General features: G+C 38.3%; 1 protein-coding gene and 1 pseudogene across 1 annotated transcript; both read left to right on the forward strand.

The window, feature by feature from the left end:
• The first annotated feature begins 739 nt into the window (after positions 1–739).
• On the forward strand, positions 740–114,657 carry Chrna7 (cholinergic receptor nicotinic alpha 7 subunit). The gene is made up of 10 exons (XM_047540157.1): positions 740–871; positions 1,110–1,249; positions 53,176–53,220; positions 62,399–62,508; positions 101,200–101,279; positions 104,354–104,521; positions 105,903–106,097; positions 107,064–107,150; positions 108,166–108,275; positions 112,829–114,657. Exons 1-10 carry the CDS (start codon positions 817–819, stop codon positions 113,345–113,347), a joined length of 1,509 nt encoding a protein of 502 aa, XP_047396113.1. The 5' UTR covers positions 740–816; the 3' UTR covers positions 113,348–114,657.
• LOC124976998 (nucleophosmin-like) lies at positions 90,622–91,496 on the forward strand (annotated as a pseudogene).
• Positions 114,658–144,179: the final 29,522 nt, after the last annotated feature.

Genomic DNA, 144,179 nt, shown 5'->3' on the forward strand with positions numbered 1-144,179 from the left:
TGAACCTCCTCTTGCCTTTAACTTCCCCTTTGATCCAAAAAAGGCCTAGATAATACCATCAAGTTTTGGTTGTCCGTCCAGCAAGGCGTTGAAGTTAACTTTTCAATATTTCGAATCTCTCTTAAAGGCTAATGAAAATAAATCAAGTTATCTAATGAGAATCTCAACATACATTTGCAGCTCCCTTTTCTCGTAGAATGTCTTCCGCACATCCAGAACCCAGCCCAGAATCCAGCTGGTGGTGCACAGGGAATGGTCGCTGAAAGAACACCCGGGGCTTAAGGAATGTTGGAGAGACTTTCCAAAGCCTGGTTCCTGGTCGCTGCCATCCAGCCGCTGATACGGGGGAGGGAGTCCTGCATCCCCAAATTTTCCCGACTTTCTCTCAGTGGTCCGGTGCTGCTTCTTGTTGAGAGCGGGAGGGAGCAGAGTGGGCACAAAGAACACAAGGGATAGAACCCGGCATTGGAGAGCCCCTGTCCGAGGCGTGATACGGGGACCGTTCAGTGGAAACTAGGGTTGGGGTGCCCAGAGCATAACCAGCTCTGAGTGCATCTTGCACTTAACACTCGCGGACTGCAGTTCCCGGGGTAGCGGCGAAGACGCCCGGCCCTCTCCCGAGGGTTGGCCTGGAGGAGTCCGGGGGCGGGGCTCGTCACGTGGAGTGGCGCGCGGGGGCGGGCGAGGCGGGGGCGCGCTCTGCTCTTTAAAGGCGCGCGAGCCAAGCTGGAGAGGCGGCTCCGCGGCCGCAGGCGCAGGCCCCGGCTGACAGCCGAGACGGCGGCGCGCCGGATCGCAGCAGCTCTGGGACCCAACATGCGCGGAACCCGGGGAGGTGTCTGGCTGGCGCTGGCCGCGTCGCTCCTGCAAGGTAAAGCCGACGCGTCTTCCTGTCCGCCACTCTTCCGCGGGATCCCGGGCGGCTCTGTGCGCGCCGCCCGGGGACCAGGCGGGGTATCCCTGCCAGAGCGGGGCAGCAGGGCGCTGCCAGGGCTGCTGGTCTGGGTTGCATGGTTGGGCAGCGGGGGGCGCGAGCAGGGGGAGGGGGGCAAGGGGAGCCTACCCCTGGCCTTTCCTAAGCAGCCTGCCGGTGCTCTTTTCTTCTTAAGTGTCCCTGCAAGGCGAGTTCCAGAGAAAGCTCTACAAGGAGCTGGTTAAGAACTACAACCCCTTGGAGAGGCCCGTAGCCAACGACTCCCAGCCGCTCACAGTCTACTTCTCTCTGAGCCTTCTGCAGATCATGGACGTGGTGAGTCCCAGCGCCGGCTGCAGGGCTGTCCCCTCCCTCCTGCCAACTCCTAGGGGCTGTGATAGCACAGGGGCGGCCAGGCAGTGTAGCTTGGCCGGTACAAACTAGCTGGCCCCGGGTGAGGCGACCGGCAATCTGACCCGGACTCTAGTCTGCCACGGGCTGCCTTGGTCTCCCCGCCTGCCGTGGAGCGACCAGGTGAAGCTTTTTTTCATCGCCCTGGCCACCTGTGCATGAATACTTGTGTTCTGCCTTTCCTCAGCTTAGAAACTCAGGGCGAAAGTATCCCAAGCTAGGAATCAGTAGCAAGAACAGCCTGCGAATGGCCTCATTCGGTGTCAGTTTAACCAGTTCTATGCTTTTCTGCTGCTATTGGGTAGGGGCTTGACCCTGAGCTTTGCGGCTGGTGAATCTGTCCAGGCAGAGGTCATAGGGCGAGCCGGGAGTGTTTGGACTCCCCCTCCCATTTGAGTAATGGGCATTTTTTTGCCTTTCTGGTGAATCTTCCTCTGACAGTCTTCCTCCTAGAACTCAAGGCTCCACACCAGAGATCCCTTGTCTGTCCCTTCAGGCAGCTACTTCCACCTCCCACCGAACTCTTGCTTTGCAGCCTTATCAGTGCCCACTTCACTAGGCAAATCTACACTGTCCTCTTGTTTTTTCCTTTAGACTGCTTTGAATATTCAATTTTCTTTGGTGTGTCCTTCATACAGTACTAATACTTGGCAAAATGTTTAATTCATTATGAATGGGTTTGCATGTCTGGTCCATACAAAGCATTGGATTCTGTTCTGGAGTGGCTTGGATTTGGGTAGGGTGGGGCAAAGGAATAATGGTGTTCATGGGGAGGGAATGATGTCATAAGAAGGAGGTGTGGAAATTAGCTACAACTCCAGGTAGAAAGTGCTAAAAACCACCAGAAGGTTTAAAAAAAAGTGACGTAAGACGTTAGTGATATTTCATAATCCTGCAAATAGATAATGCATGTTTGTCTCTTAATCTAGTTAAAATTACAGTGATGAATGACTTTCTTCTGATATTACACATGTATCAAATATGTACTTCTTATTAGAGGCAGAATCCTGCTTTAAATATTGAATGTATGTGTGATGATGTGGAAAAGTTATCATGGGAGATGTAGGGGAAGATAGCTACTATTGCCTGGATTAAATATGTTAGTTGCTGTTTATGAAGCACAGGCTACAGGAAAGGAGAGAGGATAGGAATTTCAAGCTAGGGAAACAAACTGAAAAAGAAGTTCTAGTATTGAGCAAAGCTAGGTTACAGGGTAATGGAGGTGCAGAGGATTTGGGGTGGAAGAGGCATAGAGGCTCCAGGGCATTTGTAAGATGTACTGCTTTATAGAACAGCTCCTGAGTTACGTTAAGGAGCTCAGGATTTGTTCTTGGGATTTTGGTGCCTTTGGGCTTTGTTGGTCTCTGGATTGTTGATCTTAGGTAAATTTCTTAAGTGTCCTGAGTCTTGACTTTTCTGTAAACAGAATGGATATTGTAGCAATTCATGGGTTATTGTGAGTAATTTAAGAACGTGGAGGCAACTTTAAGAGATGCCACAGTTAGACACATTCTGTAGTCATTTTCATACAAAAATGACATGAGGAAGGGCCAGGCAGCTGAGTTAATATACTCCACAAAATGATACATGATAGGGTGAGAAAAGGAAGTCAGTGCCCTTCTTCCCACTTGCCCAGGATCTGTTCTGGCAAGGCTGCTTCACTGTATGTGCTACAGCAGCCTTTCATGGGGTTGTCCTCATGCTGTCTGGATGGAATGTGATGGTGTAGTGGCCACTCCACTGAAGAGCACATGTGAGCAAGTGAGGCAGGACTTCCAAGGCCGTGGTAGCCCCTTTGGGAGACTGCTCACTCACAGAGAAGCTATAACCTTTTTATCCTGGGCACCTCTGCCTCTTTAAGAGACTATTTGAGGAATGTGATTAATAAGAGGCATTTCACCTCTTAGAAGAAATTAAGGCATAAGTTATCTTTAGTGATGTGGAAAATTTTAAAAATTGTCATGTTTCAAAAAAATTAAAATAAAAAAATCATAAGTACTGTGAACCATGTCCAGTGTTAGAAAAACACTCGAAGATGGCCATCAGTAGCCAGAGGTCATGGAAGAGGGCAGCAGGAGAAAGTCTTAGACTCACCTTGGCCATGGATCTAGCTGTGAACAGATTGAACTTCCCAACTAGGCAATGCTGCATGTTTGTGGAGTGGCCTTGAGAAAGCTACTTTACCTTTCTAAGCCCTGTTTTCTCATGTGTAAAATGAGAATAATAATATCCACTTCACAGGGTTTTGAGAGGATTATAAAAGTGAAAGTGCTTGACACACACTGATGATTCACTGAAGATTTGCTCTATCTTAATCATGGAACTACTTAAAGGGCAGGAAGTTCATGCCTAGAAAGGTATAGTCACTTGCCCAAGGTCACACAGTGATTAGAGAAAGGGCAGTGAGGAAAACCCACATCTAACTCACAGGTCCTTTTTCCTAAATCTTCTGCCTCCTTTAGACTGGCTAACTTATTTTGCAGAACAAAGTCAGCATAATCTACTTAAACTGACTGAACTGTAACTGATTGAATATGACTATCCTAAGATCCTGGATGAGAAAGAAGTCTCTATATGAGACAAGAAAAGAAGCAAGTATTTATATTCTAGTTCTGCTCCTCTCTGCTGGGTTTTGAAACAAAGGTTTTTCCAGTTCAAATCTCAGCACCCTGGACAGAGACACTGTGGTCCCATAAGGGAGCTATGTGGCAAAATCTTGACTGGTGAGGATTCTTTTTACAAATTCAACTCCAGGGGTCATTTACCCATCGGGCTGTTCTGGACCATAGTAATTGCCCCCTCCCCTTCGATATTATTATTCCACTTTTTGGCAGCAAAGAACTGTTATTTAGAGAGCTGGGAGATGGCATATGTTGTTACATATTTTATTTTCATTAAAAATCATTTACCCTTTCATCAGTTTATTCCACACATATTTATAGGGTTCCTAATATGAACTCTGCTAGATTCTGATAATTTACAGATGAATAAGGGATAATTTCTATTTTCAGAGATCTCATTATCTGGCTTGGAATACTAAGAAGTAAATCCAAGCTTACCAAGTTGATGAACTTTAACATAAATATACCAAGTGCTGTAGATGTGCATAAGGAAAACATTTATTTTCAACTATTGTGACTTGAAATGGTTTAGAGAGAGAGGAGATGATTTGATTTCTAAAGGTGAGTAGGAGTTTGCCAGGTGGAGAAAGTAGGATTGACTTTCTAGGTAATGGGAACAGAGCAAGGAAAGTATGAAAGTACAGTGAAGAAGAAACACTTTTCAACAAGGTGGGCTCCTGATTTCTGGGTGATCTCTGTTACAAGTTTTTGTGCAAGATTTCTCAGAAAATTTAGTGTGCTTATGTTTGAGAAGTTCTAAAGGAGGAATACAGTATTGACCTGGTTACTAACAGTTTTACTGACCCTTTTGTTCTGTGTTACAGAAAACACCTAGCAAGATGGAAGTTATGATTTTTCTTTGGTAGAGGTGTTAATGTGTGAGGTGTCTTGAACATCTCTGCTAAGTTCACACTGGGCCCTAGTCTGGGTATCTTGGAGGATATGAGGAAGCAGCATGGCAGGAGTTACATGAAGCTGAAAGCCCACTTTGCTGTAGCATATTTTCCTAGAAATGTAAACAATCCAAACTGTGATATTTTAATTAAATTCAACAAGTATAAATAATAGATTAGAGTAAAAAATGTGCATATGTTTTGAGGACAAAACAAGAGTCTTCAAAGGAATTGATTTACCCACTGTGGTCTGCTGTCGTCAATAAGTGCTTGATAAAGTACTAGGTAGAGAGTAGAAAGTGAATTCCTGAGTAGGGGAGAGAAATAATCAGATCTGTGTTTAGATAGAGGATACTGAGAGCACTGAGTATGGAGTAGGTTAGAGAGAAGGGAAAACGTAAATCAGGGATGAGGATGGGTCTTTCTTAGTCTGTTTTATGTTGCTATACTGGAATACTAGATTGGGTAACATATAAGAGGTTTATTTTGCTCATGGTTTTGGAGGCTGGGAAGTCCAAGGACATGGTGTTGGCATCTGCTCAGATTCTGGTGAGAGACTTGTATTGCTTTAATTCATGGCAGAAAGCAGAAGAGCAAGTAGGCACATGCAGAAGAGACAAAACACCAAAGGTGACCTCATTTATAACAACATGTTCTTGGGGTAAATAATCAGTCCCATGAGAATGTATCCAAAGAAAGTCATTGATCCATTCATAAAGACTGTCTCCATGACTCAAACACTTCTCATTATTCCTCACCCCCTAACCCTGCTGCATTGAGGAATTGAAGTTCCAACACCTGAACTTTTGAGGACAAGCTGAAACAACAGCAAGGTGAAATCTAGAATGACAGCTGTGGGACTATGGAGAGAGGGAAACATTTGTTAAGTGAAGTACCTCAATTATTCCTAAATGCATACTCTGATTTTTGATGATTATTAATTTATTTACCTCATGGACTCGTCACTGGTCTGGGAATGAGATAGTACATAAGAAATCATTTTGAAGTGATGCAAATGGAAAGTTCTAAACTGCCAAAAATTTTCATAATATTTCTCCTTTATTCATGCCATTTATTCAGTCACCTGGACACATACATCTAAAGGCTATTGTAAGAACTGATTTGCATAAAATAAATGTGCATAGTTATGAAAACATGTCCAGAAGGCAAGATGTTTAAGATGAATAATATGAATCAATATATAATCAGACACAAATATAAAACACATAATTATGAATGAATGATTTTTGGAATTTTTATAGATTTTGGATTGCAGATTCATTTTTTGGAAGTTTTAATCACAAGACAGTAGAAAGTGATCATACATTTAGAGTTTCCTGCAGAAGGCAGGCAAAGTTATGGAGCCCAGTATCCTAGAGGCTTGTAGTTCCTCTGAACTCCCCTTGGTGGCCCTGTGCTCAGGTTCCTCAGATTTATGATTTTGCATTTACTAGCTACTGTTTAAAATGCTATAACTCTAAATATTATCACATATTACTTATAAAGATTACACTTACAGAACAAATTCTAAGAAGAAATGCCTGAGGAAAATCAGGTAATTATCCCCAAAATGTTATTTTTCCATACTTTTTTTTCAAGCAGTTTTAGGTACACAGCAAAATTAAGAGGATGGTACAAAGATTTTCCATATGCCTGCCATGCCCGCACATGCACAGCCTCCTTTTATCAACATCCCCCACCAGAGGTACATTTGTTACACTCAGTGAACCTATACTGACATATGGTTATCACCCAAAGTTCAGAGTTAACATTGGGGTTTCACTGATGGTGATGTGCCCTTATGGACTTGGACAAACATAGAATGATAAGTTTCCACCAATATAGTGTTGTACAGAGTGCTTTTGCGGCTCTAAAAATCCTCTGTGCTATGCCTTTTCATCCTTTTTCTCTACTCCAATCCCTGGCAACCACGGACTACCTTTTACTATCTGCATAATTTTGCCTTTCCCAGGATGTCACATATCTGGATTCATATTATATGTAGCCTTTTCAAATTATCTTCTTTCACTTAGTTATATGCATTTTAAATTCTCCATTTTTTTATGACTTGATAGCTCCTTTCTGTTTAGCACTGAATAATATTATATTTTGGATGTATCATAGTTTATCCTTTCACCTAGTGAAGGGAATTTTATTTGCTTCAAAAATTTGGAAATTATTATTAAATTATTAATGAAACTGTTATAAACATCTGTGTTCATGTTTTTACGTAGATTTAAGTTTTCACATCCTTTGGGTAAATATCAAGAAGGGCAATGACTAGAATGAATGGTAAGAGTATGTTTACTTTTTGTAATAAACTATCAGACTGTATTTCAAAGTAGCCGTACCATTTTGTATTCCCACCAACAATAAGAGTTCTTATTCCTCCCTATCCTCAGGAGCATTTGGTATTTGTCATGTTCCAAATTTTGTCAATTCCCATAGGAGTGTAGTGATATATCACTGTTGTTTTAATTAGCATTTCCCCAATGACATATGGTATGGAACATCTTTTATTTAGGCTTATATGCCATCTGTATCTCTTTAGTGAAGTATCTATTAAGATCTTTGACCCAGTTTTGAGTCAGGATGTTTATTTCTTATCAAATTTTATGAGAAATTATATATATTTGAATAATAGTCCTTTACCAGATGTGTCTTTTGCGAATTGTTTGGCTTGTTTTCTCATTCTTGACAATGTTTTTCACTTAGCAGAAGTTTTAAATTTTGATGAAGTCCATTTTATTGACTATTCTTTAAGGGGCCATACTTTCAGTGTTGTGTATAAAGTCATCACCATACCCAAGGTCAACTTGCTTTTTCTCCTGTGTTATATCCCAGGACATGTATAGTTTCACATTCTACATTTCAATTTCATAAAATTTAAGGTATTTTTTGAAGGTCTGTGTCATTATTATTATTATTATTATTATTTTTTGCACACAGTTATCTAGCTGTTGTATCATTTGTTGAAAAGTTGAGTATTTTTACATGGGTTTATTTCTGGGTTCTTTATTCTGTTCCATTGATCTATTTGTCTTTTCTTTCACCGACATGTACTGTCATGATCATTTTGGTTTTCTAGTAAATCCAAAATTGGGTAGTAATTGTCCTTCAAATCTGTTATCCTTCAATATTGTGTTGACTGTTTTGGGTCTTTTGCTTATTTGTGTAAACTTAAAAATCAGTTTGTCAGTATCTTTAAAATATCAGTGGAATTTTGGTTGGGATTACCTTGCAAACTATATAGCAAAAGATGGGAAGAACTAACATCTTGACAATATTGAGTCTGTGAAAATGGAATAGTTCTCCATTTATTTAGTTCTTTGATATCTTCCATCAGAGTTTTGCAGTTTTCCTGATACAGATTTTTGTATATCATTTTTTAGGTTTATACCTACATATTTACTTTTTGCAGGCTTAAATTATATTATGTTTTTAACTTAAAGGATTGCTGGTATATAGGAAAGCGATTAGCTTTTGCATATTAGTCTTGTATCCTCCAACCTTGATATAATGGCTTATTAGCTCCAGGAGATTTTTTAATTTGTTGATTATTTCAGATTGTCTACATGGACAATTATGACATCCCCAAAATGCAATTTTATTTCTTTTTTCCCAATTTGTATATATTTATTTCCTTTTTGTCTTATTGCATTAGCTGTTAATTCCAGTATGATATTGAAAAGAAGCGATGAGAGGGCACATCCTTGCCTTGTTCTCGAACTTAGTGGAAAAGCTTTGAATTTCTTACCATTAAGTGTGCATTTAGCTGTTGGCTTTTTGTAGATATTGTTAATCAAGATGAGGAAGATCCTCTCTATCCCTACTTTACTGAGTGTTTTTTTTTATTGTTGTAACTGAATGTTTATTTTGTGAAATGCATCTGTTTTTCTGCATCTATTGATATGATTATATGATTTCTCTTTTTTAGTTGGTTCATGGGATGGATTACATTACTATTTGAATATTGAGCCAGCCTTGCATATCTGGAATAAATCCCACTTGGTCATGGTGTATAAGTACATTTCTACATTGTTGGATTCAGTTTGCTCATATTTCATTGAGAATTTTTGTATCTGTGTTCATGAGTATGCAGTCCTTGTTTCTTGAAGTGCCTCTGTCTGATTTTGTCATTACAGTAATACTGGCCTCAGAATGATTTAGAAAATAGTCCCTCTGCCTCTCCCATTTGAAAGAGATTGTAGAGAATTGGTATATTTTCTTCCTTGAAATGTTTAGTATAATTTTCTAGGGAACCCATCTGGGTCTGATGCATTTTCTTTTGGAATATTATTAATTATTGATTTAATTTATTTCATAAATATAGGTCTACTCAATTGTCTATTTTTACATGTGTGAACTTTGACAAATTATACCTTTCAAAGAATTAGTCAGTTTCATGTAGGTTTTCAAGTTTGTGAGCATAGAGTTGTTCATAGTATTCCTTATATATTATTTTAATGACCATAGATCTGTAGTGGTATCCTCTTTCAGTTATAATATTGGTAATGTATGTCCTCTCTATTTTTTAGTTAGGCTGGCTTCAAAGAACCAGGTATAATTTCAATTCATTTTACCTATTGATTTTCTGTTTTCTGTTTCATTAATTTCTGTTCTAAATATTTCTTATGTTTACTTTGGATTTGTTTTCTTCCCCACTAAGGTAGAAACTTAGATTATTGATTTTAGATATTTCTTTCCTGAGATGTTCATTCTGTGCTCTAAATTTTCTTCTAAGCACTTTTTCCACTAGTTCTCACAAATTTTGATAAGTTATGTCTTCATTTTCAGTTCAAAATATTAATTCTTGAGATTTAGTCTTTGACCTATGTGTTTAGAAGTTTTAATCTCTATTATGTCTTGGAATTTTCTAGCTATTGTTCAGTTTTTGATTTCTAGATTAATTCTGTTGAGGACTTACAGCACACACTGTATGAGCACTATTCTTTTAATTTGTTAAAGTGTGCTTTATGGCCTAGAATGTGTTCTATCTGTTGAATGGACCATGTGATCTTAAAAAATACAGTTGAGCTGTTATTTGATGAAATGGTCTATAGGTATTGATTATAGCCAGTTGATTGAGATGTTGAGTTCAACTGTGTTCTTAATGATTTTCTGCCTGCTGCATCTGTCCATTTTTAGTTGTGAATTCATCTATTTTTCCCTGACATTCTGTTAGTTTTTGCCTTATATAATTTTACACCTTCTTGTTGGTACATACATGTTAAAGATTATAGCTTTTCTTAGAGATTTAGGTCCCTTTGTAATGACCCTTTAAAGGTCAGTGTGTCTGAAATCAGTATAGCATTCTTTTAATTAGTGTGGGAAAGGTGTGCTTTTCTTCATTAATTAATCTGTGTGTGTCTTTGTATTTAATGTAGGTTTTCGTAGACAATATAAAGCTGGATCTTGTTTTCTTTGGGTCCACTTTGATCATTTAGGTTTTTTAGTGCATTTAGATCATTGAAATTCCAAGTGATTATCGATGCTGTTGGCTTATCAGCTACCACATGTGTTACGATTTTTCTATTTCTTGTCCTTAGTCTTTACTCCTTCCACTCTTCTGCTTTTTTAGGCTGGATATGAGCATGTTATATAATTCTAATTTCTTTCTTTCTTGGTATATTTTACTTTTTTATTTCTTTTCTACACTTTTTTTTTTTTTTTTTTGTACCGGGATTGAACTCAGGGGCCCTCAACCCCAGAGCCACTTCCCCAGCCTTTGTTGTGTATTATTTAGAGATAGGGTCTCACTGAGTTGCTTAGCATCTCACGTTTTGCTGAGTCTGGCTTTGAACTCAAGATCTTCCTGCCTCAGCCTCCTGAGCCTCTGGGATTACAGGCGTGTGCCAGTGCACTCAGCAGTTGTTTTTTTTTTTTTTTTTTTTTCCATGTCTTTAGTGATTTCCCTAGAGTTTGCAATATGCATTTATAATTAACCCAAGTTTTACTGCCTTTTGTTTATTGTTGGCATACTATGTTTTTCTCCATTTATTTCACTGTTACCACTTTTATAATAACAAAATAATCCTACATACATAACCAAATATGTCATTGCTAACCAACTTATCTATTAGATCAATTAAAAATAAGAAAAACAAATACTTTTATCTTGTAACTTTTTGGTAGTCTTTTTTATGTAAATCTGAGTTTCTGACCTCAAATCTACTCATTTTATTTCTTTCTAAAGAACTTCTTTTAAAATTTCCTGACATGAATGATATCTGGCAACAAATTTCCTCAGCTTTTGTTTGCATGGGTCCACCTTTGTTTTTCTTTTTCTTTTATTTTGTTGTTTTTGGTTTTGAGGGATCACACCCAGAGACACTTTACCACTGAACTAGATCCCCAGTTTAAAAAAAAAAAATTTTTTTTTTTATTTTGAGGCAGAGTTTTGCTGAATTGCTCAGGCTGGCCTCCAATTTGTCATCCTCTAGCCTCAGATTCCAGAGTCACTGGGAATATAGACATGCACTACCATGCTCTCCTTCACTTTTGGAGGATAATTTCTCAGGGTACAAAAACCCAGGTTTCTGGTGGGTTTTGTTGTTGTTGCTTTTTCTTTCAACACTTTAAATATCTACTTCAATCTTCTTGCCTGCCAAGTTTCTGAGAAGTTGGATATAATTATCTTTTTGCTCAATAGGTAAGGTTTTTTTTTTTTTTTTTTTTCTTTCTGGCTTCTTCCAGAGTTTTGTCTCTATTTTTTATTTTCTCTAGTTTGAAAATAATATATAAAGATGTACTATCTTTGTATTTTTCGCACTTTATCCTACTTCATGTTCCCTGAGATTATCGTGTCTATGGCTTGGTGACTGACAATAACTTGGGGAATTGTGGGTCATTGTTGTTTCAAGTATTCTGTTCCTTTTTCGTTTCTTTCTGGTACTTCCATTATGCATATGTTACTTGTTTTTTTGTCCTGTAGTCCTTGGATATTCTGTTCTGTTCCTTTTTTTCCCCCTTACTGTATTTGCTTTCTTTTTGTCTTAGTTTTCAGAATTCCTCTTGATACATCCTGAAGCTTAGAGACTTTTTCCTCACATGCGTCTAGCACATTAGTAAGTCCGTGAAAGGTACTCTTCATTTCTGTTACTGTGTTTTGGATCTCTAGCATTACTTTTTGGTTCTTTGTTAGAATTTTCATCACCCATATGTTCTTGCATGCTTTCTTCCGTATCCACTAGACCCCTTAGTATATTCATTAGAATTGTTTTAAATTCCTGATCTGATCATTCCAAATTCCTGCCATATCTGTTTCTGGTGCTTCCTCTGTCCCCTCAAATTGTATATATCGCCTTTTAGTGTATCTTATAATATTGTATTAATAGCCAGACTTGATGTACTGTTGAAGAAACTGCAATAAATAGGCCTTTCCCAGCAGGGGTGCGGTATGGGAGAAGGGGAAGTGCCCCATGTACTGTGATCAGGTCTCAGTGGTTTGGTCAGCCTGCGACTCGGGACTGTGAACCTCACAAGTGTTTTTTAGTCATTTTCTTCATCCTCAGATATGGTGGCTAAACGGACTGGACTGCAGTTTGTATTTCCCTTTTCTCAGGCATATTAGGCTCTGACAAGAAACCAACAGGTTAGAGACTGGTTAATTTATTCCTCCTCAGATCAGTCCTTGTTGAGAGCAGAGTGGTCTGGTGTATTTCAAAATACACCTTCTGCCCTTCCCTGCTGGAGACACATGTGGACTTTTCTTTGATCTTTGCTGGAAACCTGGTCAGGGTCCTAGAGGTAAATCATACAATATTGTGGGGAGACCTCTATGACTTGGTCTCTCTGAAATTTTTAACTCTCAGAATTGACTGCATTGTACCTTTAGCAATTTGTTAATTACCCGAAGGTTTTCCTGCCCCGGCGCCCACCTCTGGTTCCCACAGTGATTTTTGCTCTGAGTCTCTGTTGTGGTGAGCATTGGTTCACTGTAATCACCTGTCTGTCTCTCTAGCAATGGGGGCAGCTGTTTGCCCTGTAAACTAAGGGGTCTAAGAAAAGCTGTTGATTTTTCAGTCTGTTCAGCTTTTACTTCTTATTAGGACACAGTGGTAGCCTCTTGGCTCATTACATGCAGAACTGGAAACCTCACCTAGTAATGTTATGAGAAGTAACATTTCTTAAAGTTTACAAAAGAAGTATATGTTTTATATCATGAAACAAATTAAATTAAAAAATAATTGAGTAGGGAGAAATCACCCAGATCACCCTTGCCCAAGGCATTCTGGTGCAGCTGTGCTATTCTTTCTTCATGTTTATGGATGCGTAGAGAAATACTTAAAATTTAAAATGTTGAGACACCATGTATGGTGCTTTAATCAATATTAATAGGCATTAATTTTAAAGTGATGCAAATAGGCCAAGTTGTAAACAACTGCAAGTTTTATAATCAAATTGTGTTTTCCCCCATTATTATATAATTCTCATCACTTTATTTTCAATACCTATTCCTTATTTTTAAATTTAGAAATCATCTAGAATTGTTTTACTGTTCATGATGTCCCTTGTAAGCAGTGTATAGATTTTTTTTTCTTTTTAAAAACATTTTTAATTTGTTCTTTTTAGATATACAGGAGAGTAGAGTGTATTTTGACATATTTATACAAACATGAAATATGACTTATTCTAATTAGGATCTCATTCTTGTGGTTGTAAATGAGTTGTGCTGGTTGTGTATTCACATATGAACCTAGGAAAGTTGTGTCCCATTCAATCACTGTCTTTCCTATTTCCATCCCCCTCCCTTCCCTTCCCTTTGGCTAATCCAATGAACTTCTGTTCTCCCCCTCTCACCTTATTGTGTGTCAACATCTACATATCAGAGAAAACATTTCAATGGATGGATTTTTTTTAAGGCTTAAGTTTGATCATCTTTGTCTTTCGTGATCTTTAATGTGATTACTGATATTGTTGGGTTTAAATTATCCTTCAGTATTTGCTTGCTTTTGCCTTGTCTCTTCTCCATTCATTTTTTTCTCCTTTCTTACATTCTTCTGGGTGAACTACTCATTTGATATGATTCCAGTTTTTCCTTCTCCTAGCTTGTTAGTCATACATCTTTTTTTTAATTAGTGGTTTAGAGATTACAGCAGGAAACCTTGACTAATGAAACTCTGGGTCGTAACCCTTTCTGTATAATGTTTAAGATCACTTTATTTCCATTTTACAGTTCAACCCCATAATTCTAACTTTAGTACAATTATTGTCATATATTTTATTTCTATAAAATTTTTAAACTTGAAGATTATCACTACTTTCTTCATTGACATTTAGATTTACCTAAGCATTTAAATTTTGGTTACTTTTGTTCCTTCTTGTGTCTGCTTTTAGATTTACCTAAACATTTAAATTTTGGTTACTTTTGTTCCTTCTTGTATCTGCTAACTACTAACTTCCATCTGAGATCTTTTTCCTTCTATTCTTTAGTTTTTTCTTTTTTGTGAGCCTGGGAATGGCAAGACCTCTCTTTATTTGCTCTTCTCAAAATATATTTATACCATTTTATTTTTTTATTGATTTTTCTAACTGCTGTCATTTTTAATGACAGTTTAGACATACAGACTCTTGGTTCCTTTCAGCACTTGGAGGTACTACCCCATTGTTTTCTGACTTCCGTTGACTCAAGGGATCAGCTGTATGCCTTGTTTTTACTCCTTCAAGGTTACTCTCTTCTTGTTTTCTTTGCCTGCTTTTAAAATTTACTTTTTATCCTTGGATTCTAACAGTTTTACTATGCTGTACATAGGGCATTTTGCTCATTTGTTTTCCTGCTTGGGATTCGTAGTACTTCTTGAATCTATTGCTTGGTTTCTTTCATAAGTTTTGGAAAATTGGCCCCAGTTATTCATTTAAATATGGCTTCTGTTCCATTCTGCTTTTCTCCTTTTGGGATTGCATTTATGTGTTTGTCACAGTTTGTCACCTAGAAGCAGTTTAGTCCCCAAAGAGATATTTTTCATGCCTTTAGACATTTTTTGGTTGACACAACTGGAGAGAAAGGTAGTACTGACATTAATTGGAAAGAGTTTAGGAAAGGAATGCTGTTAAGCATCCTACAATGCATAGGACAGCACCCCCATGGCAAAAAAATGGCCCCACATGTTAATAGTGTGAAGATTAAAAAAAAAACAGAACAAAACACTGTATTCCCTATATTTCAGATTCTTTTCTATAATTTCTGTTATTTTGTCTCTGTGCTTCATTCAGACTATTTTCTGTTGACTGATATTTAGCCATAGATTCTCTCATTGTATCTATTTGTTGTTCCACCTACTGACTTGGTTTTAAAGTTTCAGATACTGCATTTTTCACTTTGAGAATTTTAATAGATCTCATTTGTCCTAAAATTTCTCAAATACATTAATAAGAATAATTTTATATCTGATGACTCCATTCTTGAAATATGTTATGCTTCCGTTTCTATTGTTGATTTTTCCTTTAACTTTTTAGTCACATGGCATATGCTCCTTCTTAGTTGGTGGTTTTGTAGTTTATTTCAAACAGTGCTTGTGAAAAATGGCAGTGATAATTGGAGGGTCTTGAAAAATATTCTTACTCCTGTTTTATATTTGCTTCTGACCAAAAGCAAACCTAGGGGGCACTAGCAATCACACATTACCTGAACTTATTTAGTGATTGAAAAAAAATAAGAAGCCAGGCTTCAGTCCCTGTGAGGTTGGTTCTTGCATTTACATTCTAGGTTGTAAACCCAGAGAGTTTCCTGGAATTTTTTTTTCCTCTTCAATAAACCCTGAACTCCTATTTTGTCCCCCTTGCTCTTGAATCTAGGTCTCCTCATTTTTAGCCTCTTAGGCATTTTTTAAGAAATCACCATATGGCTCTGGAAGAGTAGCCCACATCCTATTGTTCTCTCAGGGTTTTCCTTTGGTCCTGGCGTTTCTCTATAATTCCTCACTGCCCTGCGAGTTTTCTGGTGCCTTCACACACATGAGTTTTGCATTTCTTCCAACTTTTCTAACTGTTCTTATTCAAGGTTTGGTTAATATTACCTTGTTATTGTTGCTAATAACATTCTGTTATTGCTGATAGCAGAATTGAAATTCTAAATTAAAGCTTGTTTACAGTGCTCCTTTATAATTGAGCCATAATTATTATAGTAGAAATTTTTTCCCTGCCAAAACTGCTTATGACTCTAAGAACATAAACCACAAAATTCTTTAACTGTTATGGACTAAGAATTATCGGCAGCTTTACTAAAGGAGTCTTTGTTGTAAATAATACCCTTCAAGTCTACCTCTAAAGGTTTTCCCCCAAAGAATTCGTTCTCGAGAGCTCCTGTTTCATCCCTGACATGCTGTTAAAGAAAGAGAAATAGTCTTGTTATGGAAGGATGCCATTGAAAATCTCTGCTCTCTTATTGATTTATTAAAAATCAGGATTAGGTGGTGTTTACAGAGAAGAAGAAAGTCATTTGGTATCTTTTGTTCATTTTATTCTTTTGGTACTAGGGACTGAACCCAGGACCTCATGAATGTTAAGCGTGTTCTACCACTGAGCTGTATTCTAGCACTTATTTGGTATCTTCTAAGAGCAATTCACATGCTCCTCATTTCAGTGATTTCCTTACATCAATATCAACTATAAATGACTGTGGCAAAAATGATTCTGAAGTGTCATAAAATAGTGTATATGTGTCCATATTATTCTTACCTATTACCCTTCACTTTCATTGTTAAATATGGTTCATTTTTTATATCATAGAATAAAGCATCATATAACACAGTTATTCATATTCTAAGATATCAAATTGGAAGTTACATAGTAGCCTCAGATCACAGCTCCTGGCAAGAGGAAATAATCAACTGAAACTAATATGAGATCCAATTGGAAATCATGTAAAAGCTGGTATAATGGTTTAAAAATCAGCAGAGGAGAGGCCTCGATGGGAGGCTGACCACCTATTCTGAGTCAGATTGCTAGTGCAGGGGCTGCTGGGTCTCATCTGCTGGTGGCAGAGGGAAGAGGGGAGGAAATTGTCATTGTCATCGTTAATGAATTCCACCTATGAGAGATCCTCTGTGGGAAATTTACAGTTGGATCACTGAAAGCAAATTGTAAAGATTCCTGTCTTGAGTCAAAAAATCTACTTTAGGGAGAGGATATGTAAAGGAAGGAAAACCAGTTTGCTTTATTGTATAGAGAGAAGGCAAGCATTGGAATGACTTTTAAGTTGATTTCAAGTTTTAGAATTTTATTATGAGTTTCTAATCTAATGTATCTGTTTTAATAAGCTCACATATAGAGTAAATTATGTTTGGAGATTTTGATTAAACAAATTAGGCTAGGACTGCTCCCTGCTTGCCAGAATATATTTCATTAAATTCAAAAATTTGCAATTGAAATCACTAGTTAGAAAACATTAGTTTATTACGTTTTCTGTGAAAACATTTTGTTGTCACTTGAAGTAAACTTTAACCTACCTGCCAGCTTGTGGAGAGTCACAAATTTCAATTTTGGAAATTATTCTTTAATTCCTTCTTAAAACTTTGAATTGCAGTATAATAGATATGCACAAATGTGGCACAATATCAAAACCAACTCAACAAGTTGTCACAGAGGAATCCCACCTAAGGTAACACCACCTACACAACTTTTCCCTCCTCTAGAGCAATGCTATTCACCAGACATTGAGCTTTTTTTTTTTTTTTTTTTTTTTTTTTTTCTTTTCTGCAGTGATTGGGATCAAACCTGGAGCCTCACAGATGTTAATTAAGTATTGGTTCTATCACTGAGCTACATCCCAGCCCCCTTTTCTGGAACTTTATATACAAGCATACAATATGTAATCTTTTGGATCTGGCTGCTTTTGTTCAGTTTATTTTTGAGTCCCCAAGTTGTTGCCTGTAGCTCTACTTTATTTATTTTTATTGTAAGACGATAACAAGATTTCTTATTATATCTATGGATATTTAGGTTGTTTCTAGATTTTCTCTATTATGCAGAACACTGCCACAAATATTCTTTCAGCTGTTGTTTTGAAATTTACATCCACATCTCTAAATGAAATGCTTATATTGCCACTTTTGGTGTACGTTATGTTCTAAGGACTTACCAGTATTGAAAGTGGGGATTTAATTCTTCATTTGCTCCCCACCTCTACTGCCACACAGTCATCAAATAGTTATCCCCCACTCTCTCCACCTTCCCCCAGTGAAACTATGTAATCAGTTTTTGTTAATTCAATCTACAGTGTTTATATGAAAACCTATGCAAATTGCTATTCACATCTGAGCCATGTAGTAGATTATGATATATTTATTTTCCTTAGAGTTATTATCTTTTCCAGTTGTTGACTTTCTCATGTAATCACTGTTTTATTCTGACTCTCCAGTAGAAACATAAATCTCTTTCCTCATGTTAAGATACATGTGGATTCCTATCTTTAACATTCTTAGAGACTCTTTTGATGCATTTTTTCTCCTTCCTGAAACTAAATTTATTGTTTCCTAAGTCTATCCTACAGCTGTCAAACTGGTACTTACTTTCACTTTTGCCTTCTGTCAACAATTCTGACACCAAGTGGGTGTCCTATAATCCAATTCAGCTCTGACACTACCCACTTAGCATCAGTTCCCACACATTAAAGGGCAAAAATCCCCAACAACACTGTCCTTAATTCAGATGTCATGTCTTTGTGTGCATGGGGTTTGCATTTCTGTCTGACCTGTGGATAGTAGTGGATTTGGTGGGTCATAGGGTCATGATTTTAACTTTTCCAGATGATGCCAAATGATTTGAAAATGGTTATATCAGTTAACATTTCTACCAACAATATTTGAAAGTTCTTGTTGTTCATGCTCCCTGAATCTTGGTATTTTCAGTCTTTTAAATTTACCATTCTGGAGCACTGGATATAGCTCAGTAGTGGAGTGCTTACCTAACATGCTCATGGGCCTGGGTTGGATCCACAGTACTACAGACAGAAAAATCATAAATCTACCCTTCTGGTGGAGTGACGTTTCCTTGTGATTTTAATTAAAAGTTCTCTGATAACTAATATGGTTGAGGACATTTTCATTTTTTAGTTTGGCATTTGAATAAAGACTTTCAAGAAGAGTTTATTCATATCTCTTGAATATTCTCTTTTTTATATTCATATGAATTTTTCTATATTCTGAACATGCACCCTTCCTTAGTTATTGTTTGTTTTGTGCAGCTTTAACAGGATACTTGAGACTAGGTACATATTCTCATCTTTCTAAAGGCTGAGAAGCCCACTATTAAGGTGCCAGTATCTAGCAAGGGTCTTCTGTCAGTGTCATAACATGGTGGGAGGCATCACATGGCAAAAGAGCAACAAGAGAGAACAAGAAGGGGTAGCCCTACACCCTACTCACTCCTGCAGTTATGGTATTAGTCCCTCCATGAGAGTGGAGCCCTCATAACCTCCACCTCTTTGAGGTCCCACCTCCTAATACCATCACAAAGGAAATGAAATTCAACACGAATTTTGGAGGGAATAAGCATTCAAACCATAGCAGTCAGTTATGTACTTTGCAAATGTCCTTTGAGATTCTTTGGCTTGTTGGTTTACTTTTTAAAATGCTGTTTTGGTTCTCTTTTGAAAACTTTTAAGGGAAGTATAATATATGTACAGATTATGATATCTTCTAATGAGCAGAAATTCTTTACCACGGTTCAGTTTAGAAATCCTTTCTTATATGTTCACTGCACATGATGCCATGTTTTAAAAGTCTTCTTCTTCCTCAAGTTCATGAAGATAGTTTCCTTTTGTATGTGTGTGTGCTAGAGATTGAACCCAGGGCCTAAGATATCTTCTCCCACTGAGTTACATTCCCAACCTGATTCTATATTTTTTTAATAAGATTTTTGTTGTTTTATGATTGTTGTTTTATCATTCTTATTTATATCTCTAATGCACCTAGAATTGATTTTTGTGAAGTTTAAAGTACATTACTTTTAAGTAGCTTTAAAGAAATCTTGACCAATTAATTCCTTTTGTTTTTCAAGGCTAAAGGGTTACTGGTGTGATGAGTGAATGATCATCAAACTATATCACATTTGTACATCATATTATCCACTATATCTGTGCCCAAGTGGGCCGTTCAGTTATTTAAGAGTGTATAATAGGGAGAAAATGTATTTGCTATGGCAGTTTTTAATATTTAGAAATGTTGAAATGACATAATTATTTACAGAGCTAACAGTAAAGAAGGGTTTATGAGAAACCTTGGACCTGTCCTAAGATTTCCTATTGCTGTAGAGCTGTAGATCTTTTTTTTTTTTTTTTTTTTTTTTTTTGCAGACTTACCCACATGGTATTTCTTTTTTTTTTCTTTTTAAATTTGTTCTAATTTGCTGTACATGACACTATAAATGCATTTATATATTTTGATAAATCATACATAAATGGAGTGTAATTGCTCATTTTTTCTGATTGTACATATTGTGATCACATTGGTCATGCAGTCATATATGAACATGAGGTAATAGTGTTTGTTTCATTGTATTATTCTTCCTACACCCATACCTGCTTCCCTCCCTTCACTCCCCTTTATCTACTATAAAGTAACTCTATTCTTCCCAAACTGCCTTATTGTGAATTAGCATCCACATATCAGAGTTAACATTCAACCTTTGGTTTTTTTGTGTTTGGCTTATTTAGCTTAGCAAGATATTCTCCAGCTCCATCCATTGCTGTACATTTTCATAAGCCATCTAGTTTTAACAGTCTATTTCTTGTTATTACTCCTATTTTAATACTCTGCTTATATTTCTATTCCTTGATTTATTAAAATATCAAAAACTCTAGAGTCCTAAAATTAAAGTGCTTTAAGTAGGGATATTCTTCAGGAATGTTCTTATTTTTAGGAGGGATTTTGTTAAAAGAAAATTTATTGAAGTTTAGGCAAAGAACTATTCATGAATCAGGCAACACTGCAAACCAGAAGGGGTTCAGAGAGTTCCACCCAGCAGCAAGCTTTTATAAGGCAAATTCAGAAGTAGAGAAATCAGTAAGGTTTTATAGGTGGAATGCAGAAGTAGAGAAATTATCTGATTGGCTGCAGGTAGGCATTTGCTTTATGTGGGCATAGTCTAATCAGTTGGTTACCCATGAATGACGGAAACCTGGCTGGCTATCATTGGGTGAAACTCACCTGTTCATTATACTTTCAAATTAGATTTCACTTTGTTACTTGGATTCATTAGATTGCTATTTGTTACATAAAAAGTAAAGGTACAGAGACAACCTCAGGTCAATGGCCTCATTTTAAAATTTGTTTATTAGGAATGACAATATGTCCCTCAAAGGAGGGTCTGATAACGAAAGTTGGTGGCTCATGAGTGAAATTGAGATGGATTTTTTGTTTTGATCTTATAATCGGACCCTGAAGGAAAATCAAACTAAATGTTTGCAAAGTGTCCTAGCAGGTTAAAAATCCTAGCTAAACTAATTTTAAAGATGGTCTTTAGGTAATGCAGTTTTGGGTATATAAATCTTGGAAAACTTATATTAACTTTATATTCATAGTTCATAAAACAAAACATATTTTCGGATTTAAAAATCAATTAGAAACTTTAAAAAGACTATTTTAAAGCAACTCTAAAATTTCTTTATAAAAGTTTTATTTTTAATACAAAAAGTGTTCTACGTTTTTCATCAAATGTAATTACTCAGCAAATTTAGAACTGGATCAATATTTTACATTTGCCTAAAATATCTATAGATTAAAGATGAATAAAATTTCTTGTTTGAAAGTTAAAGAATAATAAATGTTAATTAAAATGGACAAAGTTAATAGAATCCTGATATTTGCAAATAGTCAGGTATTTATGGTTGTTACAGTTTGTATCAGAAATTTTCCCCAAAGCCACTGTGTTAAAGATTTGGTCCCCATCACTCGGCACTGTTAGGAGATGGTGGAACCTTTAAGAAGTGGGGTGTAGTTATGGAAGTTAGGTCTTTGGGGGCATGCCCTTGAGGCCCTTCCTTTCTTTGTTTCCCAGCCACCATGAGATAGTAGACTTTGATTATATGTTCTATACTGTTGTAGGTCCAAGGTGACAGGGCTAATCACCCATGAACTGAAATCTCTGACACTGTGAGTCAAAATAAACATTTCTTCTTTTAAGGACTATCTCAGGTATTTTGTTATAGTAATGGAAAGCTAACTCACTTGGTGGTTGTTTGTTTGTTTTAGTGGCACATCCTGTAAATAGTCAAAAGCCATTAGGTAAATATCAGGCATTCTGGGATATTTCAAGCAGGAAGACCTTTCCATATCTGGCTTTGAGACTCCCCTGCTCTTCATATTAGTAGTATTGTATTTTACAACTCCAGATTAAGTATAAATTGCATCAGATACTTTTCTCTCAGCGGTGAGGTGTGGGAATAGTGTATACTGGCTGATGACCCTAGGAACAAGAGGCATTGAATTCAGCCTTCTGCACCCAAGGACTGAATGTCACACAGTTGAAGGGAATTTCTACTTGCCTCCTTTCCCTCTGAGAGAGACAGGGCAGTTTGGATTCTCCATCCTGTTCTGTGCATGCTAATGCAGTGATAGTGATCCGGACAATCCTTTGACAATAACCATCAGGCATGTATTAAAATGGAACCATACAGATGGCACCTTCATTGTTTCTGACAAGGAAAATTATGGGCAGTGGATTAAAGTACAAACTGGAAAGGACTATTCATGACAGGAAATGTTTCCTTGCAGTGGCGTTTTGTTCCAGCGAGAAGCAGCTGGTCATTGATGTATCAGCACAAAGGCAGCTTTCCCTGGCTTCCTGGGTTTTTCCAGATACCACTTGAAAAGCACACTGAATTAGAAAGAAGCACTTTTAAAGTGCTTCAAACTTAGTGTCAGGAAATGCTCTGGATAAGATATGCCACATAGTTTTGTCTGGACTTGGGAGGACACCACCTATTTCAGAAATGCTGCTCTTTTGGAGGAAAGTGAGTCTCCTTTTGAATCTACCAGGAACTTCAGAAAGGGCTGTGAGTGTGGAGCCAGGGTGCATGGGGGATACAGGCCTGTCACACCTATAAGTGGATAGCTTTGGTTGTATGACTTTGAGTGTCTGTGTCACTGTCTGTATTTGAGAAGAACTGGAAAATACATAATCTGTGTGTATATAAATTGAAAATTTTCAAACAGCTTTTAGTCTCTTATGATCACATGAGTTGGTGGTCCGTTATTATGAACAGCTTTCTAGGCAGAGGACATCTGGGGACTTCAACCTAATTCTCTTTGTATGTTTTTTGTTTTCAGGGTATTTTATGTTTATCTGCTCATTTTTTAAAAAAATTCTGCAATAGTTAAGCTGTTTACGTAGGTAACAATGAGGTTTTATTTTCCTCTTGAATTACTGATCTTTTCTTTTTCTATTTAATTTGTTTTGCTCTGTTACAGTTATTATTCTTTCTGGATGCCGATATTATCATTTGGTTGTCTCCTGTTCCTTTGTGTTGTGGTCTCCATGATCCTTGATAGATTCTCTGAATTTCAGGCACAAGATAAAATGAGAAACCCCAGGCGAAGTGTGTGTACCTTCCTCCCTCCACCCTAGTCCTGGGATCTGCCTTGTCATGGAGCCCTTCAGTGGAAAATTATATTTGGAAAACATTGACTAAAAGTAGGCATTGGAATGAATTCTGACTTGAGTCTGATTTATATCTCAAAAACAATAACTGAGCAAATGGGAAGTACCGATAGGATTTTTTTTTTTCAGTTTCTAGAGTTGAAGAAAGACATGATGCTTAAATGTAAAAGATCCATTGAGTATTTCAATTCCATTCCACCAAGAAGAAAAAATCTTATTCATCCAGCAGAATAGAGGAAAATCATTCTCTAAGGAATGAGCACATAATCTTTCTTATCAAAAAATATAGGACTTGATAATGTCAAAGCTCAGATAAGAAAGTAGTTATTATCCTAGATGCTGCGAAGCCAAGAGTAGAAAGGCAAAAAATATATATATATATATATATATATATATATAAATTCACATATATATATATATTTTATTTTCACATATGTAAGGAATCAAAATCCACCACCCAGAAATTATCTGAAAGAATTGCTGGAATAATGTATTCCAATTATGCAAAAATAAAAACAAGCCCTAAGCAAACTAAGTGGGTATAAGAAATACAAGTGATCAAATTCCAGAAAATTTGTCATTAATCCTATTTGTCAATCCCTGAAACATTGACAGCAAACTATCACCCAAATATTAGATCTTCCATTGTTAAAAAAAAACAGTTTAGGAGGGGTGGAGATTGATATTTCAGAGGTAGAAAAAATTGGGGAACAAATACATTTCTTTATATATGTATCATCTGTCATTTATATATATCTATAACCCATATATATGTTTGTGTGTGTATGTGCTGGCTTATGTAGGCATTTGTAGAGAAAATAAGTAAATTATGGGTTTTAAAAATTGTAAATTACTACTATAAGAATAGAAATAGGATGTAAAATTTCAATCTTGAAGGAAATAATAGAACAAAGAAAATTGGACAATTCAATAAAGCTAAGATAAGGTTTTAGAGAACAGCAAAAGACTGGTAAACTGGTGACATGTTGCAACAATAGAAACAAGTTCAGTCTTATCCACAATCATCATGTTGTGAATGTCATTCCACATTCAGATTGGAAAGTTGCAGCTGCATGCCTCATTCAAGAGTAAACTTAAATCATACATACTCAGGCAAAAATAAATAGGTAAATGGGGAATAACTGTACCAGGTCGATACTAACAATAGACACAACTCTATAGCTCCTTGGAATGGAAACTCACAGAGGAAAACCCTCTGCAGCTAATCTGGGAGGGAGAGGCCCCCTTGGATGCATGACTGTGCTGGTTGCCTCTTGAAGCTGGCAGCAGCAGGATGAGCATACATAGCAAGGGCTGATAGGCAGAGCCGCATAGCCCAAGGAGCACTGTGAACCATGAGAAGTTTGGACTCACATCATGAGCACAAGATGAGATACATGACAGAAGGAGCCAAAGTTAGGGCTGATTCTACAGTAAACATGTTCTCTCATTCAATCCTTCACCCACCCGGTTGAATGTGCTGTTCTTATTATCCTTACATTGTTGATTGTATACCAAATCTGGTCCAGATCCATAGTACTTTTCACAATAGAGCCAATATGCACAGAAAATGATAGGTGGTTTCCAACCAGTATGGGCAGAAGAAACCCCTGCATCCAAAGTCATGCAGTAGACAGCACGTAGTGCCAACTTTTACCTAGACCAGGACTGGAAGAAGGCCAGGTGGTGGCAACAGAAGAGAGAGAGGAAAGTAGTCCAGACACTTTCCCTGCATGCAAACAATATCCTGGGATTGCTTATGATGCTTTCCATAAAGAGACTTTTAGATCCCTTCCTGTCAGAATTAACCATTTTCACTCCCATGATACTGAAACACTTATTTACAAGGGAGATTCAGAGTGAGTCAAAAGATTTGAAATCATAAAACAGCATTTAAAAATGAAATGGCACCTCAGTAATTGTGTGATCTCTGAAATGCCACCAAACAAACCTCTTCTATCCTGTTCTTTAAAATGATAAAAATCCCCATGATGGTGTCACAGTACTCCTGTGATTGTTTTAGTCAGCTTTGCATTACTGTGACCAAAATACCCACCAAGAACAACCTAGAGGAGGAAGAATTCATTTCAGCTCATGGTTTCAGAGGTTTTGTCCCTGGTGGACTGACCCTAATCCTAACCCATGAGGAGGAGGAGCATTATGGTAGAAGGGTGTGGTGGAGGGAAGCTGCTCCTCTCATGAAGTCCAGAGAAGAGGAAGAACCACAGGGAAGACACACCCTCCTGGGGCACATCCCCAGTGATTTACCTCCTCCAGTCACACCCCACCTTGCCTACTATTCCCACCCAGTTAATCCATTCAAACTGGGATGGACTGATTAGGTTACAGCTCTCATAATCAAATTATTTACCTCTGAATGTTCCTGCATTATCAAAGAAGTTTTTGAGGAACACCTCATATCCAAACCATAATAGTGATACTTTTAGAAATTCTTATTTGTATTCTTATTTGTATTCTTTCCCATAGTTTGAAAACTGAATCCTATGAAATTTATACATTTGCCTCCATTTACATTTCTTGTAGACAACCAAGTACACTTCTCTTAGCCATTTCTTTTATATTTACATCCATATCTCTAAATAAAGTGCTTGCAATACTGCTTTTTGGTATAGATGTTTCACATCTAAAGACTTCCAAGTACTGAAAGTGGAGACTTAATTCTTTTTCACTCCCCACCTCTGCCACCACATAGTTATCATATGTCCTCTGCTCTTCCCATGGTCCTCTAGTGAAATGACATCATCAGTTTGGGTTGAATTAATCTGCAGTTTATGATAATCTATGAAATCACTATTTACATCTGAACCTTGTAGTACACTGGGATGATATTTCTTTTCCTTAAAGTCTAATTGTCTTTTTTTTTTAATTGTTGGATTTTTTTCATGTAATATCATTATTTCATCCACAAACTCTTCAGTAGAGATTTAAGTTTCCCCTCTTATGTTCAGACCCATGTGAACTTCTACCTTTCACATTCTTAGAGACATATTTTTGAAGTAGTTTGTCTTCCTGCTTGAATCCAAACTGATTGTTTCTGAGGCCTGTCCTAAAGCTGTCAAACTGATGTTTTTCCCCCACTGTTGCCTTCTGTCAACAATTCTGACATCAAGTGGTTGTCCTATAATCCATACCAGCTCTGACACTAACTACCTAGAGTTAGCATCAGATTCCCACAGAATGGTAGGTTCCCCAACTAGATGACCCTTAATTCAGATGCCAACCACAAATGGTATCATTAAGGTGCCTACATTTCTGCCCAGTTTACTGCAAATTTAATTTAGGGCTTCCCTCAATTCCTCAGTTTTGATAATTTACTAGATTCTCAGAATTCAGGAATGTGCGATTTGTACAATTATCGTTTTACCATAAAGGATGCTAATAGTTATCCAGATGAAAAATTACTTAGTACAAACTCCACAAAGTCCTGAGCACAAGAAATTCTGTCTCTGGAGTTGGGTAGTACCACCCTACTGGGACATACATGGCTGTGTTTTTTAATCAAGGGGCCACATATTTGAATTATCAACCCTTCCTTCTCCAAAGGTAAAGCTGAAGATTCCAGCCCTCCTATCTTGTGGTTGGTTTTTCTTGTAACCTGTCCCTATCCTGGAACTCTTCAAGGGACCCCTAGTATGAGTCACTTCATTTTATATATATATATATATATATATATATATATATATATAGTATTAGCAAAGTATTTTTATCACTTAGGAAAATTTCCAGGGTTTTTGAAACTGTCAGGAACTAGAGACAAAGTATAGTTTTAATTCAATATGTTTTACCTTTATAGCACTGTAAAGTTGAAAGGTCATGAATCAAGACATCTGAAAAGCCTACATTTGATGTGACTCCAACTATATGACACTCTAGAAAAGGAAAATTATGGAGATGTTAAAAATCAGTGGTTTCCAGGGTCTGGGAGTAGGCAGAGATGAACGGGCAGAGCACAAGGAATTTTCAGAACAGTGAAACATTTCTGTAAGAAACTGTAATGGTGTCTGTATGTCATTGTACATTTGCCCAAATCCAAAAAGTATACTTGAAGATGGAAGGCTAACATAAACTCTGGACTTTGGGTGATGTTTGCCAGGTTTCAGTTTTGTCACCAAGACCAAAATATCTGACAAGAACAACTTAAACAAGGGAAGATTTAATTTGGCTCCTGGTTTCAGAGGTTTCAGTACATGTTGGCTGGCTTCGTTGTTTTGAGTCTGAGTGAGGCAGAAGAGTATAGTAGAACTGCTTAGCTTATGAGAACTGGGATAGTAGAGGAAAGCTGTTCAGCTTATGAAAACTGGGAATCAGAAAGAAGTGCCCAGAACATGATGTAGTCCCCATGGGCATGCCCCCAGTGACTTACTTCCTTCAACCATGTTCTACCTGCCTAGAGGTTCTGGCTACTGTCCATAGTTCATTCAGCAATCAGTGGGTTAATCCAATGATCAAGTGTTTTGGTCAGCTTTATCATCTTTGTGACCAAAAGACCTGACAAGAACCATTAGAGGAGGAAAAGTCTATTTTGACTTATGGTCTCAGTCCATCAATGGCTAACTCCATAGCTCTGGGCCCAAGATATGGCAGGACATCATGGCAGAAAGGCATGGCAGAGGAAATTGACTCAAGGCATAATAAACAGAGAGAAAGCTGTGCTTGCTAGGGACAAAAATACATACTCCAAAGTCATGGCCTCAGTGACCTATCTTCTCCAGCCACATCCTACCTGCCTAAGGTTATTGACCAGTTAATCCATATCAGTGGCTCAATCCACTGATTATCTGCTGATTAGGTTGCACCTTTTATAATAATCTCACTTCTGAAAATTCTTGTATTGTCTCACATGTGAACTTTTGAGGATCACCTCCTACCCTAAACCATGATATCAGGTTGAACTCCCATGAGTTAGTTTAGAGCCAATTTGGGAACCAATCACTTACCAAAAGCCCCTTTTCTGAACCTAGCTACTTTGGGGACTAAATGTTTAATACATAGACCTTTGGGAAACATTCCAGATCCAAAGCATAACTGTTAATATTTTAATAACTCTGTAGGTTCACTCAGTTATTAAAAAACAAATGAAGTACTCTGATGGGGAATGTTGCTAGTGGAGGAGGCTATCTGGGAAATCTATCTACCTTTCACTCAGTTTTCTGTAAACCTAAAATGACTTTTAAAATAAAGTTCTTTGGTATCCTGCAGATATCAGAGGATAAGAGAACTATGAAGAATTCTGTGCTCATAAATTGGACAAATGGGTTGAAAAGGACTGGTTCCTCAAAAAATACAGCTATCATAAATCACTTTAGAACTATGAAGGAAACTGAAGTTGTCATTTTAAAATTCTCAGAAAACTGTCTACAAGAAACTTGTATCAAATATAACAGCACAGGATAGTAAAAGTAAAATGATAGAAAAAAGGCACAACATGCAAACCTTAATCCAAAGACATCAACTCTGCCTGTGTTAATATCAAATAAAGTAGACTTCAGGGCACAAAGGAAAAATTACCAGAGACAGAGGGGGACATTATGTAATAGTAAATGTGTCATTCCACCAAGAAAACCCAGCAGTCCTTAATGTGTGTGCACCAAACAGCAGAACTTCCGAACACACAGAGGGGAAAACTGACAAAACTGAAAGGATTAAATAGAGACATCCAAAATGATAGTTGGAGATCTCCACACTTCTATGTCAGTAAGTGAAAGAAGTTCACAGAACATCAGTAAGGATACAGACAACTTAGCAATAGCAACCAATGGGATGCAATCAACATTTATACAATGCTCTACTCAAGAAAAGCAGAATAATTCCCTTTTTAAGGGCCCATAGAATGCATAAAGGTATGCCGTAAGTTGGACCATAAAGCTCAGCACATTACAGTGACTGAAATCATACAAAGTATCTTTTCAGTGAACTCAAACTAGAAATTAGTAACAGAAGGATAATAGGAAAGTATATTAGGCAGCTTTGTATCACTATGGCAAAATACCTGACACAGGCCACTTAGAAAGTAAACAGAGGTTTATTTTGGCTTACAGTTCTAGAGATTCAAGTTCAAGACCAGGTGGCCTCATTTTTGAAGGCCTCTGGCAAGAGTGGCACAGCATGGCAGGAGCGCATTACTGGAGCAAGCCACTCACCTCATGAGCCAGAAAGCAGGGAGACTAAAAGACTGGGATCCCACAGTCTCTTTTCTCAGTAAACTAAGAACCTCCTACTAAGCCCCACCTCTTAAACGTCCTTAGTACCTCCTAATAATCCCCTGAGAATCAAGCCTTTAACACATAAACTTTGGGGGAATGTTAACCATATTCCAACCATGGCAGTATTCAAAGGCTAAAACACTGAAACACACACTTAAATATAATCTGTGGGTCAAAGAAGAGGAGTCAAAAGAAGTCTTTTAAAAATAAATCTTGTAAATGAAATGCAACATATTAAAATCATCTAACAGAAATGAAGTGCTAGGAAATGTATAGCACTAATGCACATATGTGAAAAGGGGAAAAGCCTCAAATCAGTAATCTAAACTCCCAAAAAGAAGAGGGGCAAAAATACCGAAAGCATGAAAAGTGAAAGAAAAATGAAGATAAGAGCAGAAATCAATAAAATTAAAAATGAAAGCAAATGAAAGTCAATGAAACAAAGAACTGATTCTTTAAAAAGATCAGTAAAATGGACAAATATCTTGCAAAGAAAAATGATTCAAATAACCAATGTGAGGAATGAAATAGGATATAAATACAGATCCTGCAGACATCAAAATGTAAGGCGAGTACCTGCATTCACAAATGGGGTGAAACAGATTGATCCCCTCCCAAAAAAGTCACAAATCATTCAACATGAAATAGATAATTTAAAATCCCTATAACTATAAAAGAAACAAATTGTCATTTTAAAATTCTCAAAAAGGAAATCCCCACACCTAGATGAGTTCACTGAATTTTATCACATTGTAAAGGAGATTTTAAACACCAATTCTATACTGTTGCTTTCAGAATATAGAAGAGGAATCACTTTCCATTTCATTTATGAAGTCAGCATTACACTTTTTGAAAATCAGACAAAGTACATTAAAAAGATGGGTTGGGGATATAGATCAGTGGTAGAGATTTGCTCTGGGTTTGATCCCCAGAACTGCCAAGAATACATAAATAAACATAAAAGAAGGAAGAAAGTTGAATATATCTCATGAATGTAAACATCATCAACAAAAAGAATCCTTAAGAAAATGTTAGCAAATGGAATTCAACAATACATAAAGAATTGTCATGACCAAGCAGGGTTTATTACAGAGATTCAAGGCTAGTCTAATATTTGAAAACTAATCAATATAAAAATCTAGCAATCATATCAATGACTGAAAACATTATCTGACAAATTCAATACCATTTATTATAAAACTTTCAGAAAATGCAAATAGAGGCAAGCTTCTTGGACTTGATAAAGACCATCCACAAAAAATGCTACAGTTATATTTAGTGATAATCAATAATTTCTCCCTGAAATAGGAAACGCGGCAAAGATGTCTACTCTCACCACTATAATTCAGTGTCATACTTGGAAGTTCCACCCAGTGCAGTAAACTCAAGAAAAAGAAATAAAAAGCATTCAGATGGGAAAGGAGGAAATAAAAACTGTGGCTATTTGTGGAAGACATAAATGCATGGAAATCCAAAACAAACAAACAAACAAAAACCCAAAACCAGTTCTTAGAATGAGTTCTTCAAGCCTGCAGGATACAAAATTAATGAAATCAATCTATTTTTATACACTAGCAATAAGCATGGGGTCACAAAAAATTAGATATGTTACTTTTTATAACTGCTTACAAAGAAACTAAGGAAGGGAAAAAGGAAAGAAAGTGTTAATCTAACAAAGTGACATACTGGATTTGTATGCTGAAAATTATAAGAGCTGGTGACAGAAATCAATGAAGATCTAAATAAATGGGGAGGCATAATATGTTAATGAATTGGAAGACTCAGTGTGTCAACATTCTTCCAGTTGATATGCAGGTGTAGTGCAATTCTTATTACCAAAAGCCTTGTAAGATACTTGTACATAGACACAAGATTATTCTAAGATTTATATGAAAAGTCTAGAGCAGGAATTGCTAAAACAATTTTTAAAAAGAATATGAGGGATCATTCTAACAGATTTGAAGATTTATAATAATCTAGATTGTGGTTTTGGTGGAGAAATTAACATATAGATCAACTAATAGAATAAAGATTTAGCAGTAGACTCACAGAACTGTGGTCCTTTGATATCAAAAAGGGGCAAATGAAATTCAGTGGAGAAAGAATAGTCTGTTTAGCAAATGGGGCTGCAGCAATTGGATATCAATATGGAAAAAAGAAAAAGGAGCTTCAACCTCAATCTCATATTTTATATAAATTAACTTAAAGTGAATAATAGACTTGAACATAAAAATATAAATGTTTCAATGTCATGAAGTTCTCAGGACATTAGCCTGGTGAAAATTTCTTGAGCATGATGCCAAAAACATGATCCGTAAAAGAAAAAACTAAATAAATTGGACCTCATGAAAATTAAAACCTTTTTTTTTTCTAGGAAAGATGTTGTTAAGGGAATTAAAAGCCACTCTACAGATGAAGTATTTTCAATCTACAGATAAACTATTTTCTTTTTTATTATTATTTTTATTTGTTCTAATTAGTTGTACATGACAGCAGAATGAATTTCAATTCATTGTACATAAAGAGAGCACAACTATTCATTATGTGGAGTAATATATCCCCATTGGTGCAAAATACAAAACCCTCAAATGATTGGTGGTTCTAGGAGACTAAATGCTTGGTGGTCTCGAGTGGTGTGATGCGCTGAGTGACTCGCTGATTGGATAGGAACTCAATAAAAGAAAAAGCAGCTTCCTCAATAAATGAGTCAGCAGCTCTTGCCTACTCTTACCTGCCTCCCCGTGTCTGGGTGGTTATTGACACTGCGCCCTTCACCCCTCATTACATGAGCCCCCATGGGATACAACATTTTTATTATTTTTTTATCTGTTCTAATTAGTTGTACATGACAGCAGAATGCATTTCGATTCATTGTACATAAATAGAGCACAACTATTCATTTCTCTGGTTGTACATGATGTAGAATCATACCATTCATGTGATCATACACGTACCTAGGGTAATGATGTCACCTCATTCTACCATCTTTCCCACTCCCCTGCCTGCTTCCCTCTATCCACTCCCTTTACCCAGTCCAAAGTTCTTCCATTCATCCCTTTCAGTCTGACAAAGGATTTATCTTTAAATTATGTGAAGAGCCTTCAAAATTCAACATTGAAAAAATTCAGTTAGAAAATGAGCAAAAGAATCTATAGTGACAATTAAGATCAGTGGTCATCTGGAGGTTCAGGCAAGGTGGGTATAAGGGTGAAATTAGAGTGAGAAAAAGAAAATCTATTGTGGATGATGGAAATGTTCATTCTAAACCATGATGATGTTTTCATGAGTATACACACATTTATTTAGTGGGTATATTTAAAACACGTTTTGTATGTAAATGATCATTTCAATAAAACTAGGTTTTGTAAATTTATATTTCTTTTCAGTAGAAATCTATTAAGAATCTACCAGGAAACATTTCTCCAATTGAGAAAAATAAGTGAGAACCACTAAGTACAGCATTTTAAGTTCAGACCATTTGCATTTTATTTTAGCACAACCACCAGTCCTGACCAATGTATTTCACTGGATATAAGATTATGAGTTGATTTTTCAACATTTGAAAATGCTGTGGTTGGGTTTTCCTTTTGGTCTGTTTGGCTTTGGCAGAATAATACTGGTCATTGCTTTTTTTTCTGTATTCTGTTTTAAAAATTTTTTTAATTTGTTCTAATTAGGTGTACATGACAGTAGAATGTATTTATACATTCTGATAACTGAACAGACACTTCACAGAAGATATACAATTGATCAACAAATACCTGAAAAAATGTTCAACATTGCTTTGTTTTTGTCCCATAGGCAAATCCCTTTTTTCTCTCACTACTTTTGAGGATTTTTCATCGTCTTTAGTTCATAGAAATTTGCCTAAGATGTGTCTTGGTGAGGATTTCCTTATATTTATCCTGTTTGGGGTTTGCTCATTTCTTGAACCTATAGATTTGTATCATTTACCAGAGTTTATATCAGCCATTATTTCTTCCTTGTGCTTTTCTAGCTTTACCCTTTCTCTTTTTAGCCAGGACACTAATTATACAACTATTAGAACTTTTGTTATTGTCTCCTAGGTCTTGGTGTCCTTAATTTATTATTTTTGGTTTATTTGATCTCTGTCTTTCAAATTGGGTTAATTCTATTATTCCATCTCAGGGTTCACTCCTGCTTTGTACTGTTCTCTCTATTCTGCTGTTGAGTCCATCCATTTAGGTCCCTACTTCAGGAGGTCAGGTAATTCTGAGTAAAACAGGTTGAATGTTTGAGCAGAAGATTTTAGAAAATAAATCATCATTGAAGTAATCAAATCACATTCATGAATACATAGGATGAGTAATATGGGGATTGTAGGATAGAATGCAAGTGATTCTTTAAATGATTGGGTAATGCTATAAGTAAAACTTTGTGATATTTACCCCTATATTTTTTTAAGATGACAACAAATATTATCTTTTTTTTAAAATTCATTTTTATTGTAAACAAATGGGATACATCTTGTTTCTCTGTTTGTACATGAAGTAGAGGCATACTGTTTTTGTAATCATACCTTTATCTAGGGTAATAGTTTTCAATTCATTGTTTATTTTTTTCTCCCCCCCACCCCTCCCACCCCTCTTATCCCTCTATACAGTCCCTCCTTCCTCCATTCTTGCCCCCCTCCCACCCCCTATTATGTGTCATCATCCACTTATCAGCGAGATCATTCATCCTTTGGTTTTTTGAGATTGGCTTATCTCACTTAGCATGATGTTCTCCAATTTCATCCATTTGCCTGCAAATGCCATAATTTTATTATTTTTTTGTGATTGAGTAATATTCCATTGTATATATATACCATGGTTTCTTTATCCATTCATCAATTGAAGGACATCTAGGTTGGTTCCACAATCTGGCTATTGTGAATTGACCAGCTATGAACATTGTTGTGGCTGTATCTCTGTAGTATGCTGCTTTTAAGTCCTTTGGGTATAGGCCAAGGAGTGGGATAGCTGGGTCAAATGGTGGTTCCATTCCAAGTTTTCTAAGGAATCTCCACACTGCTTTCCAGAGCAGCTGCACTAATTTGCAGCCCCACCAGCAATGTATGAGTGTACCTTTTTCCCCATATCCTTGCTAACACTTATTGTTTCTTGTATTCTTGATAATCGCCATTCTAATTGAGGTGAGATGGAATCTTCAGGTAGTTTTGATTTGCATTTCTCTTATTACTAAAAATGTTGAACATTTTTTCATATAACTGTTGATTGATTGTACATCTTCTTCTGTGAAGTGTCTGTTCATTCCTTAGCCCGTTTGTTGATTGGATTATTTGTATTCTTGGTGTAGAGTTTCTTGAGTTCTTTATAGATTCTGGAAATTAGTGCTCTATCTGAAGTATGTGTGGCAAAGATTTTCTCCCACTCTGTAGGTTCTCTCTTCACATTGCTGATAGTTTCCTTTGCTGAGAGAAAGCTATTTAGTTTGAATCTATCCCAGTTATTGATTCTTGCTTTTATTTCTTGTGCTATGGGAGTCCTGTTAAGGAAGTCTGATCCTAAGCCAACATGTTGAAGACTTGGACCTACTTTTTCTTCTGTAAGATGCAGGGTCCTTGATCCATTGTGAGTTGATTTTTGTGCAGGGTGAGAGATAGGTGTTTAGTTTTATTCTGTTGCATATGGATTTCCAGTTTTCCCAGCACCATTTGTTGAAGAGGCTACCTTTTCTCCATTGCATGTTTTTGGCACCTATGTTTAGTATGAGAAAATTGTATTTATTTGGGTTTGTGTCCATGTCCTCTATTCTGTACCATTGATCCACTTGTCTATTTTGGTGCCAATACCATGCTGTTTTTGTTACTATGCTTTCTAGTATAGTTGAAGGTCTGGTATTGTGATACCCCCTGCTTCACTCTTCCTGCTAAGGATTGCTTTAGTTATTCTGGGTTTCCTATTCTTCCAGATGAATTTCATGATTCCTTGCTCCATTTCTGTAAGGTATGTCATTAGGATTTCAATTGGAATTGCATTGAATTTGTACAGCATTTTTGGTAGTATGGCCATTTTGACAATAGTAGTTCTGCCTATCCAAGAACATGGGAGATCTTTCCGTCTTCTGAGGTTTTCTTTAATTTCTTTCTTTAGTGTTCTGTGGTTCTCATTGTAGAGGTCTTTCACCTCTTTTGTTAGATTGATTCCCAAGTATTTTATTTTTTTCGAGGTTATTGTGAATGGGGTAGTTTTCCTAACTTCTCTTTCTGAAGATTCATCACTTATGTATAAAAATGCATTGGATTTATGAGCATTGATCTTATATCCTGCTACTTTACTGAATTCACTTATGAGTTCTAAAAGTTTTCTGTTGGAATTTCCTGGTTCCTCTAAAAATAGAATCATGTCATCAGCAAATAGGGATAGTCTGAGTTCTTCTTTTCCTATTCGTATCCCTTTAATTTCCTTGGTCTGTGTAATTGTTCTGGCTAGAGTTTCAAGGACAGTGTTGAATAGAAGTGGTGAAAGAGGGCATCCCTGCCTTGTTCCAGTTTTTAGGGGGAATGCTTTCAGTTTTTCACCATTTAGAATGATATTAGCCATGGGCTTAGCGTAGATGGCCTTTACAATGTTAAGGAATGTTCCCACTATCCCTATATTTTCTAGTGTTTTGAATATGAAGGGGTGCTATATTTTATCAAATATAGCTTTTTGTGCATCTATACCAATAATCATGTGATTCTTGACTTTAAGTCTATTGATATGGTGAATTACATTTATTGATTTCCGAATGTTGAAGCAACCTTGCATCCCTGGGATAAAACCCACTTGATCATGGTGCACTATATTTTTCTTATATTTTTGTATGTGATTTGCTAAGATTTTCTTGAGAATTTTTGCGTCAATGTTCATTAAGGATATTGGTCTGAAATTTTCTTTCCTCGATGTGTCTCTGTCTGGTTTAGGTAAGGGTGATATCGGGTCCATAAAATGAGTTTGGGAGGGTTTCCTCCTCTTCTATTTCATGAAATACTTTGACAAGTATTAGAATGAGCTCTTCTTTAAAGATTTTTTAGAACCCAGCTGAGAACCCATCTGGTCCTGGACTTTTCTTTTTTGGTAAGCTTTTGATGACTTCTTCTATTTCATTACTTGAAATTGATCTATTTAAGTTGTGTGTATATCCTCCTGGTTCCGTTTAGATAATTCATATGTCTCTAGAAACCTGTTGTTGTCCTCAAGATTTTCTGTTTTGTTAGAGATTTTTCAAAATAGCTTCTAATTATGTTTTGTATTTCAATTGTGTCTGTTGTGATATTTCCTTGTTCATTCCGAATTTTAGTAATTTGAGTTTTCTCTCTCCTTCTCTTTTTTAGTGTGGCTAAGAGTTTATCAATTTTATTTTTTCAAAGAACAAACTATTTATTTTGTTGATTTTTTTTGATTGTTTCTTTTGTTTCAATTTCATTGAATTCAGCTCTGATTTTAACTACTTCCTGTCTTCTACTACTTTTGGTGTTGTTTTGTTCTTCTTTTTCTAGGATTTTGAGCTGTAATGCTAGGTCGTTTATTTGTTGATTTTTTTTTTTCTTTTATTAAATACACTCCATGAAATAAATTTCCCTGTAAGTACTGCTTTCATAGTGTCCCAGAGATTTTGATATGATGTGTCTTTGTTCTCATTTACCTCTAAGAATTTTTTAATTTCCTTCCAGATGTCTTCTGTTATCCATTCATCATAGAATAGCATATTATTTAATCTCCAGGTGTTAGAGTAGTTTCTGTTTTTTATTCTGTCATTTATTTCTAATTTCAATCTATATGATTTGATAGAATACAAGGTAGTATCTCTATCTTCTTGTACTTGCTAACAATAGCTTTGTGGCATAAAATATGGTCTATTTTAGAGAAGGATCTATGTGCTGCTGAGAAGAAAGTGTATTCGCTCTTGGTTGGATGGTATATTCTATAAATGTCTGTTAAGTCTAAATTATTGATTGTGTTATTGAGATCTATGGTTTCTTTGTTCAATTTTTGTTTGGAAGATCTGTCCAGTGGTGAGAGAGGTGTGTTAAAGTCACCTAGTATTATTGTGTTGTGGTCTATTTGATTTCAGGCATTGAGAAGGATTTGTTTAACATACATGGATGAGCCACTGTTTGGGGCCTAGATATTTATGATTGTTATGTCTTGCTGATTTATGCTTCCCTTAAGCAGTATGAAATGTCCTTCTTTATCCCTTCTGACTAACTTTGGTTTGAAGTCCACATTATCTGATAAGAGGATGGACATTCCGGCTTTTTTGCTGTATCCATGTGCATGGTATGTTTTTTCCCATCCTTTCACCTTTTATCTGTGGGTATCTCTTTCTATGAGATGAATCTCTTGCAGGCAGCAAATTGTTGGATCTTTGTTTTTAATCCAATCTGCCAGTCTATGTCTTTTGATTGATGAGTTCAGGCCATTAACATTCAGGGTTATTATTGAGATATAATTTGTATTCCTGGCCTTTGGCTCATTTTTGTTTTTTGACACAATTTGGTTTCTCCTTTATTTGACTGTTCCTTTAGGGTAGTTCCTCCCTTTGCTGATTTACATCATTGTTTTTCATCTCTTCCTCATGGAATATTTTGCTGAGAATGTTCTGTAATGCTGGCTTTCTTTTTGTAAATTCTTTTAGTTTTGTTTATCATGGAAGGATTTTATTTTGTCATCAAATCTGAAGGTAAGTTTTCCTGGGTATAAGATTCTGCTGCTGGCCCCCCAGCTCTGTAAGGCAGGCGGGTTGGGTGCCCACCTTCTACCTCCGTGATCCAGGCGGCCTGACTCACCGGCCAGCTTGCTGCACCTCCCCCTATATTTTAAATGTTTCATGATCACGTTCTTTTGAAAACATGTTAACAATAATATAATATTCCATCTTATGGATATTTAATAATTTTTTCCTGGGCAGTTAGCATGTTGACAATATTGCTAACAGTGTATATAACATCATAACCAACATTTTCAGACTTCTGTCTTTGTTTGGATGTATGACTACTTAGGGACATTTCATAGATTCCAAAATTTAATATATTTTTTAACTCTTAATTAACTTTAGATTGCATTGAAAAAACCTGTGATAGTTGTACATTGGCTCAGTGTAGGAAGCTGTCACTTTCACCCTCGTCTGCTTTGAGTCTTATTTTAAAACATTGATTTGATGGCAACTTAGTTATTTTTACACACTCACATCTATGTGTAACTACAGATTTAAAGAAATGATCTCCAGTTATGGAAGACAATCATTCTTTCATTTTAAGGATCATTGCCTACTGTCTGTGGTGAAAAAAATCCTTGAATCCATACTCAGAGGAAGGAAGATATTCAGAATGTGGAAATATAGCAATGTTTGACAAGTATATACATTATTTATAAATTTGATGTTAGAATGAATCCAGTGAGATTAGAGAAGACAAACATACTGAAAATTTATCACTTTTTTTCTTATTTGTATATTTTGGTGAGTTTTGCTTTGCCCTCTCCCCTTTGCAAAGGAGTAATACATATTCATAACCTTGGGTATATTACTCCTTATCTCTTCATTTGTGAGTTTTTTAAAAACAAGATTTGCCTTCTAGTTTGTGTTGTGTTCAGTTTGCAAGATCCAGAAGAGATTGTGAGTTTCCTGCTGTCTCAATTTCCTTCCCCATTGCCTCTGCCTTTCTGATGGAACGTCCCCTGTCAGAGCGCTGGAGAACACACTGGCTTTAAACCCTGATGGAACAACTTGGGTGGGGCTTGAAGAGTTAGTTCTTCCTGAGGGGTGAGTGAGTATTGTGACATGGGAGGTGGGAGAGGAGGTTAGGAACTGTCTTTCAGAGATAAAAGAAGGTAAAGTTCTTAGACCTAAAATGCCAAGGGATTTGTCCATTCCTGGGAATTTCTTCTTATAACCTACTTCTCTGTAATAACCTGACTATAAATCTAAGTTAGGATACGTGCATTCCTTGGTTAAATTGAAAAGAAACAGATTGGTGTTCTAGGTTGTAATGAATATAAAAATAGATGCAGATTTATTTTGGCCCTTATGTGATGGGAAGGTGTAGGAAGTAGAGGGTTGTGGGTTAGAAATTCACTGGTAGTTATTTTATAAATTTAAACTTGGGCATTGCCTACATTGAACATTTCTTTCAGGGCTTAAACTGAGAAAAAAAAAATCCCAGACATATCAAATGGTTCATACATAACAAAAGGTCATTTATAAAGGCACTTATTACTTTAGAAATTTATGCAAACTATTTAATCACCTAAGTTATAAAAAAGTGCCAAAGTAATTCTGGTCCTGACTTTGTGATAGGAACATTTTTCTTGGTAATTGGTATAACATGCTTTATGGTATGACACTTCATTGTACTTCTCATAAGAAAAGAGGTCCGTGACTAGTCTGAATTTGGTTTACTTAGGTCCTCATTGTTTCTTGTAAGAGAAGACATCCACATATGCTCTGGATTCAAAGGGAAATGGAATTTGGGGGCAGGGAGAGGTGTAGCTTTTTTCTTAGTGTCAAAACTGCAGGAATTAAAATGAATACCCCTGATATTTTTGGGCACCAGTAATTTATTAGCTTTCTGAATCTGGAAGAGAAGAATTGGAGCCTAAAGATCTTAGAGAACTCATTATTTATAGATTTTACACAAAAACAAAAAGGATTTATAAATACATTTGGGAACTGCAAGTTTAATTAGATTCTTTGACACTTAAAATCCTCCTCATGATAACAGTGTGAACTCAGAGTGCTTCCTCTTCATTAATGTCAATCATTGGGGTAGCACCCTTTTAGCTCACAGGTTCAGTGTCCCCAGCCTGGTTTCATAAGGCAGGGCTTTCAGCTCTGTCTCTCTGCCATGCCACTCTGTTCCTAGCTTTGGAGAGCAGTATTGGGCGATACCTGTGTAGCAACATGGGTGGATAACAAGCACTTGGGACCGTAAGCAGCTGGGCTAGACCCATAGCAGCTCCAATAGAGGACTGAAGGCTTGGTGTATCCTGCTTCAAGTCCCTGCCTCTCTCAGAGGTATTATTTTAGAAAGCCAGTACTTAATAAACATGAATCACTAGTGGTGGGCAGTCTGTCCCAGAATTGGCTTGGAATGGAAAACACTTTGTGTGTGGGGAACTGCTTAGGCTACTTCGAGGTCAGCCCTGCCTACTACTCATGCTTGTGCATCAGAATGTGGCCATGATGCCAGACTGGCACCGACTGCTTGACCACACCCACACCCACTCTCAGCCCTGGCTAGCCTTTGACTTCTCAAGGGGTCCAATAATGTGGACTTGTTTTCCTGTGGGAGCTGCACCATCTGACTGGAGATTAAACCCAGGATCAAAAGCATGCTGAGCATGCACTCTACCACTGAACTTCATCCCTACCCTTTTACTATACCATTGATTGCTTTAAACACTCATCTTTCCCTTTCTTTTTTATGTTTGTGTTGAAATATTTGGGAAAGGACAATGTTTCTATTTTGTTACTCGTACTCTTCTTGATTAAGAAGTGCCAGCAATGCAGGATAACATGAAACCAGGAAATTTATAGAGTTAAAAATGATATATATATATATTTTTTTGGTAGTAGGGATTGAAACTAGGGTGCTTTACCACTGAGCAACAACCAGCCTTTTTTAGTTTTTATTTTATTTTATTTTGAGATAGGGTCTTGCTAAGTTGTTTAGGGCCTAACCATTTTGCCTCATTCTCCTGAGTTACTGGGATTGTAGGTATGCATTCCTGTGCCTGATGACAAAGACTCTTAATGTCTTTTACTGAGTTACATTTAGTGCTCCCACATCACCATTATGAAATCCCCTCTGCCCACCCTCAATCCTTAGTTAGGTAACACGTTCCTATAGGTTATTGCTACTAGCCTTCTCTGTTTAGGTGAGTTTAGTTTCTAAGTTTCTGCAAACTTAGAAATTTCTACCTTTGAGATATTTTGTAAATATTACGGTGTTGATTCTGGTAGAAGTTCCTCATTTAGGCTTTTTACCACACTTAATGATTTTCAAACATTAGACTATATGACTTTGAGGTGGATTGTTAACAGTCTCTGCTATTTCATGTTTTAACTTTCATTATCCATACAAAGAAACCTAATAGCATATTCCATTTTTTCACCTTTTAACTTCTTTAAAAATATTTATATATTAAAGTTAAATACACCTTAAATTTAATGAAATACATGAAACAAATATTTAGAGGATAAATAATGTAATAGAACTTTATATGTGTGTATGTAAACATACACACATACATATATAAATTGAAGAGTTTTTCTTCAAAATTATTTTCAGAGTTTTGATTGTGTCGAATCAATGTTTTGTATTCCATTTTTTCTTCCAAATTTAGCACTTTATTCTTCCAGAAGAACATCTGAGGTGGTGTCAGTAATAAAATCTTTATCTGAAAAATGTGCTTTTATTTTTATTTTACCCTAGGAAGACAGTTAAACTGGGCATAGATTTCAAAGTCAATTTCCACGATTACTTATCATAAATTGAAAAATGTCACTTTGTTGATTTCTGGATGCTGTTGTATTTTACCTTCTGTTCTCAGACCAGTTGTTATTCCTTTGTAGATAAACTATGTAGGATATTTTTTGTCACAGGGCACATTAGCACACACCTGCACTGCCAGTTAGTCCCAGCTACTCAGAAGGGTGCTGAGGTGGGAGGATTTTGAGCCCAAGGCTAGCCCAGGCAGTATAGCAAGATCCCATCTCTAATAAACAAACAAACAAACGAATGAATATTTACTGTAGCATGATTTAGTTTTTTAAATGTTAACATATTATTTTAAAACTGTATTATATTTAGATAAAACTTACTCTACACTGAGTAAATAGAACATAATACACTTGAGTTTTCACATACCCTACCCTTAGTTTCCTCTGTTATTTTTAGCTTACATTACTGTGGTACCTTTTGTTAAAATAAATGAACGAATACTAGTTTTGTGTGTGTGTGTGTGTGTCCCAGTCCCAGGGACTTCTTTTGTCCTGGTTGTTGTCTCTCTGCTTGACTTGGTCATCCCTGGACACCCTAGGAGTCGGTGGCTCTGTGGTTACTGATTAGGCTTAAGGCCCTTGGGCGTGGTGGTAAGTGGGGCAAGGTAAAGTGTCTTATGATCCTGTGTTAGATCGCTGTTTCTGTCATTGAGACACCTCTGAGGGATCTATTCACCATGGATAGTCCTCTCTTCCTCATGCTTCAACTGCAGATCCATCCTAGGAGTTTCATGGGGTGCCTGGAGGTGAAACCATGATTTAGAGGGGCATCCAGAAGACTGTAGCCCTTAGAGTTTCTTAATCCTGTTTAAGTCCACACTCCACAGCTGGAGATTCATCAAAAGTAGCATTTAAACATTACCACAGTTTTGTTTATGGCTCCAGGAGCTTCTGCCTCAAGTAAATGAGTCTTGGCTGTGCCTCTGAATTTACTCTTTCCAAATTTCAGTGTGGTACTTTACAACTTCAGTGCCTCCTGGTCCAAGAAAAATCACTGATTTTTCACTTTGTTCAGTGTTTTGGTTGTACGTATGCGAGTGATTCATTCTACTAAGATGGTTACATGTTGAAGCTGAAAAGTGGTTGAGCTTAGATTAGTTTTTGATTCATCCTTATCTTTTCAGAAACTCATACTTCATTAATTTGAGGATTTAATGGTTCCATTCTGCAAACTTCTCAACCATTTTCTATTTAAAAATTTTCCTTATTATGTTTTTGTATGCATATGAAATGTTTTCATTGTTCCTTTTATGTCTTTTAATCATCATATTTTCTATCTGTTTATCATTCTGAGCTGCATTTCAGATAATTTTATTGGGTCTCTTGTCAGCTTACTGATTGTCATTTGTTTTTCCAAATCTGATATTTAACCTGTCCATTGGGTTTTCATTTCAGTTACTAAATTTTTTTATTTCATAGCGCTCATTATTTCAGATCTATCCTGCATCTTCTTTTTGTGTATTTTGATATCCTTAATGTATTTCAAACGTTAATCATACTTATTCATTGTTACCCTCTCATATTTCCCTTGTCTGGATTTGTGGGGATTTATTCTTGCTGATTCATTTTCTGTCATATATGAAGAAATTTCACCAATATTTCTCTTGTTTGAATTTTTGGGAGTTTACTCTGATCACTGGGTTTATTGTCTCTTGTTCAAAGGGAGATTTTCACTTATTAACAGCAGGAGCACATAGTCACTAGTATGGTTTTCTGGGCAAAGATATTTTTTATCTCTTGCGTGGTTGGCTTATTTGTTGCTTTTTTTCTTGTGCCTTAGGTTTTACTGGTCTGAAACAACTTTTATGCTATTTCCATGACTTGCATAGTTCTCAGCTATTACCTATTATTTATGTTTGAATTCTCCATCAGAAGAAAACCATACATTTTCAGGATTATCATCCACCTTCGTTCCTCTGCTTTCAGCCCAGATGGAAACATACAGACTTCTTTGTTGTTCTACCAGAGGGTGCTTCAGTATTCCCATGCTGCCTGGGTGGGTGTGGGTGGGGGCTATTCCCCTCTCCTCACCTCCTCCTGTGGAGTCAGCCTTGTCCTCAGCGCAGTAGGCACTGGTCATGCTTGCTCTGAATATGCGTGGCCACAGTTCTCCCTGCCTCTGCTGCTCTGCCTTAGTCATCTCATGCACTTATGTTTATTTTAATTTCCGCTTGAATCTTGTTTTTGAGGATTTCTCTTGCTTTCTTGTGAGATTAGATTTGCATTTTAAAAGTCATTTGATTTCATCGGGCATTCGCAGGTGTTTTGTAACAGGGCAGTTGAAGGCAGTGAAGGAGTCTGCTGTTTTGCTAGACCCTTGCATGTTAATGCCAGAGGCTTAACTCCTGTGTTCACCACCAGCTCTAGTTGTGGCATCTTTGTTTCACCTCCATCTCCAGCCTTTTGTCTCATCGACTTAATCTCTTGGTTATTTTCCTCTGCACAAATTGCTATTACCTCTTGCCTTGCTTTCATGCCAGTAACTCAATTTTTAACTGTGTCTGTTTTCTTTGTTTCTAATTTATTAATGATATAATAATGTTATTTGGGTTCTCAGTTTATTTAAATCTGCAGTCTTCCCTTTTATTCCTCTGTTATTTTGTTATCTCTTTTTTGAAATTAAGTTTATTTGAACCAAAGCTTTATTAGATTATATAGTATAAAACATTCCTGAGAAGCATGCCTGTCTTGTTTGGGCTTTTCCAGGCTATATATTATATTTTATTGTGCCTGTGTGCATGCCTGTATTCCTTTCTTCACTGGGTTTGCTACTTTTTAAATGATTTATTTACATGTACATTTATTTATTTCTTCATTTTTTATTCATACCCTGATCATTAGCTGTCATTTAATTTTTTTTTCATTTTCTCATGCCTTACATGTTTCTTCATTAATTTTATTTTCAGTGTTATAATAGGAGTGAATTATTTTACATGTTCTTTTCTTATTTGGAGTGCTGATTTATTTTTTCTTAGTTTATTAAACCAATGAATCTATATTATTTTAAAAATTATTTAGAAATGTCAAGTAAAATCAACCAAATTATGCTATGCTCATGTAAACCACAATGAATCCAACTTGTATGTATTATTACAATATACTAATAAAAAAGGTGGTGGGGGAAACCAATATAATAGAGGAAGGGGATCAGGAGAAGGAAGGGAGATTATGGAAAGGGAGGTACTGGGGAATGAGATTGTTCAAATTATATTATGTGCATTTACATATATGTCACAGTGAATCTTTCGCTATTGTGCATAATTATAATGTACCAATAAAACCATTTAAAAAATCAGAAAAAGTTACCATTTCTAAATCCTATTTCCAGGAGGAGGAGGAAGGATGCAGAAATGTTGGCCAATGGGTACTAATTTGTTAGGAGCAGGCAGTTTGGGTGTGCTGTTACTGCACTGGGGGAGATTATGGATACTAATAATGCACTGAATGTTGGAAGAAAGTTTTTTTTTTTTTTGTACCAAGGGTTGAACCCAGGGGTGCTTTTCCACTGAGCCACATCCTCAGCCCCTTTTAATATTTTATTTAGAGACAGGGTCCCACTGAGTTGCTTAGGGTCTCTCTAAGTTACTGAGGCTGGATTTGAACTCATGACCCTCCTACCTCAGCCTCCTGAGCTGCTTGGGATTACAGGCATGCACCACCCTGCCTAGTAGGAAGAAAGGTTTTTGATTTTTTTTTTTTATAAAGAAATGATAAGTGAGGACATAGAAATGTTTAACCTGATTTAAACATTGCACCATGTATACAGGTATTGAAATATCACATGGTACCCTTGAATATGTATAAGTTTATGTGTCAGTTATAAAACAAAGTTTAAATTAAAAAGAAAAACTAAAATAAGTCCTGCTTCTTCCATGCATGTATCTTGTCCCTTCCAATTTGTCCTTGGAACCCACTTTCTTCTGGTTCCACACTAGGACCTTTGTTGGGTCAGGTCTTTGATGGGACATGTTATAATTAGGTTTCTAACAGAATTTGTTAGAAGAACCTGATACTGAGCTACCTAAATCTCTCTCCCTAAAGCCTTTGTGGGGTATGTGGCTCTGTGGGCAGTTGGTTGCTTTTAGTCCTGTCAGATAGAACTTGTTATAGGCACCATGTTTGTTGTAGCTGGCTCAGGAAATGCCTGCAAACTGATTTAGTCCAGATGATGGCTTAAGCACAGAGGAAAGTTGATTGTTTCTATCCAGAGCTACTTCAGATGAAGCTTGACTCATGGTCCCCACCACGTACCTGGAGCCGATTCTCTCCCTTGGTTTCTTGCCTCCACTCCATCATCTTCCTTCACCTCTGCTCTCCAGCTTTGCTACCTGGAGAGCTGTTCCCTTCTCTGTTAGCTTCTGTTCTCTGGATCTTCTCCCAGGCTTCATTCCTCCAGATTTAGAACCTGTGGAGGAGACAAGGGAGGCTTCCTCTTCAGAAAGAAGCTCTTGGTAGCAGTTAAAAGTGCCTGCTTGAACTCATCCTATTTCCTGAGAAGTGTGGGCAGCTGTGTGGAAGTGGGGTTCACTCTGCAGGATCTAAATGGATACTAGGTGAGGGGACACTTCCCTAGGAGAGCTTTCCTGTCCTTGCATATAGGAAGTTGTCAGATCTTAGTGATGCATCTTTTTCCTTCAATTTGGCATTGAACTTTGGGATTTACAAGGGAAGGAAAAATCAGTTGGTATTGCTGGGATCAACCCCAGAGACACACCTGCCCCTGTTTATCTGGCATTTATTCTTCCCAGAGAAGTCATTCAGCCTGATTGGCCAGTTCTCCAGTTTGTTTTTATGTGTCTGTCTTGGGATTATGTCAGTAAGGAATTACACACTGATCTGTTGGGAGGGAAGAAAATCTGTGTTATACTTGGGTCTGATTTCTAAAAATCCCTTAAGGCTTTCTCTGTGCATTGCTCCCAAAAAGAATTTTTCTGGAGCTATGCAGAATTAACTTTGATAGTTAAAAATAGAATCAAAGGATTCAAAATCATTCTGGAGGCAGAAGTTTCCCAAGGTCTGCAGTCTCTGCCTCAGTGAGGTTGTTCTGATCAGGATCTATAGCTTACTCTCTCTGTGGTACTGTATTTAAAAGACTGCAGCATAAAGCATTCTTCAATTTGTCAGCATTTAACTGTACTGTCAGAAAAATATATGTGTGTGTGTGTGTGTGTGTGTGTGTGTGTAAATTGTTCAACTATGAGTAAGGAGCTTTCCAGAATCAGTAGGCAAATAGTGATGTTCCTTAGCTAAGTCTTCACTGTGGTAGAATCTGGTTGAAAGAAGCCCATATCAAAAGACTTGAAAGACACCATCCCACACACACTCCTTTTGAAAAGATTTACACTTGTGCAATCATCAATCACAGAATCACCATTAATCCATTATGAAAATTAAATGTTGGCGTCTAGACAGTTTCTAAGCCTTGATGTCAGCAAGAATAAAACTAACCCAAAGCACAGGCAATCCCTGGTAGAGAAGAGATACACTACCAATTTGGGCCAGTTGTCTAAGCCTTCTTAATACCTTTGTGTGTGAGAACTTATGATAATTGAATGGTGGAGAGCTTTACTATATTTTAGGCCTGTTTCTTTGATACCTATGGAATTCTTGCAAGAGATACTGGAGGGACAGAAATCACCCTTTGCAAGTAAGGAAATTGAGTCTTGGACAAACTCTGGGGCCACCCCTAGTCCCCCAGTGAGTGAGTGGCAAAGCCCAGATCTACCTGTGATACATAGACTTTTCACATTGTACTCTGGGACTTATACCCTGAGCAGCCTCAAAGTAAGTGCAGGGAGGGAGACGTTCTCCGTATTTTGCAAGGGCCATGCCCTGAGGTATAAGGCCAGGGTGTCTCAGGAATGCTGAGACCTATGCCAGCGACTCTCAAACTTCTAGGTTTCAGGATGCCCTGAAGGTTATCAAGGATGCCCTGAATTTTGTGTGCATCTATCAATATTTATCATTAGAAATAAAAAACTAAAAAAACTTTCTTAAAGGTTATCAAGGATGCCCTGAATTTTGTGTGCATCTATCAATATTTATTGTTAGAAATAAAAATCTAAAAAAACTTTTTAAAGTTCATTTATTTAAAAAGACAATAAACTCATTACATGCTAACAGAAAAAGTAATTTATGAAAAAGAATCCTATATTTTCCCAACTTAACACATTTACTGTTAGGGGGAACTTATTATTTTGTAAATCTCCTTAATGCCTTACTTAATAGAAGATATCTGGACTTTTTTGTTTGCTTTTACTACTGATCTGCTATGTCCAGCAGGCTGTGCAGAGCTCCAAGGAATGCTCATGAGGAAAGGAGGAAATAATTTCTGATGAGAAAAGTTCTCTCTTTCTCTCTTCTTTCTCCTTTCTCCTCTCTCCACCCCCTCTCCTCTCTCTCCTCTCTCCTCCCCCCTGTTCGTTCTCTCTCTCTCTCTCTCTCTCTCTCTCTCTCTCTCTCTCTGTCTCTATCTATCTATCTCCCCCCCACCCCCTCATGGTTCTGGATCAAACCCAGGCCTCATGCATGCTACACATGCCCTCCACCAATGAGAAAAATTTTGAGTAGCTGATCGAAAAGGAGTGATGTTCATCTCAGAAACCCAAGGGTTCCCAGACTGTGCTTTTGAGAACTTCTGCCCTGTACAGATAACAAAGGAAACTGTTTTTCACTATCATAATCAAAGTGCATAGAGTTCGGGATGACATCAAAACATGAGAGTACAGCTAGAAGAATAAGAGCTTGGATCTCAGCTTTTACTTTTAAATATAAAAGTTAGGAGTTTGCTTTGTTTTGTTCCACAATTGATTATGTATGCATTCCCTTCCCTGCTCAATTATAAAGGTAATATATGCTTACAACAAAGCATTCAAACAGAACAGAGACAACTAAAATTAATAATTTTTATTATTAAATGAGAAAAACAATAGTTCTAGCTTTGCTGAGATACCACTAGGCCTTAGTGGGTTACACAGTGTGCACTTGTGTGTCCATGTACGACATTTACAAGAATAAAAACTCTGTTTAAAGGTTTTCTGTGCTCTGTTCAGATATCACTTGCTGAAATTCACTTAAGTAAAGTGCTTGTTCATCTTTTGCCCATTTTTCTGTTGGATTGTCTGCCTTTTTTCTGATTGATTTGTTGGAGTTTATTTCTTACTCTATCAGTCTTTTGTCAGACTTAATATGTTGCTGACACAGAAAAAATCATAGACCCTCAGTTTATTATCCTGTAAAACTAGGATAAAAATATGGTTGGTATAAAGATTAAGTTGGATAAAAGAAGCCATCCTTGTTATAAACTATACAGAGCTACAGAAATGTGAATTTATACCATCCAGTGGTCTTCCCTACAAACAAGAATTTATACATGGTTAGATCTATTGTTATGTGTTTATTTTTCTCAGCATCTACTCAGAAGCAGAGAAACAGTGAAATAATGTTGAATAGTGTTTTCCATAACTTCCAAAAGAATAGTTGCTGTAAGAATGCAAAATAGCACATCATCAGAACAGTTGAACTTTAAATCAGATACACAATTATTCAGAAAGACTGATTTTTTTTAAAAGCGTGTTCATATAAATCAAAGTGTGCTCTTCAGCAAAGTGCTCAGATTAAAAAAGAGTGAGAAGAGTCTGGCCACTTGACTCCAGGGTATGACGCTGCACTGACCTTTGCTTCCATGATGGGCTCTTTCCGAGTCTTCAAGGCAGATAGGAACTTGTGTTTTCAGGAGAGATCCATGGGCAAGCAGCTGCACAGTGACAGCTGCTAGAGCTGAGTGACATTTTACAAATTGGATGGTGCTACCCTTAACGCCACTGGCTCTAGGAGGCACATAGGGCAGCTTCCATTATTCCCATTTCCCAGGAGAGAACACCGAAATCCAAAGTATCCAAGTGCTTGCTGACTGGGGAACTGAAATTAGAGTCCAGAGATTCTTCTGCCCACATAGATTCTGCCTCCATTGCTGTCCTTCCCAGTGTGGACAAGGCAGTAATAGCCATATGATTGATCTGGAATTACTGCAAATCATTTTCAGAGTGCTATGGTCTGAATATTTGTGCCCTCCCCATTCATATGTTGAAATCCTAAGCCACAAGATGATATTAGGAGATGGGGTTCTGGGGAGGTGATTCACCTATAAGAGTGGCTCCCTCATGGATGGCACTAGTCCACTTTTAAGAGACTCCAGAAAACTGACTCACCCCTTCCACCATGTGAAGACACAGGCAGAAGATGGCCACCTATGAACCAGGAAGTAGACCCTCACTAGACAGCAGAATTCAACTATACCAGCACCTTGATCTCGGACTTCCATCGCCATACTATGAGAAATAAATTCCTGTTGTTTAAAAGCCTCTCAGTTTATATTGTTTTGTTAAAACATCCCAAATAGGCTAAAACACAGAGACTGCACTGCTTGCTAATTACCAGCCCTGGGGTACCTGTGGGATGCTGTTTTCCACTTGAATGGAGCCTTGGCAAGCTCTCCCCATTTTATCTTCCAGGAACTCAGGAACAATGTTCAAATCCCACTGTACATATCAGGCCAGTATACTGCCTGAAACAGGAAGTGTTCCATAAACTGTTATTGAATGAATGAATGAATGAATGAAAGTTTGACTGGGCCACAGTCAAACACAAAGTTTGGCTTGATCCTTTGTTCAATGAAGTTCAAAGAGGGTGAGCTGATCATATTTGTGTTCAGAAAGCCTCATGTGGAGGTGAGCAGAGGACAGATTGTGTGTGTATACATATGTGTGCATGCATGGGTCAGTACATTGCACACTACAAGTGAGAGAAAGTGTGAGACCTTGTCACCTGGCCAGTGTGTGTCCCTGAGCCAGGGAGGGGAGGAAGGAGATCCATTTGGAGAATGGAACCCTCTGACTACTGCTGGTTTCCTTTGGAGTCTCAGTGGAGAGCCCCCCTTGGCATTGCTACACTGTCAGGTGGCGGCTGGCTGCTGCTTGTTGTTGATTACAGATTGAAACGCTGTACTTCGGTCCCATGCTGCCACACAGTACAGAAATCCAGTGTCACTCTAATGAGGTTTCCGTTTGAATGCTGGAAAGAAAAAAGCCTTTTAATTAGATTGGTAGTAATTGAGCTCCCAAACCGCAGAAGCCTTTCTCTCAGGAGAGGAAGACACAAATGCAATTAAAAGAAGAAAAGACACCTAAATGTGGAACCCTTGCTAATTCTAAGTCCATTAAAAACAACAGCTGCTTAATAAGTTGAGGCAGCAGATACATGTACTGAGGAGCTTAATGGTGCTTCCCAGTAATACTGGATACTGAACTGGAACTGAGCACATGTGCAATTTGAACATATGGCTCCTAGTATGGAACACAGAGAACTGTTAGCTGCACAACTTTTTACCATGAAAATATCTTGGCTTGTTTTGGTTCGGAAAAGGAAATGTCTTTCCTCTGTAACAGAACTTTCAGCTTCTCCTGGGCATATCCTCTGTCCTGGAACCCTCTGAGATATGGTCCCATGTCCTTCCCTAGGCAGTGGTATCCTCTCCATGGGATCTACCCAGCCCCACCCATCTCACCCTTGAAGGTAGCCAGTAGGTGAGCTGCAGCAGGGCACAGGGGCATTAATGTGTCAGTGTCCCTGCCAACTTCTTACACATGTACCACATTTTTATTTTCATGATAAGCAGCATTCAATTCTCATTTGCCTCTCTACCTGCTGATCATACCCTGGCAGATGCTATGTGCTTTCTGCCATTGGGTCTGTTTTTGGTGATTGCCTATTTGTGAATCAGGCCATGTAATTCCTGGTACAGGAACTTGAGGTCTCAGTTTGACTAGACTCTTCTTTACATGGTATGTTAGTCCACTTTCCATCACTGTAACAAATATCTGAGTTAATCAACCTACAAAAAGAAAAGGTTTATTTTGGTTCATGGTTCTAGAAGTTTCCATCTGTGATTGGTTAGTCTCTTCTTTTGGGACTGTGATAAGATAGCTCAGTGTGGCAGGATCATGTGGCAGAGAAGACCTGCTCACAGAGCTGCCAGAATTGAAAGAGAGGAAGAGAAAGGGGCTGAAGTCCCACTGTCCGCTTCAAGGGCAATCCTCTAATGGCCTAAAGACCACCTACTAGGCCCCACCTCTTGAAAGCTCCACCACCTCCTATAACTCCAGGCCTTTGAGGGATACTTATGATCCAAAATATAGAAGAAGCTTGGTGTTTGAACAAAGCCACAGTTGGTACACTCTACTGGGTTCACTGGCTGATGCACAGACTTGATGCCTGGCTGGATTCCCCCATTCAGATAGGTATTTTGAATGTAGAAAAGTGGGTCCTGGAGTCAGATATATCCCAGTGTGAGTGGCTCCTTTGCAAGTTTGCCTCACTTTTCTGACACCTAGTTTACTCACCTGTATAAGATTTACTTTGCAGGTGTGTCAGGGGCCTGACATGTTGCCTGGGCAGGTAGAGAATAGGACCCAGACCCACAGGGATGAGCCAGAGCTGTACCTTACCAGTACCCTCTACATAGGTGGTGCTGCTTGACATAGGCACATGCTTTCATGGGGAGGGAAGCATTGAATATTTATATTTGTTTGAAAGTATATAAATTCTAGCAATAAAACTGCCTTTAAAAATTAAAATTTGCACCCAATTTTTAAAGTATGTAAATTATAAAAAAGATAAATAGAAAAGTCCTTAGCAGACATCATTTCTGGATGGTAGGGCTGCCCGATTTTAATTTCCTCCTTTATACTCTGCTGTCCTTTGTAAGTGCTCTATAATAAATGTGTATTACTTCAGAATAAATAGAAAAGCTAACTCTAGGGAAATGCTGCTGGCATAGATTTGGGAGTGCTTGGTGCATTCTAATTTGTACACACAACAGTGATCCCAATAGTCAGATTCTTACATGAATAATTGTATCATTCCTTCTTTTGTAAAGTATATAAGCCATATTTATGCTGCTGCTTTTCTTTTTCTTTTCTTTAATTGATCTTTTTTTCTTTTTTCAGGATGAGAAGAACCAAGTTTTAACCACCAATATTTGGTTGCAAATGGTAAGTTAAGAGAGTGGCATCCTTGCTTCTGTGTCTGCCTACTCATGCTTCCAGGATGCATGTGCTTGATCAGCAGGGAAGGCAGAGGTTCTGGGAGAAAAGCCCGGGCTGTCACCCTTGACTCCACACCTGCCAAGAACGAATGCTAGAGGTGTCATGCTGCAGACTGTCAGTTGCTGGTTTAGAGAGTCCTTTAGATTGGAATTAAATATTCAATACTGAAAAACAGCAAAGCTTGATGCATGCTCGAATTGTGCTACTGGGTGATTTGGGGCCATTTCAAAACCACTTCAGGCAAGAAAAATAATAAGATGTAGGGCTGCATTTAGATGGTCCCAACTTACACTGTGGCCACTCTCCAGTGCTCAGCAGCACCTGCCTGTTCTCTGCACCCCCTAAAGATGCATGTTTGATTCAGTCTGTGGGTTTCTGTGCTGTAAGCCTTCACATTTCATGTTCTAGTGACTTCTGCGAGAATCTCTAAAGGCAATGTAGGTTGAGCATCCCTAATCTTAAAGTCCATAATCTGAAATGCTCTGAAATCTGGAACGTCTTGATCTCTGACATGACATTCAAACTGCTTCAGATTTTGGACTTTTAGTTTTTAGATTTTTCAGTTAGGGATCCTCAACCAGCAAAATCTATGCAAATATACCAAAATTCAAAAAAACTCCAAAATCTGAAACAGTTCCCAAGTATTTTGGATAAGGAATACTGCATTTATTTTCTATTCCTGGATTTTTAATGTGATATATCTGATTCTAATCTAAATTCAACTAATTACAGGTGATATGATGCCATCAAGTTGTAAATATTGAAATTTAAACATAAAAATGTTAGTCTCTATTTCACATGGAATCTTAATACCATAATAATTAACTGTGTCCATATCCTTCCTTTAAAAACAATATGAACAAATCCTTCTTTCACTGTCTAAAGTTTTACATTTTCCTTTTATCTCCTTGCATCTGTGTTTTTATTATGCTTTTCATGCAGGGATTTATCCTAATGCAAAGTAATTTTATATTTGAAATACTTTTATTAGTCACTATACCTTGATTTTCTCAAATGTAAATGTTTACATGCAAATTATTCCTCCAGACAATAAGTGTTTAAAAAGTTCTTCAGAATTGACTTGAGGTTGCTATTATTATTGGCACATTTTTATTGGTACAAATTTTAATACATAATATTAAACACTTTTTATATTGGAAATTCATGTCTGTATTAAGATGGAGTTTTGTTTTTAAATTAGTTTATGTATCCACAGGTGATTCTCTTATATTTGTAGACAGAAGAGAACAATACAGTTGTTGCCATCAGTTCTTTAACTATTTTGTTAATAGATGCAACAACATCTTGAGTTGCTAATGAAAGGCATTTCGATAAAACAGTGTTATTCAATTTTTTGGACTTCTTCCAGATTATATGCCAAAAATAACATCATTTCCATCAAATGCATCAGTTGGCAACTTGATTAATTTCTTCTTCATTTTTATTGAAAGCGAAAAATTGAAGGATTAAAACATGATTGGCCTTTGAAATTATTTGTCACTCAGTTTTTAAGATAATTCATATACAGAGACAAATGCAGATGAACCTTTGTTGGTTTTTGTGTCCGTGTCCCAAAGTAAGAGTTAAGTGAAAAGAGCCCTTCTTTGTAAAGTTGGGGGGTGGGGAGAAGTAGAAGCGAGGGCTGATGGTATTCATGCATAGTTGAGGGAGAGAAAACAGATCTGTTTAAAGCCATCTGCTAGGTGTCCCAGAGGTGCACTAAGCTACACATGAGACCCCTTGCAGAACCTACCCATAATGAGTAGGGTGGAGTCTTTGGGAGTCTCCTGCCAGCATTTAAAGCAGTATGCTTCAGTAGGTACATTCCATTTTTTCTCTTGTGCTCACCTATTCTAGCTTCCCTCCTTTTTCCTGGGATGCATGATTTGTTCTGTCTTGGAAGGCCAGCCCTTCCTCCAGTGGATATGTCCCATCCCCTGGCACCTGCAGACAGCATCCCTTTAACTGTTATCCCTACTACCTCTCCCTTCATAACAGTATCTGTGGGTTATTCTCATTCATGCCTCTTTCCACGGTCACCCTCGATTGGGTAAATGGCAGCCCCATTTATCCATCTGCACAACACAGAAACCTCAGCCTCACCCTTAACTCCTGTCTTTCACATCTCACATCTGATTGATTCTAAACAGATCCAGGATCTAACACTGCACATCCAACCATTCTTCCACCCTGGTCTAAACTGGTATCATGTCTCATCTCCATTGTTGTGGAGTCTCCTGGCCAGTCTTCCTGCCATGCTTACCTCCTCTGTTGATATCTATTCTCAACATAGGACCCAGTGTAATCATTTAAGGTAAAATGAAAGTTAGTCACATGCCTCCCAGGCTCATCTCTCCAGGGGCTCCTGCCTCCCTGTGCAACTAAGAGCTAAAGTTCCTTGAAGTCACCTTTGATTTCCTCCCTGCTTGATCTTCCTTCTTTTCCCATCCCCTCTGCCCTCTTTCCTTGCAGTGTTTCCTGCCCTCTTGATAAGTAATGCACACATTATCCAAACACATGCCCACCTCAGGGCTTTTGCACTTACTGCTCTCTCTTTGCCTGTAAGATTCTTAAGAACCAGTTTACATCTTTCCTGAGCTCCTGTGTATTGCCCCAAACCCTCCCTGCTACCTCCAGCCCACTCTGTCCCTCTCACTCTTTTGGAGTACTGGGGGTTGAACCCAGGATCTTGCACATGGTAGACAAGTGCTCTACCACTTATCTACATACCAGCCCCCACTATATTCCCTTTATTTTGCTTCAGTTTTTCCTCCAAAGCACTTCTCAACATCAGACATATTTTGTATTCACTGTTCCTGGCCTCCAAGTTTCTTGCCTTGCCTCCACTAGCATGTGTGCACCAGGAGGGCAGGGCTCCAGCTGTATTTGTTCACTGTTATAACCCTCAGCTACTAGCCCATTCTCTTGCCAAAACTCTGTAAAGCCAAAACAGCCTAAGATACTGCAATACAACATAAAACCAACACCTACATAACACTGGGACACTGTGGTATAAGGTAAAACTCTGGCAACTTGGGGGATGATTCACATGCTTTCCCCATGCCCTCTAAGGAACAGAGCTGTTACTGACATTTTTCTTAAAGAGAGAAACAAGTGCTACAGACAGATCTCTCTCACCTACCTTAGCTCTAAGTCATTGGTTTTTTAGCAGTATATATGATAGGGCAATATTTTATAGGGTATTGGTTTCCAGGAAAAAATATAACTGGATTATTACTTACTGTATTGAGTTCAGGTGCTCCATAAATAAACATCTTTGCTTTGGAGGATGTCACCAGAGACCTCTAAATTTCTTTGAAGCCCAACTTATTTCTAATTAATACTTGCATTTGCAGAAGCATCTTCAGCTTCATTTTTTAAAAAAATCTCCTTTACCTATTCAGCTCACCTTTGGGAGCACCTACCATGTGGAAAATTCTGAATGAGGCCATGTGAGGGCAACCCAGAAATGTATGAGACCCAGTTTCCACGTTCCAGCCATTTACAATCAGGCTGTGTAATTAACACATTTAAGGAGAGGTTAACCACTGAGAGATGATAAATGTTTGAGGAGATGGAAATGCTAATTACTTTGATTTGATCATTACACATTGTGTACATGTGTTGAATTATCACACTCCACTCCATAAATATGTGCAGTTATGTGCCAATTGATGTTTTTTAAGTGAGAAAACAGTAGAAAAGTTTGACATAGCAAGACCAAGTGGCTTCCAAGAGATTTTGCAGAAGACAGACTGGTGGAAGGACAGAGGAGGTCACAGGTGGGAGCAATCCTCTTTTATAGTAATGGGAGTCGGAGGAAGTCCCAGACTCCTCTAGAGAGGAAGATCTGGAGCCACTGGCATTCCATCATTAATTGACACTTACTTTCAGGTGCCTGCCACATTGAAAGCCAATTCCCTTGTGGCAGTGCACTTATAAAGCTGAATGATGACGTTTATTTTGAAAGTGGCACCTGTAGATGATGCAGGAACTATGAAACTATTCCAACTGAATTTTTAAGACATCCCTAGAATTCTGGGTTTAAAACAAACCTTTACAGTTATGAAGCCAAAACCTTTGCCTCTGTGCCCCTAGCCCCAGCTCAGTGCTTCAGGCTAGAAGCCCTTGTGCTCTTATGTGTCACAGCATGAACTTGGGAGATTTGGGTGTCACCAAGGGCAATCTGGGAAGCTTCCATGAGACCATTTCTAAATGGCCCTTGTTCTTGTGTTTCATCACCAGTGAGCAGCCTGGCCTGACCCAGCCTGAGTAGTGGACATGGACAGGAACCAAAGCTCGATATTGAAGGCAGACAGGGCAACATACTGGGGAAAGCAGAAATGTGGTCAGGAGGTAAACAGAGATTCAAGGAAATGGCTCTGAGCCATGAGTTTTTATCTTCCACAGTTTTATGTTACCAAATTCCTGTTCTGAAAATCTGAATCCACATAACTTTTTCTCCAGGGTATTTAAACTCTGAGGTCAGTTTCTTGCAAATGATAGATTTTCTATACATGCAAATTGGAAGAGACGGAAGAATAAAAAAAAAATTAACTAAATTCTCTTTGACCTACAGTTTGTTGATTTTATTATCCTTTCTCCCAGTTGTCCTTGATTTTGTCTGACTTTCAGATTATTCAGATAACCTGAAGTAATACGAAGTTGCTGATCTCTCTATTTACTTCTTCTTATTCCTAGGAGGAAGCAGTTGGTATATGGTCTCTGTAATTGTTCTATCACTTTGGGAGACCTCTTAGACCTAATCTGATTTAATGTATGAGAAGAAATGACAGCAGCCATTTCAGCATCTAAAGAGACATTCAGAGACTTGCATTTGCTTTTTTAAACTCTGCCTTATTTTGATATCTTGCTCATTCTTCTCTTGATTTTCCAGCCTTCTTTTGTTTATTCTCTATTTTTAACCTCCTAATTCTAATTATGGTACATTCACATTGTAGAATGTTAGATTGTAAACCAAATTATTTCTAAAATGTTTATCTTTTTAATTTCTGCATTTATTGTCTCTGACACATTGAAATGCAGCACATTAGGTTCATAGTTTAGCCAGCTAGTGACCTGCTTAGGACCTTGATTGCATCCAGAGGATTGGGGTGGGGGTGATTCAATCATTATATCTTACTGGGAAGTTTCAGAGGCAAGAGATGGAAGGAGGCTCACTTTCCTTCTTTGAGATCAAAATAGTTGATTGGAAGGGTTGTGAAAAATACAATTGGGTGGTGTTTTCTGACTCCAAATATGTGGTGTCTTTTTCAACAACGACAACCAACTCTCCAACACCAGCTGGGTGTTCAACAGTTTAATTTAATTCTGACACTGTCTGCCTTGAGTTAGCATCAGAACCCACAAGCTCAAGAGCTCAGTCCCACAAGACTGCCCCCTCTTCAGACTCTTGCTCCAAATGGGGTGCCCAGGCCACCCATACTTCCACATTTAGGTGTTCCTACAACCCTCCTTCACTTCAGATTCAACCATTTTTTAGAATAGCTTACAGTTCTCAGGCGAACCCTTAAGTTTACTGGTCTATTCTGAAGGCTGCATCTCAGGAACACCCCAATGGAAGAAACAAAGGGAAAAGGATAGGGAGGAGTGAGGAGCTTCTGTGACCTCTCTGGGTGTCCACAGCATCCCAGTATCCACAGCCCTGAACCAGAAGTTCTCTGAATCTTGCTGTTTAAGAGTGTTATCACCTAGTCTCCAGCCTTCCACCCCTTCCTGGAGATGGGAATGAGATGGAATTGAAAATTCCAACCCTTTAATCTTGTGGCTGATCTTTCTGGTGACCAGCCCCCATCCTGAAGCTACCTACAGACCTAAACCTAAGACACTTGATTAGCATAAACTCAGGTGTGATCCAGAGGCCCCCTTTCACAAAAGGTGCTCCTAGCACTCAGGGAATTGCAAGGGTTAGAAAAACCAAATATATTTCTTATTCTACCATAGGATATATTTTTAAAAGCAAAAAAAATGTCCCTTCCCTCCATCTATTTTCATGCCAGTGTGTATGCACACATAAATCAAAAAAGTCTCCTGTGAGTCCAGATAGGTTCCTATAGGCCCAGGTGTTAGAGTCATGGAAGAATATGGGCTCCTATTGTGCCTTTTATATCAACAGCTCCTTGCTCACTGCACATCCCACTTACAATCACACACCCTCTTCTCTTAAAGAGTTAATGAGAAGAAATCCCACAGGGAGAGAAGGAACATTGAATATTTTGTCGTATGGGAAGATCAGGGAGTATTGCCATCTCCAGGTTCACTGATGCTCCTTTCCAGGTGCCATCGTATGGAAAACGGGCCAAGTGTTGTCTACAGAGATGTCCTGTGCCTTCACTGCTTAGGGACCTAACATTTAATTGGAAGAAAATGTTGTCAGAGGATAAACAACCTATTTCTGAAACTCGACTGTTGATAGGCCTTATATCTTTCTTAGGAAACCCATGCAGGCAGCAGAAGGTTCCTGCTAGTTCCCAGCATCATGTTGACCTTCCCTCTTGTAGAAGAGGGTCACAGCTCAGTTATTACAGCTCAAGAGTCCTGTAGAATTTTGAATAATGGAGGAGTTCCTTTCTCTCTTTTGTTAATGTCATTATTTATCACTTGCCTATTAGGATTTTACTTGCTCCTGCACACATGATCTCACTTCATTCTTACCAGACTATGAGGCTGTGTATATACGAAGAAGTTGCTGCTCAGGAAGTGTGATTCACCTATTTAAGCTCACACAGCAACACTCTACCAGAAGCTTGGTGCAAACCAGGGCTGTTTGATTCCCAAACGCCCTGCAGCTTCCCCTTTCTTTCTTTGGGTCAGGTTGGCTTTGGGGTAAGGGAGAGCAGCAATGAGCAGTTGGTTAGCACTTTCAGAGACAACATGCAGTCCATTCTATCTTGGGGACAGACTTGTCAGTACACAGATTGAGTTAGAAGAACCAGCTCTGAGACAGTGCAGAGATCACTTTGCTTGAGATCATGTAATGCAATTGAGCCCTGAACCAGTGACTGCTTCCAAAGATACAGTTCCATGAGCCTCAGTCTCTTATAAATAAGAATAGTGATCATGCTGACCTCCTTGATTGTGGTGAACATGGACGTGCACATGATGCCGTGCTGCCATCTGGTAAGGCACTGAACCTGTGGGGTATACACAGCTAGATGTGCACAAGCAGGAGGAGGTGTGGATTGTTGGGGAGGCAGCATGCAGCCTGACCTGGAGCCTTTAGATAGGTCTAAGTTTGACCAACCAAGTAGTTTCCTTCCCTAACTTCCCTCCATCTTCTGGGCATTGTTTCAGCACACAGAAGAATCCAGTGCTTGCCTATAACTTCTGCTAAACTTTCAGAGCAATTCCTGGATTTCTAGGGCCCTGATCAGCATTAGTAATAGTTGTTATAATTGGCCCTGTAATAATCAGTGACCAATCCAGAGACACATCCCTGGGTAAGATATAAGATAGTGGTAAAGAAAGCATAGAAATTGATATGGAAGAAATTTGAGCGAGGAGAGAAATGAAGGGGAGCACAGGACCAAGGGTCCTGAGAATGATCAGTCTGCAGCAGAGACCCTTTGGTGGCACCCAGGTGCTCCTGGAAAACAACTTGAACAAGACCAACCCTTCCTCAGTGTTCCCCTCCCATGCCCTCCTCAATAGCCCTCATCTAATTAGAGACTTCAGCAGGGCAGTTCTTAGTCCTAAATACCCCAGATGAGGCTTCCCAGTGATATTTGTTAATATATTCTCCTTCTCTGAGGTCCCTGGCTGTAAAATGATGTTACTCACCTGGGTACCCCCTCCCATCTGACTTCAGATGGTTCCAGCTCACAGATAACTTTTCCAGATACTGCCTGCTCTCCCCAGAGTTTGGTCACATGTCTGGGACATGCCCTTGGACTCCTGTTGCCAGTATTAATAGCTGTAAACCCACAATGCCTCATCTGCAATTCCTGAATCTCAACAGTTCTGAAAATTCATTCCTCCACTTCCCTTGATGTTTTTGTAACCTTGCATCAAATTCATTTGGTCTGAAATCAAATTGAAATTGATGTGCAATTGAAGCATTTGTTTGTCTCTCAGTGTAAATATGTAAGTAAGTTTCAGAGCAAAAATAACAGTGTGTTTGATTATGGGACATCTGCCTTGGTACCAGCTGGGGGTGTTGTATCATGTACCTTTCTAAATATTGGAAAATCTGCTCCAGACACGAGTGGTCCCAGGGGAAATGAAAAGAGAATGGGGCCTGATTAGGCTACAGTTGTAGTATCTCTGGGTTCACACCTGCCAGCCGTGAGACACCATGGTGGGTAGAGTGCTGGTTTTGTGACAGTGGTAGGGAACAGGGGTCCCACCATGGTCCCGATAGAGCATGGCCTCAGGAAGGACTGATGAGCACCTGGTCCTGAGATGGAGAACCCCAGGCACGAACTTTCCTCTGTCTATGCAATGGACACTCAGGAATCTAAATTAAGACCTGGCCCTGAGTTCATGCATCTGTGAATACTTCCTTGGTCCTCACCTGCATCCTCCTATCCTGACAGTGTCCCACTGTCCAGCCATGTTTATATTGTCAGGTCCTGGTGTTAGAAGCATTGTTGTTGCAACCATAGCAATCTGAATTTAAAAATGTGCCCTTAGAAATTCTGAGTCTCCCATGCATCTGCCCAGTAATGTTTCATGGAAATAAATGGAGTACATTTCCACAGCCTGATTTTTATTCCAGTTGGAATAAATAAATTTATTTTTTCAAAATGTCCTTAGAATGAAAACTTGGAAAGCAGAACAGTTATTCATTTGGCTAGAAGGAACCCATCACTGTGGGAGGAGAAGGCTCAGGGGCATGCAGTGGGTTGGAATTAGCTTTAATGCTACCATCTGAATGTGGTCATGGTGACAGCAGAACCTTAAATGTGATTTTTATGCTATTCATGGTCATTTTGGAAGGATTTATTTAATTCTCAGTTGCCTAATATTGTATAGACAGCAACTCAGTTTATGTAAATAGATGTTTGAAACTCTTTTTCGCTTTGAATATACCTAATAATCTCTTACAAGAAATATAAGTAGGCCAGGAAGCAAAGTGCTGCTAATGTCGTTGTCTGTGTGCCAGTCTTGGACAGATCACTATTTACAATGGAATATGTCAGAATATCCTGGTGTGAAGACTGTTCGTTTTCCAGATGGCCAGATTTGGAAACCAGACATTCTTCTCTATAACAGGTAAGAACTCTGGACAAAAAGGAAAAGTGATTTTATGCTTGCATACATGTGGCAATCAAGCATATTTGAGTATTTTACAGAAATGCTGCATATGCTATCTATAATCTAGAACCATTGCTCCTCATGAAGCTTTCCATGTGACCAGGACTCTGAGAAGCAGCTCTGTCCCCCTCTGCTGGTATTTTCTGTGTTTGCATGCAAGCTCAGGTTGTCCCACAAGTTGTTCAAGATCATCTTATCCAAGGGATCATGAATTTGAGGTGCATAACACAGTTTCTCTGCATATTGGGGCATGAAGTGTTCATGGGTAAGAGTACCTTTGCTCTCTGAATGGCAGCAGTTGCCATTAACAGCAGAAGGTGCCCATCCATGGAATGCGCAGCTGGAGTCTACTTCATTTGCATTGGGAGAGCTCTGTTGCAAAGGTGGCTAAGTTTATGAAGACTCTCGTCTTTAGCTGGTCAAGGAAGCATGCTGTGCTTGTTGCCCACTTGACATAAGAAAAGTAAAGTATAGTCATATTCTAGTAACCTTTCTCCTGAGGGCAAGAAACAAAAGGATTCTTCAGTAAATTAAGGTAGTCCAGTGTGTAGACTAGATGCCTAAATAGCAAGAATCTAGGCAAGATAAATTCTAGGAGCAGTAAAATTTTTTGTTAAACCACTTAGCCAAGTAAGGATATCTAGACCATCTCTTCTCTATTTTATACATGATGACCAGCTTAATATAAAATAAATTTTCTAACGAGTCAGACATCTCTGGTTCCATCTGTGAGAGAAAGGTGTCTGAACTTTCTGGACTCAAAATGGTGTGACTATCTACCGCTGTCCTCCATGGTCACTCAGTGAGCCCCCCTGGGCCAGCTAATATGTTCATCCTATATTGACTCCTTCCAGAAGTGTGAACAATTCCATTTCTTATGAACTTTTAATTCTTTCTGGTTTTGCTGCGGGGTTCTGTTTTCCCTTGAGTTATTGGGCCTGTTTTTAGAAGACTATCTTCTCATTTGCTGGTATTCTCTGCTTCTTAAATAAAATTCGGACAGTAATGGGAGAAGCAGTGGGAACCTTCCAGGGTACCTGCAGGCAATTTTCTTCACATTCACAACTCCAAAATGTTCAATTTATATTTATTTATTAAAATATAAACATATTTGCTATGTACTCTACTTTAATATATTTAGATGTAAAAAGAAATAAAAGTTTGGACAACTGAGCTAAGAAAAATGTCCAAGATCAGAGTACATGGTCACTTTCTGAGGAAGTGCAGCACTTGAACTTCTGTGCTGGACTTTGGGTCCTCTGTTTTCTAGGGACCGTATTAGTTTTCTAGGGCTTCTGTAACAGAGTATCACAGACTGGATGTCTTAAAAAACAGACACTTAGTTGCACAAGTTCTACAGACCCGAAGTCTAAGATCAAGGAGTAGGCAGAATTGTTCTCTTTTGTATAAAAATTTTAAACTCTTTATTTTAAAATAATTATAGATTCATAGAAAGTTGCAAAGATGTGTACAGGGAGGCCCTGTGTACCCTACACCCCACCTCCACCCATGTTGGCATCTTACTTTACTATAGTACAATATCAAAACCAGGAAATTGACGTAAGTACAATTCTCAGAACTTATTCAGATTTCATTTGTTATATATTTGTGTAGGAGGGTCCATGAAATTTTAGCACATGGTATCTTCATGTAGTCACAATTATGATACAGAACTCATCCATCATCATAAGTTTCCTTCATGGTACCTCTTTATAGCACCCCTCCAACCATGATTAGATGCTTCCAATCTTCTCTCTGCAGCTCCCTGTGTCTACACATGGTCCTTCTTCAATGTGTATCGATTTCCTAATCTTTTCTTCCTATAAGGACACCAATCAGATTGGATAGTGTCTACCCTAACAACCTCATTTGTTTTTAATTACCTCTTTAAAGGCTCTATCTACAAATATAGTCACATTTTGAGGTACTCAGGGTTAGAATTCAACATACAAACTTTGGGAGAAGCAATTCAGATTATAACAGAGGCATTATAGCCAACTGCTTATGAACAAAGATTTGAGGTTGAACAAGTCAGGACATAAAATGTAGCCATAAAATGTACCATCTTTATAACTTTTGATTCTTCCATTTTTCCTTTGCACAATGAAGGAATTGCCAATTTCATGAAGTTTGGAATGAAATCTCTGAATATAGGTAGCATGTTTAATGTACTTGGCAAAGATAAACATTTAGTCATGGCACAAGTATGATACTGAGGGTTTCTGCTTAGAATAAGGTGGTATTTTAACAGTTGAAAAAGAAACAAAGTATTTCATAGTTCTTAATTCAGTTTTCTTCATCTGGAATCAATAATAGATTTTATAATAAGGCTATAAGAGATGGAGATTTATGATGTGTACAACTGTTAAACCCAAATATAGAATGTTTGATGACCCCGACATTCTGGTTAAGGAAGAGTTTCTCAAATGTTGTAAATGATTGAATTTCAAGGAGCAAAGATACAATAGTTTCTGCCTGACATATGATACCAGACCCTCAGGAATAATGCCACATTCTGCCCATGCCTGCCCAACTGATGGCCTAGAATTCTGTTCTTCTTACATCGGTCCTTAAGCTCTCCATAGCAAACTTCCTCTTTCATTTTCTCCCCTGTTCCTGTTGACTGAGTCCTCCAGAATCCCTCATGGAGCCTCTAGAGGCTGCCATGCTTTATGTGTTAGTCTTTCTGAGCAGTGAGATGCAGGACTTCCTTTCTGAAGTAAACTGCTTAATGTATGGCTCGCATGCCCACACAAACATAGTGTGGAATTAACAGGTTACAGAGAAGATTATTTAAGCCAGTCTTAGACATGGTATCCATAATCTATTGCTACAGAGCAAACTACCCCAAATTTAGTGACTCAAAATAACAACAACAACGAACTCCTACTATTCTCAGGATATTTGTAGACTAACTGGGGCCATGTGAGTGGGCTGGTTATCTATTCCATGTGACACTTTCAGAGAGCAGCCAACTGGAGTTGGAACACCAGGGGATACCCTCCCACTGCTGGGATGAGCTGCCTGGCAGGAATGCTGGCAGTGGCTAGGAGCTCAGCAGGGGTTGAGTGTTGTGCCACTGGGTTTTCTTTCCCTGTCCCTTTCCACAAGGTACATGTGTCCCTTGGCTTGGTGGCTGGGAACAAGAGGAAGAAAGTAGGGGCTGCCAGTCATCTTTAGGACTGAGCATGGAAGTCCTGGAACAGCTTTTCACCCCTTCTGTTGGGCAAAGTAAGCAGAGGCCCAGAGTCAAAGTGGGGGAAATTGGTCCCATCACTCTAGGACATGCAGGAAAGGAGGGAAGCAAAGGTGAGCTTTGGGGAGATTAGCTATCACATGCTAAGGAAGGGAAATGATGGAATGTGAAGGTCAGATTAATTAAAGATTTGGGGAGAACAGAAAGACCAGATAGGATGAGTGGGCCAAAAGAGATTGTTTCCTAACAAAAAGATCATTAGATTATCCCTAGATTCCATTCAACAGCTTCCCTTTTCTGGGTGGACATACTGCATGGGCTCCCAAGTATGTGTGGATGGGCCTACCCAGCTTCTGTATCTGCTATTCCCTGGCCCCACTGTCTTTCACCTCATTGATACAAGCTGGCTTTTCCCCAGACAGGATATTTACAGGAGTTCCCCTCTGGGTGAGGAATTCCCACCTCCCCCATCTTTCCAACCTCATAAGAAGGGGTTTCTGTCCCCATAGCACTTAAGGACTGCTCTTTCTCAGGGGAGTTAGTAGAGCACTTAATACATATTCATGGACAGATGAGGTGGAGGGAAGATACAGGAATTATTAGGAGGAAACAAGAAGATGCTGCTAAGAATGGCTAGAGAAGAAATAAAGCAAAGGGGAAAAAATCATATTGTCAACCCAAACATTAAAGTGTGAAAGAGTCCAAAAATTGACACTGGAATTAGCAAAAATAGTTTTGTCTTTAGTAAGATCCTGACCTTCTGATATTCTGTACTTGGGGATTTTGAGAGATGCCAGCTTAATATTTCCTGCCAGCTGCCAGATACTCAGAATCCGTGTTCTGCTAAAAGACTCATTTGTTGGTTCATTAGTGTGCAAATAAGGGTACAGGGGCTTTTCCTGAAGGAGGGGGTTAAAATGCTGTCACTCGGTAAGCCAGGGTTTTTAAGCAGCACTGAGTCCAGCGATGCCTCACAAACATACCTCTCTGATTTCTCACTGAATTCCAGTTTGATATTGGAGCCCACGTGTGAGCCAGTAATGGTTTTTGAGATATAATGCATTTTCTGTTCTTTGAAGAGGTTGGGTCACTGCAAAACAGCTATCTCTGCATCATTTCTGGAATGGGTTGCTGAATTTTCTTGATGGATGGGGAACCAGTTATGTGCTCCCAGCCAGCTGGCCAGGCTGCTCTGAGGAGAGGATGGGCGTTAATAAAAGCTCTGCCCAGTGCTGATTCCAGTAGTTTCTCATTGCTTTATTTTGCTTCACTTGAAGCCATCAGCTCAAGGATTTTTCTGAACACAATATTGCTCAAAGTGAGTAGCAATTATGGATGGCTTGTCACGATGGCCTCTTTTGGACATAATTGAAAGCCTTGCCAGTATCAGCAGTCGGCTTGCAGAAGGGAGGTCTGAATCCTAGTGACTTGGAGGCCACCCTGCTCCATGCAACAGCAGGGAACTACCTCAACCCCTCTGAGCTTCTTTGTTTTGTAGTTCCCTAGTCAGAAAATTCTGGAGCAATAATGGAAATCATTTTTTATGAGTGTATTTAAAGATGTTTTTGTTGATTCTGAATTTTGAGAACAACGAAGAGTGTTAATCATCCTTTTTCACAGACTATGCAAAACTGCATTTGCTCATCTATAGACCGATGTTTTTCTTTCCACTTTTCTGTCACCTTGTGACTTAGGACAGAGCCTAGGGAGGGACAACATGTGCAGGGTACCCCGGGGTTTATTGTGATATGACCTTGTAAGGACTCCCAATTGTGCTAATCAATGAGGTGCCAATGGAATCAATTTTTTTCCTTTGCCAAGGGTCTTTGATTCCCCCAAAAGTCAAGCCCACACAATTTCCAGTGCATGTGGTTTTTCAAGGTAATCATAACTGAGACGCATTACTGTGTGTGTATGTGTTGGGTGGAGTAGTGAGAAAGGGAAAGAAGGAAAACCAATTAAGGACTCATGAAAAAGCAAAGTTGTTTTGTGGGCAGCTGGAACCCACTCCCACTGGGGACCTCTGGAAGACCATCTAGAGTTGTTCTGAGGAAATGGGTGTTTCTCTGCTAGCTGCCTTCAATCATAGGCTGAGAGATGCTTCCAGGGAGGTCAGTTCCATGGAATGTCTGGCTCTCCTGCTTCCTGCATAGACCAAGTGTGCTTTGGTGGCTGGAACCTTGAGCTGGGTCGCAGATCCCCAGAGGAAACAGCTGTCAGGGCCTTGGGCATGGAAGGGATGGCTGTTGATAGGGCCTTCCATAGCACAACTGGGCCATATGCTGAAATTTCAATATTTCCATCTTGCCATGATTGTAGATCCAATCTTGGCCTTCTGGTGGGACACACAGCAATTAGCAATGTGAATGGTAGGGAGAGTGTCTTAGGACTCTGGCTATCTGAGTATTCTCAGCCAGAGCAGAACAGGCAGGCAGGATGCAAAGGTAACTGGGCTAAGCAAAAGCCCAGGCCTGCTGAGTGTTTCCTGGGGGTGCCCCACAAATGTACATGTGGAATGGAATTTTAAAGAGGGTTTGCTTACTTTCAGTGTTGTCACTATTAACATCTCCTATATCATTTATCTATGGACCAGAGTAAGGTTGGCCTGCTGGAGCTTAAAGACTCATAAGGTGGTCATGGTTAGGCTTGGGGGTGGGAGAGGGCTGAAGGCATCACTAAATGGTCATCAGGAATAGTTCTTGGATGTGCAGTAATCTCAGGTAGGCAAAGACAATTAGAGGCTGTGATTCTCAAAGAAGAAGGCTGTTAGGTACTGTTGGATGCATCTGCATTATCAAATATTCAGACCTAATCTGGGGAGAGACTGTTTCTAAATAATGTGTGGGTAGAAGGAGAAGAGGAGAAGCAGCCTGTTTTCAAGAAGTGAGTGGAGCCAGCCAATCTATATTTGCATCTCTAAAATCATCATCTGAATGGTCCATCTTCATCTCCCCTGCTCATCCTGGGTGCTGGTGCTGTTTGATTTTCATTTGTTCATTCATCCATCCAATATTGGATGAAGGCAGTTGCACTATTATTGCACACTGTTCTAGGAACTGAGGGTGCAGCCATGATGAAAGCAGACCAAATTTCTGCCCCTTAGAGAGAGAGAGATGGAAAAGGGGAGAGCAAATAGAGGTTGAAGGTACTCCTAGTAAAACAGCAGGGGTTAGGGAAGGGGATAGATAGCAAGAGCTAGGGCCAGAGAGAGGGGTGAGACCCACAGAATGGCATGTCCTGTGATGTCAATGAGGGGAGTGTTCCTTCTAGAGCATCCAGGGCAAAGAGTTGTCAGGAATACTTGTTAAAAAATTCCAAAATTCAGGAAAGAAGAACACAAAGACAATTAGGCCTCTACAGAGTGCTATGTCTGGTCATTGATCTTACTGGTTATCTAATTCTGTAGTGAACTGTGTCCATCATGGTCTTCAACCTATTTTTCAGCTCTTTAAGTTTGAGAAAACTGATAGTAAAGCAAATGATTCTAGTCCGTAAAGCAAATGATTCTAGTCCATAAAGACGCAAAAGGATTTTTTGAGGTGAGTGGATTCCACTATTAACAGACTGAGATCAGCATTCCTAGATTCCTGGTTGCACATGGGTGTGTCACCTGGATGCTCCTCAGGAACGGTTTTAGCACCTTGAGTTTCTCTCATTAATGAATGATTTAAATGCTGTCTTTGACACAGTGTTCATTTTATTCTTGTACAAGTCTTGTGATTTTATCATTTAAAAAATGTATCTTTTTTGGTTTCCCTAAGGCAGGAATATGTCATCTAGATCTATTCTAGGAAAGAAGGGGCCTGTGTGGGTGTTAAGGATAGAGGGGAGGGGACAAAGTAGGTTGTCAGAGTGGTCAGAGACTTGATGGGGAGAGGACTGAGTCTGGGGGTTCTCAGCTTTCACTCTGAGTGGAGTAGAAGAGGCTCTCATCCCTTGCATAGCATTTTCATTTCATTTCTTTTATGTTTTGATTAATTATAGAAGTATTTGTTCTCCTTCCATCTTGCTATCAACTGACTTTCATCAGGTGGCTTTGTCTAGACATTATTCTCTGTTCTTCTCTGCATGCATGCTCCTCTCACTGCGTGACAGTGCACATGTTTTGCTTTTGCTATTTCCTCTAGCTTTAGTAGCACTAAGAGAGGGAGGCAGGGCAAGTGAGTGTGCATTGTCAGCCAACCACTGTGAACCCAGCCATGGTCACCTCGGGCTAATGGGGAGCCACTTATCTGTACCAGGGTAGAATGTCCCCATGACTTCATGCACTGGGCTTAGATCACAGGCCTGCACTTGTTACTTCAGCAAGTTGGAGGCAAACCCTTTTTACTGGACACCTGCCTAGTGCCGGGGCACTAAGGCTTCCTTCTTCTTTCTAGACTTTGCCAAGTTGCTATGCATATCCACTTTTCTCAAGACAGGAAACAGGTGCTCAGAGACATTCAGTCACTTGCCTGAGGCCACCCAGCTTGACCTGCCTGACTCCAGAGGTTGGCTTACTACTGGCTTGTATCTAGTAATGTTTGGAAAGTTCACGCGCCTTTAGAGCTCTCCTGTTTTGTTTTACTATGAGTTAAGTTATAGTGTGCTGTTGCACAGTAGGGTGACTATGGATAGCAATAATGTACTTAAGTTGGTAATCTTTCACTATGTAACAAATATATAAGATAAATAAACTTAGAAGAAAGGTTTATTTTGGCTCACAGTTTTATCATTGGTGGGAACCTGTAGAAGAGGAAGGCTATTTACCTCATGGTGAGGTATAAAAGAGAAAGAAGGTGACACTGGGTCCCGTAATCCCCTTGGAAGCATGCCACGGATGACATAAACCCTCCCACTAGGTTCCACATTTTAAAGTTTTTACCCCCTCCTAGTAGTACTGTAGGCTAGGGATCAAGCCTGTAATACATGGGCCTTTGGGGAACATTCCAAATCCAAAATATAATAGTATTATATATTTCAAAGGAGCTAGAAGAAAGGATTTTGAATGTTCTCACCACAAAAGAAAAAGAGAAAAATGTTTGAGGAGATATATACGTTTATACTGGTTTGAGCATTGTGCAGTGTACACATATATGGAAACACCACTTGGTACACTAAACATGTATAATTTTTGCATGTAAATTTTAAAAATTAAAAATGTAACAAGGGGAATACCTCCTTATCCCTGTGTACTGACTTCACTTTCAAACTTCTCTGGGATACTTTACCTCTGCCTCTACCTTTCCTTTCAATTCTGGAAATGGTGAGTTTGTCTTTTCTGGAACTGCTATGGGATTTTCATACTGATGCCTTTAAAATATTATCATTATTTTGATGATGATGATGATGATGATAGGGATTGAACTCAGGGCCTTGAACATGCTAAGCAAGTGCTCTACCTCTGAGCTACATCCTCATCCCTTTTTAAAAATGTTATTTTGAGCAAGATCTCAATAAATTGCTGAAGCTGACCTCCAACAGCAATCCCTGCTGCAGTTTCTCGAGGACCTGGGATGACAGGCTTATGCCACCATACCTGGTCCATCCTGATGCTTTATGATGAGTTTCAATCAGTATCTGACATCCACCTTTTCTTTGACCAAATCCCATGCCAGCCATTGCAGACCACAGAGCAATCCTATGATGAAGCTCAGAAAGGCAAAATCCAACTGCTGTCCAAGAATCTGTGCAGAATCCCTAGCAGAGGGCCAGGTGTTGCTGTGAGTGGAGTTTTCTGGGGGATGCCTTTGAATCCCAGGTGGCCCAGACAAGGCTGTCTTCCTGTATGTGGTATAAGTCTATTCCACAGAGCAGCTCCCTACCTCCCTGCACCTTGAGGGCCACAAAGCCAATCATGCCCAACAGCATAGATTTGGAGATGAGCTTATTGATCTTTGTAGCAATGAACAGAGCCAACAGGATTGTAAGGGTCTGAGTAATAAATATGTGAGACAGGAATTCAATGGGGAGTTCAGTCATCATCATGAGCTGCCTGAGGGAAGGGGGATGGGCAGCACAGGTGGGGCCAAGGTCAGTTCCCACCCCTCCTCCTCCCTCGGGCCTGCTGTGGGTGTCCCTGTGCATTTCCACTGTCTGCCAGGGCAGACATCTCATCTGCTACCTGCGTGAGAGGAGGACATAGGTAATAGTGGGTCCCAGGACAACTAATTCTTCCCTTCACCCTAGGACCTCAGCTACACAGGGTAAAGGTCCAACCTGAAAGTACCCAATGATGTGTTTCAAAATCTGGAGATACTGAGGCTTGTGTGCCAGGGCCATGGGGCTGGCGCAGCTGAAGCCGTATGTTCAACTCAGGGATGTTGTTTTGAGGACCCACTATGCATAAGATAACGAGCTTCTAAGAGGATGCACATTCACTGCCCTCAAGGCATGTATAATCAGCAATAAATCACTTCACCCTACATGATTCCATCTGATTTGATTTTGTGGCAATCAGTGAAGTGATCTGGAATGACTCCCCTGAGTTCACAATGGAGAAAATTGTTTCTGAGATTAAATGGCTTTTCCCTGCAGGACCCAGGCTTTGACAGCAAACCCACATGCATTTTTCCAACAATAGGCAGCTTCTTCAAGGGTGTGAGACAAGGGTTCCAAGGTGCATCCTACAGAGCAGGTGATGATGGATGTGCCAGAGATATGACATCTTAGAAAGATCTGGAAGACAGAGATCATTTTTATCCAGGGGCAGACTGTGAGATGTTTTTTTCACAGTAGGAGGCCACACCATTTAGTTTTTCTGGGGTTGTCCTGATTTCTGCCTGGGGTCTTGGAACAGCTGTTAATTGAACCCTTTTTTGGGGGGGGGTTAGATTGGGCACAGTGCTGTGCTCCTGTAATCTCAGCTACTCAGGGGACTGAGGCAGAAGGTTCTCTTGAGCTCATGAGTTCAAGGCCAGGCTGGGCAACATAAAAAGCAGAGTGACTTTGTTTAGACAATAATTTATTTACATGGTCCCCTCACTTTAGGACAGGCAGGCTGCATTGACAGAAACATTACATTAAGGCATGAGAGCCAGCAAGATGGGAAAATAAGCAAATTAAGCCAGGGCATGGACTCTGAGAGGGAATGGTAGGAGATACCTTGGAAGGTAGCAACTATGGTAGACTCTCAAAGCATTTGCTTTTAATTCAAGGGAAAAGATAAAGAATAGGAATCCTGTGATCAGGGGTGAACTAAAATCTAAGGAATTCACATCAGTTCAACGAGACTTCCCCTCTAGGAATCTAATCCTGACCCAGGTCACAGCCACCCTCTCTGTGTTATTATGTATCTTGAAGGATGTTTGTTTGTAGGCATTGCATGATCTGACAAATGCAAGTGTAACACTTTTTGTTCTTCACTGACCATGAGCTCCTTTGAAGGAACTTGTTCTCTTCACATTTTCTAATTCTCCAAAAGTTAGTGTGGCAAGAGCACATGGAAACCAGCAAGTTCCAGTGAATGAATGAACTAGTTAGGGGTGTTATCATGTAACAGTGGGGGGTTGCACCTGGAACTCAAACTTTGTTGATTGATTAATCTTCCCAACACCAAAAAGTAAGTGACCTCTGGTTGGGGAAAGACATGGAGTTTGCGTAAAATTTATGTAGTTTTAGCCTGAGACACAAATTAGTCTAATGATGATTATTTTTTCTCTTTTACTACCCATACTAATCTGTTGTGGAAATTATCCATTTGAAATCATTAAAGATGTCTTTCCACACTATTCATTGTATTAGTCAGCTTTCCATCAGAATGGCAAAATATTTGACATAAACAACTTAAAGGAATAAAAATTAATTTTGGCTCCTGGTTTTAGAGGTTTCAGTGTGTGGTTGACTGGCTCCATTACTATGGACCTGTGGTGAGGGAGTACATCATAGTGGAGAAAGCATAGTAGAACAGAACTGCTACCTCCTGGTAGCCAAAAATAGGAGAGAGAGACAGTCAGACAGATAGATAAAAGCAGAGACGCACACCAGGGACAAGATGTAGTTCCCATGGGCACACCCCCAAGGAACCACTCTCTTCTTCTAGGTCCTACTTCCTATTTTCTACCATTTCTCAATAGTCCATTTAGCCATGAATCCAGAAATTGATTACTCATGATTCAATCACTTCTTAAAAGCCCCAGTTTTAAACATTGCTACATTGGTGACCAATTCTTTTAACACATAAGATTTTGAGGGTCATTCCAGATCTGAACCATAACATTTGTTTAAAATAGATTTTACAATCTTTGATAATTACATCTTTGTGTTATTGTTTTTTATGGATCTTTAATGGCTTTGGAGTGCTATACCAAAAAAGTTACAAATTCATTCAGTTAGTTTCTTCTAATACTTTTTGGTAAACCAGATAGTTTAATTTTTATTTTGTAGCTTATTCTTTCTTCTGAAATTGTACATGTCATGAAGTGAGTATCTAACTTTACTTTTAAGGGTTAGGAAATAATCCTAACATTTATTAAGCAATATATCTTTTCCCCACTGAATTGCAATGAGATGGTTATATTCATCTATTCATATGTCAATACCTCACTGAGTGCTGAGCAGGATGAATAAAAAGATGTATTGTCATGCTGAAATTTTAAAACACCCAAGATAAAAAGAAAATCCTTATAAGCTCTGAAAGTGAAAAATCATAGTTATATGAAACAAATTTTCCTAATTTAATAGAGTATTACTTTCAAATATTGGGCAGGAAATTATTCTTTTAAACAAATTCTTCTACTAAACTGAACTTTCTAGGCAAAAATTAAGTCAGTTTTAAATATGTAGAGGTTCAAGTCTAAAAGAATTACTTAAGAATGTACTTTTTAAGCAAATTGAAACCAGGAAAAAGGCAAAAATAGTCTTAGTCCAATTTGTACTACTATAGCAGAATTCCTGAGACTAGGTGATTTATAATGAACAGAGGTTTACTTCTCAAGGTTCTGAGGGCTGGGAAGTCCAGTATCAAGTTACAAGCATCTATTGAGGGCCTTCTTGCTAAATCATAACACGACAGAAGGACAGAGAGGGTATGTGAGATAGCATAAGTGGAAGAGGAACCTAAACCACTCCCACCATAAGGAATCCACTCTGTAATAACAGCATTACATTCATCTATTCATGAGAGCTGAATTAAAATTCTTCTCATTAATATTGTTACAATGGCAACTAAATTTTAACATGAGTTCAAGAGATAAAAAAACATTCAAATGGTAGCATGTTGGCTTTCAGCAGATTTTAGCAAAAATCATCACCAAGAGTCATAGTTTAATCTAAATATTTGATGATATTTATATTCGGTGATATAAATCACGATTTAGAGATTTGAATTAGGAAGAGATTGGGGAAGAAAAGTTAATCATGGAAGTTCATGTTAGGGCTTCTCTGGTTTAGATATGATGGAAATGCCCTCGTTAAATGTACAAAATGAGAAAGGTATAAGTGTTAAATACTAGAGTAACTCTCAGAGGAACAGAAATAGTATTATAACTTCCAAACCACTGGACATTTTATAAGAAACACAACAGAAAAAATGCAGTCAACATACCAAATGCAAGATCCAAAAAATGAGAAACAATAGAAGTATACAGAACCACCTGGACCCCAGAGTTGGTACGAAGATTATTTTATTTTATTGTTGTTATTGCTTGGTAGTGCTGGGGAACAAACCTAGGGTCTTGCACGTACTAGGCAAGTACTTTACCACTGACCCCTATCTCTGATGAATAAACTAAAGACATTTGTGATTCGGTAGAGGCAGAAGTTTTCTGGAAGCCTCTCTCTACTGACTAAAGACAGAAACTTTTGGGAGTGAAGACACCATAAACCCCTTTCTAGTGGAGTCTTCATATCCAGGAAGAACACAGAGAAGGCCACTTGGACATACATAAACATCCATTATCCTGAACTTCCTTACCTCTTTTTGTTCCCCTAGAGACCTATTCGTTCTTCCCAGGAAACCTCCAGCCTCCAACCTCACGTACTAAGTTAGGATATGAACTCCTACCTTTAGCTATTTGGAGAGTCACCTATTTCTTATGCTCCCACATGCATCCGTGAGTTAATATCTGTTTACTCTTGCTAATTTGTCTTTTGTCAGTTTAGTTTGTAGCTCCCCTACACTAAACATCAGAGGTTAATGGAAAAGATTTTCCTCCTCATCATAAAAGAATGTATGGCAGAAAGACAACTAACAGGATGACAGTAATAAGTTAAAACAATCTCTAAGCACAAAATGCAAATGGGTGTAAATCCCATATTCCCAAACAAAATAGAATTACAGATAGGGCAGTAAAACAAATCAAAATCCAAATGTTGGATATATACAGACAATAGACTTGAATCAGAATGATCTATAAGACTGAAAAGGAAGGAGTTGAAAAAGTCACATCTGCAAAACACCATAAAAACAAACCAGATTTAGCAGTAATTTTTTTTTGACAAGTGTAGACTGAAGAAAAAAAATGCATGAAAAGGGACATAATGGATATTTTAGATTTCTAATAGTAAAATATTATAAATATCCCAAGTGACTGTTAATGAATGAATGCTTAGGTGAACTGTGATACATCCACATCATGGATCACTACCCAGCCAATCTCAAAAGGAAGCAAACTGTGTAAATCCTTGTGTACAATATTCTTGAACTGCTATAATTATTAGAGGGAGAACTGCTAAGTGTTTTCCAGGGTTAGAACATAGGGAATATGATTATAACGAGGCATTTTGAGGGTTAGTTGCAAGGAAGATACAGTTCTTAATTGTAATGGTTGTTATACAGATCTACATGTGTTGTGATGTTGCATAAGATCATACACATACAGAAATTCATGCACATAAAGCTGGTGAAATCTGAACAAGCTCTATAGATTATACCACTGTCAGTTTCTTGGTTTTGATATTAGTTACTTAAAAAATTACTGTGGGGGAAAATTAGAAGGCATAGGAAAATGTCTCTCTACATTTTTCATTTTCTTATGAACTGTAATTATCTCAAGACAAAGTTTTTAAAAATCAGACATCAAATATCCACAACTGGAGAACTGGACTAAATCTTCTCAATGGAATATTTTGTTTCCATTAAAATAATGATTAAAAAAAGTCCTTGGAAACACAGAAAATGTTTATGAGGACCAAGAAATGGAGTCATTATAAGCACAAAAAAATTTTTGTGAATGGACAAAAAAAGATAATATAAAATATAATTTAGCTGTTTAGGGAAGGTGGGACAGAAATTAGGCAACTTGGCTTTGCTGTGGCAATTGATCCTCATCTTTTGGAATATGAAGTCTTCTTTCTTTGCCTTGTCCTCAATCTGAAGTTTGCTTTTATAATAAATGAAATCAACAGTCACTTACTAAAAGTATTAGTTTACTATCTTGTGCAGGGTCCTGGATTTGATCTGCAGTACAGGAAAAAAAAAAAAAGAAGGAAGGAAGGGGATACCAACTGAAAGTCTAGAAGAACTATACCTTCAAAACCAGATGTTACTTACCACAGGTCTCCAGTAAGCCATGAATGAACCCCTGAGTACAAAACACTTAACCGTTCAGAATAATAGTCCTTAGAAGTACCATCTTGGAATCTATGAAGTGGATCCCATACCATGTTCTACTTGCTAAAATCAAAGGAACTATGTCAAAGTTACATCTTTCTTATTAACTAAAAAATCCATATGTAATCCTTCAATGATTCATTAAAGTTGTCTAGTACTGATGCATCCTTAGGAAAATAAGAAGCACCAACTAGGTAAGTGCCTGAGGAAAGTATTCAACTGGTTAAAATCAAGTTGGTGATCATTCTTTTGCCATAAGCCTGAGAGCACCATTCATCATTCAGTTGGTTTTTCTCTTGTTAGCAGGAGGGAGACAAGAATGTAACTGAGGTTAGTACATTGGCTGAAAATCATAACTTCCAGCCATCAAATTTCTCCTACCTTCCACCTAATTGAAGGGATGCAAGCCTACAGTGCAGAATCTTTTAAGTTTGTTCCAGGGGACCATTTGCAACCAGCAGATTTCTAAGCTTTATATTCCACACGTGCCATATCAGATCCTGTGAAAAGCAGAAATGAAGTCTCCCTTGTGAACAAGTACTTGGGAACTACTAAAAGACATCAGAAAATTAAGGCAGAAGTCAAAATGAGTAGCAGGCTCTCAAGCATCTACAAGAGTGAAAAGGTTCAAAGTACTACCTAAGAACCTTGACCATCCTGAGAGTTTTCAAAGCAGGTCCCAAGATACCTTCGTGATCCCCTGCAGAAGGACTACAGAGGAGACTACCTACCTAAGTAGCCCAGCAGCAGAGTGATTCTGGAGTCCTGCCTCCAAAACCTCAGGCAGTAATTCTTTTGCAGCACTCAGCTGACTTCCAACATACCGGGGGAATACCCAGAGAGGACAGCCAGGAAGAACACATATGCTGCTTCTGAACTGTTTCACTCTCAGGTGCTCTGGCAACTATTACATTTATGTATGTGGTCTATTATAAGTTAATTATCATCAATTATTATATATCTGAGGTTAAGATAGAGATTTATATTTATGCCTATGAATTTCCAATTTCTTTGCACTCATTAATTAAAAATCTTTTTTCTTTGAAGTGATTCACACCTTTGCAAAGATCAGTTGGGCATATTCGTGTGGGTTTACTCTTGCATTTTCTATTCTGTTTAATTAATATTTTTTCTCTCACTCTTCCAATATTATGCTATCTTCTTTGCTTTAGCTCTTCAGTAAAGTTTAACATTGAATAAGGTGTTTCCTCCCACATCATTCTTCTTTTTAAAAATTGTTTTAGTTCATTTTCATGTCTATTATACGTTTCTATGGCTACAGAATCCTAGCTTGGGTGTCATGATATTCTCCAATTCCATCCATTTATCTGCAAATGCCAAAATATTATTCCTTTTTATGGTTGAATAACATTCCATTGTGTATATATACCACAGTTTCTTTATCCCTTCATCTGTTGAAGGCATCTAGATTGGTTCCACAATCTAGATATTGTGAATTAAGCTGCTATAAATATCGATGTGGCTGTGTTACTGTAGTATGCTAATTTTAAGTCCTTTGGGTATAAACCAAGGAGTGGGATAACTGGGTCAAAAGGTGGGTCCATTCCAAGTTTTCTGAGGAATCTCCACATTGCTTTCCAGAGTGGCTGCACCAATTTGCAACTCCACCAGCAATGTAAAAGTGTGCCCTTTTCCCCACATCTACACCAACATCTATTATTGTTTGTGTTCTTGATAATAGCCATTCTAATTGGAATAAGATGCAATTTTAGAGTTGTTTTAATTTGCTGAGAAAGCATTTGATAAAATACAATACCCTTTCATGCTGAAAACACTAGAAAAATAGGAATAGTAGGAACATACCTCAACCTCAGCCAGTATCATTCTAAATGGAGAAAAACTGAAAGTATTCCCCCTAAAAACTGGAACAAGGCAGGGATACCCTCTTTCACCACTTCTATTCAACGTTGTCCTTGAAATACTAGCCAGAGCAATTAGACCAAAGAAATTAAAGGGATGTGAATAGGAAAAGAATAATTCAAGCTATCACTATTTGCTGATGACATGATTCAATATTTAGAAGATCCAAAAAACTCCACTAGAAAACTTCTAGAACTAATAAATGAATTCAGCAAAGTGGCAGGATTTAAAATCAATATGCATAAAACTAATGCATTTCTATTGATAAGTGATGGATCCTCTGAAAGAAAAATTAAGAAAACCACTCCATTCACAATAGCCTCAAAAAAAATATGTGGGAATCAATCCAACAAAAGAGGTGAAAGAACTCAACAATAAAAACTACAGAACACTAAAGAAAGAACTTGAAGAAAACCTTAGAAGATGGAAAGATTTCCCATGTTCTTGGATAGGTAGAATTAATATTGTCAAAATGGCCATACTACCAAAAGTACTATACAGATTTAATGCAATTCCAATTAAAATCCCAGTGACATTCCTCATAGAAATACAGAAAGCAATCCTGAACTTCATCTGGAAGAACAAGAGACCCAGAATAGCTAAAGCAATCCTTAGCAGGAAGAGTGAAGCAGGGGGTATCTCAATACCAGAACTTCAACTATATTACAAAGCAATAGTGACAAAAACGGAATGGTATTGGCACCAAAACAGACAGGTAGATCAGTGGTACAGTATAGAAGACACAGAGACAAACCCACATAAATACCATTTTCTCATACTAGACAAAGGAGCCAAAAACATGCAACGGAGAAATATAACCTCTTCGACAAATGGTGCTGGGAAAACTCAAAATCCATATGCAGTAAAATGAAATTAAACCTCTTATCTCTCACCCTGCACAAAACTCAACTCAAAATGGATCAAGGACTTAGGAATTATACCAGAGACCCTGCATCAAATAGAAGACAAAGTAGGCCTGAATCTTCATCATGTTGGCTTAGGATCAGACTTCCTTAACAAGACTCCCAAGCACAAGAAATCAAAGCAAGAATCAATAAATGGGATGGATTCAAACTAAAAGTTTTTTCTCAGCAAAGGAAACAATCAATAATGTGAAAAGAGAGCCTACAGAGTGGGAGAAAATCTTTTCCACATGCACTTCAGATATAGCACTAATCTCCAAAATTTATAAAGAACCTACAAAACTTTACACCAAAACCACAAAGATCTCAATCAATAAATGGGCCAAGGAACTGGATAGACACTTTACAGAAGAAGATATACAGGAGATTAATAAATATATGAAAAAGGGTTCAACATCGCTAGTAATAAGAGAAATGCAAATTAAAACAACTGTAAGATTTCTATGATTTTTAGTAGTATTTTGCAATTTTCAGAATACAATTTCTATAAATGTTTTGTTAGATTTATATTTTAGTGTTTCATTTTTGGAGCAATTATAAATAATGGTTTTGATGTTCAGTTCCCACATAGCTTGTATGGAAATAGACACTTTTTTGTGTGTCAATTTTATATCTTCTGACCTTGATACACTTACTCATTAATTGTAGGAGGTTTTTGATTTGGGGAATTACTTGGTATTTTCTACATAGACTATCATATCACCTGGAAATAGGGATAGTTTTATTTATTTATGATATTCATTTCTTTATTTCCTTTACTTTCTGGGCAAGACTTCCAGTATTATGTTGAAAGTGGACATCTTTATTCTATTCCTATTTTAGGGGGAAAACATTTTCTTTAACTGTTAAATATAATGCTAATTGCAGTTTTTTAGTAGTTCTTTTTTAGGCTGAGGAAATTTCCCTTTATTGCAATTTTATGAGTTTTTATTGTGAATGAACATTGAAATGGTCATTTAGTTTTACTGCATCAATGGATATCATTATGTGCTTTTTCTTCTTTAGCTTTTTAAGAAAAGGGTAGGTCATATTGATAAATTTTCAGTTATTGAACCAGCTTTGAATAGAGTGAATAACCTCCATTTGATCATGCATATAATTCTTAACATATTCTGCTGAATTGTATTTGTTAATATTTTGTTAAGTGTATTTATGTGTATTTATGATGGAATGTGCACTACAATTTTTGTTTTAACCCTTTTTTTCTTTTTGTACTGTCTTTGGTTTTGGTATCAGAAAAATACTAGTCTTAGGACTACAAGGATTCCCTCTTTTTCTGTTTTCTGGGAGAGAGTTATAGAATTTATATTCATTCTTCTTTAAATGTTAGAATGCTCCAGCAAAACCATCAGGATCTGGAGATTACATTTTGTGGAGTCTTTAGAATCATAGTTCAGTTTAATTGTCTTAGGGTCCTCAGCTTGCTCTGTCCTATCTCTTGGGTGTTTATAGTTTGTACTTTTCAAGGAATTGATTCATTTCTACTAAGTTGTTAAATGTATGTATGTTGAGTTGTTTGCAGCATTTCCTTACCAGTCACTTGATGTCTACAGGATCTGTAATGACACACCCAGATTTATTCCTGATATTTATTTGTCAATTATATTGACCTTTTCAAGGAAGAAAATTTTTGCCATTGATTTTCTCAATTTTTTCTCAATTTTATTGACTACTGCTCCTTACTTTTTCCCTCCTTTACTTCTTCTGCTTACTACAACTTTTCTTCTTTTTCCAGTTTCTTCAAGAGTAAGCATAGATTATAGGTTAGAAACTTTTTGCTCTTTTCTAATGTGAGCATTTACTATTATAATGTTGCTCTTAGGACTTTACCTACATTCAACACAAAATGATACCTTGTATTTTTATTTTCCTTCAGCTGAGTGTATTTTTTTAAAATTTTCTCGAGGCTTCCTTTCTAAGTCATGAGTTATTTAGAAATGTGGCACTTAGTTTCCAAGTATTTGGAAAGTTTCCTGTTACCTTCCTTATTCATGTCCACTTTGATTCTATTGTGGGCAAATACCACACTTTGTATGGTTTCACTTCTTTTAAATTTATTGGGGTTTGTCTTATGGCTCGTGATATGATCAGTCTTGGTCTCTGTTCTGGAGCTACTTGGGGTGAAAGTGTATATTTTGCTGCTCTTGGTAGCCAGTTTTCTAAATGCCAGTGAAATTCTGCTGGTCGATGGTGTGTTAAGTTCTTGTACATCCTTGCTGGATTTCTGTCTAGTTGTCCTGTCATCAATTTCTGAGAGAAGAGTTTTGAAATCTCCAAATGTAATTGTAAATTTGCCTATTTCTTTCTTTCTTTCATTTCCATCATACATTTTGCAACTTCCTCATTTGGGAAAGCATTTTTGATTGCTGTGACTTCTTGGTGGATTGAGCTTTTATCATTATGTAAATTTACATCTGTCCTTCATAATTTTCTTTGGTCTAAAGTCTACTTTATCTGATAATAGTGTAGTCACTCTTGCTTTCTTTCTGAATCATTTGCAGGGTGCATATTTTTTCTCCTGTTTCCTCTTCCCTGTCTTCCTATGGTTCACTTGAACATTTTGTTTAGAATTCTTTATTTGTTTATAGTGTTTTTGAGTGTGTCTCTTTGTTTACCTGTTTTAAGGTTGCTGTAGGCATTACATTTGTTCTACTAGTATCAACATCTGGCTCAAGTATAGACATTTTATCTTCCTTCTTTTTTATTTTCTCTTTCAAGAACTTCCTTAAGGCAATTCTTTTCTCCAAGCAAGTAAATCTGCTGATAACAAGATCTCTTAGTTTTCATTCATCTGAAAATGTCTTGACATTTCTTCATTATTCCTGAAGGATATTTTTACTGGATATAGAACTCTGGGTTGACAGTTACTTGCTTTTAGCACTTAAAAAATGTTATGCTACTGCTTTCTGGTCTCTATGGTTTCTGATGAAAACCCTAATGCCATTCTACTGAACTTTGTTTAGTTTAATTTAGATCCCTTTATGGATCATTTCTTTCTTGCTGCTTCTAGAGTTTCTCTTATGTTTAGTTTTTGAATGCTTAATTAGAATAACTGTTGGCATGGGTATCTTTGGATTTATCTTGTTTGGATTTCATTCAACTTCTTAACTGTATATTTATATCCTTTACTAAGTTTGAGAAAGCTTTGGCCATTATTTCTATGAATAATATGCAGTCTTTTCTTTCTCCTCTTTCTCTGAGACTCTCATGACACAAACATGAGATCTTTTGTTACAGTTCCACAGGTCCCAGAAGCTCTATTCCCATTAATATATACATATATAATTTTACCTCTGTTGTTCAGATTGGATAATTTCTATTCTATCTTCAAGTCACTAAGTCTTTCCTTTGCTATCTCCACTCTGCTGTTGAGTCCAGCCTGTGTGTCTCTAATCCCATTGGCTATGTTTTTCAGTTCCAAATTTGATTTTTTTCCTTCTATCTCCTGTTTCTTTACTGAGGCTTTATACTGGTTCTGGTTTTTTTGTTTCAAAGCATGTTCCTCACTGCTTACTGACACATTATTGTAATGGTGGTTGTGAAAGCCATGCCAGAGAATTCCAGTATTCCAAGATGTGTCATCTCAGTTTTGTATCTCCTCATTTTTTTTTTATTACATTTGCGATTTTCCTGGATTTTGACTTGACAGTTGATTTTTAATTTTCTTGATGGCACTTTAGGTATTATTTTATGAGACCCCATGTCTTCTTACAGTGTTCATTTTCTGATCTCTTCTGACAGTGCACAATGGAGGATGGCACCAATATTTTCAGGTGGCGGTAGTGGTCCAGGGTTCCTACACAGCCTACATTGACACCTAGGAGGAAAAGGGGCATCTTGTTACTTCTGGGGTGGGATGGAAGTCCAGACTCCACAAGTATCTTCTAGTGATATGGCAGTTGGCAGCTTGTTACTGCTGAGTTCAGACTGAGCCCCAATCCCTACTTGGCCTTCTTTCACGTCAACTTGTTCAGATACAGGGAAGGGTGTCTTATTTTAACCTGGTGAAGGTAGAAGTCAGTTCTTCACTAGGCCTTTGCTGATGAGGTTAGGGAGCATGCTCATTTTTTTCCTTTGACATTTAGCTGGGGTAGAGCTATTGTGTAAATATTATCTGTTTGTCCTACTGCTCTCTTCCTGATCTTTTGACTTTTTTTCAGGAATTTATGTGTTCCTGTTTCTATTTATGGGGTGAAGACTGCTTCAGAACCCAGTGGGGAATATGCAAGACAAATAGAAAATCCAGGGAGCTCAGCACCATGTCATTCATTCCTCATATCATCCCATCCCTCTGCCCTTTTTACTGTGTCCTCACGAGGGAGGTTTGGAAGGAGAGAGAGGGAATGCTTTCCTTGTGTGGACCTATAAGAGAGCAGGTGGGACACAGGTTAGAACCAGCTTTCAACTTTCTTCTTCTTTATAAGGTCACTGATCATACCAGTTTAGGATCCCACCCTTGTAACCACATTTAGCCATTATCAACTCTTCCTTATCATTTTAACCTCACTACCTCCTTATCATTTTCTTCCATTTCTACTGCCATAGCAGGTAAGTTTTGTATGAAAGCATATACTTCATTTATTTAGATTTTTTTCTTTTTTTATTGTAAACAAATGGGGTACAACTTCTTTCTCTGGTTGTACATGAAGTAGAGGCATACAATTTGTGTAATCATACATTTACATAGGGTAATGATGTTTGATTCATTTTGTTATTTTTCCTTCCCCCACCCCTCCCACCCCTCTTTTTCCTCTATACAGTCCATCCTTCCTCCATTCTTGCCCCCTTCCCACCCCCCATTATGTATCATCATCCACTTATCAGAGAGATCATTTGTCCTTTGGTTTTTTTGGGATGGGCTTATCTCACTTAGCATTATATTCTCTAACTTCATCCATTTGCCTGCAAATGCCATAATTTTATTCTGCTTTATGGCTGAGTAATATTCCATTGTATATATATATATATATATATACCACAGTTTCTTTATCCATTCATCAATTGAAGGGCTTGTAGATTGGTTCCACAATCTGGTTATTGTGAATTGAGCAGCTATGAACATTGATGTGGCTGCATCACTGTAGTATGCCGATTTTAAGTCCTTTGGGTATAGGCCAAGGAGTGGGATAGCTGGGTCAAATGGTGGTTCCATTCCAAGTTTTCTAAGGAATCTCTACACTGCTTTCCAGAGTGACTGCACTAGTTTGCAAACTCACCAGCAATGTATGAATGTACCGTTTTCCCCACATCCTCTCCAACACCTATTGTTACTTGTATTCTTGATAATCACCATTCTAATTGGGGTGAGATGAAATCTTAGGGTAGTTTTGATTTGCATTTCTCTTATTACTAGAGATGTTGAACATTTTTTCATATATCTGTTGATTGCTTGTAGATCTTCTGTGAAGTGTCTCTTCATTTCCTTAGCCCATTTGTTGATTGGGTTATTTGTATTCTTGTTGTAAAGTTTTTTGAGTTCTTTATAGATTCTGGAGATTAGTGCTCTATCTGAAGTATGTGTGGCAAAGATTTTCTCCCACTCTGTAGGCTCTTTCTTCACATTACTGATAGTTTCCTTTGCTGAGAAAAAGCTTTTTAGTTTGAATCTATCCCAGTTATTCATTCTTGCTTTTATTTCTTGTGCTTTGGGAGTCATGTTAAGGAAGTCTGATCCTAGGCCAACATGTTGAAGATTTGGATGTACTTTTTCTTTTATAAGATGCAGGGTCTCTGGTCTGATTCTGAGGTCCTTGATCCATTGTGAGTTGAATTTTGTGCAGGGTGAGAGATAAGTTTTAGTTTCATTCTGCTGTATATGGATTTCCAGTTTTTCCAGCACCATTTGTTGAAGAGGCTATCTTTTCTCCATTGCATGTTTTTGGCACCTTTGTCTAGAATGAGAAAACTGTATTTATGTGGGTTTGTGTCTGTGTCCTCTATTCTGTTCCATTGATCTACCTGTCTTTTTTGGTGCCAATACCATGCTGTTTTTGTTACTATTGCTTTGTAGTATAGTTGAAGTTCTGGTATTGAGATACCCCCTGCTTCACTCTTCCTGCTAAGGATTTCTTTAGCTATTCTGGGTCTCTTGTTCTTCCAGATGAAGTTCAGGATTGCTTTCTGTATTTCTATGAGGAATGTCATTGGGATATTAATTGGAATTGCATTGAATCTGTATAGTACCTTTTGTAGAATGGTCATTTTGACAATATTAATTCTGCCTATCCAAGAACATGGGAGATCTTTTCATCTTCTAAGGTTTTCTTCAATTTCTTTCTTTAGTGTCCTGTAGTTCTCATTGAAGAGGTCTTCAGTAAAGTAGCAGGATATGAGATCAATGCTCATAAATCTAATACTTTATTCATAAGTGATGAATCCTCAGAAAGAATTTAGGAAAACTACCCCATTCACAATAGCCTCAAAAAAAAATACTTGGGAATCAATCTATTTGGATTTTATATTTATTCATTGATTAATTGTTTAATTAATTATATTTATTAATTGATGTTGGTTAATTTCCTTTTGATGTAAGAGGAAATACGCTTGCTTTAGAAATATCAGTCTGAACTGGGCATGGTAGCACACATCTGTAATCCTGAATTCTTGGGAGATTGAGAAAGGAGGATCACAAGTTTGAGGCTAGCCTTGGCCACTTAGTGAGACCCTGTCTCAAAGTTTAAGGAAAGAGGTGGGCTGGGGATGAACCTTAGGAGTGGAGTGTGGGCCTAGTACGCATAAGGCCATGGGTTCAAATGTCAGCATCACAGAAAAAAGGAAAAAAAAAAAAAAGGAAAGAAAACAATAACAACAAAATCAGTCTGATCAGTTTTCTTTCAGTTACTGCAAACCTGAGGCATGAATTTTAGGCCCTGAATAAAATTGCCTAAATGTCAGGTCACTTTTTTTGCTGGAAGACAAACTGGCCTGGCACAACATTGTTATGTTTGCCTTTATATTTCCAGGTGACCCTGGACTGATACAGATGAATTTCCATGTGTAATGAATAACCTTTATGCACAGTAACATCAGTGTCAGAATATTTTCTCTTCTACTGGCAGAGATGTTTCGTTTCCTGCTTTTTTCTTTTTCTTTTTTTTCCAGAGGCCCAGAGTCAGTAGGAGCACTATAGACACATAGTTTAGGAATTGAAATTAATTATGTTTAGTTCATGAACTCACTCATATCCAGTTGTACAGGCTACACAGAACTCTGTGTTAGAAGGCATGTCAAGACCCCAGGCAGGCTCAGGAGGGTAGATTCTAGTTCTCCCTCCCACACTAGTTCCTAGGAAGTTCAGTGAAACATCATGGGTCACAAAACTAATTATTCACTAAGGCAGGAGTAAAGCCTGTGCTTCTTTTTGCTGGTTCCATACAAGGTGGGTTGGAGCTGAGCAGGACAGGACCCTCAGAAGGTAGCACACTCAGTGAGAAGTTGGAGAGGGAGAAAAAAAGCATAGGAAGGTGAGAAGGAACTTGATTGTGTTAGGGTGTGCTAGGAGTTGGCTCAGTGTCTCCCTTATAGATTCGTAACAGATGGAGTGAAGGATTCCCTCTGGTGCATCTGAAGTTTGTTTTCTGTTTTGTTTTTAAATAGCCAATAAAACCTGGAAAGCCCAACTCCACCTATAGCAGCATTAGAAATGGTTGGGTTAAGCTGGAAGGTTCTGAGGCAACCTGCTGGCAAGAAGCCCAGGGCATCTGGAGGGAAGTCCCTCCAGTCAGATGCACAGGATCACTATGAAAAAACAGCAACCCATTCTGGCATTACAATGATTAGAGATTCATTCCAGTCTGTCCAGCCAGTAAACTAAAGCTATGGGGGTACCAGTTAACCTTTGAGTTGTGAGATTTTTACAACCTAAAAATGGTCCCTGCTAACATAAGTCCCCAGGTATGCATGCCATGCAGCTGTAAGAGAGCCACAAAGCCTTGCTCATCTCTCCTTCCTTGCCTTTTCCATGACCGCATCTGTATCTTTTAAGTCCTCCTTATATGTTACAAAAACGTTACACATAAAGATTTATCAGGAATGAAACATTATATAAAATATGACCAGGGTTCAATTAAAACAGCAACAACAAAAAACCTGCTGAAGATGAACTGCAAGTTAAAATTACAAAAGATATATAAGAATCTGTTTGAATTTGAGCAGGCATCTACAAACAAAGCAGAAGGAAGATAATTAAACGTAATTAAGAACTGAAAACACAAAAGAAACAAACTTTAAAATGTAGCTTTGAAAAAGAATCAAATAGGATTAACAGAGATGAGAATTATAGCTGTCAAAATCTTAAAACCCATTGCAGGCTTAGGATGTCAGATGAGACATCATTTAAGGAAAAAGGCAATTTCCTGTCAATCAAGGATGGCTGCATAGATGGAAAATAGGAAAGAAGGTTAAACTGCAGTTGCAAGAATATGATATCTAACACCTCTTTAGTACTTTGACATCCCAAGTCCTATTCCAAATGCTTTACATTTATGAATAAACTTTTGGGAAAAGTACCATTATTATTTGCAGAAAAAGCAACTGAAGCAGAGTGTATCCTAGGTCACAGAGAAAGCCAGTTTAGAAAGCCAAATTCTTACCAGGAGAGTTCCTCTCACCTGGGGAAGAGTTATTTCCACATACATTAGTGAGTAATGTTGAAAACAATAATAGAAAGAATTTAGGAAAATGCTTAAAAAGATTATTTTCAGAAAACAGATAAAGTCGTGACTCACGGATATAAAAATGAACACCTGTCAGAGTTTAGTAACTCATAGGACATGAGGGAACCAGTCCGATGTTAAAGCCAAACCAGTACAAATTTATATGGCATTTAGGAATTTTGAGATGACTTGGAAATGGACACAAAACTTGTTTGTCTGCAGTGGGCAGGAAGTCAAAGCATTACCAGTTAATGACAACTCAGCTTACACAACTGTCTGTTGCTCACAATCTACTAATTGATGCAAAATAGCTCATATAGTCTGCTGCCATGTATAATAAAAATAATCAGTAAAAAATAAAAGATCAATGAGCTACATTTTAAAAAAAAGGTAATGGACAGGGTAAAAGTAGATAATTTAAATATGTGTCCTATTGAGAATGCTGTGTTCCACTGAAATATGGTGCTTTTTCTGCAGAAGTCTTGTTCTAAAAGAATGTCTGAGAATTTAATAATATTAATAAGAAACACAAATCCTCAGATTCAGGAGACATCAGTCAGAGGAAACAATGTGTAATACGAAAGGAACCCAAGAAATATTGTGTGTGGGGGAAAAAAAAAAAAAACTACAGAATGCCCAAAGCCAAAGGAAATGCTGGAAATAAAGAAAGAAGACAACTTACTAACAAAGGAAAGGCAATTAGATAGACTGCAGACCTTTTAAAGGCAACAATAGGCGCCAGAACAAAAATAAAATAATATCTTTCAGTTACTGAAAATAATTGTCAAACTAGAATTCTGTTATAAGCAAAAGCGTTCTTTACATGGACGACAAAATCAAGGTATTTTCAGGAAAACAAAGACTAACAGAGTGTACTGTGTGGAGTCCATACTCATATAAAAGAAAGGGCTGGAAGATAAATGTGGATCAAGGTATGAGAAGAACAGTAAGAAAACAATTGGTAAACATTTAGGTCCATACAAATGGTTTTGAATGCATAACATCATAAAGATGAATTTAGGATATTAACACAAAAGGGAGTGCTGGGGTGTGCCTCGGTGGTAGAACATATGCTTAGTCCTTGCCAGGCCCTGGGTTCTGTACCACCCACACCCCCAGAAAAACAAAAACAAAGTGGGATTAAAATTTTGGAAATCAGTGACATGAAAGGTATTTCTTGGATAGTACTTGGAGGTAAAACATTCAGGTGTACTTAAGTTGCTTTAAAAGACCACACAACTTTAAGTAAATTATACAAGTTAAAAGTATAAGAATAATCAACAGACTCATAAGACTAAATATATTTATCTTCCAAACAGGTAGAAACTAAGAATAGAAGAAATAAAGAAAATGTCAGAAACTTAAAGGGGAAAAAAATCTGAAGCACAACATTAGATAGTAGAAATAAAACATTATAGTTGATCTGGGGTTATAACTCAGTGGCAGAGTGCTTGCCTAGCATGTGTGAGGCACTGGGTTCAATTCTCAGCACCACATAAAAATAAATAAAATAAAGATATTGTACCTAACTACAACTAAAAAAATTAAAAGAAAAAGCAGTCTTTAACAAAAAAAAATTATAGTCAATAAGACAAAAGAAAATATCTGGTTAAAAGGCAGGTATTTCTCAACCATAATTTGTTTTAAAAAAAGATCCAACTATTGACTGTTTAGATGGAAATAAATCACATGTACACAAGAGATGAAAACAGAAACAGGGAAAAAAGATATACCATTAAAAATAAATATCTGAGAAATCAAACATGTAAATGTGAATTAAAAAACCTTTGAGTCCCTGGTGTGATTCCGTCCTGTGCGTCTCTTCTCTAGGGCATCAGCCTATTTTCCGTCCACCTTCTCTCCCACCTAAGTGCGTGGTACCACCCCATGAAAGATTCGATGGACATAGACATGAGGCCCCGGAGGCCCCAGAACTATCTTTTTGGTTGTGAACTAAAGGCTGACAAAGATTATCACTATAAGATGGATAATGATGAAAATGAACACCAGTTATCCTTCAGAACCATCAGTTTAGAGGCTGTTGCAAAGGATGAATTGCACATTGTTGAAGAAGAGGCAATGAATTATGAAGGCAGTCTAATTAAAGTAACATTGGCAACATTGAAAATGTCTGTATAGCCAGTGGTTTCCCTTGGGGGTTATTAAATCACACCACCTGTGGTCTTAAGGTTGAAGTGTGATTCAGGGCCTGTGCATATTAGTGGGCAGCGCTTAGTAGCTGTGGAGGAAGATGTAGAATGAGAAGATGAAGAGGAGGAGGATGTAAAACTCTTAAGTGTATCTGGAAAGTGATCTACCCCTGGAGGTGGTAGCAAGTTTCCCCAGAAAAAAAGTAAAACCTGCTGCTGATGAAGATGATGACGATGATGAAGATGATGATTATGATGATTTTGATGATGAGGAAAATGAAGAAAAAGCTCCACTGAAGAAATCTGTAAGAGATACTCCAGCCAAAAATGCACAAAAATCAAACCAGAATGGAAAAGACTCAAAACCATCAACACCAAGATCAAAAGGTCAGGAATCCTTCAAAACACAGGAAAAAAATCCTAAAACACCTAAAGGACCTAGTTCTGTAGAAAACACTAAAACAAAAATGCAAGCAAGTATAGAGAAAGGTGGTTCTCTTCCCAAAGTGGAAGGCCAAGTTCATCAATTATGTGAAGAATTGCTTTCCGGATGACTGACCAGGAGGCTATTCAAGATCTCTGGCAGTGGAAGAAGTCTCTTTAAGAAAATAGTTTAACAGTTTGTTAAAAATTTTCGTTTTCTTTCATTTCTGTAACATTTGATATCTGGCTGTCCTTTTTTTAATGCAAAGTGAGAACTTTCCCTACCGTGTTTGATAAATATTGTCCAGGTTCCATTGCCAAGAATGTGTTGTCCAAAATGCCTGTTTAGTTTTAAAAATGGAACTCTACCCTTTGCTTGGTTTTTAAGTATGTATGGAATGTTACCATAGGATGTAGTAGTAGTGGTGGTCAGACGTAGAAATGGTGGGGAGACAAAAATATACATGTGAAATAAACTCAGTATTTTAATAAAGTAAAAAGAAAACCTTTGATATGTATGGAGTGTGTGTAAGAAGACAGACTGCAGACCTTTCAAAGGCACGTTAAGGAGACATATATATCCTTAAATACATTAGAAACAGTTTAAAAAAAGGAAATTTGTGAGTTAATCAGCCAATCTCAAGGGTTAGAAACAACATTAAATCCAAACAGGAAAGAAGGAAGAATAAAAATAAGACTAGAAATTTGTTAAATAAGAAAAATAAAATACATATTGGTAGAGGATAATTTGTTTTTATTTATTTTTTGGGAGGTAATTAACAAGAAAGTAAAGAAGGCATAGGAAAGCATTTACTAGATATAAAAAAGCTTATAAATATGAGCACTTAAAACAGAATATTATGGGAGTTCGAATCAATAACTTTGGGAATTTAGAGAATATTTAATACTTTCAAGTAAAATAGAAATATAGACCAAAAATTAAGTGAAGTTTAGAAAATGTGTATTTTTAAATCAATTTTAGGTTTATGGCATAATTGAGTGATGGTACAGAGAGTTTCCATTATACCCATAGCCACTCACATCCACAGACTCCCCCATTATCAACATCACCCACCCAGTGATACACTGGATGAACTTGTGTTAATTCATTATCCAGAGTCCAAGTTTTCAGTTTCTCTCTTAGTGTTGTACATTATAGGATCCTATGGAGAATATTCACTGCCCCCCAAATCTTCTGTGCTAGATCTGTTCATCCCTCCCACCAACTCCTGACATCACTGAACTTTCTATTGTCTCCATGGTTTTGTGTTTTCCATAATGTCATATAGTTGGAATCATACAGTATGTCACCTTTCAACTTGGCTTATTTACTTAGTACTATAAATTTAAGTTTCCTCCATATTTTTTCATAGCTTGATAGTTCATTTCTTTTTATTTCTCTTTATTATTATTGTTATTGTTATTATTTTTTGCAGCACTGGGTATTATACCTGGAGCTTGCATATGCCTAGGCAAGTGCCCTACTCTGAGCCACATCCCTAGCCAACTCATTTCTTTTTAGCATTGAATAATATTTTATTATATGGATGTAGCATGGTTTATCTGTTCACCTACTGAAGGCATCTTGGTTGCTTCCAGGCTTTGGCTATTATCAATAAAGCTGGTTTAAATGTCTTTGGACAGTTTTTTATGTGGATGTAAGTTTTCAACTCCTTCAGGTAAATTCCACAGATTAAATGTAAGATAGGTTTAGTTTTGTAAGAAAATGCCAAAATGTCTCCCCAAGTAACTGTACCTTTTTGTAATGAATTGTGAGAAGTAGAGGGATTCCTGTTGTTCCACATTTTTGCTAGTATTTTTTAAATTTTATTTATTTTATTGAATTTTTTTCATGCACCTGTATTGGATAATAATATCTCTCTCAATCTACCATCCTGCCCATCCCCACCCCCCGACCCCTCCCTTCACCCACCTCTATAATCCAAAATTCCTTCGTTCTTTCCTACCCATCCCACAAGATGAATTAGCATCCACTTATCAGAGAAAACATTCGGTCTTTAGTTTTTTGGGATTGCCTTATTTCACTCAGCATGATATTTTCCAGTTCCATCCATTTACTTGCAAATGCCAATTCATTCTTCTTTAAGACTGAGTGATATTCCATTGTGTATGTAAGCCACATTTTCTTTGTCCATTCATCTGTTGAGGGGCATCTAGGTTGGTTCCATAGTTTAACTATTGTGAATCGAGCTGCTATAAACATTGATGTGGCTGTATCACTGTAGTATGCTGATTTTAAGTCCTTTGGGTCTAAACCAAGGCATGGGATAGCTGGGTCAAATGGTGGTTCCATTCCGTTTTCCTATGATTCCCCAAACTGCTTTCCATAGTAGTTGCAACCAATTGCTAGCATTTGGTGTTGTCATTGTTCTGGATTTGTGCCATTCTAATAGGTGTGTAATGATATCTCATTGCTATTTAATCTGCATTTCCCTGATGACAGGATGTGGAACATATTTCCACATGTTCATTGTCATCTGCATATCTTCTTTGGTGAGATGTCTGTTAAGGTCTTGAACACATTTTTCAGTTGAGTTGTTTTCTTATTGTTGAGTTTTAAGAATTCTTTGCACATTCTATTCTTTATTGGTTATGTTTTTTGCAAATATTTTCTCTCAGGCTGTGATTTGTTTTTCATTCTCTTGATATAGTTTAAGAAAGAAATTCAAACTGGGCATGGTGGCGCATGCCTGTAATCCCAGCGGCTCAGGAGGCTGAGGCAGTAGAATAGTATGTTCAAAGCCAACCTCATCAACTTAGGGAGGCCCTAAAGCAACTTAGCAGACCCTATCTCTAAATAAAAATATAAAAAGGGCTGGGAATGTGGCTCAAAGATTAAGTGTCCCTGCATTCAATTCCCAGTATCAAAAAAAAAAAAAAAAAAAAAGTTGGGTTTAACAGGAAAGTCCCACCTAGCATAACACTTCAGAACATAAAAATATATGAATCCTAATTAAAATACTAGCACACTAAATCTAACAATAATTTAACAATAAATATTAACAAATTTAGTTTTCTATTAGGAATGAAAATTTTGTTTAACTTTCAAAAATCAAATATAATTTATTCTAAAACAATCATCCTGGTGGTTGGAAGTAAAAATCAATTGATATTATTTAATACCCATTTTGTGTGTTAGAATAAAACTCATCTAACTTGATACATGAACTTTACCAAAAGCTCAGTAAATGCTGAAACATTAACATTTCCATACATTAGTCCTTTTGACTTCACTTTCCTCGGTTTCAATTGCCCATGGTCAACTGAGATCCAAAAATGTTAAACAGAAAATTCCAGAAATAAACAATTTTATTACAACACATTGTTAAAATTATTCTACTTTATTATTAATAATGTTAATCTTACTATGCCTAATTTATAAATTGAGATTTATTATAGGTATGTAATGATAGGAAAAAGCACAGCATATATAAGGATCAGTGCTCTCCAGGGTTTCAGACATCTACTGGGGCCTTGGAATGTATCCCCCTTGGCTAAGAGGGACTACTGTATATGGAGCAAAGGAAGAATAGCAGTTATTGTACCTGAAAAAAAATTTTAGTAACTGTATAATTTTAAGTGTAAGAAAAATAAAAGAGGGCTGGAGTTGTGACTCAGTGGTAGAGCACTTGCCTGGCATGTGTGAGGCCCTGGATTCCGTACTCCGCATCACATATCAGTAAATAAAAGATCCATTGACAACTTAAAAACATATATATATAAAAGAATAAAATAGTTCAGAATTAGGAATTAACTAGTTTATCATACATAGACTGTAAATTATTTTTATATAGAAAAATCACAACACTAGACAAAATATGCTGAATACAAAACAAGATCAATATAAAATATTGAATGTATTTCTATTCTTTTAAATAATTGGAAAATGCAATTTAGCAAATTTTATTTCCAATATCTATTAATTATTAAAAAGTACTAATACGTACTATGACATATAAATGTTGAATTACATCAATATATATGCCTCAAAAAATTCAGTAACATAATGATGTCAGCTTCTCCCAAATTAAATTTAATGTGATTCCAACTAAAGTCTCAACAGTGTCTTAGTGGGACAGAACAAGCAGATACTAAACTTTACAATGATGAGCAGAATGTCAAGAATAGCTAAAGCAATTTCAAAAAAAAGCACCAAATTGAGGGACTTGCCCTGCCAAATACTAGCACTTTCATAATTCTATAATAATTAATATGATGTTGAATTGTACTGGGTAAGAAATAAGCATATAACTCGAGGAACAAAATAAAGTTTGAAGCATGGAGATAATATCCCTATACTATTTAGAACATTGTTATAATCCATCCAATGTTATATCCAGTGGTTTTTTATAATAATATCAATGCTATGGATAATTGGACATGTAAATTAGTAAAGAAAGGATTCTCTTTTTCAAAATAAATTTCATTGTGTATATTTAAGCTACACAGTATGATGTTGTGAAATAAACATGCATAGTAAAAATTACTGTAGTGAAGCAGATGAACGTATCCATCATTTCACATAGTTACCCATTCTTAAGTTTGTTTGCTTTTGTACCAAGAACAGATAAAGTCTACATTTAGTAGGATTCCCAGATATAGACAATTCTATATCTATAATCCTCATGTTGTATATTAGGTCTCTAGGCTTGTTCACCTATATATCTAATTTGTGTCTTTGGCATCTCCCTACTTCCTTCCTTTCCACTCCCTTTCAGCTACTAATAAACATAGTTTTATTTATTTTTTTCTTGAATAGATTCCTCTGGAAGCCTTCTGCTGATGCCCTAGACATAACCTCCTGGAATCTCTGGCAGCTAGAAATGATCATGAAAATTTGGTTCTACCCATGACTTTTTCATCACAGATTGCAATAGGCTAAACAATTGGTCATAGACCTTTAATGTTTTACAATTAAACATGGGACTAAATCAGAATATCTATGACAGGGTGTATAGATACAGGTACAAATGTATAAAATTCATCTAACAAAATCCACCTGTTATAAGCAAGGTTGTTTTCCCTCTTGAAATTGGGACATAGCTTGCATCAGTAGTGTCTTTACCTTGTGTCTTTATGTGAAATTCGCAAACTTTTTTTTCTTTCTTAAGAAACCTAAAATAAATGGTACCTTAGTCCCACTTTCTTCTTAGATATATGGGCTTCTTCCTCCTGTTTTACTTTTTTTTTTTTTTTTAAGGTGAGACCATTTTCATCTATTCTACTGTTCCTTCTTATACTCTTTCAAGGATATTGAATGATCAGAAGGGGTGGGACTGATTTCACTTGAGACCTTATTAGTTAAGGGTCATCCTGAACCCACACATGATGTCCTCTTTGTTCAGTACACCTGGATTTTTCTTCAAAGCTTCATTTGTTCCTGGATGCAGATTTTCATTTTGTGGAACACAGTTCCAGTGGGGCTTGGACTTGCTGGGACTCCTCGATGACTAAGCTTCTCTGTTTTTAATTTTTATTTTTTTCTTTCTGGCAGTCCATTTCTTCCTTCTCTGTGAATGGCCCAGACACTCTCCCTTTCCTGACTATGGTTGAGCCTCTCAAGCTCAATGCTGGTGGTCATTGCTACAGAGCAAGTTGAGGAGTTTATCTTGATGCTGGGATCCAAAGACTCTCATTCCAGGGCATGCAGCTCTTTGCAGATACAATCAGGCACTACATGGGACCCCAAAGGATGTGGAGAAGGGAAAGTTCCAAGTCTAAACCCACATGATCCACCTGTGCCCTGTAGACTCTCCCTCCTTATGCTTCCACTGCATCTGAAAGCACTGCTTGTAATCCCCTAAGGCCTGGGCCCTTGAATCCTGCATGGCACAGCACCCTCAGTTTTCTCCCAAGCCCCTTTCTAGCCTCACTACTTAGGCACTATTTTGCTCACCCATGGTTGAGGGAAATCAGAAGTTTCTGAAGCCTCCCTCATGTCATTTTATTTCCAGGTGTGTGATAACATCATGCCTCCTTCCAAGAGCATGGCCAACTTTATTTTCATCTGTAGGATCTCTGCCCATCTCTAGAGTCTGTGTAGGGCTCTCTCCTGCCTACCACTCCCCTAAGGACAAAACCTGTGTCATGAGTATTTGAGTTAAATTTGCCCTCACTGAGTGCCCCCTTTGAGGTCGGGATGGGGCTCAAATGTCTCTTTACATCACAAGCTGGAGGAGGATGAAAGCAGCCGGAGGAAGGTAGCACTTGAGGGAATGTAGGGACCAGGTTTGGCATCCTCAAACTCTGTGAATACCTTGTGTCTTCCAGTAGTCAAGAAAAAATATATAATTTTACCTATTTCAAACAATTTAATATAGAAAGTTTCAAATATATACAAAAACAGAGAGAGGAATGAAGTGAATCCCTGTGGACCAGTTCTCATCTCTGTGGTTGTCAGAGTTTCCCACAGCAGGGCTGCAAAATCACAAGGCACTGTGGTTGCTGCATTCTGGCATCTGTTGGGCATCCCTTTGTGCAGCAGAACAGGCTGTGCCATAGACTATGCAGATATTGTGGCCACCCAAGGCCTTGAGTGACTTTAGCCACTCACGTTTCAGAAAGATCTCATTCGTGCTTTGGAGAGCTATGTTCAAACTCAGTGTTTAGCTTTTCAAGTCAATCTTATCTCCAGCCCATATGTTCAAAAGAGATAAAGTAGTATTAGCACAAATCTGTTACATGAGTTCACTTTTATATTATTTATTGATAAAATCAACTTGCCTATGGGAAAGAACATTACAACTGCTATCATGTATATTGATTTTTGAGTTTTGATAAAAATTGCAATGTCACAATCCCATGTATCTCAATATTTTGTATGGATGAACAATACTCAAATCATGGAGTCACATAGGTAAGCTATTGCTAATGACAGTTTTTTTATCTTGTTTTAACCTATTCCCCTTGTGATCTTAAAAATCTCTTCACTTAAATTAGTATAAATGCTTGGAGAAAAATCTTGTAGAAACTTTTTTTTTTTCAGAGTTGAATCACTGATCTAACAGATGTTCATAGTATTTATTATAAATATTAAAATCAGGAAAGAAACCCAAGCCTAAAATACATAAAACTTTACGTCCTGTAGCATGGCCTCAGACCACACTTCCTGTTGTTGCTGCCGAGGACCATTGTCAGTGGCAGAACACATGCCAAGTATGGTGTAGGTTTGCTGTTGTGTAATTGTAGTCACAAACTTGCATTTTTAAAAACAGTAATGCAAAACTGAAATCTCATGTGGTGAATCATTTACAAGAGATTCAGATACATGGACATCATGGCAAGAGAAATTTCAGTTTCTTTCTTGCCCAAAAGGGGGTAAAGTGGCCCCAATAAATTAATATTGGTCATCTCTGAAGAGTTAAAATTTTATATACAATCATTTGCATGAATCTTAATTACTATTTTCAAATACAAAGAAGAGAAAATATTGGAATCAAACATTTGCAGAAATCTCAAAACACTTCCATAGGATCTTAGGGTCCCATAGAACCTACTTTGAAAACCATGTTACTGTGGTACTATTCTGAATGAATTTGTGAAAGTCTGCATTTTCAGCTGTTCTATGCCCAGTCATGGTTTATAATGTGACTCATTAACACAGACAGACACAGACCATAGTCAAACAAGAATATTTAAATCCTGATCCTATTTCATCTCTGTCTTTCCTTTCTGGTGTTTGGAGGTTAGGAGGTGGATATATTCTTTATTGTTTCAAAGGATAATTCTTTTATGACAACTGAGCCTCCACTCCTCCCTCCTTTTCTTCCTTTAAATTTTATCATATTTTTGTATCATATTCAAATTGTGACTTTCTTGAATACTCTTTTCTAGCTTCTGATTCCTTTTTTTGTTATTTTAAGATTTTTTTTTATCAAATCCATGATGTTTTCCACCCTTTTATTTCTTCTCTCTCTTGCTCTGCATCTCCATTCTCTCTGACAAATTCCTAACATCTCTCTCATCTGGACTCTCCCTTCTTGAGCTCCTACCTAGATCATTGTGGTGATACCTACCCTCTATCCCCAGGTTTAGTCTACAAGTTTATTTCTTCTTTCTCAGTTTCATCCTTATTTTTCTGAAGCTGACCAAGGACTCACATGTGGGAGACAAGCTCTTTGAGTCTTCAACATTCTTGAAAATGTCTGTCTTTGCCTTCATGCTTGAATGGTTTTTTCTGCTCTGGAAAATTTTCTTTGTGTGATTTCTTTGGTAATTTTCTCCCTCCCACTCTCCCTGTTGTCTCTGGATGAAGCTTCTGTTAGTGACTGGAACTCTCCTGGCCTTGTCCTTTGTGGTGTGCATAATTTCTGTCCTATTTGTCATCTCTGTGATGTTTATCAGCCAAACCTCCCAACATTTATAGAAAATTATTTCATCAATCATAGCTTTAATTTCCAGGTTGCTTTCTCTTTTCTAATTGCAGTATCCTCTTGAATTTGGGGGAGAATCTTACATTTTTTTAAAGAAGTAATTTTTCATTCTTTTCATGGACAATCTCTTTGGATTTTTAAAGAATGTTTTTCCTTGATTGTATATCTCATGGTAAAGATGGATCACAAATATCTAGTGGTTCACAGATGTCTAGTGGTTCTGGGTTTTTCCTGAGAGGACCTCAGGCATAGAAAAGGCTCGCTGAGACTCTGTCCACCTGGGCAGTCCTTACTAGGGGTTTCCTGGTCGTCAAAATGAGGGCAACTTTACTCTGTGGAGTGAGCACCTTTTTTGCCTAGGTTTTCTTGATGCCATTTATTATTATTTATATGTAGGACTGTGTTTTAATAGTATCCGGAATTGTTTTAATCAGTATGGTAAGACACGAATTGACTGTCACCAAGGAAGATTTTATTCACAGTTCCCTAAAAGCAAGAGGCATAATATACAATGCAGGGATATAGGGAGATGTAAGGCAGAAGGAACCAGAGAAAATGTGACAAGAGCCTTTATTGTGGTTTTCCAGGGAAGGAACAGCTCAGGCAGAGTAAGTAGATTTATAATGGGCTAATTTGAATAATTTCTCATCCCTAGAGTGATTAGAGCTGGTAAATAGTGACCCTAAGTGTAGACCCTGACAGAATAGGGAGTTGAGGTATGGGCTCTGGATTGATTGATTCATATTTGAAAGGAGCTCATCAAAGACTTGTTTACTATTTCTGGGAATTGACTAATCCCAGGAGCAGCAGTTCCTCCAGGGTCAGCAAGGCCTCAAATGTGAAAGTGTTAGAAAATGGAAAAGCAAGACACAGTTAATAGGCCTTTACTTTTAATCTTTTTTTTTTTTCCCAGTGTGTGTGTGTGTGTGTGTGTGTGTGTGGTGTTTATCTCAGTCATCACTGACAGGGGAGGGACTTGGGGCATATTCATCTAAAACTTGTGCTAAATTTGCTATCTTCGCCTATCCCCACCTCCATCATTACTAAATGTGGATCAGAGCCTCAGGCCAAGGATTGGGCCCCGTTCAAGAGACTGGAACTAGAGCTTTGAACACAGAAGGTCACAATCCCTGCCCTGTGAGGCTGACAGGGTGACCACATGCACCTACTCATTCCTTATCTCCTGTGGATATGTTGAGATTTTTCATCTGCAGGTGTTTTCCTTAATTGATTTTAGGTTTTGCTTTGGTTAAGAGCTTTATTTTGTATACATGGATGAAAATCACCACAATTCATATTACACATGTTAGCTGGGCTCTGAGCAGACTGCCCAGGTGAGCTAAGGTGGTGCTCTGTGGCCAGGTGTGGCTCTGTTTGGGTACAAACAGGAGTCCCTAGACAGCTGCTGCTGATCTGGCCATGGGCATGACTAATCTAAGTGCACTGAGGAATACACAGCCTCATATCACTGGCTTACAAAATCCATTTCCTCTTTCTAGTGCTGATGAGCGGTTTGATGCCACATTCCACACCAATGTCTTGGTGAATTCTTCTGGGCATTGCCAGTATCTCCCTCCAGGTAAGATCCATTTTCTTTGTCTTCTTCCAGTTGGAAAATCTAAGCAAGTGTGAGTATCAGTCTAGTTGGTGGCCCACCTGAGGGCTAGCTGGCTCTTGTGTGCATTTCACCTCCTCCTCTTCCTTCCCCTCTGTGCTTTCATGTCCCCTCAACTCAAGGGTGCCATCTCTGTCTTTTTTCTTGGAAATCTTACTCAAGTGGTCTTTGCCAACATTTATCAGGTGCTCTTACTTTCTACCATGTATTCCTTAAAGTCAGCCCACAATTAAAGAAAGCCTTCCTCTCCTCTTGACCCATCAGCCAGATACTCAGGTCCTTTTGTCTCCATTATAACATGTAAGTCAGATTACCGTGTCCTTTCTTCCCCATTTGACCCGCAAGTCTGATAACCAGGTCATTTCTTCTCTCTTTCCATCCATAAACCGGACAATCAGGTCCTTTTCCCTTCATTTTAGCCCTCCCTTTTCCTCCCAGCTGACTCACTATCTTGGCAGGTGCTTCAGGTGTTGGTGAGAGTGCTGGATTGTGTGTTGAGTTCATGCATTTAAGATCTCTCATGGGTTAGATGCTAGGTTCAGTGCTTTCTAGGGAGCTCATTACTGACTTGTTCCTGAACTAGTTTTTTCTCCTTTTCAACTTCCTCATGGTGAGACACTTTCTGGGATTGATACCCCCTCCCTCCCAACCAGCCCACGATTTCTGTGGGACTTACAAGGCCCTGAGCTGTTCTTTGAGTTATCCACAGCCTGGGAAATTCAAGTTTTAGGCCTTGAGGCACAACTGGGAGTAATTTAGCATATGAATATTAACCAATCTTGGGTTCTTTTGATCTTTTAGAACTTTTTTTTTTTTTAACATATTCTTTTCAAGGATTATCTCCTCCACTAACTGGTTTACTTAACTGCCTGCTTACAAGAAACTGGCAATTATCCCCCTACCAGTATGCAAACACTCACACCACCTACTCACACCACACACACACACACCCCTTCAACTGCACATCTTACTCATCTTGCAGCTTATTTGCTTTCTGGGTGTTTACATGCTCTTTTAGTCAGCAGATGATAAGCATCTCCTACGCAGAATCTGTGTTTGCTCATCTTGGAATCTATGGCTCCTCAACCATGTGTGGCACATGTGTCAATAAGTTAATAGATGAGTGACCAAATCTATCAAAAGCATATACTTCCCTATAGTATTTGTATAGACTGAAGAAATCCAGCTTTCCAAGTTTTCTGTCTTAAAGCATCTGCTCTTGGGCTGTTCCACTCATCTTTCCTACCCCAGCCCTTCCTTCTCACAGTGGGTCTTTTGTAGGCTGGCTGTAGAATGCCTTCTAGCACACCTTTTCAACAGGTCTGCAAGTAACAGCTTCTGTTATGAGGGCCATTATGAGGGCCATTTTAGAAGATGGTGTCCACTGGTCACCAGAGTAGAGGAACAATGTATTGCAATTCTTCTGAAGACTGAGTTTATCTTCAGCTATTAAGGCAGCACTCTGGACCCTCAAACCCCCTGAATGCAGCAGCCTCTGTGAGACTCCATCCTGTGACCCTCCCTCAGTGGCCCTGGGAGCCTGGTCAGGATGGGACACATTGTTTTGTGACCTGGGATGCTCCCTTACACTGGCAGGAAAGGTACAGAGCTCCCTGTGCCTTGGGGTCATGTAGGGTTGGTTCTGGGACATTGCTCTGCCCCTGCTGAGTGATGCTTAGAGACACATGGATATAAAAGAATGTTTGGGGTACAGATTTTGAAATAGAGACTTAATTATAACGTGACTATTTTCCTGCTCCATTTCATATGTTTATTTTTAACAGTTTTATGGAGGTAGAATTTACATATCATACATTTTAAGTGCATGATTCAATGATTTTTAGTAAATTTAGAGTTGTGCAACCATTACCACAATCTGGTTTTAGAACACTCCCATCACCCCACAAAGATCCCTTTAGCTTGTTTGCAGTTAATCCCCACTCCCACAGTCAGCCCCAGGCAACCACAGATCTGCTTTCTGTGTCTTTCTTCTTCTTTTTTTTTTTTTTTCATAGAAATGGAATTATACAGTTATAGAATTTTCTAACATGCAAATAGTCTGGGTTTGGGGGAATCCAGACTACTAATGGAAGGGGAGTGTCAGTTAAGACTTCCAGATTCCTTCGAACATTTGAAATAATGTTGTAAATCATATTTAAAGGACCTTGAGGGGCAAATAATTTCTTATCTCTTCTCAACTTGCTGTGAGGTGAAGTCTGTGTTTTCCCAAGGCACTTTGAGTCCCTTCCTCCCTACAGTCTTTATTTAATTCAATAGTAGACAATTATAGAGTGCCTTCCCTTCCCCACTAGCAGTGGGACTCTTAAGCCATTCGTGGCTTCTAGTGTTGTTCAATCTTCTCTGAGCAGGAAAGAGAACAGGGCATAAAAATCTGAAATGAGTTTATCTGGTCTCATCTGCATGACTTGGGGAATTTACTTCCAATTTATCAAAGCCTGGACTTCCTCCTTCAGTGGAAACTCTTCCTTGTATCCAAGTATTCTCTCTTGAGCTTACACCTGTCAGGTCTTATTCTATTCTTGATCTAGAGTCCTCCACATTTATTTCTAGATAACCAAGTGTTTTCCCAATTGGTCATGTAAATAAAATGCCCCCCAGACCAAATACACCCACACAGAAATACATGTCCCCATTTTTTAGATTCTTGAGCCTTTTTATCATTTAAATCAATTCCTTTGAGGTATTTTTAATGTTCTTCAATTTTTCTGACTATTGAGTCTGATGCTCAGAGCAAATACAAGTTTATAAAACTAATTCTTTGCACAGAAAGCTCTGAGAAGTCGTCTTTAACAGAAGCTGTCACTGTTTTTGAATTTCAAAAACAGTAAAAGCTTTAGGTGAGCTGTTTTTCTAGAGGTTTGCAAAACAGAGAGAAAGAAAATGTATATGGTTTGTTCTAGGTAGGTTCTAGAAGCAATTTGAAGGTGTGACATGGGCTGGAGGGACTGCTGTGTATTTTGAGTCCATCTTAGCTGGTTTCCATTTCAGCCTTCTGGTTGTTTCCATCACCTGCACAGGCATTTTCAAGAGCTCCTGCTACATCGACGTGCGCTGGTTCCCCTTTGACGTGCAGCAGTGCAAACTGAAGTTTGGATCCTGGTCTTATGGAGGGTGGTCCTTGGATCTGCAGATGCAGGAGGCAGATATCAGCGGCTATATCCCCAATGGAGAATGGGATCTCGTGGGTAAGCCCAGCAAAGACAAGAGAGTAGCAGCCTGAAAGAAAGCTGCTTTCTTCCTGCTCAAGCTTAAAAAGTTTGGGATTTTCCACTGCCCTTTCCAGCATGAGCATTTCTTGAACTCTGTAGCATTTATCATCATTTACTGAGAGCTTTAGAATGAGAAACTGACAACAATGAGTAAATGCAACACTTACTAGGAGGAACTTGCAGCTTGGTGAGGACATGTTTAAACAAGTCAGTGCTAGTGACATTCTTCAAGTCCACTCCATTGCTAAAACATGATTGGACAGCAAATTTCAATCAACGGTGTGAACATCACAAATGAGGTCCAGACAAAGTAAAAACAATTTTATTCAGGAGCAAAACACATTTGCAAATATTGGGAAACACATGTTTGGCTAGGCACTGAACAAGTTTGCTAAGGGACAGTTGAGTTTGGGGTTTAGAACAAGAAGTAGGTCTGATAGCTTAGCATTTGGGGAAAAAGAATCAGCAGGATTGAGGCAACTCTGGTAGTTGGAAATGGATGCAAACCATGATCATAAATTTCATAAATCCATTGGAGAGTCCAGGTCAGGAGTCAAACTGGTCATTGTAACATTTCTCAAATCTTGCAAAGAATTTTTACATTCTGAAAAATCATTCCTTCTGGAAGATTCACTTCCCGACATGATGTCTATCTGGCAATCTACCCCCTGTCAGAAAATTTCTAAGACTCAGAAAAGGATTTTTTTTAACTATTCTGTAGCCATTTTCACTTTTATTTTTATCTGCAGCCATTATAAATAGAAAAGCAATGTAGTTAAGTTTCACTTAACATTGTATATGCATTCCGAAATGCTTTTTTGCATGATTTTGTAATTATGCATGCATCCTACACTGTATATACACAAACTGAGACAGCTAAAGTCACCAGGTGATGTAAAACTTAAGCACATTTTTTCCATCTCTTTTTTGTTTGTTCATTTGTTTGTTTTGTGGTGCTGGGATTGAACCCAGGGCCTCATGAAAACCCAGCAGATACTCTACCATTGAACCTCATCCCCAGCTTCACTTGTTTCATCTTTGACAGAAACTTCATTATGTGGCCCATGACTATAATTAGATTTATAATGATAAAAATGAAAAATGCATCATTTATTGTCATGTACTTTTAGGTACTTACAATCCCTCGAAAGAATATCTACCAGTTTTCTTAAGTATCACTGAGATACCTCAAAACAATTTTATAACAAACCAGCAAGGATTTATTCAAACATCAATTACCAAGATTTTTAGCACTTAGCAAACTCCAGGGCTATGCTTGTGTGTGGCATATACATTGAAACAAACACAGTAATTAAGTGTTCTAATGATAGTTCCTTTTCTCCTCCTCCCCTTGCAGGAATCCCAGGCAAGAGGAGCGAGAAGTTCTATGAGTGCTGCAAAGAGCCATACCCAGATGTCACCTACACAGTAACCATGCGCCGCAGGACACTGTACTATGGCCTTAATCTGCTCATTCCCTGTGTGCTCATCTCAGCCCTGGCCCTGCTAGTGTTCTTGCTCCCTGCAGACTCTGGGGAGAAAATCTCCCTTGGTAAGTGCCCATATCTTTGGCAAGAGTCTGGACTGAAGGCCCTTCCTTGAGGTCAGTTCTGTAGGGTTCACTATGGACAGTACAGGGATGTATTGGGATCCCAAGGGCCTGTTTGACTTATTCTTCATGAACTTCTTAGCCCAGAGAAGCTCCAGAATATCATAGACTCCTGATTCATGCTCTAAGTTAGATGGATGTACCCTCCTGAGAATATTGCAGGATCCTGGAATCCTCTGATCCTACAAAGACGATGGATTAACCCATGGAAGGACCAGCTTGATTCTGGCCTGAAGGGCCTGTGCTTTCTCCCTGACTGCCCCCACCCCACTCTATTCCTTGGTGGCATCAAGTCAACCTTCATTGTGAATAGGGAGTTCAGCTCAGTTTCAGCTTGCATTTGTCTATTGTTGTATGCCCCATAATTCCTTACAGTTGCTTCCACATGAAAATAAGAAAAGTAACATTTTGAAAGGTGAAATGAGTTTTGAAATATCTCAAAAGAATTTCTCAATATCTCAAAATGTCAATCACAAACATTTCACTTTCTGAGCACAAGTTTCAGAACATTAGATAACTTATCTAAGATCACACAGCGAGTAAATGGCAAAGTCAAAACCTGAAATCAGGCCTTCTGACTGCATGGTTTCTTTATCCTGCTGTACAGAAGCTACCTCTCAATAATATTTCAATAAAGAACCTGACAGATAATTGTGCTGCATTGATTCTTCCAAAATTCTGATCCCCAAACTTCTCTTCATTAGTTTCTTTTGGGACTCTGACAGGTGACAGAGACTTTCCTCCAGGAAAAAAATATACATGCTCATGTGTACAGAAACTATTCATCCTGTGGCCTTTCCCCAGCACCTCCCTAATTCTTTCAAACACAGGTTAGATGACCCTATTACTGGTAGATGGAATTTAGGACTTTTATGTTTTGTCTAAGGATCTTCTGTGTATTTGTTTTAGGGATCACAGTGCTACTGTCTCTAACTGTCTTTATGCTGCTTGTAGCAGAGATCATGCCTGCAACTTCTGATTCAGTGCCATTGATAGGTAAGTCAAGAGTCAGGCTCCTTTCTTAGAACTAGAGTTAGAGTGCCTAGCATTTCCCAGTATATGCAAAGAGTAGAAATGTGTCCTTTATGCCCTGAAGAACTGTACTACCCCTTCATCTTTAGGCATGGGAACATGACTTGCTGTAACTATTCACAATGACCCATGGCTTCCACTAACTTGGGTCCCAGTAGTAGAAGGGGATATTCAACTTGGTGGTTTGGTGAAATGGCCAGCAGCAGAGGTGTGCACATGTGGTGCAGCTACTCAGGAGGCTGAGGCAAGAGGATCTCTGGAACCCAAGTTCAAGACCAGCCAGGGCAATATAGTGAGACCCCCATCTCAAAGGAAAAAACTTACAGAAATGCCCATTCTGCCATAATTCTCACACTTGTTTTGGGGTCAAACGTTTTATTATTAGAGATTCATTATTTTAACTGAGACCTTATTTGTCCATAAATCTTTTCTTACAAAGAGAGAAGCATACAATTTAACTCTTAGTCATTGCTTCCTGAAATAACTCAGGGTCTCCATATATTTTAAGTATTTGGGGAAAGATGTGTTTTGTCCAGGACAGGTATAAGGCATGATCTTCTGCTCAGGGAGGAATGAGAGAAACAGGAGACTATATTGCTTTTCACCTTCCTGGATATAAATACATGGAACCATACAAAAGAATACCCAGTCTTGTGGTTAGAATTTGATACTCTCACTACTACAGCTGGGGTTCTATTCCTTGTCAGGGAAGCAAGTCCTCCAAGTCCGTTGTGAGGTTGGAAAGCAGCATTCTGCCAGCAGCCATTAGGTTTTTGTGGGAGGTGCCACTCCCATTTGGTGGTGGCAAGTCAGGTTTTTGGGCTTTGGGCTGCCCGCTTGCCACCAGGGGTGTGTGGGTAGTGGGCTATAGGCCTGGCTAGGCACTGACAGTAAGAGAGCAAGGTCTGGGTGTGCTCCTTCTGTGGCTTTCAGTGCTACTGGGGCCTCAGGTCTCATCCTGTGTCTGTTCTCTCCGCAGCCCAGTACTTTGCCAGCACCATGATCATTGTAGGCCTCTCTGTTGTGGTGACAGTGATTGTGCTGCAGTATCACCACCATGACCCTGATGGGGGCAAGATGCCTAAGTGGGTATGTTCCTCCCACTCCCATAGAGTCAGAGCCCCTCCCTAAAGCAGGATTCACATATGGTTTATCTGTTTTACTCCCTGCCCCCAAATTAGCACTCCCAAACAGACAAGCCTATTTTTCATATGACTTCACCTTTCTCTATATCTCTGCAGAGAGTATAGTTATGGTGAGTATGCCCCTTAGTATCCATCCTGTGGCAGTGTTTTAATCTGACATTCCAGAGCATGGCTCACATATTGGTCGTCTGTGTATTTTGCTGGCAGAGTGTTTTTAGAAACAATTCTTTTGCATGGACAGTGTGGAGCATTTTGCAACAGTAGAAAGCAACAAATGACATAGACACTTAGCAACATGGAATGAGCTGTACAAAAATATAGCTACCCTTCCATATCTTCAGGGAACTGATTCCAGGATTGCCTGCAGATACCCAAATCTGCAGGCACTCAAGTCCTTTATCTAAAATGGTGTTGTGTTTGCAGATCACCTATGCCCATCCTCCTATATACTTTTAATCATCTTTACATTACTTATTATACCTAACGCTATGTAAATAGTTTTCCTGCTCTATTGTTTAGAGAATAATGGAAGAAATAAGTTTGTACACATTGAGTTTGTTTTCTGAGTGTTGGTCGAATCCATGGATATGGAACCCACAGGGACATAGGGGCAAGTGTACATACTCTTAATACATTTAGAAATGTAATCTAATGGGAACCCTATAACATAAAGGTAAATAGTGCTAGTAGAGAAAGACATGAAAGAAAATAGATGAAAAAGTATAGAAGTGAGTTCCTCAGCCTGTGATGTCAGCCCAGGGCACAATGTCCCTTCCCTGCAGCAGCAAGCACCACATTCTGGCCCTGTATGCTGATGTTCACTCATCCGTGGTATCTACTCCTTGACAACCCAGTGCTCAAACCCCTGCACCTTGCCCCTTGACTCTCAGTCAGGATACCTTGAGTAGGGCTGAGCCAGGGTCTGGACTTTCCTCATGTCACCAGGACCAAATCTGTGGCAGGGGAGAGTTGCCCTCATCTCCCATACTCATTTGGGCCCTGCAGACCTTCCCAGTCTTCCTATCCAGAGTGTATAGTCTAGGATAGAAAAATCCCTTCTATCCCCAAAGGAACCTGTTTTTAGAGACCCATTAGGTTGCATTCAAGCCCAAAAGAGAGTGTAGAAATCACCACCATGCTACCTGCAGTGTAAAGTATGAGATGCATTTAGATACTCTCCAAGAACAGAGGGTTTCCAAGCTTTCTAAGAACATTCAATGTGCAGTAGTTCATAGTTACCTACAAGTTAACTTAGGAAAGATCACTTTTTAAAAATATTGGGCTTACAAAGTTACTGTTTCCCCTCAAATGCCCTTTCATGGCACACTTTTCTCATATACTTGCTAAAAACTTGCCTGTAGCTTATGGCACCAACAGCAGCGTCACTCAGCCTAAAATGATGATGCCTCCTGCACAGGTCACATTGCTACCATCTGTGAGGCTTGTTTTGAGAAGTGCCCATCCCCCTTTAAAAAATGGGATACATTTGCACATATATACCTACATTCTCATCTGACTTTTTTTTTTTTTTTTTTTGTGGTGCTGGGGATTTGAACACAAGTCCTTTTGCATGTGAGGCAGGCTGTACCAACTGAGCTATATCCCCAGCCCCTGACTTTCTTATATCCCTGACACACTTGGGCAAGATGCCAGGACAGATATGTGAGCAGACTTCCGGTTTATTTGCTTGTCTTTCTGTCTGTCCATCTTTCTGTTTGAAGAAGATGATACATTTACCTGTTTCAAAAGTCTAGCTCAAATTAACCCTATGCATAAGGAAATTCAGCTCCCTTCACTCTGCTCCCAACACCAATATTGAAACATTCCTTCTTTTTCCTTCTAGTGTTTGTTTATGGAAATATGAAAAAATGAACACTTATTTTTTAGAAGTATTTCAACTGATGTGAAGATAAAGGAATGAAAACACAAATGTAAAACCATTTTTAATGGCCTGATAGCACTGTGCTCTTCTAGAAAAATCTTAATTAAAAGCATATGCTAATTTTTCACCTCTTAGCATAAGAGCTTGTTAAAACCAATTGGCTACAAATGAAATATAAAGTGTGTACATCTCATTTTATATAGCATACTGCGTTTTTCTTTCCTTCCATGTGTTTTTGAAACATAAAGAGCCTCCAAGGGACTCTTACAATGATCTGTTGCTATGAAGAAGATACTGCTGGGTGCAGTGGCATTATGTGACATTTGCACAGTCAGAAACAAAACTACAGCCTAACAGAAGAGGTCACAAGCACAGTTTGATAAGTGCCAAGAGGATAATTTCATCTTTGGAGACGCTTTGGCCTTGAAAGCTAATGATTCAGACCATGGAATTAAAAATAGACTTGGCATCGTGGATCATATTAGCTGGATTTGTGCCTCAGGGGATGTGCAGACTCAGTCATAGCTGGAAAAGTGCCTGACCCTGCTTGGCTCTCATGTGCAGAGTTGCATCTGGGTTTAGTTGCACTTACTGTCTGACATCCTCCCTCAAGATCTGGTGCAAGCTTTCTGGTGTCTTCCAAAAAGGAACTGGGCTAAGTCACAGGAGCTTTGAGAGAGCTGTGTAGACTCTGATCGATAAAGGTGCAGACATCTAAACACATTAAGTGGCATAATCACTTACTTATTATATGACCTCAAGCCTATTAGTTAGTCTCTTGGAAGTTCATTTTGTCTGTCTGTAAAATGGGAGAATTATACTCACTTTCTAGAGCTCTTAGTGGCCCAAGTGAGATGACATGTCTCATGAAAGCCAAATTTACCCTAGGTGTTTTCACAAAGGTTTATGTGTTCCCTACTTGGCACAGATGGTAAAAAAAAACCCTCCAGGGTCAGGAGACATAGCCTTTCTAGCATATAGAGTGTCACCTACTGTGGAAGGCACACTGTGGAATGAAGGGCTGTTTTTGCAGCTACAGTGAAACTGATCTTAGTGTTCTCCTTTTCATTCATTCCCTGCCCCCAGATCTGTTTGCTTCAGTCACCTTTAACAAGATATCCTAAAAGTGAATGCCAAGAAAGAAGGCCCTACAGATATGAGCTTCACCCCTTACCATCTCTATCTACATGTGGGAAATAGACCTGCTAGGTTGCTGATGAAATTTTCCTGTAATCATAAAATGAAATGAAAATGAAATATTTATCTAGGTGATTTTAGGAAAAGAGCTCCCCTTTTACACCCTTATCTAGGGAAACTTACAAAAAATATACACTTATCTGGATGAGCTTACAAAAATGCTTTCTTTTTTTTCTTACGTTGGGACATTAGCTGTCTCCCCTCTTTCCAAGAGAGACAGAAATAATATAAACTTACATGGTGACTTTTTTTGCCAACTTCTGGCACCAAACATAACACACTTGAGCCAGAGTGTGGCAAACTGAGGCCCAAGTAGTCAGATTTAGCTTCCAAATTTCTTTTTAAATACAATCTTATTAGAAAATAGCTACACCCATCCATTTACGCCCATTCTGTTTACTACTTGGTAAGCTGAGTAGTGGTAACAGAGATCTTTGGCCCACAGAGATAAAAATGTAGCCATCTGGTTTTTTATGGAAAGTTTGCCAACTCTGCTTTTAACTTCTCTGAGTACTTACCCAGATATTTTGTGTTCACTGTAGCCTAAGGGATCTTGAGATGAGGGGTTCCAAGACTTCCTTAGTCCACAGCACATTGGTTTCCCAGGAATTTTTCCACAGAGCTCCTAGACCTGAAGAAATAATCCCTAATAGTGTCTTCATTATACAGGTTGAAATAATTTAGTAAGTATTTATGTCTTAACATTATCAGAACACCTGTGGGGTACAGCACATCCTCTTGAGTCTTAGGATAAGATTGGAAACCCCTCATTTTTTCTTTCACATTGGGCTTTGCTTTACTTTTTTCTTTTTTTTTCTTTTTTTCTTTTTTAAATCAGGGTAACTCTGAAAATCAGTGTTGCAAAAGAATAATGTCCTTGGGATGTAACCATCTAATGTTGAAAGTCTGAACTATTTCAAATCAGTGGTCCATGTGCTCAAGGTCTGTCCTTGAATGTTAAAGTCTCCTAGTGCCCCTGTGGTTTATGGTGGTCTTCTAGGGTGTCTTATACACACACAGTATGGGAGTCAGAGGATTAAATCTGAAGATCCTTGGTTACAGATGAGTCAGGATCAGAGAGGAAAAATGACTTTCCTTCTATCCCAGAGGCATTCTTCTCAAGTCAACCTTCTCCTCTGCCAAGACTGTCTTAAAGAATGCAGCCTGTGTGCCCACCCCAGGAAGAAACTCAGCTCAGACCCAGGGTGATAAAACTGTAGCTTTTATTCTCACTTCACATTTATCTCCATAGCTGTAAGGCTTTGGCACTGCTCGCCAGTGTAGACTCATTGAGGAGGTGATGAAACCTGATAGCCCCAGGATCAACAAAGTAGGGCCTGTTATGTAGGATCATGTTACTGTCAGAATTAGTTAATATCCACTTCTTGGCCTCTCTTAACATTCTGTTGTCCCCCCAGACCAGAGTCATCCTTCTTAACTGGTGTGCATGGTTCCTGCGCATGAAGAGGCCTGGGGAAGACAAGGTCCGCCCAGCTTGCCAGCACAAGCAGCGCCGCTGCAGCCTGGCCAGCGTGGAGTTGAGTGCAAGTGCTGGACCCCCTACCAGCAACGGGAACCTTCTGTATATCGGCTTCCGAGGCCTGGAGGGCATGCACTGTGCCCCAACCCCTGACTCTGGGGTCGTGTGTGGCCGCATGGCCTGTTCCCCTACACATGACGAGCACCTCCTGCATGGTGGACAGCCCCCAGAGGGGGACCCAGACCTGGCCAAGATCCTGGAGGAGGTCCGCTACATCGCCAACCGCTTCCGCTGCCAGGATGAGAGTGAGGCTGTCTGTAGTGAGTGGAAGTTTGCAGCCTGCGTGGTGGACCGCCTGTGCCTCATGGCCTTCTCGGTCTTCACCATTATCTGCACCATTGGCATTCTCATGTCGGCTCCAAACTTTGTGGAAGCTGTGTCCAAAGACTTTGCATAACATCACCCGGTTCTGTACATGTAGGAAATGCACAGATAGGCAAAGTGGTTTTTGGTGAGAATTCTGTGTGGTAAACTCACAGTATCATTAAATGTGACAATGCTGATGTATACTTTATGACTGTCAATCCTGATGGTTACAGTTTGCTTGTTACCTTCAATAATAGGATCTTAGTATTTTTCTGTTCACTATCTTATGCATACCTTTGGCACATTGTTATGTTCAGCAGGGCCGCTGTACAGTCATTTTGCCTATTTGTTTTCTTTCTAGAGAGCCATTTAGAGAGATTTCTGTGGCTCAGACTGCCAGGGCAGGCTCGTACAGTTGGTTTTGCATGCTTGCATGTCACTTGCCATAAGGCCCACAAGAAAATTCAATGTGTGCTTTTGCCTGTACAAACCTAGATTAAAGCTAATAATAATAAACTACTCAGTAAATCCATTCTAATAATTGACTTGTGAAAGGAAAAAAATACTTAAACCTGTCTGCTGGTTTTTCTGCAGTTCAACTTTATTTTTTTCTCTACCAATGACAGTTGGAAGAGAGAAACAGTTGTATTCTGTTTCTATGAAAAAGTGAGACAGACACTGAGAATGTGTGTGTTGATCTTGTAAACTATGTTTATACCAGCTGACTAATTTTCACAAACCTACTCTGTTGAGGAAATCAGAGGGACACAAGTTTGTATCAATTCCAGTCTAGGACCAGAACCAGTCAAGTGTGCATAAGAGGCTGTATCCCCTATAGATCCCAGATGACTCCCAAGCTTCGTGTGCTAGCCCTGGACCCTGTTCTGTTCTGCAAAATCCAATGGAAAAATAGGGTTCTGTGAGAAATAACCAGCTCAAAGGAATAAATGAAGCTAAGTTACACACTTTAATGTATTTAAAAAAAATGAGAATGTATTAGATGTTTCACACTTGTTGGAGGTGATTCGTTTTAGAATTGTGTTCATCCATCCAAATGCACACCATATAGTGAGCATGTTTTTTGGCTCTTTCTCCATGTGTCATGGCCAGGAGGCAGGGACTGGGAACTCTCTGGCCCCCTGTGGCACAAACTGGGGAGGGATGGTGGCTTTCCTAGATGACCATCCAGTGGCAGTCAACATGGAAGAGCCTCAGACCATCAGAGGTAGCACAGCAAGTAGCCCTGGTTTCTGGATTTTGGGGATCTGCCTCCCTGTAGCTTGTTCACCCCAGCTTCAACACAGAAAACTGGCTCAGGGTCAATGAGTGATCACTGGAGATGTGTTCTGAAGACAAGAACAATTTCAATTTTTTAACCTAAGAGGGTACACCATGCTCCACTGAGATTATCTAGCAGACAGTAACCACCATGTCTCTTCTCATTTTTTTTTTTTTTGTTGTTGTTTTATGAGATCAGAGGGTATTCACCAAGAAAACCCTCTCTGGTTCTATTGTGTCATCTAGTAACTGCTCAGAGCTCAAAACTGTGCAATGCTTCTGAGCTTTCAGAGATGTTTAATCAACTTCCAACTCTAGAGATGGGCATATCATGGAAGATTAGATTTTCAGAGCAAAAGAATTTGCATTTGTTTCTCTAGCCATTCTTTTCATTCATTTCTGAGTAATGCCTATGAATTCATCTGTACTGGAGGAAATAAGACTTGTGTGTGCTGTGTGTGTGTGTGTGTGTGTGTGTGTGTGCGCATGGGTGTATGCATATGTGTAAGTGCCTGTGTGTGCAACTTAAGAGAGGAGAACTTGTTTACAAGAAAGTTGATAAAACACAAGAATGTAGCAAAATACCATTTGGAGCAGGGTGGTCCACACATTCTACATGGTGTGGAAAAATGATGCACAATGTTTTCTTTTTTTCCCTATTGAGGTGTTTTTAGAAACAAATAGAAGTGTTTTGATATGAATGAGTGCTTCATTTCTTATTATTACACAAAATTGATCCCTACCATATTTTTTTTTCTTTAAAGAAGAACCTTTCTGGTTTTGTATTTTATGCAGAAAAACATAGAAAGCAAATAAAAGTTGATCATTTTGACCACCCAAATAACTATTCTGTCATTGATGATAATAATTAGGAATTAACTCTACACAGAATTAGGAAAATGTGAATGATTAAACAATAACCTTCCTTATTCTAGTGACATGAGAGGCGGAGACAGGAAATCACAAGGTGTAGGCCAGCCTTGACAACTTAGCTAACTCTTCCTCAAAATGAAAAAATTAAAGAGTGTGGACTTGGCTCAGAGGTATAGCACCTGTGTGTTTGGTCTTCTGTACCATGAAACAAAAACAAACAGCCTTCTGCACACCCACTTCCCCATTTTGTTCCCCACAGGGGCCACTGATGAGTTTTCAGAGGCATTTCTAGAAAAGAGGAAAGGAAAGGAGGGTGCTGAAGAGGGAGAGGGGTGGGCGTGGAGAAAGACATGTTCTAGCCCTTATGCTCTGCAAAGCACTCTGCACCTAGTGTTCTGACTTAAAGATCTTTCCACAGTGACATATGAAGATCTACCTCTATTCCTCTAAACAGCTGCTTAGCATTCCTCAGCCTCAGTGGACTATAATTTATTTGATTTTTATTTTATTGGTAAACATGTAGATATTTCCAGTTTTTATTTTTATATGCAAACCTACACTTAGCATATCTGTATGTATATTTTACCACACTTTTGTGACTATATCTTGGTAGAAATTCCACTTAGAAATGGAATTGCTGGACATAAGGCTTTGTGCATTTAACATTTTGATAGATATTGCCAGATTATCCTCCAGATACCAATCAGTACAATGAAAGGACCAGTTTCTTAGCCTTCTAGTGCTAAATACTGTTGAATTTATTTTTTCCTAGTATGGTAAAAAAATGATATTGCGATATTATTCTAATTTCAGTTCATTCTACTGTGAGGTTGAACATGTTTTCAAATGATTTTTTTGCAATTTCAATCTTTGTAAATTTATACTTTTATGCAATTTGCATTTGGGTTATTTGGCTTTTTTTTCTTAATTCATTTGCTTATGCATGTCAGGATCTTTCTGTCTTATGTCTTGAAATGTGTTTATTTGTTTATCCTTTATCTTTTGATGTTGTTTATTGGTTTGCTTGTTTATTGCCATATAGAAAGTTTATAATTTTATGTTTTCAATTTATCTGTATTTTCCTTTGTAGATACTGGGATTCATTTACAGTTTGTTTAAATGCCTTCCTCATTTTGAGATTATAAATAAACTTACTCACTGTTTCTTCTAAAACTTTGTGGTTTCATTTGTTTATGTCTTCTGACTCCCCAGGGATGATTTTTTTTTTTTTCACAAGAAATAGAGGTAAAAACACTGTTTTCCCCTCCAGACTGGTCAGTGGAGTGAATCCAATATGTAATAATGCATTTCTGTAATAACAGTATTCTACCCACTTGTTCAAAAATACCTTACCTTATTTGTGAACTTAGTTTCTATTAGCATTTGGATCTATTTTTCTTCTATTGATTCTTTCTCTTAATGCCTTTAATTTCTAAAGTTTTATTTATTGGTTTCAACACACCCATCAACTCCCATTCTCTTTATTTCTGTCATATGCATCTTTTTTAAAAAAATGAGTCCCAATTAATTTATCAATTAAGTGTTCCTATTCAGGAACACCACAATCTAGGCTTGTGTTCAAGTCAAATTTCATGTCACTCATTTGAGTTTTATGGTCTTGTTCACCAGGTTTTATGGATCTCTTGTCTATTTCTAGAGGTTTTGTCATTTTGCTATCATCTTCAATGGAATGGATTTTTCTAGTTTTACAAACTGGATGTTTAGTAAAGTGGTTGGGTCTTGTATATTAATGTCATAATCGACCACCTAATTGTAATATCTTATTTTTTCTAAAATTTTCTTTGGACTTATTCCCAATATTACCCTTATTTCTTTCTTTATCCAATTGCATTTGAGTAACAATGATTAAGTAACAATGATTCACATAGCACACTTGTCTGTTCTTAACGTTAACAGGATGTTTTAATGTCTCACACAATTCTATTTGAAGACACGTATTTTCCTTGTCATAATTAAAAGGTATCCATGTAGACTCTCAAACTATTACTGCTCTCTTGGAAAAATGTGGATATTAGATTTTTGTCAAAGCCTTTCCAGTATCCCTGGAGATCATCAGAAACTTTCCCCCTTGGCTCTAGTAGAATGTTTTATTGTGTTAATAGAATCCTTAAGACTAAGTCATTATTATATTCCAGAGGTGATTGCTACTTGGTCTTCTGATTTTTGCCATCAATATTCATAATTATGATTAATCATTCCACAGCTTGCTTTTTGTGCATCGATGGATTCAACTAACAGTGGATGACAAATATGCAGAAGAAAGTTGCATCTACTGTGAACACTTTATTGTCATTATTCCCTAGTAATACAATATGACAGCATTTACAAAGCATTTGCATCATATTAGGTATTATACATAATCTAGAAATGATTTAAAGTTAAGGGGAGAATGTGTATAGTTTATATGCAAATATACCATTTTATACAAGGAAATTGAACATCATCATATTTTGATATCTGAGGAAGGTCCTGGAATGAAACTGCTGAGGATCCTGAAGGACAACTCTACTTGGTTTTAGAATCATTTTTTACTTACATTTAAGAGAACCATCTGTGAGATCTCTGGGCCAGCACTATTATGTTTCTGGATTTCTCCTACCAAGCAGGTTAGGTCTTTTAGCATTTCTGGAGTTAATTTCAGTTACACATTTTAATATAAAATTAATCACATTCATTTTCATCGTAGTTGAATAGTTTTACAATATAGGTACTTAGAATTTTTAATTCATTATGTTTTATTCTCTCTTCTTGACCCTCTGTATATTTCTCCTGTGTTTATTGATTTTACTTTACATAGTTTTTTTTTTTTTTTTTTTTTCCCTTTTCCTTTGACACCTAGACTCGCCAGTCTGGGGACCTGGATGCTGGGTCCCATTGGTCCCTGGGCTGAGGCCACCCTTCTTGTTGACAGTGGGAGGCAGGGCAACACAAGCCATAGGTACCAGAGGTGCAGCCTCCTCCTTGCCAGTTCCAGGGGCCCGGGATGTGAACTTCTGCCTTCCACGGACACGGCAAGTCAGTGGAACAAGCCTGGAAAGATAGCCAGACTGTATCAGGTGTTGCTGGTCCTTCCATTCACCCGACAAGTCCTCTAGAGAACAGACCCACAGAAACTTTCACCAGAAGCCCTCTTGCCTTGCATTTCTCAGGAAGTGACCCTTTCTTACATAATTTAACTTTCATTTCTTTAAGCTTTTCTTACTCAATGCCTCCCCAATCCTCCCTAGACCTTGACCAAAGAGTTGCTGACCTCACCACTGGTGGATCCTTTTCCTAATTACCATTTAATTAATTTCTGTACAGGTTTGATCTTATCTTGTAGTGTATCATGAGTGTGGGAAATGGTTCCAAAGTCATGGCTTTAGGGTTTTGTCTGCAGTTTCTCTCTGTATGAAACTTTATGAACCGTCTCCTACTATGCCCATAGCACCCCCAACTTTGGGAGTCACAGAAACAGGGAATAGTTGACAGTTCTGCAATATCTCCTCCCTTTCTTATCTGTCTCTTTACTGTCTGATTTATGATTTATACTCTTGACTAAATTTAGTGGTTTTTTTTTTTGCCACTTACAACCTTGTTGCCATTCTCTCTATTGCTCTGTTAAGTTCTCTGAATCCCCCTTCTAATAACTGTTGTCAGTCAACAAATTTTGTCAGTATGTTTTGTAATTCTTAAACATCTACTTTTATTTCCAACAATTTGGTCCTTTTCTTGTTTAAAAATTAGATTTTTAATTGTCAAATATACATAATGTAGGATTTATCATCTTTTTATCTTTTCTATTTTTCTTTCTTTTTTTCTTTTTTCTTTTTTTTTTTGGAGTGCTGGGAATTAAACCCAGGACTCTCCATGTGTTAGGAAAGAACCTTACCTCTGAGCTACTCCCTCAGCTCTTAACCATTTTTAAGAGTACAACTCAGTAGCACTAAAAACTTTACAAATTGTTGTTCAGTCATCACCACCATCCATCTCCCAGGACATTACCATCTTCCCCAACTGGACTTCTGTACCCACTAAACACTAACTTCCCATTTCTCCTACCTTATGCCCTGGCAACTACCCTTATTCTTTCTACCTATGCCAATTTGGTACTCTAGGAACCTCATATAAGTGAGGTTGTATGGTGTTTGTCCTTTTTGTGACTGACCTCTTAGCATAATGTCCATACTGTTCATCCATGTTACAGTTTCTTTTCTATTTTCATGTTGTGAGGGTGTTTTTATTATTCAGGAGACTCCAAATTCCTATATTTCCAGGTATTCTTATTAAATTGAATGAGTACTTCCAAATTTTATTATTCTGATTAAAGATTTAACAGTCATCTACATGTTTTGATATAGTGTTTTATTATCTTAATTTTCTAAATATTTTATGAGTTAACTTCAATATCTTCTTCTAACTGATCTTTAATGAGTGTTTTAACATTCTCACAGTTTAATTGAGTTCAAATTTCAAATTTTATTCCATTGTGCTTTTAATACAATGTATTATTTCTCTCTGTGTGTGTGTGTGTGTGTGTGTGTGTGTGGGTGTGTGTGTGTAAAATCAATTTGTATAAATGAGTCCTGCTCTGAATAGGACCCTGACCTCCATCTGGAGTTCTGTCCCCACTGTTCTTGACGACTACTTGTCCTATAACAGCCTGTTACTGCTGCTCTTTAAGTTTTCCTTCCATTTTCTATATGGTATTTAATAAAATCAGGTTTCCATTCTCTCATAAATCTTTATCTTGAATTTATACTTGATTGCCTTTAAAACCAGGCCCACAGATTTTCTGAGATTTTCTGAGAAGATGCCTAGTGTGTCCTTACCTGGTGATGGGAAAAACAGACTGTGAACATTCCCACAACTCTTCTGATCTTCAGGTATGCATGGTTTTCCCACACTAACCAATTCTCTGACCAATTCTAACCAATTTTTTCACACTAACCAATTCTTTTCTACACTAACCAATTCTTTGTTTTGGCACCTGCTTAGAATCCTACAGTTTAATTCAATCTGCCATTAACTGCTCAGAATGAGGGCAGACCTCACAGGCAAAAGTCTTATCCCACAAAATTGTCTCTTGCACCACTTCAAAACCAAGTGGGTGATCACCAGTATATCTTCTTCTGTGAAGTGTCTGCCCATTTCCTTAGCCCATTTATTGATTGGGTCCTTTGTATTTTGGATGTAAAGTTTCTTAAGTTCTTTATAAACTTTGGAGATGAGTGCTCTATCTGAAGTACGTGTGGAAAAGATTTTCTCCCACTCTGTAGGCTCTCTTTTCACATTATTGATTGTTTCCTGTGCTGAAAAAAAAAGTTTTTAGTTTGAATCTATCCCATTTGTTGATTTTTGCTTTTATTTCTTGCACTATGGGGGTCTTGTTAAGGAAATCTGGTCCTAAGCCAACATGATGGAGATTTGGGCCTACTTTTTCTTCTATTTGGTGAAGGGTCTCAGATCTAATTCCTAGATCCTTGATTCATTTTGAGTTGAGTTTTGTACAGGGTGAGAGATAGGGGTTTAGTTTCATTTTACTGCATATGGATTTCCAGTTTTTCCAGCACCATTTGTTGAAGAGGCTATCTTTTCTCCATTGTAAGTTTTAGGCACCTTTGTCTAGTATGAGATAACTGTACTTATGTGGGTATGTCTCTGTGTCTTCTATCCTGTACCATTGATCTACCTGTCTATTTTGGTGCCAATACCATACCATTTTTGTTACTATTGCTCTATTGTAGAGTTTAAGGTCTGGTATTGTGATACCTCCTGCATCACTCTTCCTGCCCAGGATTGCTCTGGCTATTCTGGGTTTTTTGTTCTTCCGGATGAATTTCATGATTGCTTTTCTGTTTCTATGAGAAGTGTCATAGGGATTTTAATTGGAATGGGCAGACACTTCACAGAAGAAGATATACAGGTGATCAACAAATATATGAAAAAGTGCTCACCATCCCTGGTAATTAGAGAAATGCAAATTAAAACCACCCTAAGATTTCATCTAACTCCAATTAGAATGGCTATTATCAAGAACACAAGCAATAATAAGTGTTGGCATGGATGTGGGGGGAAAAGGCACACTCATACATTACTGGTAGGGTTGCAAATTGGTGCAGCCACTCTGGAAAGCAGTATGGAGTTTCCTCAGAAAGCTTGGAACAGACCCACTATTTGCACAGCTATCCCATTCCTTGGTTTATACCCAAAGGACTTAAAATCAGCATACTACAGTGATGCAGCCACATCAATGTTCATAGTAGCTCAATTCACAATAGCTATATTGTGGAACCAACCTAGATGCCCTTCAATTGACGAATAGATAAAGAAACTGTGGTATATGTACACAATGGAATATTAGCCATAAAGAATAAAATTATGGCATTTGCTGGTAAATGGATGAAGTTGGAAAATATCATGCTAAGTGAAATAGGCCAAGCCCAAAGGCCAAATGTTTTCCCTGATAAGTGCATGACAACATATAATGGGGGGGGGTGATGGGGGAAGAGAAGAATGAAGGAACTTTGGAAGGTGTACAGGAAAATGGGGTGGAAGGGGGTGGAGGACAGAAAGATAGTAGAATGAAACAGTATTACCCTATGTATATGTATGATTACATGAGTGGTGTGAATCTACAATATGTACAACCATAAAAGTGGAAAGTTGTACCCCATTTGTGTACAATGAATCGAAATGCAGTCTGTAAAAATAAAAGATTTTAATAATAAAAAACAAAAACAAAAACAAAAACAAACAAACCAAGTGGTGGTCCCAGGTAGTCACAACTTCTGTCAGACTTGGTTACAAATTGGAGGTCCCCTTGAACCCCTTCTAAGTTTCAATCATGTTCCAGAAATACTCATAGAACTTAGGGAAACACTCTACTTACATTTACTCATTTATTGTAAGGGATACAACTCTGGAACAGCCAAATAGAAGAGAAGCATATGGAAACGACTGGGGCATGGTGTGAGCTGTGGAGTTTCCATGCCTCTCTGGGTATGCCATGCTCCTGGCACCTCCACCTGTTCACCAACCTGGAAGCTCCCAGACCTGTCCTTTAGGAATGAATTCTTATGGAGGTTACATCTATAGGTCTGACCAATTTTTAACTCCTTCCCAGTTTCTCTTCCCTCCTGGAAGGGAGAGATGTGGCTGAAAGTTCCAAGTTTTGAATTGTGACTTGGTCTTTCTGGCTTTCTGCCCACACCCAAGAACCCACCAAGAAAGCTGTTTCCTTAGGACAAAAAAACTCTTCTATCACCCAGGATATTCCCAGGGCTTACAAGCTATGTGCCAGGTACTGGATCAGTTAACAAAAACTAGAACAAAAGATACTCTGTGTACCCCTATCACTTAGGAAATTACAAGGATTTTTCATACTCACAATTTTATTTTTATTAGTTTGATGCACTTTTAGGGTTATCTGGGATATGAATTTACTTTTTTAATGTAACAGATATATTCACTTTTAACAATTTAAAACATTTCTTTAATTCATATTTTTTTGCATCTTTTTTGGGATTTTCTTTTTCTTTCTTCTTCCTTTTTGGTACACGTCTTTGTTAAAATGGAGAAATATTTTTGTGTGTCTAAGTGATTATCTATATAATTCTTCCATAATAAAATTAAGCCTATATTTCATAATTCATCAACATGATAGTATCTGTTCATTTTCTATTTCTCATTTCCATAGTTATCTTTTTTTTGTTTTTAGTCCTTCTGCATATAAAATTTCCTTTTATAAACTTACATGATATGTTTTAATATTTATTAATTCAGAACAGTATCTGATGATTACTATTGAGGGCAAAACTGAAAGATATTGAAAGGGATGTGAAAATTAATTCATTTTGCATACAATCTTCTCTTTCCCCAATTTTGATAGCGTAATTATCTTTGTTATTTTTACAACTTCACAAGTTATAACATTGACTTTATGAAAATTCATCTCCTGCCATCACATACATGATGTATTTATACAGGCAAAATGAATATCCCATCTTTTCCTATTTTGACTTATAGATGTGTCATTCCTTTCTATTCCTTGTGGAGATCTGAAACTTTTCCTCCATGTTGCTGTTTTTTTTTTCTTTTTCTGACATTATCTCTTCTGTCCTGCCCCCCTCTTTATTACCTATTCCAAAATGATGGTGGTTTTGGTTCTCCATTTTTTTCTAATGATCTGCAATTTAATTTTCATTTTTACTGGTTCTTTTTAGTTATACATGACAATAGGATTCATTTTGATAAAATTATAAAGGCATGAAATATGATTTTCTCTCATTTAGTCTCCAAATTTCCCCTTTCCCTCCCCTCCTCCCTTTACCAGATCCCTTCTCTCTGCTGAACTTTCTGCTATTTACTTATAGTTTTTTTAAATTAGTGTCTGTGGATGTACATGGTGGTGAGATTCACTGTGGTGTATTCATATAGGTACATAGGAAAGTTAGGTTCATTCCACTTACTTTCCCTATCCCATTTTTACTCCCTTCACTTCAGTCACCTTCCTCTACTCCACTAATTCTAGCTTTCTGCCCTTGTTTTAACGAAATCAGTTTCTCATTAACTTCTTATACACAATGTTGGAGAATTTCCTTCTCTTTTACTCACTTTCATTTCTTTGCAAAATAGAATCTTTCCTCACATGCCACAGTCCATTCTTTCATTTCTGGCCTCCTTTAGTATGTAAGCATGAATCCCTTTCCATTTATTTTCATTTCATTTACTTTGAAATAGAAGGTTTGTGACCCTCCTTCCAAATTCTCAGATTATTCTGTCTCTCAAGCTTGTGTTGAAAACTCAGTACTCCCTCTTCTTTCTGCTCTTTTACTGAGCTTCTGAGAGGAAGGTCAGCCTCTAGGATGAAGGTTCTGAGCTTTTCTTTTTAAAGTGTTGCTGCTGTCATTGGCCTATTAGTGCCCATAACATCTCAGGTATTACTCTGGGGGGAGACCTGCACTGTCAGTTATCTCTGTACTTCAGTATGGAATTCTGTCCTCTTTGATCTGCAGGGCTGATTCTTCAGGTTTCTCTTTTACCCCCATCTTCCCAGCAGTGTTTTCCAACCCGTGTCCTTAAATGCACCTTAGTTAGGACAGAGGAAAGACATGATTTCCATGCATTTTGCTGTTAGGGCTGGGAGCTGCTTGCGATGGTGGTGGCACTCACATTTTCCCTGATTGTGCCTTGCAGGTGGTTACTGTGGCATCCCTTTTCCATTCTGTCCATGGAAGAAAGACACATGAATAGCCCTGGTATCTTTTCTGCATCTGCTGGGATCCTTGGGGGTTTGTAGGGGCTCCTGCACTCATGGACTTTCTTGAATTTTTTTCAAGTTATAACTTCCCTTCTCAATCAAGTCTCATTCCAAATTGGCAATGTAGGGTGGGGCAAGGGGGCCAGCTTAGAAGGAAAGCACACTGTAGAAAGTCAATTGTTTCCCCCTGTGACAGAGGGGATGACTAGAAACAGTGGCTCACTGCATCTGCTGAGTGTTCAAAGTATTCAACTGGCATTATCACTATGGGGGTGGGGACAGAATTCCCAAGTCACAGCAGGGTTTCTACCGAATATGTGATCACCTTTGCACTATTGCAAAATTAGAAAAGCATAAACCAAACTCTCCAAAGTCAGGGACTTCCACATTTCAGGCGAAGGCATGTCTAGGGTTGGGTGGGATGCACTGAAGCAGGAGCTGTTTTCTGTAGACCATGTTGCTCTGTTTTCTTTTCTTTCTTTTTTTTTTTTTTTAGTTGCAGTATTTTGAAAATGTGGCATGAGGCTCTGTCCCTTCACATCACTGCTGAAGGTAAGTATTTGTGCAGGTTTGGTTGGGGACATATCTGACCCCTTTCTTCCTCTCACAAAACATTCACAGGGCCATTGAGCATGCAGTCAGAAAAATAAATAACAGTGGAGGTGTAAGACATAAACACCAAGGCTGGTGGCAAATTATATCCTTAATAATTTTAGAGTATCATGGCAAATGTTTTTAGCTTCAGCTGTTGATCTTTGTGTTAAAGGACCTTATGTAGTTGCCAAGCTTAATATTTTTCCACCTACATTTTCCCATTTTGCTTTATGTGATAAGTGAAAATAGTCAAGAGTTTGCCATTTCTTATAGTATCCTTTTATTAACATCATGCATGTTTTTCAAGATAAGTTACTTTAAACTATCACAGAAAATAAAGATAGTCTTGTAGATGTATTTTAAGGTTAAAACAGATATTTTGTTGATTTTTTTCTTTATCATAATAATTATTCAATATGCTAATTGTACAAATTAATGGGTTTCACTGTGATGTTTCCTTTCATGCATATATCATGTTTTAACATATACATTATTTAATTACTATACAATATGAAAGATGCTGTTACACTTTTCAAATACAATAGGCTCCAAAAATTAAACGGCAGGTATCCCTACGTAAGTGTGCTCCCTGTACTCTGGGCTTCCTTGGCTGTCTGGTTGCTGGGTGACAGGATTAACTCCCATGGACATCCTCATTTTCCAAGCTTCATGCTATCCACAGAGGGAAATGTGGTTATAGTATTTTAGAATGCAGAGCTTCAAATCCTTGGTGGAAAGAATTCACTCCATTCAGCTCAATTCAGAATTTTCAAAAAATATAAAAGTTGAGAGCTCATGTGTACCATGAGATTCTACACATACTTAATTTAAAAAAAATTTGAACTGAAGAAATAAGAATCACTGCTCTGAAGTTAAGGATTGGGTGATTTGGGGGTTTGGATCTTCAGAGAAGTGGTAAAGGAAGCATTTTGTAAACGATTACTATTGGCTCAGGAAGCAGTGGACCCTCAAGGGAGAGGGGAATGGGGTCTTCCAAGCATCTCTGTTTGAGGAGGTAGGGTCCTCTTGCTGTCAGGAGGAATGGAAGGGAAATGCAGAGACACTCTTGCTGATTTACCTTCATTCAGGGTATTTTTTTTTTTTTTTTTGTCACTAAGTGCTGCCTTTGGAAGCTGCAAATGAATAATTTTGGTTGAAACTATTCTGCATTGAACAGATAACACTTGGTACCATAATTCTTGGGACACCACTTGACACCAGTGGTCCCGAAAACTGATTTCAGTTAAGGCATGAGCAAGGGTGTCAGTTGAGAATGAATGTTCAAGGGGTCACGCAGTTAGGACTTTCTATAAAATATTTTAGTGTGGTGCTAAGGAACCATAGAAAGTTTGAGTGAGCCAAGATTAAGAAAATGTATGTGAGGTATTTTCTGGCTTGAGATATTCTGTTTCCTCTACACCTCTGTAGTGCCTCTAGTGCAGTGGTCACAAATGGCCACCATGCTCAATTGGCCTTACCACAAAACTGAGCTCTACCCCAACTAACTGATTTTCTAAACTCTACTAGCTTTATCTGAACCTCAGTTCCCCACCTTTAAAGGGCTAAGGACTAATAGTAGTAGCTTTTGAGAGTCTCATGTAGAGCCCAGCCTGGAACAGAAAAAGCACTTGGAAAATGTCATCGAGGTCAAGTCTACAGTCTGCATAGGAGTGTCCCCCCACGTTCTGGGGACCCTATCTATCTTCTTGTTTTCTAAGGCTTTCTGACAAATAAGCTTTCCTTTGGCATTCATAAAAGCCTTTTATCACTGTGACAATAGCACCCAGCAACATATTCTCTAGAGAGGAAAAGGAAAGTTTAGAGAGACATTGTCAGTTGTCTCTTCCTTAGTGATATTTTTCATAATGCAAATGCTGAAAAGCACACGTCAAAAATGCAGTCTTTGGCAGTGACTCTTGGAAGAAGTTGGCAGGGTCATTAGAAGGAGTCATCACACATGAAAAGCAGCAGAGATCATTCATAGAATGAATAATTGTTGAATGTCTATGACATGAGATAAGAAGAGGGAGAAACATTCCCACGTGGAGTGTAAAGTCTGGTGGACAGGTTGGTGAATTAGCCAACAGACCCATGGAGACAAGAGAGTTGCCATAAGTGTGAACAGGTGACAGATGGCCTGAAACAGTGGAATAGAGGGGATGGGGTTGTCTGGATCCCCCAAGGCAACCACATGTTGCACACCATGGATTCTGATTCAGAGTTACCCAGTAAGGACAGAGAGGATGGCAGCATAGTTAAGGAACTAGGGTGGGGTTTATGCTGGAAGGGCTGTTGGAATTTCCTGTTGTTTTTCCAAAGAGCAATAGGGAGCTACTGAAGTCTCTAAGCAGGGCAGGGCATAATTCAATTCGTCTTTAGGTTATTGAAAAAAAAAAAAAAAAAACCGGGAATATAGCATCTCTTTTCTCTCCTCCCACCCTAGAAAGAATTTGTTGAGCACCATGCTGGGAGGCTGAACAAATCTAATTGCAGGAGCTGTTATCTCTCTCCTCCATTTTTAAGGTCAAATAGAGGGTAAGGTTTATAGATTATATATGGGATGGAAAATTGCAGCCAGAAAGACCTGACTGATGAATGAATAATTTCTGATCAAAGTTCAGGACAGAGGGACCCAGGAGGAAAAACGTCAAAAGTGATTTTGAAGCATTTTCCAGGAGATTATGAAATAAGCCTTCTGTGATATAAACCTTCTTCTCTATCTTCCCAAATGAATATTTTCTAAACCCCAAAGAGTCCCATCCATCAGTCAGTGCAGAGGGGGGCAGAAACCATGCCAAAAAGGTGAACATAGAAGCTGTCCTAGTAAGGATGGTTGAGAGGGCAGAAGGCAGCCAACCACTGTAAGGAAAGAAAAAGCTCTCAGGTCTAACAGAGGCAGCAGCTACAGGAGCAGCTGCCAGCCCTGGAGCTGAGAGGAAAGGTCTGAGATTCTCTAGTGTTTCATTTACTTCAAGAGAATCTGTAATTATTGAGGCATTTTTTAAATGGCAGCTACTTTGAAGTCCTTGTTAGATAATGCTAACATCTGATTCATCTTGGCAGCAGTAGAATATCTTTCTCACTCAAAATGTGATTTTCTTGGTTTCTTGTATATTGAGAGAATTTTCAGTCATATTGTGGATATTTTGTCTGCCATTTTAGGAGACTCTGGGGCCTAGCTAAACCTTTTACTTTACCAGCAGTCACCTATTTAGTTTGGCACATGGGTCCCTGCTTCTTTTGGAGGCTGTTGTTCCCCGAATGGTCTAACTTTCAGAGTGTCATTTTCTTCATCTAGGTTTGTCCCTGAAGCTCCAGCCACCCTTGCTCATGCCACCTGAGGGGCAGAAGGAGCTCCCCTATGCTGAGCACTGGGGGTATCTTAGTGGGGAGTCTAAACCTGAGGGGAAGGAGAGTGACTCCTTTAGCTGCTGATAACTGTGGGACTCCAGATCCATCCTCCTTCCAGATGTGTCAGGTGGACTCAGCACAGTGAAAGGGATACCATTCGATCAGAGGCAGAAGAAGTCCAACTGGCCACTTGCAGATGCTGGACTGGGGTCACTTGTTGGGTTGGGGGTCCATAAAGTACTCCGTAACAATGCTGTCCTTCCCTTCCTAGGGTCCCAAACTAGCCTGCTTTCCTTAGACCACTTTTCAGAACTCTTCAGCTTTTTCTTGTGTTATTCCATAGTTTCTGGTGGTACTTAGATCAGCAGGGAAGGGTCTCCCCATCCTTTAGGACCAGTAGTGACAGGAGCATTGTGTAGTGTCAGAGATTGTCCTGGAGGTTGGAGGGTGCACTCTGAGAGGAAGTTGGGGCTGTCCATGGAATAAAGAAAGTGCTAAAGTGCTGGGTAGATTTGGGTGTGGCTTGTGGAAAGAGGGGCGGCCCAACTGAGGCATTACCTTTGGGGAGGTTGGTTCTGAGGGAAAGAGGCATCTGGGTACTGGGGCAGACACAGTAAGCCCCCTATGGCCTCAGGGGATTTGGTCTAACAGCTGTAGCACTTTCTTTGCACAAATTACATATTGTAAAATTTAACTGCCTTTAGTCCAAATTATTTTTATCATTTTTACTTTATGGTTTCCATGATTTGAAATGTTGTCTCTTTCAAATTAATTATTTTCCGGTGTTTGTAAAGAAAGGTTATGAAGCATTATTCAATAATAATCCCACAATAAACAATAATGCACAATGCTAAATTTAGTATTCAATTGCCTTGGATCTTACTGCTTTGTTATGAAAGGGAGAAAAGCAGTCCTTGGCATACAAGACCTGGCCAGGGACTCCCAACTAGGCCTCCCTTCTCTCCTTCTGGACAAAAACAATTTCACAGACATGGACTTCAGCAAGGCCATTTGGTGACTACGATAGATCCAAGACAAGAATGAGGCCATTATCTCAACAGCCTGAATGCAGATAAAACATAACATTGTTCAAATCATAAAACTGACTCAACACCTCCCTTGCCCAGCGTATGGGCATGGGTGCTGCTTCTTTATAATTGAAAAGCTGCTGACTTGCTCTGCTCTGCTTTCCTCTTAGAGGAGATTTTGGTTTGGATCTGAACCATCTCCCAAAAGCCATGTTTAAAAGCCTTGTTAGCAGCCTATAGTACTATTGGGAGGTGGTGTGACCTTTAAAGTTGGGATCTACTTGGAGGAAGTTAGGTTATTGAAAGCATGCTCTTTAAGGAGATTTTGGGACCCCTGTCTTTCTGCTTTCTGACCTCTAGAGGTGAGCAACTTTGTTCCACTATGTGATTCCTGCCATGATGTTCTGCCTCACCATAGGCAAGCAACCATGGACTAAAACCATAAGTCAAAATAAATCTTTCCTCTTTTGTTTTCATGGTATTTTGTCACAGTGATGCAAAATTGACAAACACAGAGATTAATTAATATGCTCCAGCACAGTATTTCTCTATTCCTGAAATCACCCAATCCAGAGAAAAGCCTTACTTCCTTGAATTTGCCTGTCTTTACAGACCACAGTTAAATTGAGGTCCCAGTATCAGAGTGACTAGCAACCCTGCTCATGGAATGTAAAGCTCTGGAGTTGGGTATGTACAGCATGCCTTTCATGAATGCTTTTATCCCCTGATGAACTGTCTAATGCCCAAGTGTCTGACAAATGAGCTGGTGTCCCTCTCACAGGAAGTGTTGTTTGTACTGGCAGATGCTCTTGTGGCTCTTGTCTGACTCTGTCCAGTTCATGTCTGTCTTATCATGAACTCAGTTGTTGTTAGGAGCCTGGACTTGTGTTGGGAGTCTGGACTTGTGTTCTTCCTGGATTTCCAGGGAAAACCTGGTCTCAGAGGTAGTTCCTGGTCCTTTAGGTGGAAGGTGCAAATTCAGTACACCATTGCACAGGAAACAAGTTCAAGATATTTACTTATAGATCCTGAGCAGGTACTTATAGCACCATGAGTCGGAAGGGCAGCCCTCTGCTCCTGTGTCACCTGAAGCATGAATGAAGAGTTCCTTTCCAGTAGAAAGGGAAGTATGGGAGGGAGAGACAGAGAGAGAAAGAGAGAGGACAAGTTTTACATATGTACACACAGATACACACACACTTGAAACAACATGAATTGAGTCATTTTAGGACTGTGGACAAATGCCTGAATGAACTCTTTCAAGGAAGCTATGGGTAAGCAGGGAGCCCAGTGTGTTAGGTGGGAAACATGCCTCTAAGTCCTCATCTCTGGACACTGACTTGAGCCTTGGGTGTCTTGACCTGTTTGGGTGTGGTGTTATACTTCTAGTGTCCAGGCAGCAACTTCTGCTGTGATATCCCTATTACACCTTCCCCAAGTGACCCAATGCAATGCAAGGGTCTTATGATGAACCCTTTCTAACCACTCTTTCTGAGATACCCACGGGTGCCCTGTGCATTGGGTGTAGTATCTTTATCGATGGTATAACTTTATGATTAAACCAGGGGATTTGAACTCTAGGATGCTGGAACACTCAGGATTTTAACTTCTGAGTTAATAATGTCCTTTTTTTTTTTTTTTTTTTTTTGCTTTGTTTTATTTTTGTAGTATAGGGCTAATACCACAGGAGGATAACTTCATAAAAGTGGAAAACTTTCTCTTTCTTCCCACTCATCTGATGACTCTACTAGTAACAACTAAGAAGCATCCAGGCCTTTAAATCCTTCTTCTCAAAGCTCTCCTAAAACAGGCACTCCCGTGATTTTCAATTACTGTTTAATCCTATTCAAAGAACATTTTTTTTGAGAAAACAACAATAAAAATTACATTATAATGTTCACCACTTTGTTAGTAGAATTGCAAAACTATTGTTAGCTTCGCACATGTTACTCAGATAGGGCAATAATATCCAGAACATATGAAGAATTCAAAAAAACCCCACCAAAAATATAAATAACCCAATTCATAAATGGGCAAAGGAATTCAAGAGATGCTTCTCAAAAGAAGAAATACAAATGTTCATCAAACATATAAAAAAGTGCTCAACATCTCTAGCAATTTTCCTAATTGGAAATTAGGAAATTCTCCTAATGCAAATCACAATACACTGAGATTTCATCTCACTCCAGTCAGAATGGAAATTATCAAGAATACAAATAATAATAATTATTGGCAAAGATGTGGGAGAAATTACACTCATACATCATTGGTGAAACTGCAAATTGTTGTAATCACTCTGGAAAGCAGTATGGAGACACCTCAAAAAACTAGGACTGGAACTGCTATATGAACCACCTATCCCACTTCTAGATACATATCCAGAAGATTTAAAATCAGTATACCATGGGGATATGGTCACATCAATGTTTACAGTAGCCAAGTTATGGAAATAATCTTGATGCCCTTCAACAAACGAATGGATAAAACCTATGGTATATATACACAACTGAGTACTGCTCAGCCATAGGGAAAAATGAATTATGTCATTTGCTAGTAAATGAATGGAACTGGAGAATATCATGCTAAGTGAAACAAGCCAGTTCAGGATAATCTAGGGTCCAATATTTTCTCTCATATGTGGAAGTTAGTCCAAAATACAGGGGAAAAAGAGAGGAAAGAGAGAAAGAAAAGGAAAAAGGGGGGCATTCACTGAAATAGAAGAAAGATCACTAGACTAGAAGAAGGGGATTCAGGGAGGATGGAGGGACAGGACAAGGGAAGAGCAGTCGAATGAATCTGACCCAGTTTTCCTATGTACATATATAATTATCCTGCAGCGAATCTCACCATCATGTATATCCACAAGACATTCATTAAAAAAAAAAAAAACCCTATATGTAAACCCTATATGTAAATAGCAGAAAGAAAAGTAGGGAAGGGAACAGGGGGAGGGAGTAGAAAAGGGAAAGGAAGAAGAAGTACTGGGGACTGAATTAGAGTAAGTTATATTCCATGTTTTTATTTTTATGTTTAAATGAATCCTAATGTTGTATATGACTAAAAAGAACCAATGAAAAAAGAGTGAAACAAGCAAACAATAAAAAAAAGAAAACTGACCTGAAGTTTCTGGTTACCAAGTTGAAGGAATTCAAAGCCAGGGAGGCTTTGTCCCTCCACTGGAGCCTTTGCCTAAGAAGTCTGCAGTCCGTGTCTAGAATTGACGATAGGGTTTAGGAAGCTCGAGGAAGACATTTAAGGTCTGCGCAACCCTTCTTGCTTCCCTTCAAAAGAAATTGACCAAATTATGCTATGTACAAGCATGAATATATCACAGCAAATTCTACTTTTATGTTTATTTATAATGCACCAATTTAAAACAAAACATTCAATACATATAAGGAAGAACAGTAGAACAGGAAGAAGAGCAGGGGAAAGGAGGCAGGCAGGGAAAGTGGAAGCTCTGGGGATGGAACTGGAGCAAATTATATGACATCATGTATGAATACGTCAAAATGAAGCCTACTATATTATGTGTTACTATAATGCACTATTAAAATCTTAAAAAAAAAAAGTCTGTGAGGCATGGAGGAGATATCATCTGAACCCTGAACATGTGCACTTTGTACCAGTGGAAGAGCTTACCTTCATGGACTTCAAGGTGTGGGTGTGCCCACTACATAATCACCAATTCATTCCACTTTACATATGAATTTAAAAAAAAAACTTTAAGTATTTTTGTTTTCATTAAGCAGTTGTAATAGAATTCTGGAAACACTCTCCTCTAATTTTGGTGGAAGGGAGTTGGCAAATCTAGGGCTATCTTATAGGGTGAACATTGGATGTGCCAGTTAAGAGTGGGAAGACTGGAACCTGAGAACATTATATTAAGTGAAATAAGTCAAACTCAGAAGCAAGAAAGGAAAAATGTAAAGAAAGTTGGGAGAGGGATTTCATGAAAACTGCAGGAAGATCAGCAGCATCGAGGAAAGGAATTGGGGGTGGGAGGAGCGGGTAAATGCTGGGGAGTGATATTGGCCAGATTATATTGTTATATTTTGTGCCTGTACAAGTATGCAACAACAAATTCCACCAGTATGTACAATTATAATGTATGGATAAATATGTGGAAAAAAACTGAGTAGAAGATCATTGTGTTCTAAATTAGGGAAGGCTTGGTTTGTAATAGGATCCAAGGCATGAGATTCATGACTGCTGTGCAAATGACCTGCAGGCTTTGGGCATTCCTCTGGGGAGCTTCCTGGCTGGCTAAGGGAGAATGTGAGTTTAATGTATGTGATAGGGCTCCCCTGTTGACATATTCTAGAGAGTTGCTGATTTCATAGGAAGGTCTAGTTCTAGACAATGCTGAGAATGGTAGGTCAGGAACCTGAGCCACATACTGGTCATCTGAGAAAAGTTCTTTGCCTGGGAGAAAATATGTCTCTAGTCTGAGGTATTCTTGGAGAAAGGAGAATGAAGAGGCCTGTGTCCTGTTTTTCCACCCTGGGAGGGAACACTCTGCATAACCATTAGAACTTTGGTGGCAGGGTCAGGGTGGGGGTATATGAGGAGTAGGGTTTCCTGGAAGCTCAAGATAGTTGTGTGTCTGCAGTGTTTGCTGTGTGTAAGAGAAGACAGAGAAGACAGAAGCCTGAGGGAGGACCCACCTGCTCTTCCTTCCTTCCTTCCTGTGCCTGGCTGAGGTCTGACTCTGGGCTGGCCTTGTTGCTTTGTGGTTGGAGTTGCCAAGACCAGTAGATGTGTCCATATATGAATGCTACGTAAAAATGATCATCCTAGTGTGAGCCCAGGAGCCTCTGTGCATTGAACTACTTACATTAGCTTTGTTTATAGCACAGAACCATCCTTTAAGATAGGTTAAGAAATATGATTCCACATGATAGGATGAAGACAAATGAGACAGAAAGGAAACAAATAAGATTGTGATGGCCAGCAGTTAAAATTATAGGAGTGGGAAGTAAATACCCTCTCTCCCCCTCCATGGGTCTCCTGACCGGGGCAGGTCCCAAGGAGACTGGGCCACCAGAACTGCTTTGAGAAACTCACATACTGAAAGGGTTCCAGGAGATGGATTCTGAAGATACCTAGACAGCTCTGGAGGCAACTGGACCAGGCTGAAACTGTCCTGGGCCATGGGTGTGAAGAGAGATTTAGCATTCATCCCCAAGATGCTTCAGATAGGACAAAGAGTCTGGTGCCACCTATAAAAGCAGATTGTGTCAGGTCGATGCTGAGCTGTGAAATGCCCTCAGCCAGGTGCCTGGTAAATGCTGCTGGAATAAACAGTGGGAGTTCACATGATCATTCAAGTTTCAGATACCTCTCCTCTGTCAATTAGTAAAATGTTTCCCTTAATTTCTTAGTAGTAGTTTTGTTTTTAAAATCTACCTGTATTCTTTTCTGGATGGCTATTATAACAGATTGCAATAAACTTAGTGACTTCTAACAATAGAAATGCATTCCTGACTGGGAATGCTTTTTATCCCAGTGACTCAGGAGGCTGAGGCAGGAGGATCACAAGGTTTAAAGCCAGACTTAGCAACTTAGCAAGACCCTGTCTCTAAATCAAATATAAAAATGGACTGTGGATGTTGCTAAGAGGTTAAGAGCCCCTGGGTTCAAACCCTGGTAACAAACAAACAAAAAGCCAGGAAAAAAAATTCCTTTATAGTTCTGTCATCAGAAGTATGAAAGAAGTCTTGATGGTAACAAAACCAGTGTCAAAAGGTCTGGTTTCTTCTGGTGTCTCTAAAGGAGAATCTGTTTCCTTCCCTTTACCAGCTTCTGGAAGCCCTTTGCATTCCTTGGTTCACAGTGCCTTCCTGACAACCCATCACCTTGTTTTCCCCTACTTCTGACACCACATTGCCTGTCTTACTTTCTAAAGCGCACCCCTCCTTTAAATCCAGGGAATATGTTGCAAGACCCCCAGTGGATTCCTGGTATCCCAGGTAGCACTGAGCCCTGTATACAAGCACCACAGTACTGTGAGAGTCAGTCTCATAACTCAAATGGCTACTAAGTGGCTAATGGGCAGATGGTGTAGTAGTATGATATGCCAGACAGAAGGATTACTCACATTGCAGGCAGGATGGAGTGAGATTGTGCAAGATTGCATCATGCTACTCAGAACAGTGTGCAATTCAAAGTTTATGAATTGTTTACATCTGGCATTTTCCATATAGTGTTTTCAGATCACAGTAGTCTGAAGGTAACTGAATCCTTGGAAAGCAAAAACTGTGGCTGAAAGTGGGACTGCAATATAGTCAAATCCACCTCTGCCTCTGATTTATAAAGATAATAACAATTTAATTTAGGATATACCTCAATAATCCAAGTTAAACTCCCTATCTCAAAGTCATCAACTTAATCACATCTGCCAAGCACCCTTTGCTCTATAAGTTAACACATTCACAGTTCTGAGAATTAGGGTGTTGACATCTTAGGAAGCTACTATTCATCCAGTCATACTCTGTACTCTTCAGATTGAGCTGGTGCCTTACCTGTCCTTCTTCCAAAGCAGTAAAGGAATTTAAGACCTCTGTTCTTCCCAATTCCATCTTCAGGGAGTTTTTCTCATATGTCTAACAAGATCTCAAAATGACCCACAAACCAGGGGTCACTGTCACTATCATCTTACAAATGGGAAATTGAGAAGGAAACTAACATTCACTAAGTTAAATTATTCAAATGTTAATTGAGCATCACTATACACAAAGCTCCTATACTTTCATTGCTTCATTTGTTCCTCCTACAGTGTGTGAAGTACCTGCTTTTGAAATAAGAGAGGTTGAGTAATTAAAAAAATTGCTGAACCAGAAGTGAAGATGTTGAATTTGAACATGGATTTGTGACTTCCAGCCCCAGATGATTCTCCCATCCTATTTTTCCCTGTCCAGAACTGTCAGCGCACAGTCCTGCAGTGGTCTGAGGATGAGGGTTGCTAGTAGGTACTGGGAACCCTCACAGATGTTACTTTGTGATGTGCAATTAGTTTTCCTTGGATACTTCCAGAACAACATAACATCAGGACAGAAATGAGTCTTACAGAATATCTACTCTGAGTGATTCTCAAACAAAAATGTACACAAAACTGTCTGGAAGTTTATAAAGCATAAAAGTCACTAAGCACCATTACCCCAAATTTTATTTCAGTAGATCTGGAGTGGGACCTGTATCTAATATGCCTGAAAGTTTATCTGATACCATTAAACAGAAAAGTACAACTAGATGAGAGGGGTAATGAATTTTTTCTAGACTATAGCTTTGTTTTTTTTTTTTTTTCTTTTTAGGGAACACACTTAAATGTTATGAAGAACTTAGTCCATATAACTCCACTTTCTAGAACACAGGATTCACTAACTGAGGAAGGACATCCTAAATTGGGGAATAGATGGTCAGTACCCAGAGGACATGAATTCTTCAGAGATGTTGGTGCAGGCATGGGGTTGTTGCTACTTGGAAATTTGAGAAATGAAGCACTGGAACTTTATTTGGGATGGAGGAGAACACATCAAACCAGATGCCTGGACACATGATTGGCTTCAGCAAATTTGTCCTGTGAGAAGTCGCCTTATTCTAATTTATAAACTCACCAAGGTTCCTTTTACTCTAGGTTGCATTTCCCAAGTTGACTTTCTGGCACTGATGCACAGAAAACCTGACTGAGTGGCATATTTCTCATGGTATGAAAGAGATGCATGAACAATGATTCTTGACTTATCATGAATAATAATATGATGATTATCACACTGGGGTCTGACTTAGTTCATTTGGCTTTACAACAAGCAGATTTCTTGAAAGAGTTATGGTTCCTGGCTCAAAATGCCTTTGCTAGAAGGGTGTTTTGAATGGAAGAAAAGCAATAGTTCCAGATTTCTCTCCATGGACCAGTTCTCAAGTGAAGTAAAAATTTTAACCAGTGTTCAGTGTCTACTGCTAAAAACCCAAATCTCCATTTTCCAATGGGAAAGGAAGGGCCAGGGTTTCTGAAGACAGTAATTTTTGGTGGCAGGGCAAAATTATTCCAAGTGTGTGTCCTGTGATCTCCATAAAAGGGAATCATTGAATTTTCTGTCCACTTAGCAGTGTCGTTTGTTAATGAAGGGCAAGAAGCTTATATTATTTATGGAGTACTTTGATAACTCAGCAGTTTAAGGAGTATATATGAAGAAAGGGAGAACTTTATCATCTAATAAAATGTTGCATTACAATTCTAACATTGAACTTATAAAGAAGGAATTGAGGATTATTCCGCGGTAAAAGAGAAAAGGGAAAATGTGATCTCACATTCAACCTAATTTCACAACCTTCATGGCAGTGTGCATGTGCATGTGTTTGCATGTGTATTTGTGTGCGTGTGTGTTTGTGTCTGCTGGTACACATGAGATATTACTTCAAAAATAAGGAGATTTATTTCACCTGTTATAAATTCTTCCCAAAGCAAAGAACCATCTTATTAAAATGCTGTAAGTTCATCCATGTGGGATTTGGGTGAAGGCAATTTTGGACAAGCCACTGTGTACTGGTAATGAAAATAGAAATGAATTCAACCCTCTAATGGGAAAGTGACAAGCAAATAAATTAATCTCCAGGTTATCCAATTTTAGAAAATGATGGAAGACAAAGCATCACGAAAAGTTGAAAGGGAAAGTTAAGAGTCTCAAGGCCTCCACATGGATGATTTACATTGTAAAGTGGTTGGGGAGCAAAGTCCAGTACAGATCTGAATATTAACATTTGCCCCCAGACTGGTTGCTGCCTCCCTCACTTTTTCTGTGCCCCTCTTTCTCCAATTCATCATGAGTGTGAGTAAAATTCGCATTAACTGTTACCATTGTGCAGTGTACACGCTGTGCTAATTGCCCAAGACTGACAGGAAGCCCCTTAGTTTTGCCTTTTAATGAAACAAATGATTAACTCTGCTTTATTCCAGAGAAATAGAAATTGTGTATTGTAGTATAGTAAATGTGACTCCTGTGAATTGTACCTTGATGTTCAGGAAGTAGAGTAGGTCAGGGACAGTTCTGGGGCATAGGTAAGAACTGGCTTCTGTCTTGGAGATTTCCACTTTTTTCTTTCCCATTATATACTGTTCTTCTGCCCTAGGATTCCAAGACACCCATGCCATCTGCTCTAGTTTGGATCTTACATGTCTTCAAAAGGCCCACGTGTTGAAAGCTCAGACCCCCAGGGAAGCCCTATTGTGAGTCTGTGGAACCTTTTAAGAGGTGGGGCCCAGCAGAAGGTCTTTAGGTCACTGGGAATATGCCCTTGAGGGAGATAATGGTATTCTGTCCTCCGCCTCTTTCTTTTGCTGGCTGGTCATGAGGTAAGTAATTTTACTCCATCACACATCTTAGTCATGAAGGACTGCCTCACCACAGGCTTAAAAGCAAAGGTGGAATGAGACAGACATCATTACCCTATGTACATGTATGATTACATGAATGGTATAAATCTACATCATGCACAACCATAGAAATGAAATGATGTACCCCATATGTGTACAATGAATCAAAATGCAGTCTGTAAAAAATTAAAAAAAATTTTTTTAAAAGCAATGGGGCCAGTCAATCATGGACAAAAAAGTGAGCCAAAATAAACTCTCTTTTTATAAGTTGATTACCTCAGGTCTTCTGTTTTAATGATGGAAATCTGACTAATACAACATCCTTTATACAGTAAAAGAAACTTTTTTTGAGATGGGGTCTTACTATGTTATCTAATCTAGTCTCAAACTCCTATGTTCAATTGATGCTTCCACCTCAGCTTCCCAAGTGTGAGGAGTATCGGCATGGACCACCAGGCAGGCACCATCCTTCAGTGCTAAAAATTTCTCTTCCAAGTTTTATTTCCTGAAAGTACATCATGCCCCAGAATTACTACTTGATCTTCTCCTTACCTTGGTTCAATGCTCTTCATATGAGAGTCTGTTCAGCATGCCAGCCCCTCAGGTACTGGCTCCCACATGGAGCACCATCATGCTGACCTTCAAGACAGTTTTGTGACAAGTGCATAGGAAGAAGGAGCAGAAATTAGTACACATTTTCCAAATGTATTAGTAAATAAAATGCAAAGTTGCAGCGTATAAAAACTTAGAAAAACTAAGTGGACATCAGAGTTTTCAATACCTCTAAAGTGCTCAGACAGAAAGAGAATGATAGGTACTTTAAGGCAAGTACAGAACAGTATAATCAAAATCAAACTGCCTAGGCAGAAGTATCAAAGACAAAATTGAAAAGATAGTAAAATGAAAATAATATCCATAAAAATGGCACCAAATTAGGAGAGTCTCTTGAATAGATTTCACTAAACATTACCTTGTAGATTAGGTGATCCTTTTTGTTATGCAAACACTGCAGCAGCATAGAGCAGTATGGGAAACAGTCTACCTTATTCTATGAGGCTGGTGTAAATCTAACACCAAAACTAAACAAGGTTCACACAAAACTAAAAAACTACCAGTCAATCTCACTAACATATAGGGATGCAGAAGTTAAATATACATACACACAAATCCAACAAGTTTCAGCTAGTAATGGTTCTTAAAATTTGTATGTCTTTTAAAAAAAGACTTAGAGATGCAAACGTGATGTAACAGCTGAAAATCTTCCAATTCAATGCCCGTATCTACAGATTGAAGGAGAAAAAATATCTCCATACATTTCAAGAAAGCATTTGTTAAAAGTCAGCTCCAAGTTCTGATAATAATGTAAGCAGAAACAGAACCATAAAATTAGAAACAAAAGTTTCTTAACTAGATGTAAGAGAAATCATCTGGAAAACAGAATCAAATATAATAGATTATAGTGAAATATCAGAAATATTCATACTAAAATCATACAAAGGAAAAGGACACCTATATTACCAATTCTATTTAACATTGGGTAATAAATCTTAAGAATACATAAAGAATAAAAGTATAAAGAGTGGAAAGAGACAAAATTGTCATTTTCAGAAAAGTTTATATGATCATGTACCCCAAAGATCCAGACAATTAAATGACAATTAAGTGTCCTGACATACAATGTACTTAAAAAAAAAAAAACTTACCAACAATAAACAATTAGAAAATGCAATAGAAAGAAATGAATGCTATCATCACTTGTTTAAATAAACATAAAATCCAAGAAATACGTCATTATTTCATTAGTTACAGTTTAAAATAAACCCAAAGGATAGACATCTCTCTTGGGAATGGAGGTGATTCCAGATAGATGTGGGGGTTCTGCCACACATAGACCTCCTGGTCTTCAGCTTAACAGCAACTACTGTCTTTACTACATTGCCTCTGGGGTGACTTGGGGATTAAAATCCCAGTTAGCCAAAGAGGAGGAAAGTACAGAAGATCACCTAAGGAAGGTCTTTATAAGCCAGGCCATGAAGTGGCATTCACATTCTGTGAATGAGCACTCAGTCACATGACAAGATTTAATGGCAGGTGCAGCTGAGAAAAGATGAAGGAGTGACAGATTTTTAAACAGGGGTGTTCATCATAATCTAATTTTCTTGGCATGAAAACCTATCTGTATCCTGCTCCCCAGCTATGTGAGCTCCCTCCAGGCTTTGCCCAGGAGATCAACACCAAATCCCAACCAACTCAGAGTCTGGGATCTATGGATGATGTGCCCTTTCTTTCTTTGCCAGGATCCAGATATTCATCATTCAGTAACCTTTAAACTACACACCACAGTACGGAGTAGCCCCAATCAAAACTCCCATTCAGAGGAAGATATACACCAGGAAGTACCAGCAAACACAGCAATCAACAGCTCCTTTCTGCAGTGGATTCACATCAACTAAGCCAGGGCCTTGATTAGACATTGGATCTGAGCTCGGGAGAATGTCCTTTGGCCATATTTCTCAGTAGCTCCTGGCTATACCCTTTGAAGAGAACTTTTCTTTCCTTCCATTTTGGAAGGGAGGCTGTATGGCTTTTATGGCAGTTTTCCTCACAATATCAATATGGAGATTCAAAGTTTATTCTATATTTTCAGGTTTTCTTAGGTTCATGGTTTGTTTGCATGTTTGTTTGTTCGGATGAACTTTTCCCCCCAAATAGTAAGATTTTGATTCATTGTCTAACAGTTACTTTCACAGGACAAAAACCACACCCATATTATAACAAAACTTATAAAAATTATTTATCTGAAATTTAATCAAGTGCCCTACATTTTTTATTTGGTAAATCTGACAACCTGATAATTACCACTAAGATCCTAACACAATAACTATTTACCCCTATATGGCTGGAACTTTGCTGAATCTTTGTGTCTATTCAAAGATTAGCTTTCCTATGTTGAAACCTAATTGCCTAATGTGATGTTATTAGGAAGTGGGGGATCTTTGGGAAATGATTAAGTCATGAAGGTAGAGCCCTCATGATGGGATTAGTGTCCTTAGAAAAGAGACACAAGAGACTTCTTATCTTCCATTTTTTCAAATATTTGCAATCCATAGTTGGTTGAAAACAGATTCAGAGCCCACCAATATGAAGGGCTGACTATATCTGTATCTACATGTCTATATCTATATAATCTATGTCCATAACTATCTTTATCATATACATCTAGGTATCTGTGAATGTATACATGTGAATGTATATATTTTCACTCAAAAATGGTCCATATATAAAACATTTTTTCCTCACTTTTTTTAAATATCAAAAAAGTAGGGTTGGTGGGTAGGAATCCTCCTAAAAGGTAAATATTTTCCCATTGCATTTAAATGGTGGTGCATTTCAGCTAATTCTTATAATAACTATTGATGTAGAAGATGGAAAAAATCTATTAAATCCTTGAATTCTAATAACTTGATGCTACACACCATGTTAGGAATATTAAGATCTCTTCTTCAGAATGAACAAGTTAACAAGCTTTGCCCTTTAAGACCTCACCATGACCACAGGCCACATCTAACCAACATGATTCATTAAAGTCCTTGGAGTTTTAGATGTAGACAGGTTTCTGATACACAGTTGAAGACAGCAGGAGATGTGGTTCGCTGTTCCTGTGGGATACTTACAGGACAGATGTGTACTGTCCTACAAAACACCTCATGTCATTCAAAGATACCCAGGTGGGCCTGAAGTCAAAAGAGCACTAATAAATATTTAATAATGAGCTTGAATGGTTGTGTAATTAATAGTTACTAATCAGGAAATCTACAATGACTAAAACATACTCTTACATTTATGCAGAAAGTAGTGATTAGACACTTATCTTTTTGAAGTTTAAAAATGAACATGAATTCCAATAGCATTTGGGCTCTTTTCATGGAGGTGTGCCCAATTGACTGTTTTAGGAATAAAAACTATGCATAAAATGGAGATCATGCAACTGTTTAAAACCTCTGATGTGAGACTTAAGGTTGATCTGCTATGTTCTTCTCTCTGAATACAATGCTATGTAGAAAATGGGATTCCAAGGCATGTGGTGGCATTATGATTTAACTATCCCCTGAGGAAGAAATGCCTATTAAAGCACATGTCTTCTGCCACTCTTGACAGTCACAGTGGTAGTACTATAGGGATGAGGGGAGGGATGTGGTAGCCATGTGTGACTGCACAGAATAGCAGCCATAGGACATGATGTGGTTTCAGTAAACTCTTGGTTTGTGTCATGACCAGATAATTAGACAGCTTCTGCAGTGAACACTAACCAAACATCTTTTCTTATAGCAGCAATTTAGAAAGGGTTGTTGTAAAACAGACTCCAAGTTTAATTGAGTAGGTCACTTAGTCAACAGTGTAAATTGAAATCTCAGACTTTCCAATACCCTTGTGAATAAGTTAGAACTAGACTTTGGCATGAATTATATCCTAAGATTTATAATTGGAATATCTATATGAAGAGTTGAAAAATGTGAACTTCATCTGCATCATTCTTTCTGGAAAAAGCAGCCCACTCACCCTGTTAGAACAATTTCCCCTTATTTTAAGACTTTTTAATAACTTTATCTGGGGTAAGCACCCTTTCAGGGTGATGCCTGAGGCCCTCAAGGCCTATCCCCATCACTTGTTATTGCCTTGAATTCTCAAATTAGGGTTAAAAATATCAAGTTTGTTCCACAAGGACAAATGCAAAATCTGATCCATGGGGAGGGTCTTTTTTCAGCACTGAGGACTGAACTCATGTCTCAAACATACTAGGTAAGCACATGACTAGTGCTACATCTCCTACTCCCAGGGAGATTCTTATTACAAAAGAGTAGCAGGAGGGATGGAGAAAAAAGATTAAAAAAAGGGAAAAATTATTGATTCAAAGCACTAGAAACATCTGTAACTGTATATGTGTGGATTCTAAAAATATTAAACCTTAGAATATTAACCACAGATTTCAATACTAGGTATGCTGAATTTATCCATGTGAGGATACTTACAGAGTTTGGGGCTGAATATGTCAACTTGAGCATTTTGAAGCAGCTCTATGGCTTGCTTGGCTAGTGGAGAGAATGATGGTTCACATCCAGTGAGTTCAAACTCTTCTGCTGTCTGTGATAGTTCCATGCACAGA

The sequence above is a fragment of the Sciurus carolinensis genome, chromosome 2 (assembly GCF_902686445.1).
Source record: "Sciurus carolinensis chromosome 2, mSciCar1.2, whole genome shotgun sequence".
Classification (NCBI taxonomy): Eukaryota; Metazoa; Chordata; class Mammalia; order Rodentia; family Sciuridae; genus Sciurus; species Sciurus carolinensis.

What these genes read in the sequence shown, in the direction of transcription:
- Chrna7 (XM_047540157.1), top strand. Translation starts at nt 817, where the DNA reads ATGCGCGGAACCCGGGGAGGTGTCTGGCTGGCGCTGGCCGCGTCGCTC. An exon ending in TGGAGAATGGGATCTCGTGG is followed by an intron (nt 104,522 to 105,902) that starts GTAAGCCCAGCA and finishes CTCCCCTTGCAG; the next exon opens with GAATCCCAGGCAAGAGGAGC. An exon ending in TGGGGAGAAAATCTCCCTTG is followed by an intron (nt 106,098 to 107,063) that starts GTAAGTGCCCAT and finishes TATTTGTTTTAG; the next exon opens with GGATCACAGTGCTACTGTCT.